We start from the raw sequence: 125,508 nt of genomic DNA, 5'->3' as shown, positions 1-125,508 counted from the left end.
ATCCTACACGTTTCTGGAAAATAGCAGCAGCAGGCACACACATACAACCCCTCTCGCACACATACAACCCCTATCCAGTGATTCCAGAGTTTCACAAACACATTTTGCAGGCTGTCGGTTAGCTTTCAAAGAAGACTCAGCACAATATGTGGAGCGTGGTTCGCAGTGTTGCTGAACACAGAGATCATAGTCCATATAGGATTGTTACAGTGATGTAGAAAGGTATGTAGACAGGTAAGCAGATGAAGGCAAACAGGATGATAGCTAGATACAGACATACAGGACGATAGATAGATAGATAGATAGATAGATAGATAGATAGATAGATAGATAGATAGATAGATAGATAGATAGATCTTGTTAAACTGTAAAATAGTTGAAACTCAATGGATATGCGATCATATGCAGACATTAGCCAAAATAGATGGATAGATGGATGAATGGATGGACCAGCAGGCAGACAGACAGTTAGAAAAATGATAGATCTATCTATCTATCTATCTATCTATCTATCTATCTATCTATCTATCTATCTATCTATCTATCTATCTTTCTATCTAGCTAGCTAGCTAGCTAGCTATATCTATCTATCTATCTATCTATCTATCTATCTATCTATCTATCTATCTATCTATCTATCTATCTACCTCTATCTATCTATCTATCTATCTATCTATCTATCTATCTATCTATCTATCTATCTATCTATCTATCATCTCTGTGGTCTGTCTGTACAAGGAGATAAGTAAGGAAGTCAAACAATGAAGTTTAGCATGCATCAAACTAATTTAGAGGTTATTTATCGAAACATAAATCAGAGTACACTTCCTTGGACGTGAATGTATAGAAAGTCACTAAAGCCTTTGACGACGCAGCTACACTAAATGGCTGTCTGCGCCTTCCAGCTAGACTTGTCTCTCTCCTATATTAGCGAAACGTCAATACATGGATCCATTTCACTTCCCAATCAGAAGATATAACCCTTCCTAAAATGACAGGAAATGGACGGCTCGTCAGACATGGGCCAGAGCCATACCTGTCCAGGAGACAATAGCAGCCTGGCCATAAAAACTCAGCCTTAACTGGAGCGGCGTCCTGCTAGCTGACTGCAGGAATAGGTGGTATAGATGGCAGGAGCAGATAGAAGCCGGGGTACCAACAGGTAAAACAACCTTTACCGGTTGGAGCAGTGTGACGTGAAATCAGTCTGTCCAGGGAGAACTCAAGGTCTCCATATCAGCCTTGGCATCACTCAAGTGGCCACACTGGTGTTCTGGGCGGTGGAAGGGTTAATCCATGAACTCTGGGAAGCCGGAGTAATACATGATGCGAAATTAAGGCGATCACTGATATATTTTTAAATGGCCAGAGCTTCCTGAAAATAGAAGCACATTTTCTGCTATTATTTTTTCTGGCACCACATCTAGCAGGCTTTATAAAATCGTTATTTTCCACAGTCCTCTGAATACACATCCCCCCACTCTTTCCCAACTCTCCCTTCTTTTCTTTGATCATTGAGCTCTGACCTTGTTCTCAACAGTCCAGCAGGTTGATTGATTTTCAATTACAAAGTCTTCACTGAGTTGGGACTAAATTAACCCGTTTTCTGTGTGTTCTGCTATTTGTGCATGTCCAGCCTGTTGATGGAGTGGCCAGCCATCAATCCAACTCCCCCGTGCAGCCAGCATTCTACTAGCCCTGTGCACAACTCCTTCCATCCAGATAAGCAATTATTAATAACTGGATGCGATCGCTGAGATTGCACCAACAACTTTCTCACAGCAGATACTTTACTGCCTCTCCAAATCCACTATTAAAAAAAATGTCATTGCCTGCAATATTACATAGGGAGACAGAAAGGCCATTTACAGTAGGCTCAATGAAAGCAGTTTTTAATGTTCTTCCCGCATAAAGCAGATCTGGCGAAATATGTTTACTGCAGCAGTCCCAAACCAGACAGGTCTAGTTTAGAAGTGGATTTATTTTGGTCATCATAGCTACGTGTCTGCAGTAAATGTTTATGCCATCCCTTCCTAGGGAACTTAACTTTGTGACATTGCATCGCTCATAATGTTTCATTGCAGCCATTATTACTTTTGCAAGGGGCCTCTATTAATATAAAAGGGCGCAGGAGCTGCTGGAAATCTAGTTAGTGGGGCTCAGGAGCCAGCTAATGCACTATACATGTCTTATGGCCTCGGAATAAGGGGAAAAAAGTTTAGAGTCTGAACTGTAAACATGTTAGCTGTGTATTTTCTCTCAGTATTAATGTGGCTGCTTGACTCTCTGTGGAAGGAAATATTTATCAAACACTGAGAGGGCCACACACAAACATACTACTTGTGCTCCCTGCGCTGGACATGTAGATGCAATCCTGTGGGAGATCCAAAGTGCATTAAAGCAAGCCCTGTATTTACTGCAACCTCATCCTTTAAATAAAAGGGATTAAGAAAAGCTAATATTTAATTAAAAATATAATGTTGTCACTGTCTCTTAGCGGGGATTAGAGATGGGATGGAGAGCCAGTCCTGTTAAGTCTTGCAGATGGAGCATTGTCATGCTGGAGGGTTGAGGTCAGGTGTAACTATCTCTTGTGTTTGTATAAGGTGGTGAGGATGGGCTCTGGGCGCCTCGGGATCATACTGTACAAACACTGAGGTTTCATCTGTATGGAAGATGAGAGTCTGGAGCTGGCTGCCACCTTTGTATTGCAGCAAGGACCGTTGACAATTCCCCTCTGCTTCCCTTCTGACATCACCTTTCACAGAGGGAAAAAAAACTGCTACAAGTATTGTAGTAAAAAAAAAAAAAGTTGTCTCCCATAGCAACAGATCGCCTGTACCAGTGAAAGCAGGATATTTCACAGCATCATTTCTTACACATGACCTCCAATCAGGAGCCCCCATCCACAGGGTATGCCTGCAGTCATTAGAGGCGCTGATTAAAGAAATATTGGTGCTTACTCACCGGCAAATCGCTGTCTGGCCGGGACTTGGAGGGATGATGGGGATTCTAATCACTGCCCTGGTTTCCTGTGACTATTCTGCAGAACCCATAGTAACCCCTGAGAAACTGGATAACCAGGGGTGATTGAGTATCCTGCTCTAATTCCTACATGGAGTAAAGGCAAGGCAAGATTACTCCCAGCCCCCCAACTTCGTCTTTATAATCAGTAAAATATGAAGTTGATGAATTTAACGCTTTGTCTCCTGGAAGTCCGGAAAAAAATACACGACATGAAAGCAGTTCCAGATGGGGAGGCTGCCAATCTGATTTAAGTAGAAAAAACAATCAGGTAAAATAGATACAGGTGTAAGGTTTCTCCGCGGGGTCACTTTCAGGTTTATTTTAAATCACTTTCCATTTCCTTCCTTTTTGATTAACAGAAAACTTCCTTGTTGTCCCTGGATGCTAAATGCCAAAACACAGGCTTACAGCCCGCAGCATGAGAGTGACCGTGCACTAGCAACAGCAGCAACCATAGTAGTAGTAGTAGTAGTAGTAATTATAACAATACTAATACTAATACTACTACTACTACTACTACTAATAATAATACACCCATAGCTATATAGATCATGCTGCTGCTGCTTGGGAAGCAGACTTTCATGATCTTCTTATCCGATCAGTGGAGGAAATGAATCCCAGATGGGAGTCCTCCGTGTTCTTTTATCTAGCTACAACTTTTTCTGTACATCTTTACTCCAGTCATTTAATCAAGGAAAGTTCGCCTATGAATCTGCTATATATGCGAGAATCTGTAGTATGTCACCACTATGCAGTACCTTCAGTCTCTGGGTACTCATGTAGTGGTATTTGCCGGTGCCGGGCTCTCTAAAGGTGTGAAGTCATATAAAGCCTTTCTCTCCATGGGATGCTTTGAAAAATAAATACATAGAATATATATATATATATATATATATATATATATATATATATATATATATATATATATATATATATATATATATATATATATATATATATATATACATGTATGTGACTGTAGCACACCTGAGAACATAGGATGCAGTGGATACTAATTTGTATTATTCTATAGGTGCTAGTGTATGTTCCATGGGAAAGCTTTCACGGTGTATACAGTATGGAGTATTGTCTGCCAGGCAGGTCTTCTGGTGTGCATTTTCTGTGATGAAGGTATATATCCCTACCACGTGCATGGAGCTCAGCCCCACACAAGGTCTAGTGAGGAGTTCACTATTAATTGTGTCTGTTTCTCTCTGCAGATATTTCCTGCCTGCTCCCTCTGAGGCGATCTGATGTGTGATATCGCAGGAGAGATGGGAGAAGACAAGGACCAAATTAGACGCCGGAAGCAGCAATTTCCCTGCCAGTTTCAGAAGTCTGTAGCCCCTGGCCAGAGAGCCGCTTCCTGCAGCTGGACAAACAGGTGCATAGCAATGAAAGGCTTCTATTAGCCAGTCTCGGCCCAATGGCTGTACATAGAGTGAGTGCTTATCCCTTTGATAGAATGAATAGCAATAATAATAGAGGGCAGCTGTTTGTTTGACAATGGTGCTGCAGTGCAGGTAGGCCTGCCATCCGTCTATCTATATATCTATCTAGTCAACTCTTGTCTTGAACCTGCTAAACTACAACTCCCAGAACTCCAAACTCTACCCTTACAGGCTTAGGCAGGGCTGTCACTATCTCAGGTTGTTTTGTCAAGATATATGAGAAGCCAGAATTAACGCTGGACAGTCTGGAAAACTGCTATACTTTTCACCTTTCCGGATAAATGAGTATTGGCATTCTTTCTCATTACAATATGAGCCATCCTCCTTATCCCACTACTAACTATACCCTTCAGCACAATACCCACCAACTTCCTTATCACAATACTCACCATCATTGTAATCACGCTACTTTCCTGTTTCCAGCATCCTTATCACAGTACTTTACTACCTTGCATCCTCTTCAGCACACTACTTTACATCCTTTTCACACTACTCCTCCCCCCCCCCCCTCCTCAGCACACCACCCCACATGTAATTATTAAGGCAGCAGGAAATTTGGGCACCAGTTAAAGGTTAAAAAACGGCTCACTCTGCTCCTGAAAAAGTCCCAGTGGCGGTTTTATTATTATTATTTAGTATTTATATATAGCTCCAACATCTTCCCATCTTCCGCAGCGCTGTACGGAGTATATTGTCTTGTCACTTATCTGTCTCGCAGAGGAGCTCACAATCTAATCCAAATCATAGTAATTTGTCTATGTTTGTATTGTGTAGTGTATATATCATAGTCTAGGCAGTTTTAGGGGGAAGCCAATCAGCTTATCTGTATGTCTTTGGGGTGTGGGAGGAACCTGGAGTGCCCAAAGAAAAAACACACAAACATGGGGAGAACATACATACTTCTTGAAGATAGTGCCCTGGCTGGAATTCGAACTGGGGAGGGACCCAGCTGCAAGGGGAGACGGCTAACCAATATTCCCTTTCCAGGCTGCCATGGACTCCAGGGTAAGATGTAATCGGGCTGCCAGCTTTAGCCCCAACCTCCTCATGACACTACCTCCTCATCACAGTACTCTCCATTCTCCTCATCCCCCCATATCATCTTCAGTATACTACTACCCTACACTACTCTACTTTTTCCATCCTACTCATCACTCTGCTCCCCATCCTCCTCATCATACTTCTATTCATCCTCCTCATCACAGTAACCCCTATGCTCATTATCCCACTACATCCTCCTCAACACACTACCCCCATCCTCCTCATCTCAGTACCCTTAATCCTTCTTAACACACTACTCCTCAATCCTCTTTAGTATACTACTTCCTATCCTCCTCTATCACAATACCCCCCATCCTCCTCAACACACTACCCCCATCCTCCTCAACACACTACACCCCATCCTTCTCATTATACCAGGGCTGGGCTGAGGCAGAGGATAGAGATGTTCCAGCCTCGGGGTGCAGTGTAGGAGAGGGGGTGGTCATAACTCACAGAGCTATCATCCCCCATTATGTTTGAAGCAGTGAGAAATTAGGAAAGGGGAGACATGTCAGTGACTGCAAGCCAGATAACTACAGAGTAGGTGTGTGTGTGTGTGTGTGTGTGTGTAGGGGGGGGGGGGGGGGGTGGTCCTGTCGGGCCTTAGTCTCATAGCATCCAGTGGGTGATGGCTGGGGTGGGAGGGAAGGAGGGGCAAACTTTGGTGTGTCAGCCTTGGGTGCTGGAAAACTTTGTCCCAGCACAGCATCATACTACTCCCCATCCTCTTCACTACACTACTCCTCAAACTCCTCATCACACTACCACCCATCCTCTTCACTACACTACTCCCCATCCTTCTCATCACATGACTCCGTATTCTCCTGATCACACTACTCCCCATCCTCTTCACTACACTACTCCCCATCCTTCTCATCACATGACTCCCTATCCTCCTGATCACACTACTCCCCATCATCTTCACTACACTACTCCCTATCCTTCTCATCACATGACTCCCTATCCTCCTGATCACACTACTCCCCATCCTCCTCATCAAACTACTCCCCAGCCTTATAGGCCCTACAGTCATAACATATATTTCCCATATTGTGCCCTCTATTACCAGTACAAGAGAATGGTCCACTCATGTTTATCGATATTGCAAGCCACTAGCCATCAAAAAGAAACAGTAAGGCCCAATTTACACTTAATCAGTTGGTACATTTTTTTTTCTTCTCCATCCATAGCAGTGCATTGGGAAAAAGATTTCAGCTAAAACGCATTAAGTGAGAACTGTGCCATAGAAAAAGATGGGCATTACTTTTAACCTCCTTGCCGGTTATCCCAAACTCAGTTCGGGGTAACCTGCGCAGGAGGATTTCTCAGGCCCCGCTGGGCCGATTTGCATAATTTTTTTTTGTTACAAGCAGCTAGCACTTTGCTAGCTGCTTGTAACTTCCGATCGCCGCCGATCCGCCGCAATCCGCCGCGCCAAGTCGCACCCCCCCGCCCCAGACCCCTGCGCTGCCTGGCCAATCAGTGCCAGGCAGCGTTGAGGGGCGGATCGGGATTCCCTATGACGTCCCAACGTCCATGACGTCGGTGACGTCATCCCGCCCGGTCGCCATGGTGACTGGGGAAGCCCTGCAGGAAATCCCGTTCTGAACGGGATTTCCTGCTAAGGGCCTTTTTCCACTAGCCTGCGATTTGCGATTTGCTTCTGACTGCAAATCGCAAGGTACATTAAACTAATGGAAACTGCAGCAGCAATTTCCATTAGTGCAATCCGATTGCGATGCGATTTTGGTCAAAGCGCAATCGTCGTCCTGATGCGTTTTGTATGCGATTGAGCTAGACTATAATGAGTATAGTAGCTCAATCGCAATTGCAATCGCATGGTGGAAATTGAAATGCGATTGCGATCACGATCGTAATTGCGATCGCAATCGCGATCGCATTTCATAGTGGAAAAGAGCCCTTACTCTGATCGCCGAAGGCAAGGAGGTTAAAATCTGTTGTCCTTTCAGTTATAACTGAGAGCAACTGATTAAGTGTAAATGGGGCCTAATTAGTGTGAAGTGCAGCGATGTTATCTGTGTGTGGACATGCAATCATGACAGTAGTAGTTAATTTTCCTGTCCCTATGTATGATTGGATGTTTGAAGGTATCAAGGCTTCATTTCACTGCACATGGCCTTTAGTGAATCACTCTATTGATTTCTGTAACAAGCATGTATTACTTTGTATTCTTGTAGCTAAGCAGTAACCACTGAAATAATTCTAGAAGAGATTCATATGTTTAAAGGGATTAGAGCTTGCAGAACATATAAGGGCTGGTTCAGATGGACGTTTGGAGGCGTTGCGTTCGTTGGCGTCGCGTTCAGCTGCGTTCGGATGCAGACGCGGTTTTTCTTCCCCTAGGGGGACATTACCCCTAGCGGTTAACCGCCCCTGGAAGCTACATGTAGCTTCCAGGGGCTCCTTGAACGCCAGGGAAAATCGGGACCCAAACGCCGCGTTTGTGTAAACGCGCTTGAAATCTTGGTACAAACGCTCCCATTCACTTGAATGGGAGCGTTTAACACCAAGCCCTGAACGCTGGCTGTAAACGTTCTGCAAGCGTCCGTCTAACCCAGCCCTAAAGTATTATTTCCTGTACATACAACAATGAAAAATAGGTGATTTTGTAATTTACTTTTACTAATATAATTCCATCTCAGTTAGAAGCCAGCTATGTATTTCATAACTTGCCAAGATACATGGATTTAATTTTTGTTTACAGCTAAGGAAACAGTTAACAGTTATCTGTACTATTTGGTGTATATAAAAAAGTCAATAGATATTATTGATAAGGTAGGCCAGACAACTGTTCCCAGAAATACCATGGTGTGTATTCTGGGTGCAGGGCTGGTTAGCTCACGAATCAAGGTTAAACATTTGCATCAGGCAGGCACACATGTACTGTGTGTACCTTCCTGAGGTGGAATGGCTGAGGGTGAGCAGTTTGTTTGTCACAGACTCAGTCACAGCCAGCCAGTGTGCTATTGTGTTGAGCTGCAGTATGTCATGTGAGAACATTTATGAAGCAGAGTAAATTGTTGGATGCTGTACGGTAATTCCAATCCTCACAAGTTTGCCCCAGGCAGAAAAAAGTCTATAACCGGCCCTGTCTGGGTGCATATGATGATGGAAGCATCACCGAACATGCTAAGCTAGCTATTGTTTGTTCACTCTTTAGGAAGTTAAAGGATACCCGAGGTGACATGTGACATGATGAGATAGACATGTGTATGTACAGTGCCTAGCACACTAATAACTATGCTGAGTTCCTTTTTTTCTTTCTCTGCCTGAAAGAGTTAAATATCAGGTATGTAAGTGGCTGACTCAGTCCTGACGCAGACAGGAAGTGACTACAGTGTGACCCTCACTGATAAGAAATTCCAACTATACACTTTCCTAGCAGAAAATGGCTTCTGAGAGCAGGAAAGAGATAAAACGGGTCAATAGTTCATACATTTTAGCTCTGGCATACTTCAATGAATGTTTCATTGAGCGAAAACAATAAAACTTTTAAAACTTAAAAAGTAGATTTAATCATAAAATAAAACTATGGAATATCTTAAGAAGTCATTTTTAGGAGAAGGAAGATATATATAATCGTTTATTTCATTACTATATTTTCGCCTCGGGTGTCCTTTAATTCTTCAGTTTTGGAAAAACACTGCACCTATGAACCCAGTCCTGTGGATTAAACAATTAAACAATGCTTTGAAATTGGAGAAGGCAAGTTATGCACATAGGGGGTTCCCTGCTAAATTTGAAAACATTTGGGGAAATTTGCTTGCGGACCATGATTAAGTTGATCCTGATTTGATTAGGGACCAAATTCTTTCAGGGATTGGGGTATCCAGGAGGCGCACTGTGGATCCTGTATGATATTAAAATGTTGGAACTTTGCTCTGATTACATGCTGATACGTTTTATATGACATGGCTACTGTGAATTGTTATAATTTGTTCTAACCTATACTTTACTCATTAAACAGTCGCTTGTTGATAAAAAAAGGTCAAATTTTCATCTTCTTCAGTAATCAGCTGCTTACTGCAGGAAGCGTTCATTCTCTGTGTACGAACCTGGGTCGGATCAAATAATTACAGGAGGGTAACACTGCCCTTTATCAGGTCCTTCTAGTAGCTGTTCATTTTACACACACGCATGCACACACACACGCACGCACGCACACATACTCTCTCTCTCTCTCTCTCTCTCTCTCTCATAAACAATGGATAATTAAAAAAATAATGATTGCAATATATGGAGAGCTCTCCAGATGGGATTTACTTTTTAATTATTGAAAGTGTTATTAAAACCTGGCTGTAATACACTTTCAATAATTATTGGCCAATCACTGACCAATTTTACCACTTCCAGTTCTCTCCTAGGCGATAATTTTTAAATTCTCTTTGAAATAACTTTTCAGCACTTTGCAACTGAAAGATTACCAAACATTTGTATTTTTTTCTATTGCTTGTGGTTTTAAAAGTATTTTATCTGTTGCTGGTGGTCTAAAATTTATTTTGTAGATATGTATGAAAATATCACCTAAGAGAAAAAGTTAATTGCATAGGGGCCACTGTGTCCTTTCACATTTACACATCTCTTATCAGTGTTTCTCAACATTTTATTGGTATGTGCCCCTTTTAAATCCCTGTACTCACCAAGTACCCCCTAGTATAGTAAGCATTATCACAAGTACCCCTTCATAAATGTATATCTAATCATAGTACATTATAATTGGTTCTACACAATTTCCAAACATTTACAATTGCTTTGAATTAGCTAAAACACTAATTTGGTGTTATTTAAGAAAGATTTATCATTTTCTAAAACTCTAAATTTGTTATTCTTGGTTAAGTAGATCAAGCCCAAGTACCCCCTAGAACCATCAGAAGTACCCCCTGGGGTACACGTACCACAGGTTGAGAACCTAGGTCTTATAACATACAGAACACAATTTATAAAGGGAAAAAGTTTAATCTGCGCATGCGCAAACCTTCACAGTGCCTTGACACTATTAACCTATAATATGTAGAATGCATGATACTTTGTGCTTGGATAGTGATATGGGCTTTTCTCTAATTTTCTGATAATATACAGAAGGTACATAAATCCTCATCTCTGCTGCTCTTGGGGGTTATATAGTGTCAATGCTTGTGAATCATCGTTTGTGCATTGTCTTCGGAATGTACATACTTTGCAACCAATCATCGCACACATTCCAAGGTTATAAGGAGTACAGGTGTCCTGAGTACAAGTCCACTTTCTTCTTCCTCCCTTGCGGGGACATCACAAAGCAAGAGGCACAGCTCAGGGATGCTACGTTTCTTTCCATACAACCTGCATCCTGGCGACTGGCGTAAAACAAATGACCCACCTCAAGAAACGGGAAATCAGTAAATCAGCCCGTGGTTTTGACAAGTTTTGAGACAGTACAGGTTTCTCAGCAGACGTGGATGCTTCTCGCCGTGTGCCACCCCCTCCAGTTTTATCTACAGAGGAAGCTCCCGTCTGATTCTCAAGACACTGACTGTCTGCATAAAAGTTAAATTGGATCTCTTAATGCTTTCCAGATTTTACACCCTAAAGTTGCAATGTAAGGCAGGAGAAGAAAGACATAAAAATGTTATTTCTTTTCTGTAATAAAAAGGGGTGGCTAGGTGATTCCCCGACTTCACTTTAACAAAAATGTCTCCAAATTCCAAATGGCTGCTTTAACAGTGCTACACGTATACATATTAGCTAGGTTATGTTATTGCTGCATGCTCGTTCTCAGTAGCCTTGTCAGCTAATGTCACTGCTGAGGACAGAAAGCAGAGATCCTCATGGACATTGCTGGCTGCAGCCTGGGAGCTGATGGAAATGATGAACCAAATTCTTGGGGAAAATTAATGATTGGAAGAGGATTTCTGTAACCCTCTCATAAATGGCAGTATTCAACCTTTCAACCTTTTACTGATCAATCACCTCCAGCATTAGATGGTGAGCTGTGAGAAGTTACAGGCAGATCATCCTCTTTCTAAGGTTATTTTAGGGCTTTTCAGATTCATTCACTGGCATTTGCTGAGTCCATACATTTTAGTTCATTTTTTCAGTTGTAAATGTTTTAGCTATTGACAGGATTCTGTTGCACGTGAAGTTAATTCACAATACAGTAGATACAGTCTGCAAGAGTCATCCAGTAGTTATTCCTCTGTTCTGCTCATGTTGCAGCCACAGGCAGTGTAAAATCCCTGACTCCATAGCAGAAAGCTGGGAAATGTTGACTATGGACCCTGCACATCTACTTAATATGGTCACACTCAAAGTTCATTTATTACTGTGTTACAATGGATGACTAGTTCTGCCACAATGCAAATAGTTTTAAGTCGTTTTTAGGGAATGTAGGTTCTGATATTTTATTGGTGGTATTGTACCTGTATGGCATGGATGTGCTGTAATAACTGGCAAAGCTAGTGACCAGTCCCCTTTTCCACCTGGCCAGAGGTGTACTGTTTGTTTGCTGGGAGGGCTGTGTAGTCTGCCAGTCACCAGGCAACCTATGCATACTCATGTGGAGAGACCTGGCCGAGCTGTCAATTAGGTTTTTGCTCCGAAAGCTACATGCATACATTAGGCCATGAACATGCCCATACATTCATTTAGGCAACAGACAGGGTGTTCACATGCAGCAATGCACATACACTGCACGTGCCTAGCGCCAGTAAAGGCCCATCCGGTACATGGGAGCATCTAAAATGCATCACCTGCAGCGGCCCATGTGAATTGGGCCTAAGGGCCGGTTTTCACTACACGCATTGCTATGTGGAAACTGCTCTTACCTACACGATCCAGCGGGATGCGACCTGGGGGAAAGTATGCATAGCATGCTGCAGTTTTCCGCAGCACGCATCCGAGTCCCCATAGCCGCCGAGAGGAAATGGCATGACGCCGCATCCGGTTGTATGGATGGCAACACCGGTAGTACCTGCGGGGGAAGCTAAGCGATGCGACGATCACCTCACATACTTTACGCTAGTGGAAATGGACCCTTAGTGTGTGGGGGCAGGGGCAGATGTCATATGCCTGTAGCAGGGGCAGAAGTCTTTGTAACACATTCTCTTTCATCAATGTTTAATCTGCTGCCATGTAGTTAAAGGGATACTGTAGGGGGGTCGGGGGAAAATGAGTTGAACTTACCCGGGGCTTCTAATGGTCCCCCGCAGGCATCCTGTGCCCGCGCAGCCGCTCACTGATGCTCCGGCCCCGCCTCCGGTTCACTTCTGTAATTTCTGACTTTAAAGTCAGAAAACCCCTGCGCCTGCGTTGCCGTGTCCTCGCTTCCCCTGATGTCACCAGGAGCATACTGCGCAGGCACAGACCATACTGGGCTTGTGCTATACACTCCTGGTGACATCAGCGGGAACGAGGACACGGCAATGCAGGCGCAGGGGTTTTCTGACTTTAAAGTCGGAAATTCCAGAAGTGAGCCAGAGGTGGGGCCGGAGCATCGGTGAGTGGCTGTGCGGGCACAGGATGTCTGTGGGGGACCATTACAAGCCACAGGTAAGTTCAACTCATTTTCCCCCGACCCCCCTACAGTATTCCTTTAAAGGGAAGGTCCAAGCAAAATAAAAAAAATGAGTTTCACTTACCTGGGGCTTCTACCAGCCCCATGCAGCCATCCTGTGCTCTCGTAGTCAATCACTGCTGCTCCAGTCCCCAACTGGCAGCTTGCTGACCTCAGAGGTCGGCGGGCCGCATTGTGTACATTTTTACGCATTCCCGCTAGTGCAGGAACATTAACGCATACATTTTTACGCGTTAGTGGTGCAACGCGTAAAAATGGACGCATTGAACCAGTAACGCATAAAAATGTATGTGTTAATGTTCCTGCACTAGCGGGAATGCGTAAAAATGTACGCAATGCTGCCCGCTGACCTCCGAGGTCAGCAAGCTGCCAGCGGGGGACTGGAGCAGCAGTGAGTGACTACGAGGGCACAGGATGGCTGCATGGGGATGGTAGAAGCCCCAGGTAAGTGAAACTCATTTTTTTATTTTGCTTGGACCTTCCCTTTAAAGAAAGGGAAATTCTGCATCTCCTCTTTTCCGTGAACACTTTATGGAAAATATGTATAACCCTGTGTTTTGTCTTGGTACTTATGCATTACTGCTGCTATTAGAGATGGGAAGAGAACACCATCAGAAGAACTGTGCTGGCACAGTAGAACAGCTTGTCTATAGGTGCCCATTAATGGTACAATCCCATGGCTGATCTGTCGTTTCACCACAGTAATCGATCAGAAATTATTTGTCATGTCCATTAACTGCCAAATTCCCAATAACCAATTCCGTCAGATCAATAGAGTTGATCCATTTTTTGGATCAATCCCATCAATCTGATCAGTTTGGTTAGCAGGAATTCAGGCGTTAATGGGCAGGACTGATTATTTCCGATCAATTACTGCAGCAATCGGAAAAGATAGATCAGCCATGGGATTGTACTGTTAATGGGAACCTTAACACAATCTCCAACCTTCCTCTTCCTACCACTGACCCCCTTTCTCCACTGTCTAACGCTAACCTCTAAAGCCTATTTTACACTAAAAGTTGAAAAACTGTTGCAATGTAACTTTCCATAGCAATGCAGTGTGAAAAAGCTTTCAGTTAAAGGACAACTGTCGCGAAAATCTTAAAATTTAAAATATATGTAAACATATACATAGTGCATTTTCTCCAGAGTAAAATGAGCTATACATTACTTTTCTCCTATGTTGCTGTCACTTACAGTAAGTAGTAGAAATCTGACAGAACCAACAGGATTTGGACTAGCCCATCTCCTCATAGGGGATTCTCAAGGATTTCTTTATTTTCAAAAGCACTTAGTGAATGGCAGTTGGCAGTTGCTCCCTCCAACTGTCAAAAAAGTGTATCCTTTTCAGGAAGTGTTGTTATAAGTGTCTTTATAAAGAATAAAGGTCATGCTGAGAATCCCCTGTGGAGAGATGGTCTAGCCCAAAACCTTTCGGTAATGTCAGATTTCTACTACTTACTGTAAGTGACAGCAAGATAGGAGAAAAGTAATTTATATCTCATTTTAATATGGAAGAAATATACTTCTTATTTCTATGTGTTTATATTTATTTTAGATTTAAAGAGTGGTCCTTTAAAACACGTATATTGCAAACTGAGCCATAGGAAACATGGACATTACCTTACACTTCCATTGTCCATCCAGTTATAACTGTCAGGGCAGGTTCTAGACTTTTGTAAGAACATTGTAAGAATGCCCTTCCCCTTTCCCATTCTGTGGGGAAAATGCAGACACTGCACACGCAGTGACACAAAGACACTGCACGCACAGGCACTACACACACAGTCACACACAGACTCTGCACACACAGTGCAAACACAGTCAATGCACACACAGTCACACAGAGACACTGCACACACATGACAGCATGCTTACATATATACACAACAATACAGACCAGCTTACCATCACATCAGGGAACGAGATCAGCAGAATGGCACATGGAGAGGTGGCATGGCCACTCGGGAAAGCAGTGAATATTAATGAAGCAGTAGAACACACAACATGAGTGCACTGTTGGTTCATGAATCAGGCAGAAGCAATAGAGGGAGAGAAAGAAACGTCGGCAGTACCAGTGCACAGTACTGCCTGTCACCCCTAGAGTTTGCCACCTGAATTGCAAGATTCAGTTGGCTTCACAGTAGAGCCAGCCCTGATAACTGTCAGCAACTGATTAAGGGCTGGTTCAGACGGACGTTTGGAGGCGTTGCGTTTGCTGGCGTCGCGTTCAGCAGCGTTCGTGTGCGTTTGGATGCGGTCGCGTTTTTTCTTCCCCTAGGGGGACATTAGCCGTCGCGGTTAACCTCCCCTGGAAGCTACATGTAGCTTCCAGGGGCTCCTTGAACGCCAGGGAAAATCGGGACCCAAACGCCGCGTTTGTGTAAACGCGCTTGAAAGCTTGGTACAAACGCTCCCATTCACTTGAATGGGAGCGTTTAACACCAAGCCCTGAACGCTGGCTGTAAACGCTCTGCAAACGTCCGTCTGAACCAGCCCTTAGTGTAAAAAAGACCCTAACACTAATGTCCCTTCTGCTTACACTAACCTTCCCTCTGCCACAGGCTGCTTTCACAGTGGGATGTTACAGGCGCACGTTAGAGCAGCCTGTAACGCAGCCCACCGCCCAGTAATGAAAAATGAATGGGCTGTTCACAGTGCCCCCATTGCGTTACATTGTAACGCTGCACGTCAAGAGAACGTACTGCATGCAGTACTTTATACGTGGCTAAGCCGCGTTAGACTGCTTGCACATGCTCAGTAATGTTGGGGAGGCGGGGAGAGCAGCCAGGCACATGGCTAATTAATATTCACTGCACTTTGTGACGTGTGCAGTGTTTACTTCCTGGAGCGGCCGCTCTGTGCGGCGATTGGCTGGCGGGACCACATGATGCCGCATGCGTCCAAGAGTACGCATCATGGCATCACGGACGCCAGAGTGAGCTGCACAACGCGGCTTGCTCTGACGTCCACATCCAACACCACCAGGCGTTGCATTAAGGGTACGTTATGCGACCATAACGTCCCCTAAAACGCAACGTCCTGGTGGGAAAGTAGCCTTAAAGAGAAACCGTGACCAAGAATTGAACTTCATCCCAATCAGTAGCTGATACCCCCTTTCCCATGAGAAATCTTTACCTTTTCTCAAACTGATCATCAGGGGGCTCTGTATGGCTGATATTGTGGTGAAACCACTCCCACAGGAAACTGTGAGAACCATGGTCCTGGCAGTTTCCTGTCTGTGAACCTCGTTGCATTGTGGGAAATAGCTGTTTACAGCTGTTTGCAACTGCCAAAAAAGCAAGCAGCAGCTACATCTCCTTCCAGCAGTAAAAATGTCACCATGTGATAAATGTCAGGATGTAAATCAGGGAGAGGAAAGATTTTACAATGAGCAAACACTGACTAAATCATTTATAAATAATTATTGTAAAAATGAAACACTTGTTTTATTACAGTATTTTCACGGTAGTTCCTCTTTAAACTAACCTCACTTATCTTCTGCCTAACACTAACCTCAACTCTCTGATGCCTAACACAGACTTCCCCTCTCCACTAACCTCTCCTCTGCCTAACACTAACGTCCTCTCTCTGTCTCCAATGCTGAACACCAACCTCCCCTTTCAGATGACTTACTTTAACCTTCCCACAATAGTACCACGTTGGTCAACGCAGTGAATCACTGAAAAGAGGGAGTCAATCGCATTGTGAAAGATCTGTACTCATGCTTAAATTTGTCATGAAACAATCACAAATGAATTGTGCAGTTAGATTTAGTGGTAGTTAGATTTTATTTTTTTTGTAACAAGTAATTAAAAGAGAAGGGTCCTGATTCAATAAACGTTTGTCTCTCTATTTCATGTAAGACAATTTTAACACCTTATTAATAAAGTACACTTTTCAGCCCCCAGCATGCAATAAAGTGCTTAATTAACTGAAGTTTGATGTTACTTTTTATCTACATCTTAGTACTTTTGACTTGCTAGATGCTCAAGAAGAATTTTGTGAAAAGATGAAAAATATCTTGTTGGTGATCAGGAGAAGCGTATTTGAATCAGGGTCTAGATGTGTTAAATTAAAGTATCTCCAACTTACATCAGTTGTTTCAACAATTTTTATATCTATTTCCTTTAGCTTATAATTTCCCTTAAAAGGCCTACTACAGCAACAGCATGTCTTTGGCTCCTAGTCGCTCGCGTTTACATGAACTGTAGGAAAGTTTTTACATTTCCTACCAAAACCAAATAACTGCATTGCCTTTAAAGAAAACATACACTTTTTTGGGGGGCGGGGGAAGCAAAATTCTGATTCTAATTTTTTATTTGATTATTGAACACCTGATATCTGTAGTGTGAACTGGCTGGCTGTGTCTGCAGTTGGAGATGTCGGTGTGTTTTTTCACTAAACAGTGTACACTGTCACCGCTGTAAGTAACATGTTTTAAATGATCTGTCATGTCTGGAAAAACATAGCTGGCTTTAGACTGAAATATAATTCTAATACAAAACAACCTGTGTAGCGCGTATATACAGTATGTTATCCTAATTAAAATATTCATATAGTGCAGGAAGATATATCCATGTCCCACTGTACCTCCTCTGTGCCCACTATCTCCTGTCTATGCAACCAACCTCCCAAAGCTTCTGCAAGAGCTCTATATGCATGCAGATCTCTGATTGGCTGACAAAGCCATGTGACAGCTAGTTTTGTCACAGTGCATCTTTCCCTTTCTGCTTGATTTGTAGACAACAAGGAATAATATTGAAATAAAAACACATTTACCCACATTCTAAAAAAAACAAATAAACAGAACATGTAGCAAAAAATGATAAATGCTAAAAAGGGTTGTTACATTAAAACCATTTATAGATATATGCATCTCAGTGCCTAATATTGTTAATAAAAAATTGTGAATTTATAGTGATTTTTGAAAGTAGCGGACACCTAATGTACTTATCTATGAAAAAACAGATGTACTCATTCTTATCTAGGGACATCATAATTAACCCAAATGAATATGGGTCAGGCCATTCTCCTCCTGTTGTTTAATTTAAATTTGGGGGACTTGGAAAAACATACTTACACTTACACTATCTAGCCTATATGTGATGCAGTTGACAAAAAAATATGAAAATCCCTTTCTAATATATATATATATATATATATATATATATATATATATATATTGCCTTATTACCCTGAATAACTAGCATAAATTAAACACCCATTTTAAAAATGTATGATTAAAATAAAGCCTTGTCTGTCCCTATAACAAATAGTGTTAATTCACAGAGCAGCTAAAAAGTTATCATAAGGTGAATGTAAATACACCAACAAATCCCACACATTAAAAATCTAAATTATTATTATTATTGTTATTATTATGTATTTGTATAGCGCCGACATCTTCCGCAGCGCTGTACAGAGTATATAGTCTAGTCACTAACTGTCCCTCAGAGGGGCTGACAATCTAGTCCCTACTATAGTCATATGTCTATGTATGTATCATGTAGTGTATGTATTGTAGTCTAGGGCCAATTTAGGGGAAGCCAATTAACTTATCTGTATGTTTTTGAGATGTGGGAGGAAACGGGAGTGCCCGGAGGAAACCCATGCAGACATGGGGAGATCATACAAACTCCTTGCAGATGTTGACCTGGCTGACCTAAATAAAAGTAACCTTTGATAATTTTGTTTTCATAATAACAAAATAAGACATATTTTAAAAGGATAGTTACTATCTGTAGTTTTCTCTATTTTTTTTTCTTTTCAGTTCCAGTTTCTCATGTGTATATAGACAACATGTTTGAATGTCAATTTCCAATCTGGTAAAACTGAAGAGGAACAAAATAATAGCAAGTCATAACTATAACATTAGGCTAAAAAATAACAATTCCATTTTTTCCCTAAAAGCATAATAATGTAAAAGCATGTAATCCACACATACTACGTGTTTATTAAAAATAGAGCAAGGTTTTTTAGCACTTTATTTCATAGTGTTCCAGGAGTGCCAAGACCCTTGAAAATGACTACATACATTCCCCCAACCTATTTGCCTAGAGATATACATAGGGAATTGACCTTCTGTCCTTTTCTTCTGTTCCTTCTGTTCTTTTTTTTCTTAGTTGTGCCTAGAAAATGGGAAACAAATGTAAAAATGTTGTTTTCTATACATGCATTGTATTTTATACTTTAAGCTCATTATACAAATTTAAGCTGTGTGGACAAAAAAAAGGCACAAAAATATACCTCTACTTCTACTGTGACATAGGATACATTATGAGATTCATTACAGTCATATTTTGAGAAAATACTGGGCCCACATTAAAAATGAAATTCAAAGGAATGCTTATTGGATTTCAGATTTTATGTGTTATTATTATTATTTATTATATATTTACACAGCAACAGCATTTCCCATGTTGCTTACTACATAGACAATTACATGATACAAATGTAGAGTGCTGCCATACAAGGTACATGGTAGCAGGCACATTGCAGAGCTAACAAAGCAATTTACAGCAAAACTGTGTAACTCATCTGGAGGAATGTCCCTGCCTAAATGGGAAGGGGGGGGGGGGGGAAGGGTAAAACAAAAGGTGAAAGGAACTAGGAGCTGTGTTTCTCTGACAAGGCATAAGGGAATGAGATTGGGCTGGGTCATTGTGTAGGTGACATGTCCACGGTACTGTAAGATGAGGCACAAGGGACCAGGAAGTAAGTATATGCAGCACTGGATCCTGGCAACATAAGTATAGTGACTGCTTGCCGCTGTGCCCCCTCCCCCCACCTGGCTACCTATACTGGGGGCACCTATACCTGGATACCTATACTAGGGACACTCATACCTCCCTACCTATACTGGGAGCACCTATACTTGGCTTCCTATGCTGGGGGCACCTATACCTGGCTACCTATACTGGGGGCACCTATACCTGGCTACATATACTGGGGGCAGCTATACCTGGATACTTATACTGGAGGCACCTATACCTGGCTAGCTATACTGGAGGCACATACAGTATATCTGGCTACCATACTGGGGGGGGGGGGGGGTTGAGGGAGCAGGCACATTTAGCTACCATACTAGAGAGGGAGGGGGGAACCCATTTGGCTACCATACTGGGGTAGGAGGGGGGCAAATCTTGCTACTATACTGGGGTGGGAGGGAGCACGTTATTTAATGTAGGAATGGAAATGGGTGGGGGTCCATCCAAAATCCATATCGGGGCCCTGAGGTGTGCAACTACACCGCTGTCCATAGGTGTTCTGCTCCTTTCAGTTCACCAGTTAGGGACCTCAATAGTCCTTTTGCGGACTAATCCTGCTGTTAGTTTTGTTGCTGTTTGTAATGTGTTGTGCAGCTAGCTTATAGTACACCACCCATGCAGTATATTGTGGTGTGTTGTGTAGCTAGCTTATAGTACAGCCTGTACTAAAATAAAGTGATTGAGTGGCTGCACATTTAGCTACCATACTAGAGAGGGAGGGGGGAACCCATTTGGCTACCATACTGGGGTAGGAGGGGGGCACATCTTGCTACTAGAGATGTCGCGAACCTCCGCAATACACTTCAATGGGGAGGCGAACTTTGTAAAAAAGAAAAAATTCTGACACCTAGAAAAATGATGGAAAACATGTTTAGGCAGTAGCACAGATATGTAGCCAGACATGGCCTTGTATTTTGTGTTCAACAGTTGTCAAGAGAAAAATTAGACAAGATAGCAGTGTTAGGAAGACTTGCCTAAGGTCTCCTACTGAATAGGTGCTGACTTACTGAACAGACAGACAGAGACGAGATTCGAACTTTGGTCTCCTGTGTCAGAGGCAGAGCCATTCACCATTACACCATGCAGCCACTGCTTAGAGACATGTAGCCAGACATGGCCTTGTATTTTGTGTTCAACAGTTGTCAAGAGAAAAATTAGACAAGATAGCAGTGTTAGGAAGACTTGCCTAAGGTCTCCGACTGAATAGGTGCTTGCTTACTGAACGGACAGAGACGAGATTCGAACTCTGGTCTCCTGTGTCAGAGGCAGAGCCATTCACCATTACACCATGCAGCCACTGCTCACAGACATGTAGCCAGACATGGCCTTGTATTTTGTGTTCAACAGTTGTCAAGAGAAAAATTAGACAAGATAGCAGTGTTAGGAAGACTTGCCTAAGGTCTCCGACTGAATAGGTGCTTGCTTACTGAACGGACAGAGATGAGATTCGAACTCTGGTCTCCTGTGTCAGAGGCAGAGCCATTCACCATTACACCATGCAGCCACTGCTTACAGACATGTAGCCAGACATGGCCTTGTATTTTGTGTTCAACAGTTGTCAAGAGAAAAATTAGACAAGATAGCAGTGTTAGGAAGACTTGCCTAAGGTCTCCGACTGAATAGGTGCTGGCTTACTGAACAGACAGAGACGAGATTCGAACTCTGGTCTCCTGTGTCAGAGGCAGAGCCATTCACCATTACACCATGCAGCCACTGCTTACAGACATGTAGCCAGACATGTAGCCAGACATGGCCTTGTATTTTGTGTTCAACAGTTGTCAAGAGAAAAATTAGACAAGATAGCAGTGTTAGGAAGACTTGCCTAAGGTCTCCGACTGAATAGGTGCTGGCTTACTGAACAGACAGAGACGAGATTCGAACTCTGGTCTCCTGTGTCAGAGACAGAGCCATTCACCATTACACCATACAGCCACTGCCATGCAGCAAATTTTCTAGCATTGTAGGGATGCTAGCAAATTTTCTAGCATTGTATTGGTAAAATCCCCCATAGGCTTTCATTGCCTCCCTATTTCACTTTCAAAAATCTCACATCTTTTTAAAGGGCAATTGCTCAGCAGTGGCAAATTTTCTAGCATTGTAGGGACCCTTAGGGGGAACATGACTGGTGAGTTTCGGGCCCCTAGGCCAAAGAGGTCATAGCCTAGGGTCACAAAAACCTGTTTATTTGGGCAATTTTAATGGTAGTGATGCTGACGTACATAAATCGCAGCCATGGCCATTAGCAACGTCTGAATTTCACGAAATGTCTCATGCAGGTATAAGACATATTGTTAGACTTGGATTCCAAAGATGGGGTCCCTACATCTCTGCAAACCAGAGTTACAGGGCTCCAAATGTGGTAAAATCCCCCATAGGCTTTCATTGGACCTACTATTTACCGTTCCAAAATCTCACACCATTTCAAAGGGCAATGGCTCAGCAGTGGCAAAACTCACCAGTCATGATCCCCCTAAGAGTCCCTACAATGCTAGAAAATTTGGTACTGCTGAGCCATTGCCCTTTGAAAAAATGTGAGATTTTGGAAAGTGAAATAGGGAGCCAATGAAAGCCTATGGGGGATTTTACCAATTTTGGACCCCTGTAACTCTGGTTTGCAGAGATGTAGGGGCCCCATCTTTGGAATCCAAGTCTAAAAATATGTCTTCTACCTGCATGAGACATTTCGTGAAATTCAGACGTTGCTAACGGCCATGGCTGCGATTTATGTACGTCAGCATCACTACCATTGAAATAGCCCAAATAAACAGGTTTTTGTGACCCTAGGCTATGACCTCTTTGGCCTAGGGGCCCGAAACTCACCAGTCATGTTCCCCCTAAGGGTCCCTACAATGCTAGAAAATTTGCCACTGCTGAGCAATTGCCCTTTGAAAAGATGTGAGATTTTGGAAAGTGAAATAGGGAGGCAATGAAAGCCTATGGGGGATTTTACCAATTTTGGACCCCTGTAACTCTGGTTTGCAGAGATGTAGGGACCCCATCTTTGGAATCCAAGTCTAACAATATGTCTTATACCTGCATGAGACATTTCGTGAAATTCAGACGTTGCTAACAGCCATGGCTGCGATTTATGTATGTCAGCATCACTACTATTGAAATTGCCCAAATAAACAGGTTTTTGTGACCCTAGGATATGACCTCTTCGGCCTAGGGGCCCGAAACTCACCAGTTATGATCCCCCTAACAGTTCCTACAATGCTAGAAAATTTGCGGCATGGCAATGGCTGCATGGTGTAATGGTGAATGGCTCTGCCTCTGACACAGGAGACCAGAGTTTGAATCTCGTCTCTGTCTGTTCAGTAAGCCAGCACCTATTCAGTAGGAGACCTTGGGCAAGTCTTCCTAACACTGCTATCTTGTCTAATTTTTCTCTTGACAACTGTTGAACACAAAATACAAGGCCATGTCTGGCTACATGTCTGTGCTACTGCCTATAGAGTGTGCCCTAGTGGCTGCAGCTCTGGTGCTTTGAGTCTGCCAGGAGAAAAGTGTGATATAAATGTTTTGTCTTGTCTAATTTTTCTCTTGCATTAAGCATAAATGGTACATGCTAGGCTACTTTCAGCTACTTTCAGCTACTTTCAGCTACTTTCAGCTACTTTCAGCTACTTTCAGCTACTTTCAGCTACTAGTGTTGGTGGTACAATGGATATGTTAGTTGCCTACCATACACTGAGGCCTGGGTTCAAATCCCTATCATGGTATATAAGCTGGTTTTTAAAATACTGGAATTCCCTGGCAGATGAGACCCTCCTCCCTCCAGTAGGAGGTAGGAGGGAATAGGTAGAAGGGAGGTGGGAGGAGGAGGGAGGAACCCACAAACAGGCTAACTAAAATCTCCCTAGCAGAGTGTGTAGCAGCTGTCCCTTAACCTTCCTGGCGGTAAAGCCGCGCAGGAGGTTTTCTCAGGCCCTGCTGGGCCGATTTGAATAATTTTTTTTGCTGAACGCAGCTAGCACTTTGCTAGCTGCGTCAGCACTTCGATCGCCGCCGCCCCGTGCTCGATCGCCGCTATCCGCGTCGCAAGACAGCCCCCCCCCCCAGACCCCTGCGCTGCCTGGCCTATCAGCGCCAGGCAGCGGCAAGGGGCGGATCGGGACTTCCTTAGACGTCACGACGTCCATGACGTCGGTGCCATGGTGACGGGGGAAGCCCTTCAGAAAATCCCGTTCTTTGAACGGGATTTCCTGATCGCCTATCACCGGAGGCGATCGGCGGGGCTGGGGGGCTCGCTACATGATATAAAAAAAATAAAAAATCAAAAAAACGGCTGCGCTGCCCCCTGGCGGTTTTTAATATACCGTCAGGAGGGTTAACTAATTAGTGTAGGCAGTATAAGGACCTTACTTGGAGGAGGGGTGGGCCTCCAGCATTGAGAGCAGTGTGTATGGCAATAATGTGTCTGCTGGCTGTAATATAAGGAGTCAAAGTTTTGCTCAATAGAGCTTTATGGGGCGAATCGAACTTCCGGGAAAGTTCGCGTTTGGTAGGCGAACGCGAACCCCCGAAGTTCGCCTGGAACCGTTCGCCGGCGAACCGTTCGCTACACCTCTACTTGCTACTATATTGGGGTGGGAGGGAGCACGTTTTTTAATGTAGGAGTGGAAGTGGGTGGGGGTCCATCCAAAATCCATATCGGGGCCCCGAGGTGTGCAACTACACTGCTGTCCATAGGTGTTCTGCTCCTTTCAGTTCACCAGTTAGGGACCTCAATAGTGCTTTTGCGGACTAATCCTGCTGTTATTTTTGTTGCTATTTGTGGTGTGTTGTGCAGCTAGCTTATAGTACACCACCCATGCAGTATATTGTGGTGTGTTGTGCAGCTAGCTTATAGTACACCACCCATGCAGTATATTGTGGTGTGTTTTGTAGCTAGCTTATAGTACACCACCCATGCAGTATATTGTGGTGTGTTGTGCAGTTAGCTTATAGTACACCACCCATGCAGTATATTGTGGTGTGTTGTGTAGCTAGCTTATAGTACACCACCCATGCAGTATATTGTGGTGTGTTGTGTAGCTAGCTTATAGTACACCACCCATGCAGTATATTGTGGTGTGTTGTGCAGCTAGCTTATAGTACACCACCCATGCAGTATATTGTGGTGTGTTGTATAGCTAGCTTATAGTACACCACACATGCAGTATATTGTGGTGTGTTGTGCAGCTAGCTTATAGTACACCACCCATGCAGTATATTGTGGTGTGTTGTGCAGCTAGCTTATAGTACACCACCCATGCAGTATATTGTGGTATGTTGTGTAGCTAGCTTATAGTACACCACCCATGCAGTATATTGTGGTGTGTTGTGTAGCCAGCTTATAGTACACTAACCATGCAGTATATTGTGGTGTGATGTGTTGTGCAGCTAGCTTATAGTACACCACCCATGCAGTATATTGTGGTGTGTTGTGTACCTAGCTTAGAGTACACCACCCATGCAGTCAGGGAAGGACTGGGACCTTTCAGCCTGGGGGGAAAACACAACCTAGGGGCCCGTTATCATGGCAGCCCCAGCCCAAATGGCGTCCACACACGCGCTCCATTTGCTCTATGCCGCTAGTCACATGGGTCGTCCATGTGGAAATACAGCAAGGACACTTGCAGGACAGCGTGACAGGTAAAGTATAACTGCACTGGGGTCACATAATACATTTGGAGGGACGACAGCCAGGGGTTTCCGTTGAGTCCGTCGTTCGTGATTATCACACGCCGCTGCACACCTGATCAATCACATCAGCCTGAGATTTCCCATCATATCAGATCCGACCAATTTCTGCCTGAAATCAGGCAAATAGTCAATTGGGCATGCTTGTGGCAGCACCGATTTTCATCCAATTCGATAGTAATTATCAAAACAGTTGATTGATTACCAAGACGACAGATGTATGGCCACCTTAATTCCCCAAGGCTCACCCCCCCCCCCAAACACACACACACACACACACACACACACACACACACACACACACACACACACACACACACACACACACACACACACACACACACACTTATGTCCAAAGAGGGACTGTCCCTTCAAAAGAGGGACAGTTGGGAGCTATGATGGTAAGAGAGCAGACTTTCTACGGACCCTTCAGGCAGGCCTCTGCTCTGCATCTTGCTGTGTACATTTACCAGCTTAACCGCCCTCTAATTGCTCTGTAATTGCACTTTTATTTCCCTCAGCCAGCTAACTTAGTGGTTCACATTGCCTTATACAAAAACATGAATGCAACAGGCCCTGCACCAGCCCTAAATCGCTAAATGAGAGGCAGCCCAGGGGGAAATCTCCCCCCTTCCCCCCTGGCCAGTCCTCCCCTGCATGCAGTATATTGTGGTGTGTTGTGTAGCTAGCTTATAGTACACCACCCATGCAGTATATTGTGGTGTGGTGTGTAGCTAGCTTATAGTACACCACCCATGCAGTATATTGTGGTGTGTTGTGCAGCTAACTTATAGTACACCACCCATGCAGTATATTGTGGTGTGTTGTGCAGCTAGCTTATAGCACACCACCCATGCAGTATATTGTGGTGTGTTGTGTAGCTAGCTTATAGTACACCACCCATGTAGTATATTGTGGTGTGTTCTGCAGCTAGCTTATAGTACACCACCCATGCAGTATATTGTGGTGTGTTGTGTAGCTAGCTTATAGTACACCACCCATGCAGTATATTGTGGTGTGTTGTGTAGCTAGCTTATAGTACACCACCCATGCAGTATATTGTGGTGTTTTGTAGCTAGCTTATAGTACACTACCCATGCAGTATATTGTGGTGTGTTGTGTAGCTAGCTTATAGTACACCACCCATGCAGTATATTGTGGTGTGTTGTGCAGCTAGCTTATAGTACACCACCCATGCAGTATATTGTGGTGTGTTGTGCAGTTAGCTTATAGTACACCACCCATGCAGTATATTGTGGTGTGTTGATGCATCACTGTTATAGAATGTCAGCCTGTACTAAAATAAAGTGATTGAGTGGCTGCACTGTGCTTTAAAAAAATGTGTCACCTGACATTGTTACACAAAGCGTTTAACATCACTGTGTTTGTAGTGTAGTGTTAGATTACACACTGCACAAACAGCAGATTAAAGTGACACTGAAGTGAAAAAAACCTCATGATATAATGAATTGGTTGTGTAGTATGGATAATTAATAGAACATTAGTAGCAAAGAAAATAGTGTCATATGTTTATTTTCAGGTATTTAGCCATTTTTTATAACATTGCATCATTCTCTAATAATTGCAGTTTCCACAATACACTCAGCATTTTAAATGATTTCACAGAGCAAGCTAATGACCCTTTGAACTTTTCTCTGCAGGAAAAAACATAAACAAAGAAGAAACAATGAGAGACAGCTGAGATACAGTGCTGTGAAAAACTATTTGCCCCCTAACTGATTTCTTATTCTTTTGCATGTTTGTCACACTTAAAGGTTTCTGCTCATCAAAAACCGTTAACTATTAGTCAAAGATAACATAATTGAACACAAAATGCAGTTTTAATCAATGGTTTTTATTATTTAGTGAGAAAAAAAACTCAAAACCTACATGGCCCTGTGTGAAAAAGAAATTGCCCCCTGAACCTAATAACTGGTTGGGCCACCCTTAGCAGCAATAACTGCAAACAAGTGTTTGTGATAACTTGCAGGGAGTCTTTTACACAGTTCTGGATGAATTTTGGCCCACTCATCTTTGCAGAATTGTTGTAATTCAGCTTTATTTGAGGGTTTTGTAGCATGAACTGCCTTTTTAAGGTCATGCCACAACATCTTAATAGGATTCAGGTCAGGACTTTGACTAGGCCACTCCAAAGTCTTCATTTTGTTTTTCTTCAGCCATTCAGAGGTGGATTTGCTGGTGTGTTTTTGGTCATTGTCCTGCTGCAGCACCCAAGATCGCTTCAGCTTGAGTTGACGAACAGATGGCTGGACATTCTCCTTCAGGATTTTTTGGTAGACAGTAGAATTCATGGTTCCATCTATCACAGCAAGCCTTCCAGGTCCTGAAGCAGCAAAACAACCCCAGACCATCACACTACCACCACCATATTTTACTGTTGGTATGATGTTCTTTTGCTGAAATGCTGTGTTACTTCTACGCCAGATGTAACGGGACACGCACCTTCCAAAAAGTTCAACTTTTGTCTCGTCGGTCCACAAGGTATTTTCCCAAAAGTCTTGGCAATCATTGAGATTTTTTTTTAGCAAAATTGAGACGAGCCTTAATGTTCTTTTTGCTTAAAAGTGGTTTGCGCCTTGGATATCTGCCATGCAGGCCGTTTTTGCCCAGTCTCTTTCTTATGCTGGAGTCGTGAACACTGACCTTAATTGAGGCAAGTGAGGCCTGCAGTTCTTTAGATGTTGTCCTGGGGTCTTTTGTGGCCTCTCGGATGAGTTTTCTCTGCGCTCTTGGGGTAATTTTGGTCGGCCGGCCACTCCTGGGAAGGTTCATCACTGTTCCATGTTTTTGCCATTTGTGGATAATGGCTCTCACTGTGGTTCGCTGGAGTCCCAAAGCTTTAGAAATGGCTTTATAACCTTTACCATACTGATAGATCTCAATTACAGTACTTTTGTTCTCATTTGTTTCTGAATTTGTTTGGATCTTGGCATGATGTCTAGCTTTTGAGGTGCTTTTGGTCTACTTCTCTATGTCAGATAGCTCCTATTTAAGTGATTTCTTGATTGAAACAGGTGTGGCAGTAATCAGAGCTGGGGGTGACTACAGAAATTGAACTCAGGTGTGATAAACCACAGTTAAGTTATTTTTTAACAAGGGGGGCAATCAGTTTTTCACACAGGGCCATGTAGATTTGGAGGTTTTTTTCTCACTAAATAATAAAAACCATCATTTAAAACTGCATTTTGTGTTCAATTATGTTATCTTTGACTAATAGTTAACGTTTTTTGATGAGCAGAAACATTTAAGTGTGACAAACATGCAAAAGAATAAGAAATCAGGAAGGGGGCAAATAGTTTTTCACACCACTGTAAGTGCTTCCACGACTTTATAAAGTCGCAAAGCTCACAGAAGCTCTTTTGCATAGATAACAATTTAAGTTTTTTTTTTAAAGAGGAGCTGTTAGGTATAAGGTATCAGAGAAAGAAAACACATATATCAGTAACTAAATATTGGCTGTACTTAAATTACATATGCATTTCACTGTCCACGTTTGGATTTCACAGAATTTTTATATAGTATTTGCAGAGATTGATGCTCCTGACAGTTCATGGCAGGTTCCATCTTTGACTGTCTTGTCTGAAGCCAATTGTGATGTAATATCCTCTCTTACCCTGCTCTGGTATCTGGTCTAACGGGGCATATTGTCTGTCACTCAGCGGAGGCAGGGAGGGGGAGGGTGTTGGGGGGTGTATGTGATCGTGCTGTCAGTGGGTGGGTGGGGGGGGGTGCGGGCGATCGTCCTTGGCAGGGGGGGCTGTCAGATGAACAGAGGTGAGCCGTTTTGGTTCTATACTGGGAAGTCCGGATCTTTTCAATGATTCGGATGATTCGAATTGGATCATTGAAAAGATCCGGATCTTTGAACTGAATCTTTGAATCATTTGCAGCAGAGTGAGAGGTGCAGGAGAATGAGGGCACATTGAGGGTGCTAATAGGGAAGGGAGAGATGCAGCAGGAAGATTGTGCTTATGCACAGAAGCTGCAGTTCCTGTTTCCTCCAGACATCCGCTGTGAACCGAATCTCGGATGAATCGACTCACAAAAAAGATCCGGATCAAAGATCCGAATCGTTCATGATCTGGACAACACTACAGTGCAGCGAATATTATTTAGCCATGTGGCTAGGAACAATAGCGGACTCTCCATTTACTGAGCATGTGCAAGCAGTGTAACACAGCAAAGTACCAGTATAAGTACAGCATGCTGCACTTTCATTGAACATGCAGTATACTCTAATGCAACGTGTGCACTGTGAACAGCACATTGATTTTTCAGTGCTGTGAGTTGGGCTGCGTTACAGGCTGCTGTAACCAGAGCCTGTAACATCCCACTGTGAAAGCAGCCTTAGGGCGGGATAGGGAAATGAAGGGGAGGACCAGGGAGTGCAGTGGAGAGAAAAAAACCCTCCCAGCATGCTCTGCACCTTCTGTTATGCGGCCTGTGGCCTCCTTAGCAGCCTGGGGATAAAGAGGATTGCTATTCAGCCAACAAAAAAGTAAGATATCTTTTTAACTTCAGTATTGCCTTTTTGACTTCCTTCCAAACTGTTTAACACAGAAGACTAGAGATTTAAATTAGCTTTTTTTGCCTAACAGTTACTCTTTAACTCTTCCTGTACTGGAATCAATATAACCTGCTTCGATATTAAATATCTAATGTATATATAATGTGGAATAATGTCAGGAGGAATGGGACAAGAGAACAGGTAGCAAGGTGGCTTGGGAAATCAGGTAGGACAGTCACTCTTTAGCTCACTCAGTAAAACATGTTAGACCAGAGGTGGTTTGCTACGGTTTATAAGTTACCACAGGTATAAAAAGTGAAGTTCAGTAATGGATACTAAGATTGATTACACAAAAAATGGATCAGGAGTGAAAATACTGTAGTTTCTCATCACTCTATCAACACTTCATTTAAGTTTTATATCAGTAAGTGCACATGCATTGTGGCAGCTTTTCTAGTAAAAGTAAGTCTCCACTCCCCCATTTACTTGTTATTGAATGTTTTTGTGTGAATTACTCGACGTGGGAACTTTGGGAGCTGTACAGGGTTGCATGTCAGTGGAGGGCTGCAGACTGCAGTGATGGGGAGAAAGGACCTGCAGAGTCCAGAGTGTTACGCTACTCTGCATATGGGAGGGTCAGACAGTGGGGGTGGCATAACTCACTGTTTTGGGTTAGAGGACATGCCGTTTGAAACAGGAAGGAGGAAATGTTTTGGCGTTACACAAGCAGCCTACGGGTTGTGTGTATAGCATGATTTACGCCAATTGCGTAATTGTATACAGCAACTACTACTTTACTCCGTCTATTAAAATGGTCCATCCTTCAGATCAGCTGTTTTGGGGTCTACACTTTTTATGGGTGGGAAGATTATGATGTCCACACTTGTTTTATGGCTCTCGCAAGATGGACCCCAGGCTGTGAGGGTCACAACTAGGGCTAGGCAAGGGAAAGTTTTTCCAGGGGGCCCCATGGTTGGTGGTTAAGCACCTGATTGCATAGTCACGTAATGTTAATGTCAATGTTAGTTTAGATCAGGCTATGAAAAAACATTTTTTTTTGCCATCATGGCATGATGTTTTTCTTCCCCTTACAGTGCTATCTCGTAAAGACTGTCAAATAGCTCCCATGTTTGCATAATTAACTGAATATAGTAGGAAGCATCACAATTTTTCTTACACACCTGACATAATGTCAGTAGTAGCAAAATTACCTCGGCAGCTGAGAGCGGCGCGATCGCCGCTCTCGCGTCTGACGTCACGGCGGATGCCGCTGCCGCCTCCTCCTCGGCATCACTTCCAACCAGGTCAGGTCTCTCCAGGGCGCATCTCAGCAGAAGGGCGCACGCGCGCACACAGAGACAGGACCTTTATGCGCTGAGGAGAAAGGTCAGCTGACCGGCCGGTCAGCTGACACCTGGGAGCTGACCTCTGCCGCCTGATTGGTTGAGAGGTGTGGGCGGAACTGCGGGGATTACCCTTGCATTTAAGTCCCGGGCTGTCAGTTCAACTTTGGCTGCTGTTGCTGAAACTTTGCAGTTAAGCTCTCAGACCTTAGATAGTTCCGGTGTGCTTTGATCCGGGAGGAAACCGGGGATTTCACACAAGATAGGAATTGTTTGATAGCTATAATTATAAATTGATATTATTGTCTTTATGTGTATGAACCTTGCCTGAACTCTCGACTATCCTTTGCCTCACGATTCTGTACTCTGCATATCTGTCTAGTTGCCGACCCCGGCCCGACCTCGACTCTGCTCTTGCCTTCTGATTCTGCACTTCCGCATATCTGATTGCTGCCGACCTTAGCTATCCTCTGACTATGTACTGTTCGCCGATTTTGTACTGCTGCCTGACCGACCAGTTACCGACCCTGCCTGTACGACCTCTCCTGTTCTGGTGATAGTCCCACAGCCTGGGTTTTCACTTGGGAGTGCTCCTGAGCTACTGTGCACCTAAACATTTGTGATCACTCTGATAAAAGTACTGACAGTTCTGTTACTATCTCTGCATTATTGGTGATTCTGCAGATCACCACATAAAAATAAGATATAGTTTCTGTATTATTGGTGATACTGCAGATCACCAAATAATCAGAATCCTGTCACCAGCTGACATTAAACGTTACATAACAGCAGACCAAAAAAGTTGTTATGGAAGCTCAGATTCAAGCATTAACCGCAGCCGTAGCACAGTTAAATGCTACTGTGACATCACAACAGGCTCAGTTGAACGTTTTGACTGAAGCCGTTAATCGTTCACAGAGATCTGCATCATCATCGCCTCCCTCTCTGGTCCGTGAGCCTAAGATGGCTCTACCCGAGAAATTTTCAGGGCATAAGTCAGACTTCAGAAATTTCAGAAATAGGTGTAAATCATACTTTGAAATAAGACTGTAACGATCGGTGTAACACAGAGAGGATCTGATTACCGGTGAACTGCAGTCTCACCAGGAATACAGAATATACCAGATTATTGGTGATCTGCAGTATCACCGATAATCAGATATATCTACTAACCTCTGGACACTAGGGAGAACAAGTGAGTGTTAGATGCAACAGTATACTTTGAGTACTTCTCCAGAAGTATGTTCCTTCCTATGGCCTAGACTCTCCAGGGGGGAGGAGCTAGGCTGAAGGTAGGAAGGGCAGAGCGTGAGTGACACCCAAGATGGAGGGTGTCACTAACAGGTCTGGGAACTGCCTCTAACAGTAAGGTCAGTTCTCGAGGTCGGCAAGCCAGGTCGTTAACACACAGACAGATAAGGTACAGATTCAGGAGGCAGATACGGAATCCAATGAACAGACAGGGTTTGGCAACGGAGGATCAGACTAGCACAGTACAGAATCAGGAGGCAAATACAGAGTCCAGGAACGAGCAGAGTTTGGCAACAGGATATCAGAAATAGCAAGGTACAAGATCAGAGTTCAGAGGAATAGTCAGGCAGGCAAAAGGTCATAACAAATAATACAATTCAATGTTCCTAATGCTAAGGTGTGAACGCCTTGATGTCAACACCTTTGGAAACTATGCCAGAACACAGATACAGACAAGGTCTGAGTGCTACCACGTTGTGATCGCAACGGCAGACAACCAGAGAATGACCAGCACCCAGTATATATAGTAAAGCGCTCTCCAGCGCCTCCCCTAAGTGCTGGACCAATGGCAGGTGGTGAAAATGTCAGCTGACCCGCCTGGTCAGCTGACCCTTTTCTGGCTGTCATATAAGCTTTGCCTCTCAGCGCGCGCGCGCGTCCTTCTGAACCTGTGTGGACTAGCAGTCCCAGCCACACCAGACATGTTTTGCAAATTATCAGCTGATGACTCTCCGCGTCCAACCACCATGTCAGAAACATCGCCATGCGTACAAACCGCCGCATCCAACGTGGACTCCACTGCTCTGCCTATGTGGCATGCGGCGGTTTCTTTGCGTTGTGCCGCCATGTTGGACGCGGAAACAGTCGCCTCACTCTGAGCCCTTGCGGCGACTTTTCCGCGTTTCCTCACAAAGACCCATTTCTTCAGGCTCTGAACAGCAGCGGGTGACATTGATTAAAACCTTGCTGTCTGGGGATTTACAGATTTGGGCCTATAACTTGCCTGAGGGTCATGAGGCATTAAGTTCAGTTCAGAATTTCTTTGATGCCATGGCGGTCATATACGATGACCCAGACATTGCAGCCACGGCAGAAAGGAATTTTAAAAAGGCTACGTGTAACGATCTGTGTCAGCACACAGAGAGAATCTGATTATTGGTGATCTGCAGTATCACCAAGAATACAGATATATACCTGATTATTGATGATCTGCAGAATCACCGATAATCCAAGTATAAACTAACCTCCGGACACCTATATAGTGTGAGTGTTTGGTGCAACAGTAATGACTTTGAGTAAAACTACCCGAGGAGCAGGTGGTCTTTGGCAGTAAGGGCGATACTGCCTTCTGAGAAGTGCAAAAACCTTCAAGCAGCCTGAGACCTCCAAAGGGGTGGAGTCCCAGGCTGAAGGTAGGAAGGACCTGTGAGTGAGTGACACCTGAAGGTGGATGTCACTAGCAGGTCTGGAGACTATCTCTTAACCTTCCTGGTGGTAAGCCCGAGCTGAGCTCGGGCTATGCCGCCGGAAGGCACCGCTCAGGCCCCGCTGGGCCGATTTGCATAATTTTTTTTTGCTGCACGCAGCTAGCACTTTGCTAGCTGCGTGCAGTGCCCGATCGCCGCCGCTACCCGCCGATCTGCCGCTATCCGACGCGCCGCAGCCGCCCCCCCCCCCCCCCAGACCCCGTGCGCTGCCTGGCCAATCAGTGCCAGGCAGCTCTATGGGGTGGATCGGAATCCCCTTTGACGTCACGACGTCGATGACGTTGGTGACGTCATCCCGCCCCGTCGCCATGGCGACGGGGGAAGCCCTCCAGGAGATCCCGTTCTTTGAACGGGATCTCCTGATCGCCGATCGCCAGAGGCGATCGGAGGGGCTGGGGGGATGCCGCTGAGCAACGGCTATCATGTAGCGAGACTTTGGGCTTGATTCACAAAGCGGTGCAAAGTGTTTGCACGCCTGTGAAAAGCCCTTTATCACGCCTAAACTCAGTTTAGGCGTGATAAGAAGAAACTCGCGCGATCTCCCGCGCGCAAAGTTTTGCGCGCGTAGCGCACCGCGCTGCGTGCCCAGTGTTCCATGCTTCGCGCGCAGCGTCCATTGAGCCCTATGGGACTTGGTGCGCTACGCGCCCAAAACTTTGCGCGTGGGAGCTTCGCGCGAAGAGCAGCACAAATCGGTGATAACTCAGCTTTGCACGGCTTATCACGCCTAAAGTCTTTTAGGCGTGATAACTGAGTTATCACCGCTTTGTGAATCAGGGCCTTTGTCTCGCTACATGAAAAAACAAAAAAAAAATTTAAAATTTGCTGCCCCCTGGCGATTTTTTAGCAAACCGCCAGGAGGGTTAAGGAGAGAGATAGCTCTCAAGGTCGGGCAAGCCAGGTCGGCAACACACGGACAGACAAGGTACAGAGACAGAAGGCTGATTCGGTATCCAAAGGCAGGCAGGGTTGGCAACAGATAATCAGATATGCGTAGGTACCGAATCAGAAAGCAGAGGGATAGTCAGAAAAGCAGTAGGTCATAACAGATATCAAACAATGCCTAGTCTTGGGTGTGAGATCCGTGGTCTCTACACCCTGGAACTAGTCTGGAGTATAATATGATGGTACACAGTATCCCTAGTCTTAGGTGCGAGGTCCGTGGTCTCGACACCCTGGAACTAGTCTGAAGTATAACAGAATGATAACACAAAGTCCCTAATCTTGGGGTGTGAGGTCCGTGGTCTCGACACCCTGGAACTAGTCTGAAGTATAACACAATGGTAACACAAAGTCCCTAATCTTGGGTGTGAGGTCCGTGGTCTCAACACCCTGGAACTAGTCTGAAGTATAGCACAATGGTAAACAGAAGTAATCTGGCTCAGTGTGAATTCCCAGGTCCTCCTGGTTCTAACACACTGTAGGATCTGACTAAGGTCTGAGTGCTTCCACGTAAGTGTTCGCAACGGCAGACAACCTGAGACTGGCCAGCAGTGACTATATATAGAGCAGCGCGCGCGTATTTCTCAATCTGTGTGAACTAACAGACCCAGCCACACCAGACGCACACTTCTGGGTGCAAACCGCCGCGCTGGACGCGGAATCAGCCGCCAGTCTGGCACCCAAGTTCTCTCCTCTATGCCATATCCTTTCCAGTGAACCAAATACTGCACGGAGTTCTGCACAAGCCGTGAGTCCAGAATCTTTTCAATCTCATACTCAGGTTGGTCATCAATCAACACAGGGGGGGGAGCGGAATCCACGTGTACCACCGGCTTGAGTAAGGACACATGGATTGATCTCACACCTCGCATGCTGGTAGGGAGATTAATGGCATAGGTGACATTATTGATTTTTCTGGTCACTGGAAAAGGACCCACAAATCTAGGGCTTAGTTTGGGTGACAGTTGCTTTAGAGCCAAATGTCGTGTGGACACCCAGACCAAATCCCCTGGAAAAAATTCCCATTCTATGGAACGTCTCCTGTCAGCCTGTTTCTTCTGGTTCTGAAAAGCCCTCCCCAAATTTCCTTTAACCATTCCCCAAATCTGTTTTAAGGACTTCTGCCAATTCTCCAGGGCTGGAAATGGAGTAGAAGCCACTGGTAATGGGGCAAACTTAGGTGACCTTCCCGTCACCACCTGAAATGGGGAAAATCCTGAAGAGGAACTCTTCAGATTGTTGTGTGCAAATTCTGCTAACGGCAAAAATTTTACCCAGTCGGTTTGTGCATCTGCAACATAACATCTCAGAAACTGTTCCAGGGACTGATTGACTCTTTCGGTCTGGCCATTGGTCTGTGGGTGGTAGCCTGATGAAAAAGAAAGATCCATGTCTAACTGATGGCAGAATGCCCTCCAAAACTTAGATACAAATTGGACTCCCCGATCTGACACTATATTTTCCGGAATGCCATGCAGCCGGAAAATGTGCTGGATGAAGAGATCAGCCAATTCCTGGGCCAAGGGGAGTCCTTTCAGGGGGACAAAATGAGCCATCTTACTGAATCAATCGACTACCACCCAAATGACCATCATGTCCTCAGACCTGGGAAGTTCACCCACAAAATCCATGGACAAATGGGTCCAAGGTTCACTTGGAACTGGTAAAGGCTGCAATGTTCCAACAGGTGCCTGACGGGAGGGTTTGCTCCTAGCACACACTGCACACTCTCTTACATACTCCTTACAGTCTGTTGCCAATGATGGCCACCAAGCACATCTAGCAATTAGATCCTGAGTTCTGGAGGCCCCCGGATGCCCAGCATTCTTGTGGGAATGAAACAGCTGCAACAGTTGTAGGCGAAAAAGCAATGGTACAAACATGACCCCCTCAGGCTTCCCCTCTGGAACATCCTGTTGAAATGGACTCAGAGTGACAGTCCAGTCTTTCCAGGTCTCAGTGGCTGCCAGGACCACCTTCTGAGGTATAATGGTCTCAGGGTCTGAGGGCTGTGCTGTCTCGGGCTCAAAACACCTGGATAAGGCATCAGCCTTGATGTTCTTACTACCAGGGGTATACGTGATTACAAATCTGAATCTTGAGAAAAATAACGACCACCGGGCCTGTCGGGGGCTAAGTCTCTTAGCGCCCTCAATATACTCCAAATTTTTGTGGTCAGTATAAACTGTAATGGTGTGTTCTGCCCCTTCTAGCCAATGTCACCATTCCTCAAAGGCCAACTTGATGGCTAGAAGTTCCCAATTGCCTATATCGTAATTTTTCTCTGCGGGTGAAAACCTAAAAATAGGCACAGGGATGCAGTTTTCCCTGTAAACCAGAACACTAGAAGTTCCCGATTGCCTATATCATAGTTCTTCTCTGCGGGTGAAAACCTATGGGAAAAATAGGCACAGGGATGCAGTTTTCCCTGTAAACCAGAACGCTGAGACAGCACAGCCCCTACCCCAACCTCTGAGGCATCTACCTCCACGATAAAGGCAAAGGTGACATCTACATGTCTCAATATGGGTGCAGAACAGAACAATTTCTTCAGAGTGGAGAAAGCAGCATGGGCCTCTGGGGACCAGTGGTGAGTATCTGCCCCTTTCTTGGTGAGACTGGTGAGAGGCGAGATCACCATAGAGTACCCTTTTATGAACCTCCTGTAGTAGTTGGCGAACCCCAGGAATCTCTGGAGAGCTTTCAGTCCTACAGGCTGAGGCCATTCCAAGACAGCTGAAACCTTTCCAGGGTCCATAGATAAAAACAGGGAACACCAAGAGCCCCAATAGTGTAATTCATACTGGACAAGGTGGCAATAAGTTTGTATTGCTAAATACTCACAAGTCAGGGTCACCAGCAGGCAACCACTGTAAAGGCAGGTGGGGAGATTGTCCTGACCCCACTCAGGATTAAGAAGTCGCTCTCTGTAGACAGGAAGAAAGGGTAGCAACCCTCCACCAAGGGTGGACTCAAAATTGTATACAATGAACAGAGGCGCCAAAAGTATAAGATTAGATTAAATGAGCTTAAAAAACAATTTAAATGGCAAAATTGAAGGAGGAAGTGGTGGTCTTACCTCCCTCAAGCTGACACGACAACGACTGCGATTCAGACAGTCTAACACATTTATTAGGAACTCCAAAAAAAAATGCAAAGCAGTTCGCAGGTTCAACCCCGCTTCATCAGGCAATATCAGGCAATCCAGGGTCCATAGAGAGGCCAGAGGTCGAGATTATGTACCCCAGAAATGCGACAGAGGTCACTTCGAAAATGCACTTTTCCAATTTAGCATACAGCATATTCTGTCTCAACTTCCGTAACACAAACCCAACATGTTTCCTGTGTTCTGAGAGGTTGGATGAGAAAATCAGTATATCGTCTAAGTACACCAAGACGAATTTGCCCAACACCTCTCTGAACACCTCGTTAATCAGCTCTTGGAAGACGGCCGGGGCGTTACACAACCCGAAGGGCATCACTAGGTACTCGTAATGCCCGTCGGGTGTGTTAAAGGCCGTCTTCCATTCATCACCGTCCCTGATACGCACAAGGTTGTATGCACCCCTCAAACCCAGCTTCGAGAAAATCTTAGCATTGGTGACCTGGGTAAACAAATCGTCAATTAAAGGCAAAGGGTAACCATTTTTTACTGTAATCTTATTTAAGTCCCGATAATCAATGCATGGACGGAGGCCTCCATCCTTTTTCACAAAAAAAGAATCCTGCCCCTGCTGGTGACCGAGAGGGACGAATAAAGCCATTAGCTAAGTTTTCTCGGATGTATTCTTGCATAGCTAATTTCTCTGGCCCAGATAAATTATAGAGATGACCTCTAGGGGGCATACAACCAGACCTGAGATCGATGGGACAATCAAAAGGACGGTGAGGGGGAAGTTTATCTGCTGATTTGGGACTAAACATGTCTGCAAATTCTGAATACTGGCTTGGCAAACCTTCCACCTGAATCTTGGTGTTACCCAAGGTTACCTTCGCTAAACAATGATGATGACAATGGGTAGACCAGCTCGTTAGCTGACCTGAAGCCCAATTGATCTGAGGAGAGTGAAGTTGTAACCATGGCATGCCAAGAATGATCATGGAAGTTGACATCCTCAAAACCAGAAACTGTAGACTCTCATTGTGTAACACCCCCACCGTAACCCTTAACTCTGGGGTCTGAGACAGAGGGTATTTACTCTGCAGAGGAGAGTCGTCCACTGCAGTGACCAGAATCCATTGATTCAAAAGGGGAAATAGGAATCCCTAATTTCTTTGCAAATTCGTAATCCATAAAGTTGGCTGCTGAGCCAGAGTCTAGGAAGGCCTCAGTGGCCACTATTTGATCCTCCCAAGATATAGTACAAGGGAGGAGCAAACGTCTATCGTCTAGAGGTAAAGACTGCGCGCCTAGGGTATTACCTCCAACTACACCTAGGCGGCAGCGTTTCCCGACTTCTTGGGACAATTCTGCACTCTGTGACCCTCCTCTGCACAGTATAGACAGAGCTGTTCGGTTTTTCTGCGATTCCGCTCCACCCGGGACAATTTTGACCGACCAATCTGCATTGGTCCTGGTGGAGGTGAAACGGGTGGAGGAGAGGCGTAGGAAACATATCTCACATTGTTCCTATTCCGAGTCTGTTTCTGGTAACGTAGACGACGATCAACCCTGACTGCTAATGAAATGGTCTCATCAATAGACTTTGGCTCAGGATGACCCAGCATTAGATCAGATACCACGTCTGACAACCCTGACAAAAAACAGTCCAGAAGTGCAAATGACCCCCATCTAGCTGAAACTGCCCATTTTCTGAACTCAGCTGCGTAAACCTCAACCGGATCCCTGCCCTGCCGCAAAGTCTTGGGCTTGCCCAGGTCTGGGAATCCCCTGACAGCAGAGTCTGAATGAACGTAATTCTCTGTGCCACGGTTCCTGATGAATTAGGTCTCAACCCAAAGTACAATAACACTCGATTTCTAAAATTCTGAAAGTCAGATCTGTGACCAGAAAACTTTTCAGGCACAGGCATACGCAAGTCTGTACCTGGAGGAGATCGCACTATATTCACAGCTGTCTGTAGGACTTGTGCAGACCCAGACAAAGTGTTGATCTGGGTCTGATGACTGCCCAGCACTTGGATGAAATTCTCCACCGAGGTGGTGAGTGCATCAAGATGGCTGTTAAGTGCGTCCATTTGGTTTTGGTTTGCCATTCTGTAACGATCGGTGTCAGCACACAGAGAGAATCTGATTATTGGTGATCTGCAGTATCACCAAGAATACAGATATATACCTGATTATTGATGATTTGCAGAATCACCGATAATCCAAGTATAAACTAACCTCTGGACACCTATATAGTGTGAGTGTTTGGTGCAACAGTAATGACTTTGAGTAAGACTATCCGAGGAGCAGGTGGTCTTTGGCAGTAAGGGCGATACTGCCTTCTGAGAAGTGCAAAAACCTTCCAGCAGCCTGAGACCTCCAAAGGGGTGGAGTCCCAGGCTGAAGGTAGGAAGGACCTGTGAGTGAGTGACACCTGAAGGTGGATGTCACTAGCAGGTCTGGAGACTATCTCTTAAGGAGAGAGATAGCTCTCAAGGTCGGGCAAGCCATGTCGGCAACACACGGACAGACAAGGTACAGAGACAGAAGGCTGATTCGGTATCCAAAGGCAGGCAGGGTTGGCAACAGATAATCAGATATGCATAGGTACCGAATCAGAAAGCAGAGGGATAGTCAGAAAAGCAGTAGGTCATAACAGATATCAAACAATGCCTAGTCTTGGGTGTGAGGTCCGTGGTCTCTACACCCTGAAACTAGTCTGAAGTATAACAGAATGATAACACAAAGTCCCTAATCTTGGGTGTGAGGTCCGTGGTCTCGACACCCTGGAACTAGTCTGAAGTATAACAGAATGATAACACAAAGTCCCTAATCTTGGGTGTGAGGTCCGTGGTCTCGACACCCTGGAACTAGTCTGAAGTATAATAGAATGATAACACAGAGTCCCTAAACTTGGGTGTGAGGTCTGTGGTCTCGACACCCTGGAACTAGTCTGAAGTATAACACAATGATAACACAAAGTCCCTAATCTTGGGTGTGAGGTCCGTGGTCTCGACACCCTGGAACTAGTCTGAAGTATAACACAATGATAAACAGAAGTAATCTGGCTCAGTGTGAATTCCCAGGTCCTCCTGGTTCTAACACACTGTAGGATCTGACTAAGGTCTGAGTGCTTCCACGTAAGTGTTCGCAACAGCAGACAACCTGAGACTGACCAGCAGTGACTATATATAGAGCAGCGCTCTCAGGCACCACCCATCAGTGATTTACCAATAGTCACTTGCTCTGAGGTCAGCTGACCAACCTGGTCAGCTGATCCCTCCTTGGCTGTCATAAAGGTTCTGCCTCTCAGCGCGCGCGCGTATTTCTCAATCTGTGTGAACTAACAGACCCAGCCACACCAGACGCATGCTGCTGCGTGCAAATCGCAGTGCTGGACGCGGAATCAGCCGCCTTGCTGTTAGTACACGTTGCGGCTTTTCCGCGTTCCATTACACTACGCCAAGGACATGGTACCATGGAAGATTACGCCTCTCAGTTCAGAAAATGGGCGGTCTCTTCCAGATGGGAACATTATGCTTTACTACACTGTTTTTTGTCAGGGTTGGCTGATTCAGTTAGTGACATCATGATCAGCCATCCTGAACCCAAAACCTTAGATGAAGCTATTACTTTAGCAATAAAGATTGATCGCAGGGTATGGTACTATAGACAAGGCAGGTCACGGGGTACTCCCAAAACAGTTGTCTCTACCCCACAAGTCACGACTACTCTGGATGAACCAATGCAGATCGGTCATTCAAAGTTGTCGGAGACAGAGAAGACCCGAAGGCGTAAAGAGGGTCTTTGTTTATATTGCAGAGAAAGAGCTCATCTCGTACAAAATTGCAGTAGGAAGGCGGAAAACTTCTTCGCCTAGTTGTAGTTGGAGGTACTACCCTAGGCGAACCTGTTTTGCCTCCGAAGTTTTCTAAAATGTTAGTACCTTGTTCTGTGACGTGAAAGGATCAGGTTTTCCTTTTTTGTACGCAGGCCTTTGTGGACTCAGGTTCTGCAGCTAATTTTATTGACTTTAGTCTGGTTTCTAAGTGGAGAATTCCCATCCTCCCCTTAGACAAACAGATATCACCGCTATTGATGACTCCCCACTACAAAACAAGCAACCCCTCTCACAGACTCCAATGCTCACCTGTCATGTGGGCGTTCTGCATAGGGAGGAACTGCAATTTTATGTATTAAAGATGCCATCCGCAAAGATTGTGTTAGGACTCCCATGGTTACATCAACATTCACCCAAGATTGACTGGAATACGGGACAAATACTGGCCTGGTCCCCTGCTTGTCAATCTTCCTGTCTTGAGAAAGTTACGCTATGTTCCACTGAGGTTGTAATGGAAGGTTTTCCTTCCACCTATGCAGAATTCTCAGATGTTTTCTGCCCACAAGCAGCAGATAAGCTTCCCCCACATAGAGATTTTGATTGTCCCATTGATCTGAGGCCAGGTACCATGCCTCCCAGAGGGCATTTATACAACCTCTCGGGTCCAGAACAACTTGCTATGAAGAATTACATTAAGGAGAACCTAGAGAAAGGGTTCATCCGTCCTTCTAAGTCACCAGCAGGGGCGGGTTTTTTCTTTGTTCAGGAAAAAGATGGTGGATTGCGCCCATGTATTGATTATAAGGCACTCAATAAGATAACGATTCCCAACCGTTATCCTTTACCTTTAATTGATGATTTGTTTTCTCAAGTTTCTGGAGCGCAAGTGTTCTCCAAGCTGGACCTGAGAGGGGCATATAACTTGATTCGGATTAGACAGGGGGATGAATGGAAGACCGCATTCAACACACCCGATGGGCATTACGAGTACTTGGTGATGCCCTTCGGGTTGTGTAACGCCCCCGCGGTATTCCAGGGATTTGTCAACGCAGTGCTAGAGTGGCCACAGCCTACTGGCTTCAAAGCACTCCAACGCTTCCTAGGTTTTGCAAACTATTATAGAAAATGTATTAAGGGATTTTCTTCAGTAGTGGTACCCCTCACTAATTTGACAAAAAAAGGGGCTGATACTTACAATTGGTCTCAGGAGGCCTGTGAGGCCTTCAACCAGCTCAAGTCCATGTTCTGTGCTGCCCCCATTTTACATCATGTTGATGTCTCTCGCCCGTTTATTGTGGAAGTAGATGCCTCTGAAGTTGGAGTGGGGGCCGTACTGTCCCAATATTCAGGGTCTCAGGGGCGCTTGCATCCCTGTGCATTTTTTTCCCGTAAATTCTCTCCAGCAGAGAAAAATTACGACAACGGAAACAGGGAGCTTTTGGCCATAAAAATGGCATTTGAGGAGTGGCGACACTGCCTGGAGGGGGCAGAACATGTTATTACAGTTTATACAGATCACAAAAACCTGGAATATATTGAGGGTGCTAAGAGGCTCAATCCGAGACAAGCTCGGTGGGCACTCTTCTTTTCACGATTCCGATTTGTAACTACGTACAAACCAGGTAGTAAAAATGTGAGGGCCGACGCATTGTCCCGATGTTTCGAACCTGAGACAGTACAGCCCTCACCCCCTGTTAACATCTTGCCAGATCATATGGTGATTGCAGCCACAGAAACCATGGAGGACTTGGCAGTCACTTTGCAGCCTTATCAGTCTGAGGCTCCAGAGGGGAAGCCAGATAGTCTATTGTTTGTGCCATTACAGCTGCGATTGCAGGTGTTACAGATGTTCCATAGCCACAAAAATGCAGGGCATCCTGGAATAGGCAGGATGGAGGAACATTTGTCTCACAGTGTGTGGTGGCCTTCATGGAAAAATGACTGTAAGGACTTTGTGACTTCCTGCATTGTCTGTGCCCGCAGTAAGTCATCCAGACAAGCTCCGGCGGGTATGTTACAGTCATTGCCCACTCCCTCAGAACCATGGACCCATATATCCATGGATTTTGTGGGAGAACTCCCCAATTCTGAGGGGAATACAGTAATCTGGTTTGTTGTAAAACGTTTTAGCAAAATGGTCCATTTTGTTCCCTTGAAGAAACTGCCCTCGGCACAAGAGTTGGCAGATCTTTTTTCAATCATGTCTTCGGTTTACACGGAATACCGAGTAATATAGTGTCAGACAGAGGGGTACAGTTTGTGTCGAAATTTTGGCGGGCCTTTTGTCAGCATCTGGGCCTCACATTGTCTTTCTCTTTGGGTTTTCACTCTAAAACCAATGGTCAGACCGAGAGAATGAATCAATCACTGGAGCAATTCCTCTGATGCTATGTGGCTGATTCACAGCAGGATTGGGTAAAGTTTCTTCCCTTTGCGGAGTTTGCCCACAATAATCTCCGAAACGCTTCCTCAGGGTACTCTCCATTTCAGGTGGTTTATGGAAAGACTCCAAAATTTTGCCCCTTGCCAACTTCAAGTTCTCCTTTTCCAGTATTGGATGACTGGCAGAAATCGTGTAAGAGAATTTGGTCGTTGGTAAAAGTCAATTTGGAAAAAGCCTTTAATATACACAAGAGACAGGCTGATAGGAAGCGTTCACCTGAATGGGACTTTACCCCAGGAGACATGGTATGGGTATCCACACGCCACATAGCCCTAAGACAACCATCGGCCAAATTGGGGCCTAGTATATTGGGCCGTACCCCATTGCGGAAAAGATCAATGAAGTAGCTTACAGAGTGGCCCTTCCAGCGACCATGAAAGGGGTTAAGTCTTCTCACATTTCCTTACTTAAACCAGCTGTGTTTGCCGAGTCCTCTCCCCCCCTTCCCCCCCCGGTAATTATCAATGGTGAGCCTGAATATGAGGTAGAGGAGATTTTGGATTCTCGTAAGGTGCTGAATTCATTTCAGTATTTGGTCCACTGGAAGGGATATGGTCCTGAGGAGAGGTCATGGGTCCCAGCTCGTAATCTCCATGCTAAGGAATTAAAACAAAAATTTCACTTGTTACATCCTGAAAGTGTTTCAGGGGCGTGTCCGGAGGCCACGCTTTCGGGGGGGGGGAGGGGTAATGTCAGTAGTAGCAAAATTACCTCGGCAGCTGAGAGCGGCGCGACCGCCGCTCTCGCGTCTGACGTCACGGCGGATGCCGCCGCCGCCTCCTTGGCATCGCTTCCCAACAAGATCAGGTCTCTCCAGGGCGCATCTCAGCAGAAGGGCGCACGCGCCCACACAGAGACAGGACCTTTATGCACTGAGGAGAAAGGTCAGCTGACCGGCCGGTCAGTTGACACCTGGGAGCTGACCTCTGTCGCCTGATTGGTTGAGAGGTGTGGGCGGAACTGAGGGGATTACCCTTGCATTTAAGTCCCGGGCTGTCAGTTCAACTTTGTCTGCTGTTGCTGAAAATTTGCGTTTAAGCTCTCAGACTTAAGATAGTTCTGGTGTGCTTTGATCCGGGAGGAAACCGAGGATTTCACACAAGATAGGAATTGTTTGATAGCTATAATTATAAATTGATATTATTGTCTTTATGTGTGTGAACCTTGCCTGAACTCTCGACTATCCTTTGCCTCACGATTCTGTACTCTGCATATCTGTCTAGTTGCCGACCCCGGCCCGACCTCGACTCTGCTCTTGCCTTCTGATTCTGTACTTCCGCATATCTGATTGCTGCCGACCTTAGCTATCCTCTGACTACGTACTGTTCGCTGATTTTGTACTGCTGCCTGACCGACGAGTTACCGACCCTGCCTGTACGACCTCTCCTGTTCTGGTGATAGTCCCACAGCCTGGGGATATCACTTGGGAGTGCTCCTGAGCTACTGTGCACCTAAACACGTGCGATCACTCTGATTAAAGTACTGACAGTTCTGTTACTATCTCTGCATTATTGGTGATTCTGCAGATCACCCCTTAATCAGATATAGTTTCTGTATTATTGGTAATACTGCAGATCACCAAATAATCAGAATCCTGTCACCAGCTGACACTAACCGTTACACATAACCTTTATATTGTAACAGAAATCTGTCTCAGTTTAAATGTAAATTTTAGCGAACATTTCAGATTCCATACCTTTTATTTATTGGCAATGGGGATTGCAATTTTTGACAACAAAAAATGGAATTTCACTTTAACAACAATAATCTATGTCTGGATCTGTCTTAATACGACAACATATTTCTCTGCTTATTTTTCAGATTCCCTCAGACAGCATGAGTTATAAACATGCATACCGAGTAATTCTTCACATGAGTAAATTTCCTGCTGAGGAACACACATAAGTGCTTGGAAAATAAGAACCATAGGAATCTGGTGGATCCATCAGGTACAGTACCTATGGGCAGTCATTATGGCATGCATTTGGTATTGTGAATACTGAGTGGTAGTAAGGCATCAGAATCCTTAGTCAAATGATACCAAAACTTTTCTGAAATGCATACGTCTGTCATTAGCATTTTTGGGGGGTTCAGATGGTACAACTTAAGTGGTACTTTCTGCCCCACCTCTGAATCCTTAGCACCCTGCAACCCCTCATCCTTATACAATGGTCCCAACATGGAGTATGACCCAGAGCTGTATCCACAACTGCTGAATAACTGTTGTATAAGTGCCACATTTTGCACCACACTATATTATGCAGCAAATGCTTGGTGGTAACATCTATGTGAAAAAGAATTGCAGAATGTTGTAGCTTTTTATTTAATATCTTGGGAAGGACAATTAAAATCTTTAAAATGTATAAAATAAAAAATATATAATTCCTATCCAATGCCCAGTCTAATGACACTTAGTGGAGCACTCCTATTATTTTTTTTTACATCTTTCTAAGCACATAAAGATCTGTGTCCAGGGTCATTGCAACAAGATTGTGACATCAGGGAGTGACATACCATTAAGAGGATAATCTGGCCTGGCTGGCATAACCAGAAATGTTATAGAAAAATTAAATTACCGGATTTGCATATTTATTCCAAGTGAGCTATTCCAGGCTGAGGATGATGATGATACCGGAGAGAGGAGGGTCTCATCTGCCAGGGAATTATCCTATTTTAAAAACCAGTATACATCATACCATGGCTGGGAATAGAACCCAGATCTCACTGTGTGGTGGGCAAGCACACTAACCACGGTACCACTCCAGTAGTAACTGAAGCTGGCCTAAAATTTACCATTTATGCTCAATGCAATAGAAACATTAGGTTGCTTAAAGGGAACCTTAACTAAGAGTGATATGGATGTTTCCTGTAAACAATACCAGTTGCCTGGCAGTCCAGCTGATCTTTGTGACTGCAATAGTGGCTGAATCACACTCTGAAACAAGCATGCAGCTAATCCAGTCTGACTTCAGTCAGAGCACCTGATCTGCATGCTTGTTCAGGGGCTGTGGCTAAAAGTATTAGAGACACAGGATCAGCAGGCGATTCAGGCAACTGGTATTATTTTAAAAGGAGAAATCCATATCCTTCTCCGTTTAGGTTCCCTTTAAGGATTTGTAGCATAAAAGCCAACTCACATTGGCTGGGATTTGAACCTGGGTCTCACTGTGTGGTGGGCAAGCACACTAACCACTGTACCACTACAGTAGTAACTGAAGCTGGCCTAAAATTTACCATTTATGCTCAATACAAGAGAAAAAGTAGACAAGACAAATAACATTTATATCACACTTTTCTCCTGATGGACTCAAAGCACCAGAGCTGCAGCCACTAGGGCATGCTCTATAGGCAGTAGCAGTGTTAGGAAGACTTGCCTAAGGTCTCCTACTGAATAGGTGCTGGCTTACTGAACAGACAGAGCTGAGATTCGAAATTTTAGGCCAGCTTCAGTTACTACTGTAGTGGTACAGTGGTTAGTGTGCTTGCCCACCACACAGTGAGACCCAGGTTCAAATCCCAGCCAATGTGAGTTGGCTTTTATGCTTCAAATCCTTAAAGGGAACCTAAACGGAGAAGGATATGGATTTCTCCTTTTAAAATAATACCAGTTGCCTGAATCGCCTGCTGATTCTGTGTCTCTAATACTTTTAGCCACAGCCCCTGAACAACGATGCAGATCAGGTGCTCTGACTGAAGTCAGACTGGATTAGCTGCATGCTTGTTTCAGGGTGTGATTCAGCCACTATTGCAGTCACAAAGATCAGCTGGACTGCCAGGCAACTGGTATTGTTTACAGGAAACATCCATATCACTCTCAGTTAAGGTTCCCTTTAAGCAACCTAATGTTTCTATTGCATTGAGCATAAATGGTAAATTTTAGGCCAGCTTCAGTTACCACTGTAGTGGTACAGTGGTTAGTGTGCTTGCCCACCACACAGCGAGACCCAGGTTCAAATTCCAGCCAATGTGAGTTGGCTTTTATGCTACAAATCCTTAAAGGGAACCTAAACGGAGAAGGATTTGGATTTCTCCTTTTAAAATAATACCAGTTGCCTGAATCGCCTGCTGATCCTGTGTCTCTAATACTTTTAGCCACAGCCCCTGAACAAGCATGCAAATCAGGTGCTCTGACTGAAGTCAGACTGGATTAGCTGCATGCTTGTTTCAGGGTGTGATTCAGCCACTATTGCAGTCACAAAGATCAGCTGGACTGCCAGGCAACTGGTATTGTTTACAGGAAACATCCATATCACTCTCAGTTAAGGTTCCCTTTAAGCAACCTAATGTTTCTATTGCATTGAGCATAAATGGTAAATTTTAGGCCAGCTTCAGTTACTACTGTAGTGGTAACGTGGTTAGTGTGCTTGCCCACCACACAGTGAGATCTGGGTTATGATGTATACTGGTTTTTGAAATAGGATAATTGCCTGGCAGATGAGACACTCCTCCCTCCGGTAGGAGGGAATAGGTAGAAGGGAGGTGGGAGGAGGGAGGAGACCCACAAGAGGCCAATTAAAATCTCTGTAGCAGCTGTCCCATAACTAATTAGTGTAGGCAGACAACTAAGTCAAGTGGTATAAGGACCTTGCTTGGAGGAGGGAGGGTGGGCAGGCTTACAGCAGTGAGACCAGTGTGTTTGGCAATAATGTGTCTGCTGTGATATGGAGGCTCAAAGTTTTGCTCAATAGACCATTATGAGGCGAATCGAACTTCCGAAAAAATTCGCCTGATGCAGGCGAATGCGAACCCCCAACGCTCGCCTGGAACCGTTCGCTACATCTCGTAAACACGACCTTGTGATGAACACCACTACTAGCGATTTTTGGAGTGTTTTGGTGCAGCATTTTTTATATTTTGTTACAGTAGAGCTGTAACTTAACAGCTTCTTTAACAAAAACGCATGGAAATTCACTCTGATCTAGCACTTTTCACAGAGATTTTCCACTTTCCTATTCTTAAAGGGCAGCTGTAGTGAGAGGTATACGGAGGCTGCCATATTTATTTCCTTTTCAACAATACCAGTTGCCTGGCAGCTCTGCTGCTCTTTTTGGCTGCAGTCATGTCTGAATTAGGCCAGAAACAAGCATGCAGCTAATGTTGTCAGGTTTGACAATAATGTCAGAAACAACTGATCTGCTGCATGCTTGTTCAGGGTTTATGGCTAGAAGTATTAAAGGCAGAGGATCAGCATGGAAGCCAGGCAACTAGAATTCATGAAAAGGAAGTAAATATGGCAGCCACTTTATACCTTTAACTACAGTTCTCCTTTAACATTGAGGCTGAATCGTCTCAGAAATCAGCAAAAATGCTGCAGGACCCACGTTTGCATCTGGGAAAAAATCACATCGCTCTGGTGTGCTCCACCCCATTCAAATTCATTAGCCAAGCTCTTTTCAAAGCACTAGCAATTTTAAAAACCTTCAGAAAAGCTCTTGGTGTGCACCAGCCCTCAGTCGGGGTTTTCTGTCCAGTGCATCTCTGACATCCCTTTACTGTGCTGCAGCCACCAGGGGGAGCTGTTCTGCATGCCAGAATACAGATTTTCACATATAAAGGGATGCAGAAAGGCCTCAAAAAATGTCACTTTCCTCTGCTCTGTGAGGGCTGGAACCCACTAGAGCGAGTTTTTGAGCGTTCAGGGAGCGTGAGAAATCGCTAGCGATTTCCCTAAACGCTCTGCCAATGTAAATGGATGGTGCAAATTCCACAGAAGCGCTTGCGATTAGCAAAATAGCAAACGCAGGACATGCAGAATTCTGTTAGCGCTTGCGCTTTAATGTAAAGTAGTAAGTAATCACTGGTGTAAGCGCTCATCAAAACTTGCACGGAGCGATTTTGCTAGCGTTTTAAATTTAATGTACACTGTAGCAAAAGTAAAAATAATTGACAGGACCAATCAGACTTTAAAACACTAATCGCTACACAACCACTGGCAAATTGAATACACTTTCTAAAACCGCTCCCAAAAACGCTCATGAAATCGCTTACAAACTGCTCATACAAAACGCTAGAGATTGCGATTAGCGATAGCGTTCTGTAGGGGGGTTCCAGGCCTGAGAGTGAAAACCAGCCCAATACCCTGTCGCCTCTTAAACTCTCACAACTGCTCACTGCTGCCTGGTAACTGCTTGCGGAGCACACAGTTTAAAGGGGAACTGAAGTAAGAGGTATATAGAGGCTGCCATATTTATTTTCTTTTAATCAATACCAGTTGCCTGGCAGCCCTGCTGGTCTATTTCTCTGCAGTAGTATCTGGATAACACCAGAAACAAGCATGCAGCTAGTCTTGTCAGATCTGACTTTAAAGTCTGAAACACCTGATCTGCTGCATGGCAGAGGATTAGCAGGACTGCCAGGCAACTGGTATTGCTGAAAAGGAAATAAACATTGCAGCCTCCATATACCTCTCTCTTCAGTTCCCCTTTAAGGAACCATTCATACTAGAGTGTTTTGCCGGCGATTTCGGCAAAAAGCTCAAACGCTAGCACTTTTGAAAGCGCTAGTGTAATAAAACCCTAAGGCCAGAAACCCACTAGGAGCAATTTTCTGAGCGATTTGTGATATGATTTTATAAAAATCCCCCATAGCACTGCATTAGCAAGAGCTTTTTCAAATCACTAGCACTTAGAAATCACTCCTAGTGGATTTCTGACCTCAGGGCCCGTTCTTACTTGGGCGATTTGCGCTAATCGCCCAAAATCGCGAAATGCAAACGCGTAGCCTGCACCATTTTCAGGCAATTTCCCGGCGATCACGTTTCAGTGCTATAGAAGCGCTAAACGCAATAGCGGGAAAATCACTGCAGTTTCAAGTGATTTTTCCATGTGTAATTGCGGGAAAATCACTCCAGCAAAACACCGGCGATAATCGCCGGCGTTTTGCCCTTTCAAGTGTGACTGGGCCCTAACAGTCCGTGGAAATGAGGGCTCCTTACTGAATGCGGAAAACTTTGTGAATTGCAATTTCTTGACATCTCCTAAGGCATTTACTGCATAAGTCGATAATTTACCTCACTAGTTAGTAATATTAATTTTCTGTGCGGTAATAGGTTTAGTGAATTGAATTTGGGAAGGTGATCAGTAAAATCAGCTGTTTTCAGCATTACCGCATGCGGTAATGCTTAGGCAATAGAGCCCACTGTGTGCATTTTCTCAATTACATTACTGTTCAACACCTGTGATGGTTAACTTGCTTGTAAATAGACATGGTCAATGAGATGGAAATAATTCTAGCTTGCATGCAAATTTAACCCCTAACATTTTTGATTGACCAAGTTTCAAACTGAATACATTTGCAGTAAATTTGGGTGCAAGCACAAATCATTTTCAATCTTACTTCTAAAATTGCAAGCTCCAGGGTTGTACTCCTCCTAAAGGTCCATATACGCGTTAGATTGATGTTACACGACAGGGATTGCAACCCAATCCCTTGGGTGATATCGTTGGGCTGCGGCTGTACAGATGCAGAGTCAGCTGTATAGCTGACAATGCGTGTGCGTTGTAATGCGGAGAGGTGGAGGGCTGATGGAAAGCCACAGACGTGATGCCACGCAGCAGGCAAGCAGTGAGGAGAAAGGTATCAGCCGTCACTTGGCCAAGTTGATCCATCTGGCAGATCGCTCCCTAGGCAGTGGTCAGGGGCTGCTGTACACAAGCCAAATAATTGGCTAAGGCAGTTGTTATTGGCCGCCTCTGCTGACTTTAATCTAGCTTTATAATGAGTATGACTGCTGTGCTTACTGATTTGCAGACTGGAAACAGGCAAGAGACCACTGTTGCATGCTATTTTCAGGAAAGGGATTCAGTAAGGCTGGGTTCACAGTGGGCATTGTGTTCCTAGTAACAGGAACGCAACTGAATGGGAAAGCGGAGCTGCACACTATCTGTGCATTGCGTCATCTACAGAGAAGCATACATCCAATGAAAAGTATGCTTCACAGTAACTTAGCGAGTGCATTTTGAGGTAATGCATTGCATGCATGCAGTGTGTTACAATTCCACATGACATTATACCGCAACGCACCCACCGCACTATGAATGTCGCATAGGTGGTGCATTGCAGTGCAGCAAGCTCTGTTACAAATCAACCATGATGCTGCACTGCATTGCCTTAGGGTCCTTTTCCACTCTAGTGTTTTGTGATCCGATCGCAAGCAGCATGTGAAACATGCATTCAAGTGTGAGCTAGCCCATTGATTAACATTGGTTCTCAGTTTTCCTATGCAGCAAACATGCAGCCATTATGACTACCCCACAGCCCTGCTACTCCTCGGGTAGTTATGCCTCTGCACATATTTCTGTAAGAGTATCTATCTACATAGAGCACATTGCTACTCATTTTCGATAGCAGCACAAGCACTTCTATCTTCCAGGTTCTGTTAGAAACACTGTGGAATGGCTGGATTTTTTTTAATGAAAATAAAACATAAAAGGAAATTCTCTGAATAAGTGTTCTGTTATTTCTTGCAATCCATAGAACTAAACTGGATGAATTGTATTTTTGTAATCAAAAGTAGTATTTTCCTTTAAAATGCTTAGGTATTTACCATTGAGGTGGGATGCTAAATTTACATGCCAATGGTTAACTGGTGGTCCTCTGCAGCCATGGACATGCCCAAGTGTCTCATGCCAGATCTTGGTCAGTCAGACTGCAGCTGCCATTAATTGCGACAATGTAGAGCGTGCAAGACAGTTTGCGTGAAAGCAAAATAATATTTCTCATTTCTGTGTGAATGCAGAGCGTTCTTTTCAGGTCTTAACTGTTTGCATGTCAATTAATCACATCTAGCCATGCATTTTATAGCATGTGCAGCTTGCAGAGTATGATTATATGCCGCCTTCCCTGGGATTACTTGGAACACACTATTGTGTGTGGCAGGGACGGATCTAGGGGGGGGCGAGCGGGTCTCTTGCCCCAGGCGCAGTTTGTTGAATTCTTAAAAAGGCTCCAAAACTGGATAGGGAAAGGCAGTTTAGGCGCCAAAACCTGACCTTTATGCACCAAAACCTGACCTTTAGGCGCCAAAACTGGATGAGGAATGGCAGTTTAGGCGCCAAAACCTGACCTTTAGGCACCAAAACTGGATGGGAATGGCAGTTTAGGCGCCAAAACCTGACCTTGCCCCAGGCGCAATTTGGTCTAGGTCCGTCCCTGGACTGTGTGGATGTGCTGCACCTGGGGAGGCACATTCATTAAAAAAAAAATTATATTTTAAATACGGGTTTTTGTAAATAGATTCAAATTATTGTAGTTGTAGCTAATAGGCAGCTATCAATATAATGGTTTCCGTTTCAAGGGTGTTTATTATGTAAGAAATAAGTTCACAATAATATCTTAAACAGATCACATATCAAGTCCCCCTTGAGGGAATGTCAAAACTTGAAACAACAATAATATAGTCATTCCAACCAAGGTTGGTATATTATACAAAAAGTTTAGAACTTACAATCTTACTTATACCAAAAGCGAAAAGCAATGACCTCAAAGAAACCGCACCAAAACAGCTATATCAGTAAGCAATATATCATCCTTTATTGAAAATACAAACATTAAAAACCATTAAAATATGGTGGGGGACAATGTATAAACCCACAATGTCGGAGAACCGGAGGAATTACAAAGTGCTAGTGTTAATATTGAAGAACATGAATAAATATTACAATTGCATATTATGAAATAGGGGAAAAGGGTGTGATAACACCAGGAAGGGTTCAACACTACTATTTCAGGGGGTTCCTCCCTTCCTGGTGTTATCACACCCTTTTCCCCTATTTCATAATATGCAATTGTAATATTTATTCATGCTATTTGCACATGTGTTATTTATGTTTCTTTTTGTATGTGTCACAATATTGATACACGGTCAGTGCCACGTTTATGCTATTTTGAGGTTCTTCAATATTAACACTAGCACTTTGTAATTCCTCCGGTTCTCCGACATTGTGGGTTTATACATTGTCCCCCACCATATTTTAATGGTTTTTAATGTTTGTATTTTCAATAAAGGATGATATATTGCTTACTGATATAGCTGTTTTGGTGCGGTTTCTTTGAGGTCATTGCTTTTCGCTTTTGGTATAATTACTGTATTTTTGACCGTTCTGCACATTACAGACCCACCCCGTGTTTATACATATAGGGTGGCGTATTGATTGTAGGGGATGGTGCTCCCCGTATTGCTTTTTGCTTACAATCTTACTTATCTTAAGGTAATATCCTTATATTCAAACATGTAAAAACATCCAAATTTTTCTACTGTTTTATTAAGGAAGGGGGGGGGGGGGAAGTGGAAAAAGGGGAGGGGAAAGAGGTTAGTCTATCCCATGAGTGGGGGTGCCACAGCATGCCAATGGGACAGACATAGGGAAAGAAGGAAGGGAGGGGGAGAGGGGGAGGGGGAAGGTGTAGGGGTGAGGGTGGGGAGGGGAAGTCTCCCAGAAGGGAGGGAGAGCCCCTAGTAATTATTAGTTAATCAATATATGAAAAATTTTAACAGAGATGTCCATTTTCCCCAAGTCCCAACATAACTTTTATTCTTAGTTTTTTGGTTTGACGCATCAACGCCATAAGAGGTTCTATATAATCAGAACTTGTGGAGGATGTAGGGCAGTCCTTCGTTGTCTTGGTACTCTATCCATGGAGTCCAGATATCGAGAAAGGAGTCCAATTTATCACGTACTTTTGCTAGGATGTGCTCTGAGAGCATGGCTTCGTTAAGTTTTGAAAATACTAATTGAGGGTTAAGCCTTGAAGACTTCCAGTTGTGAGCTATCTGCCTTCTTGCCAGGGCCATAATATGGTGCAAAAGTTTGTTAGTTATCTGGGACATTTTGTGTGGTTTGTTTCCTAAGAGGGCTACCGTGGGATCAAAGGGAATGTTAGTTTTAAGTATAAGGGAAGTACGTCTCCATGTAGTTTTCCAGAAAGCTCTCGCTACTGGACATTGCCACCACATGTGCCACATGGTACCTTTCTGTCCACATCCCCTAGGGCATATCTCGGTTTGATCTGGGCAAAAAGCATGCATCCTCGCTGGGGTAAAATATGTGCGATGTAGTAATTTGAGTGACGTTTCCATAGAGGAGTAGAATAAGCTATTTTTTAACATGGTGGTGCAACAATGGCCCCACTTGCTTGCCGACAATTCTTTGCCGGTTTCTCGCTCCCAGTCTAGCTGGTACTTATATTTCTCCTCCGGGTCGTCTTTAAAAAGCATATAGTAGAAGTCTGAAATGAGACCTTTATTCAAAGGTCCATTTCTACATCTAGTTTCAAATAGTGTATATAAGCATATTTCTTTAATTGGTTGGAGTTTATCGATATAATCAAATATTTGACATGCCCTAGGGAGTTCTTGACGTGGTACTTCTTTCTCATTCAAGAATTGTCTAAGTGAGGTTAAACGGAATGCTGAGGTAAATTTACCTAATCTAATGAGACCCTTTGATGACCACCAAGAGAAAAGTGAGGCGTTCCAGCCTGGAGGGAAATCAGGGTTCCCTAAAATTGTGGACATGAGAGTAGTCGGTGACTGAAGCTTATAGACAAATCTGAGGTTTAGCCATAGTTTAATGGCTGTACCAAACACTGGAGATAACGCTTGTATTTTTTTCAGTGGGATTTTTGTGGCCCACATTACGCCTTGTGTAGTCAGTGGGTGTATGAGTCGGGATTCAATGTCCACCCAGAGAGGTGCCATATTGCCTGCGTTTACCAAAACTAGTTGGGAAAGTCTAGCGGCTTTAAAATATGTCATGAGCATGGGAAGTTTTAAACCTCCTCTATCTTTTGTTCTTGTTAGTGTGGAGTACTTAATCCTGGCTTTCTTATTGGACCATATAAATTTGTGTATCTTCTTTTGTAGATCTAATAGGTGAGAGGGTCTAATCGCGATAGGGAGGACTCTAAAGAGGTATAGGAGTCTCTGGAAGAGGGTCATTTTTACTGAGTGGACTTTTCCAATTAAAGATAAAGGCAGTTTCGACCAAGAATCCAGATCAGACGAGAGCTTTCTATATAATGCCGGATAATTAACATCGTATAGATGGTTAGGATTTAGAGCTAAATTTATCCCAAGATATTTTATATATTTGCCTTGATATTGTAAACCCAGGGAGTCTGCTAGATTCTGAGCTGTCCTATGTGACATACGAGATATCATAATTTCTGATTTATCTTTATTGAGCTGGAACCCCGAAAAGACAGAAAAGTCCTGGATAACCTTAAACAAGTTCGGAATGGAGGTATGTGGGGAAGGTTTCCAATCACACTATTACTTTACAGGTGAGTCAGAGGAGCAGACACCACACTGCAAGTTATAAGATTACGATTACAGTGATCTACCAATAGGGTCATATATGTAAGGTCATATATGTAGCGTGGATCGGAGGGGTTGGCCCTAGAGCTGCGCAGCTGCACTCGCGGCAATTCGGACTGCGCAGCCGCGGCCAGCTCCGGCGGCCATATTAGGAGCGGCATGAGAGCCCAACCCGACCTGTGGGGTCGCGATCGGCACGGGGGGGCGCTTTCAGGAAGGGGACCCGGCGGAACTGCACGAAGGGCACGGACGGCGTCCTCCGTGCATTTAAACATCTTGCAGGTACTTCATTTTTTAATGATTTTGGCCTCGTAAGTCCTTTAACTACTAGCCGACCACGTCACGCCGATGGGCCTAACGGCGATTGGCGTAATGTCCTGGGGCTCTGTTTTGCAAGAGATCACGCGCAGGGTGGCCGGAGTGGAGCAATTGCCGCTCGGGGGACTGTTAGACGTTGAACCCGCCATCTAATTACACATACAGCGCTGCTATCTGCAGCAGCGTTGTACTGGGGACAGCCGTGTGACACAGCTGTCCCCTCCTGAGGCACAGAGGTGGTCGGCTTTCATAGGCTGGAGCCTATGACAGCTGATCACGGGGATTGGATGGTGGTGGTGGGGGGGGGGGGGGGAGGAGGGTTACAGTAGTAAGCTTTATTAAAAAAACATACAAACATGCAAATAAACAAACAAACATGGGGGGGGGGGTGATCAGGCCCCACCAACAGAGAGTTCTGTTGGTGGGGTGAAAAGGGGGGGGGGGATCACTTGTGTTCTGTGTCGAGTGGCCCTGCTGCTTGGCCTTTAAGCTGAAGTGGCCAATTTAATGAAAAATGGCCTGGTCTTTAGGGGGGTTTAACACTGCAGTCCTCAAGTAGTTAAAATTACGTTTCAGCATTTAACAATTGAAAAAGTACCAAAAGTAGTAGTAAAAGTACGATCAAAATGATTTTGTTTATTTTCTTGCTTGCTGGGAGTTTAAAAGGCATTTCATTGAAAAGGTGTGATAGTATTTCCTAGGAGAAAACTCCCCTACTTGTCCCCTACGTTTTCTCCGAGGAGATAATTTTTCATCTTCAATTTAAAATAACTTTGCAGCTTCATATTATTGAGAAAGTGCCAAAAAGTAGATGGAAAAACTACAGTCAAGATTTATTTTGATTATTTTCTTGCTTGCTGGTGGTTTAAACGGCATTTTATTGGGTGACAATGCTAGGTGGGCCAGTACAGACAAGTGTCAGCTGTGTAGCAATGCATTCTGTTGCTATGCGGGGGGGGGGGGGGTTAGGGACAACAGAGTGGTGTGTGCGTGAAGTTACATTGCAGGTGGGGGATGTTGTCTTCAAAGACGTTGGCCACCCGTTGGTGCATGTAGTGTCAGTTTCCAACACTTAGGCCTGGTGCTCACAGAGCGGTTTTTGTAGCGTTTTCCAAACCGCTTCCGCCTGTGAAAACGCTTGGCTAATGTATTTCAATGGGCTGGTGCACACCAGCGGTTTGAGGTTTTTAGCAAACCGCAAACGTGGGTCCTGCAGCACTTTTGCAGTTTGCAGAAGCGTTTCTGCCTCAATGTAAAGTATAGGAAAAGCTCAAACTGCTCTGAAAAACGCCAGATCAGAGCTGTTTTCCAGGCGTTTTTGTTACATTAGCTGTTCAGTAATAGCTTCACTGTAACAATATATGTAATCTGCTACACAAAAACGCTCCAAAAAACGCTAGGCATGTTTATAAAACGTCTCTAAACATGCCTAGAATCGCTCTGAAATCTGCCCCAAAAACCACTATCGTTTTGAGGATCTGCTAGCGGTTTTGGTGTGCACTGGGCCTTATACCCCACAATTGCAGCTATTTACATTGGCGCCTATGGCAGCACCCAAACTATCTATTTGTAGCTGCAGTTTAGAGTTAGGGTTAGGAATTGGTTTGGGGACGTCAGTTAGCGTTAGGCATAGGCTAAAGGGGTCCTTTAGAGTTAAGGTGCGTACACACATGCGACTATAGTCGTTTGTAACGATCGTTCCCCGATCTTTACCAACGACGATCGTTACAAAAAACGAACCAACGACTATTAAGGCAAACGACGAACGAGGCAAATCGCTACAAAACAAAGTTCTGTCTTGGCGGATTTTTACCACCGACGATCGTTAGCAAAAGTGGTACATCGTTGGAAACTATCGTTCGTACCAGGCTGGACATGCGTATTTCACTTTTTCTCCAAGGAACTTTACAATTTTATGCGCAGGCGCATTAAGTGCTTTTACGTGGTGTAACGTTCGTTCTAACGATGTGATCGTTACACACTTTTTACAACTAACTTTACTTCGGTCGTTCTTTCGTCAATTAAAAGTTCGTTCGTCGTCCTCAACGAACGATCGTTGTCGCATGTGTGTACGTAGCATAAGGCATACATTTGGGAGTTGTTTAGTGTTAAACATTGGATAGGAGGTTGTTTAAAGTTTGGCATAGGTTAATGGGGTCGTTTAGGGTTAGGCATAAGTTAGGGGGTTATTTAGGGTTAAGCTGGGTTTCCACTTGTGCGAAAACGGGCCGATTTCCCGCCCACGAATTCGGATAGGATTTGACAGCCCATAGAAGTTAACTCAGAGCATCCGGATTCATGGGCAGGGAAAAATCTGATGGCATGCAGCATAATCTCGCATATCTTGTCAGAATCCCATAGCCGTGCATAGCGTGGCTAGAGGGATTCGGCTGCGAGATGCTTGACAGCTGTGTCAGCATCGCTTCTCGCAAGACGCATGCCGAGCACAGTGGAAATGTAATATTCACAACAATTACAGCACCCTGATACTGCGCTCATATGCTGAGTCAGATGTTATATAGGTCACCTCTAAAAAAATGTTTTATATAAAAGATAATGAATCAAACATTCATCAAACATTCATATTACATGTGCTAAATTCTAAGTAAAAAAACACAATAGCAGGCAGTAACCACATGTATAATGTCCTTGCTCATATAATAATTATCATGTAGGAGCGCTCTTCCTAGATGCGTGCAACCATCAAAATAAAGTTCTTCAGTAAAAATGGTTAAGCGCTCTTCTCTGCCTGTTCCTTCTTAGACACAGCAAATATGTCATATAATGAAAAAGCCCCCCCTTCGGGGAGAGACTCACCAGACTTCTAGGCCTCCAAGGCCAATGCTCGCATTCGGGGTATTGGCCACCCCGCAGCCTCTCTGGCAGTCCTCTCTTGGCTATTCCCAGTCTGTGTAAGCAAAAAGCGGATTCCACATCGCGTAAAAGCGTACCAGTTTATTTTTAAAAAATTTAAAAACAGATCAGTGGTGTATAACCACTCATTGGGTCAGAAAACTTCATCAAAAATGAAAAAAACACAGCCAGCCCCTTGTTTTACAAGCTACCTGATTCCAGGTACAGGGGTATGCAGAGATGAGATGCACTAAGCTGGTGACAAGGCGCACGCCTCTGTCATTTAGCGTCCCTCTCCGCAATAACTTACTGGCTAGTGCTCTAAAAGATACCGAGCCTGCTGCACACAGACAATCCCGCCGCGTCCAGCGAGCGTCGTGCGCTGTGACGTCACTCCGTGGCTCCGCCCAACGTTTCGTTGCCCTAGCAACTCCTCAGGGGCAGGAGCCCCTGAGGAGTTGCTAGGGCAACGAAACGTTGGGCGGAGCCACGGAGTGACGTCACAGCGCACGACGCTCGCTGGACGCGGCGGGATTGTCTGTGTGCAGCAGGCTCGGTATCTTTTAGAGCACTAGCCAGTAAGTTATTGCGGAGAGGGACGCTAAATGACAGAGGCGTGCGCCTTGTCACCAGCTTAGTGCATCTCATCTCTGCATACCCCTGTACCTGGAATCAGGTAGCTTGTAAAACAAGGGGCTGGCTGTGTTTTTTTCATTTTTGATGAAGTTTTCTGACCCAATGAGTGGTTATACACCACTGATCTGTTTTTAAATTTTTTAAAAATAAACTGGTACGCTTTTACGCGATGTGGAATCCGCTTTTTGCTTACACAGACTGGGAATAGCCAAGAGAGGACTGCCAGAGAGGCTGCGGGGTGGCCAATACCCCGAATGCGAGCATTGGCCTTGGAGGCCTAGAAGTCTGGTGAGTCTCTCCCCGAAGGGGGGGCTTTTTCATTATATGACATATTTGCTGTGTCTAAGAAGGAACAGGCAGAGAAGAGCGCTTAACCATTTTTACTGAAGAACAGTGGAAATGTACCCTTTGGCCTGGTGCACACCAAAAACCGCTAGCAGATCCGCAAAATGCTAGCAGATTTTGAAACGCTTTTTCTTATTTTTCTGTAGTGTTTCAGCTAGCATTTTGCAGTTTTGTGAAGCGTCTTTGGTGTAGTAGATTTCATGTATTGTTACAGTAAAGCTGTTACTGAACAGCTACTGTAACAAAAAACGCCTGGCAAACCGCTCTGAAGTGCCGTTTTTCAGAGCGGTTTGCGTTTTTCCTATACTTACCATTGAGGCAGAAACGCCTCCGCAATCCAAAATCTGCAGCAGCCCGGGAGTATGTGTTTCTGCAAAAAGCCTCCCGCTCTGGTGTGCACCAGCCCATTGAAATACATTACCCAAGCGTATCCGCAGCCGCAAGCAGATTGCAAAACGCAGCCGAACCGCTCTGGTGTGCACTAGGCCTTAGGCATTGATTGCCCCCTGTTAGGGTCAGGTATAGGTGGTGGGGTAGAGTCGGTTTAGGTTAGGTACCAGTTGAGGGTTTTTTTTAGGGTTAGGCTTCCATAGAGGGATGGTTCAATTGAGAATGAGGTCAGGTTAGGGGATAGTAAAATATTGTTAAAAATTACTGATATTCAACTAGTGGCTGTTTCCATGTATGCCTATGTTTTGGGTCGTTATCATTTTAGTATACCTATTCACATCCCATCTTCTCTGTTATGGCTGAGGGAAGGTGATTCTCATCCAAGATTTTATAGTACATGGTCCAATGCATTAACCCCTCAATGTGATAAAGTTATCCTGTACCCCTAGCAGAAAAACAGCACAAAAGCAAAATGTTTCCACCGTCTTCACAGCCAGGAGTTAGGAAGATGGATAGCAGCACAGAGGCGAGAGATGGTGATATGGATGGTGGCTGGATAGTGTAATGGTTAGGGCCCATTTCCACTTGTGCGGTGCGAATTAGTCGCTGAAAACGCAAAAACGAATTCGCACGCGGATGTGAATTTTACCGTGAATTCGCGGGCGTTTTCGCATATGTTAATGAGTATGCGAATTTAACCATGTCAGTGCCTGTGTGCTTTTACATTGATTTTATGCGAAAACGCCCGCGAATTTGCAGTAAAATTTGCGGCGGTGTGCAAATGCTTCGCCGTGCTGATTTTTTCCTCACAGAAAAACGCTCAGAAATCCTGACAAGTGGAAACAGTCCCATCCACTTGTATTGTCTATGCAAATCTGCATGCAGGAAACGCATGCAGATTCGCTTTAGTGGAAACGGGCCCTCAGGGCTCTGCCTCTGACGTAGGAGACCTGGGAATCTCAGCTCTTCCTATTCAATAAGCCAGCACCTATTCAGTAAGGAGTTATTTTGGCAAGACTTCCTAACACTGCTACTAGCTCTAGTGGCTACCACGCAAGCGCTTGGAGTCCGACAGGAGAAAAACACTATACAAAAAAGGAATTAAACGTGCGTTAACGTTCTCTGCTGTGTATTGTGCACCTGTACACTTTGAGATGGTTTTGATTCTTTCAAAACTAATCTCACTCACCCTATTATTTAGACCTGTTTCCGAACCCTGTCCTCAAAGCTCACCAACAGTACATGTTTTTATATTCACAGGTGGGGTGCCTCAGCAGTGCTGGTTATATTGCTCTTTGCATTTTACATGTCTTCTTGGGCAGGCTGGATCTTGCTGGCTCTGCAAGATTTCCCTCCATTACGACAGTATGCTACCAGTGGTGTTATTAGCGACTGGTGTCCCAATGGCATTCAGATTGAATGAGTTTTTCATTTAGACAAAACAAGTTTCTCCACTAGTTATTGGCTGATCCCTCACCTTTCTCATGATCATCCTCATCTCATGAGGCAAGATCTTGTATGGAGCTCTTGACCGAGGACGATTGATGGTCATTTTATGCTTCTTCCATTTCTGAATAATCGCACCAACTAAGTGTGCCTTGCATTTGCCTTCCACATAGCCTATGGTCTCCCTGAAACGTTTGTCCTACTTCCAGTTGTCACTCTTAAGGCCCATACACACATCGGATTTTTCCGAACGACGGGTCGTTTGAACGTCGGGCGTGTGTACAGACTGTCGTTCGGGTGATAAGACTGGTCTTGAGCGATCCACCGGGCGGATCGCTCAAAATCAGTCTTATCACCCGAACGACAGTCTGTACACACGCCCGATTTGGCGTGCGGACGACTGAACGACTGGACGTTCAAACGACCCGTCATTCGGAAAAATCTGACTTGTGTATGGGCCTTTACAGAGCTGGTTTGCAAACAATGCAATAAATTTGGTTGGTTGCTGTGAGCAACAAACTTCACACTTTCAGTGTATGAGGCCCTGGGATGCAATTTATTGATCTTGACGAGAAAAGCTGTTCTAGGTGACTTGAAGACCAATGCCCACTAACTATGTCACCAGTATTACATTATTAAAGATGATAATTATTAGAGATAATAATAAACAAGAGTAACTTCATGTCCAAAGAAGGTTTAAAGGGACTCCAAGCAGTGCTTGTGGGTATGCCTTTAAGCATACCCACAACTAATTAATTATATCCTCACACCTACTGGCATGATGTTTGTAATTATATCCCCCTGGGTTCCTTGTATTTCATTGCATTGCACAGTGGGAGACATGGCAGCGCTTTCAAACAACCTCATACCTGAATGGTTTAACTGCAATGGTGAGCAGAGCTCCAGAAACTGGACTAAATTACACACCCAGCATACACTGCAGGCAAAGAGAGGGAGGGGGAATTAGTGATTAAGCTGCATCAGTGGGCAGAGCTCCAGAAACTGGACTATATTACACACCCTGCATCACTATAGACCAAGGGGGGGTGTTAGCTTCAGTGATAATTAGTGCACAAATTATGACCTAATAGACTTCCCCACGGCGGTGACGTACCCCCTTGGGGAAGACCTACCTCTAACCTAGCAATAAAAACATAATTCCTCGTGCTGCTATTCATAAATGGTATACACATTTCATAAGACAAGCAAAACAGACAAATGATAAGCGCTCAAGGATGCACCTGAATTGTGAGCCATCAGCGGCAATGCAGAGCCCCCTAGGGCTGAATACATGCCTCTAATGCAAAACAGATGCAAAATTATGTGCTAACTCTAATCTAAAAATTTATGAATAGCAGCACGAGGAATTATGTTTTTATTGCTAGGTTAGAGGTAGGTCTTCCCTAAGGGGGTACGTCACCGCCGTGGGGAAGTCTATTAGGTCATAATTTGTGCACTAATTATCACTGAAGCTAACACCCCCCCTTGGTCTATAGTGATGCAGGGTGTGTAATATAGTCCAGTTTCTGGAGCTCTGCCCACTGATGCAGCTTAATCACTAATTCCCCCTCCCTCTCTTTGCCTGCAGTGTATGCTGGGTGTGTAATTTAGTCCAGTTTCTGGAGCTCTGCTCACCATTGCAGTTAAACCATTCAGGTATGAGGTTGTTTGAAAGCGCTGCCATGTCTCCCACTGTGCAAAATTAAATGTAAGTATACTAGTGGCTAGCTGCCTTCACTGTTTTAAATTCACTCTAAAATTTTTAGATTAGAGTTAGCACATAATTTTGCATCTGTTTTGCATTAGAGGCATGTATTCAGCCCTAGGGGGCTCTGCATTGCCGCTGATGGCTCACAATTCAGGTGCATCCTTGAGCGCTTATCATTTGTCTGTTTTGCTTGTCATTTCATTGCATTGCACTGAATGGAGCTGCCGGCACTGGGGAAAGTGTCATCCTGCATAATACAATGCTGAATGAGGAATCCAAGATGCCGGCCGCAATTTCAATTTTCGCGATGATTGAAAATAGGGAAAGCTAAAAGGCGTAGCATGGCGGTTTATATATCTATGGAAAGAGGAGAAAGAGAGCTTCAAAATGGTATGCACCTTTCCATAGTTACTGCACTGCTCGGAGTCCCTTTAAGCCCCATTTTATGGGAGTAAAACAACTTGTCTTGTGCAAGTAAACCATTGACCCAAATCACATGAACTTTACCAGCTGATTCAGTTGCTAACTTAAAGTGTACCTAAGATGGTGATTGAAAGAAAAAATATACATACCTGGGACTTCCTCCAGCCCCCTTCGACCAGATTGCACCCTCATCATCCTCAGTCGCCACCTAATTCGACCGCAACTGGCCCCAGTAAGTCGTCCAGTCCGGGCCAATCGTCGCAGGTGCAGTCCAGCCACACGCGTTCCCTTGTTGCGTTCTGTACCTGCGCAGTAGTACTGCGTATTCACAGAGCGCTCCTGGCTACCGGAGCAGGCGCGAAGCCAGGACACGCATTCACAGTTGGCCCCTGGACCAGAGGACTTTCCGGGGGCCAATTGCTGAAGAACCGGGAGGCGACTGAGGACTACGAGGGAGCGATCAGGCTGGATGGGAGCTGGAGGAAGCCTTAGGTGTGTATATTTTTGCTTTCAATCACCATGAATGAATGAAAGAATGTAAAAAATGTTAATTACCCATTAATTCATATACAGTGGAACCTTGGTTTGCGAGCATAATCCGTTCTGAAACATGCTTGTAATTCAAAGCACTCTTACTGTATATCAAAGGAAATTTCCCCATAAAAACTAATGGAAACCCAGATGATTCGTTCCTCAATCCAAAAACAGTTTTAGTAAAATAGTAATAAATAAAATGTAAACAAGACTTTCACTATAACTAACGGCTTCATTGCCATATTTTGGCTCTCCCCAACCTTTTTTTGTGTGTGGCTTCAACAAGGAACTTATCCAATGACAGTTACTTTTGAGGATTTCATGGAAATGTGAACTTGCACAGTCTCTACACTCAGATTAAGTACAATTAAGTACAATACTGCAGCGCCAAAGGGAGAAGAATTATCAGTTGTGATGACGTGACGCATGTATACTTTTTTTTTGCTTGTATATCAAGAAGTTGCCTGTATATCAAGTTATAATTTCACATACATTTTTGCTTGTATTGCAAAGCGCTCTTAAGGCTACTTTCCCACCAGGACGTTGCATTTTAGGGGATGTTATGGTCGCATATCGTGCCCCTAACGCAATGCCTGGTGGTGTTGGATGTGGACGTCAGACTGAGCCGCATTGTGCAGCTCACTCTGGTGTCCGTGATGCCGTGATGAGTACTCTTGGACGCATGCGGCATCACGTGGTCCCGCCAGACAATCGCCGCACAGAACGGCCGCTCCAGGAAGTAAACACTGCACGTCACACCGTGCAGTGAATATTAATTAGCCATGTGGCTGGTTGAGGAGGAGGAGGGGAGACCTCCTCCTCCAACACTACTGAGCATGTGCAAATAGTCTAACGCGGCTTAGCCGCGCATAAAGTACTGCATGGAGTACGTTCTCTTGACGTGCAGCGTTACAATGTAACGCAACGTGGGCACTGTGAACAGCCCATTGATTTTTCATTACTGTGCGGTGGGCTGCATTACAGGCTGCTCTAATGTGCCCCTGTAATGTCCCACTGTGAAAGCAGGCTTAAACAAGTTACTATCAATCCAAAACTATGTCCAGGAACCATGCGCGCTACCGCGCGCTCCCGCGGCCGATCGCGCGCGTGCACGTGCGCTCCCGGCCCGCGGTTTGTTAGCCAGACAATCAGTGAATCGGGCTATGGTGCCCGATCACGGATTCCTCTCCCCCGCTGAAAAAGCGACAGCTTCTCTCGGAAGCTGCGCCTTTTCTGGCTGTTACCTCCCCCATGCGTCGTTCTAAGCGTGTGTTACGCTTAGAGTGACATCATGTAAACAAACTCATGGCCGCCATCTTGTGGCCAAAAAGTAATACTACAACTAAAAGTAAAAAAAAATGAAAATCAACACACATTTACATTATAAACCTATTGTTTACCTCCCACCCTCCCAAAACTACCCAAATACAATGTTTAATATAAAAAAAAACCAACATTACAATAAAAAAACAAAAAACATGTAAATATTTACCTAAGGGTCTAAACTTTTTAAATATCAATGTAAAGATGAAATATTTCTATACTTTTTTTTATTTTAAACTTGTAAATAGTGATATATGCAAAACGGAAAAAATGCACCTTTATTTCCGAATAAAATATTGTCGCCATACATTATGATAGGGACATAATTTTAATGGTGTAATAACCGGGACATATGGGCAAATACAATACGTGAGTTTTAATTATGGAGGCATGTATTATTTTAAAACTATAATGGCTGAAAACTGAGAAATAATCAATTTTTTCCGTTTTTTTTCTTATTCTTCCTGTTAAAATGCATTTACAGTAAAGTGGCTCTTAGCAAAATGTACCCCCCAAAGAAAGCCTAATTGGTGGCGGATAAAACAAGATATAGATCAGTTCATTGTGATAAGTAGTGATAAAGTTATAGGCTAATGAATGGGAGGTGAACATTTCTCAAGTGAAAACAACGGAACGCGAATGGGTTAAAGCGGTATAAAACCCTGACATAATATTAAATAACAACATGTTTTCCTACTATTTATATGCCATACGGTTATCATATTTGATTTTGTGCATAAGTATTATTATTCATTTAGAAATTATACGTTCCAAAAGTACACTTTTTATTCTCTGAGAGCTGACTTTGCATTTTGTTTATAACTGCTTTATTCATGTTCTAACATAAGCAGAAATGCTTTCTGATTGTCTGACTTTGTTCAGCAGAGCCTGCAGTGTCAGAGAAGTGTTTTACTTTCCTCACTTTAACATTATCTGCACTTCGGATGCGTCCAGCTTTGCTGGCAGGGAACTTCTAAGTCCTGTGTGTAACCCTTTGAATGCTGTTCTAGTAAAAACAATGCTGGTTGTATATAATATGCTGTAAATAATCTATTAGAGCAAAGAAGAAATACTGGGTTTCATTTCGCTTTAAATATTATAAACATTTCTGATAATTCAATCACAGAGTTTAGATTTGATGTTCACCTGTTTTTGCTTTACTTGCATGCTATGTTTGTACTGAACATTTTGTATTTTATTTGAATATAACTGAAACGAATGTACTATCTTGACTTTCTTCACAGAGGTGTAGCATCTTCCTTTCATTATTTATTTTTTATTTCTCAGGAATCATTGTGGGAAAAAACAGACTGACATGGCTGCATGGTTACAAGCTAGATTCTTCAGCAATCTCTTGATTTCTCAGAGTGCATACAGCACTGCATGGAGTAACTGATCCAACTCTACTCGTGTTCTGGCTTTATAGCCAAAGGGACTACAATACCTAAATAAATCCTAAAAACCCATCTTGCATCAATTTATGGCTGAAAATACCACAATGTTTACAAAATTCATGGAATGTGATTTGTGCTATTAGGTTAATATGCGGATCTTGTTTTCAAAACAGGAACACTTACACATTTCATCTTTTTACAGTAGATCCTGTTTTATATTCCAAACATCAATTAAGAACAAACGCCTAGTTTGTGTTCTGATAACATTTGTAGTATATAAAATTTCAGAAAGGGAACATTTGGACTGAGGAACAAGAAGTTTCTGCCAGAATTGAAGGCGAACTCTGAATTCAAGTACTAACAAAAAACAGAGAAGAAACACTTTGAAAGTTTGTTGCTGGGACCTTAATCATTTTCATAATCTCCATTTTTCTTCCATAATTGTTTGCAGTTGGAAAGTTGTATTTCACTTGGAATGGTCATTAATCAATGTCTTCTGAGTGCAACAATTAGGTCATGGACAACAGTTAGATCCTACAAATTAAATTGGCATATTAATAATGGTGATTAAATGTTCCATTTATATAGCGTTCAGTAGTAAAAAATTTTTAAAGAACCTGAATTGTTTGGTGGTTAACACCATACTACATGGACAGCTATATGAGCGTCAATGCAGATCATGAGAGTGAAGCCCAGGAACTGAGCAAAGTATTCATTGGCCTGTTTCAATTGCCAGTGTTACAAATAAGCTTCTAGCACAGGGGTAGGGAACCTATGGCTTGGGAGCCAGATGTGGCTCTTTTGATGGCTACATCTGGCTCACATACAAATCAGTAGGGGTTGATTCACTAATCTACACTGCTCAAGCAATACAATAATACAATACAATAACATTTGTAAAGCGCTTTTCTCCCATAGGACTCAAAGCGCACAGTTGTGTCTCAGATTAATACAGGGTTGCAGGCTGGGTTGTGTTACAGAGGAGATAGTCAGATGTTCATGAATGCCAGACTAAAGAGGTAGGTTTTCAGTTTAGACTTAAAGAGACTCCGTAACAAAAATTGCATCCTGTTTTTTATCATCCTACTAGTTCCAAAAGCTATTCTAATGTGTTCTGCTTTACTGCAGCACTTTCTGCTATCACTATCTCTGTAATAAATCAATGTATCTTTACCCTGTCAGACTTGTCGGCCTGTGTCTGGAAGGCTGCCAAGTTCTTTAGTGTTGTGGTTCTGCTATGAACTCACTCTTCCAGGCCCCTTTATGCACACTGCCTGTGTATTATTTAGATTAGAGCAGCTTCTCTCTTATCTTTTACAAGCTGCATAAATCGTCCTCTGAGCTGGCTGGGCTTTCACATACTGAAGAATTACAGACAAGGGCAAAGCTGTTTGCAGGAGAAAAACAAGCAGCCTGAAACTTCAGTGCATGAGAACTGCAGGGGGGAAGAAACACACAATGATCTCTTGAGATTCAAAAGGAAGGGTGTATACAGCCTGCTTGTGTATGGATGTATTTTCTATGTGTGGACATATTGTACATCAACCTACTTCCTGTTTTGGTGGCCATTTTGTTTGTTTATAAACAAACTTTTTAAAACTGTTTTTAACCACTTTTAATGCGGCTGGGAGCGGCGAAATTGTGACAGAGGGTAATAGGAGATGTCCCCTAACGCACTGGTATGTTTACTTTTGTGCGATTTTAACAATACAGATTCTCTTTAAATGCTTCCAGGGATGGAGCTGTCCTCATTGAGTGTGGCAGGGAGTTCCAAAGTGTAGGGGCAGCATGACAAAAGGCTCTATCTCCAAAGGTTTTGAGGTGGACTCTGGGGGTGACCATGGTGTTGCGTCCTTTTGATCTAAGATTGTGGGGGGTGTGATGCAGTTGCAACAAGTCCTTCAGGTATCCAAGGCCCAGATTGTGCAGCACAGCTTAGTGTGGCAGCGCAAATAAAATTTTCAAAGTAGGCATGCTACTGCTGTAGCGTGCACTACTAACTTACTTGTGCTCCCCTCCAAAAGACGTGTCTGACACTTCCGCTGCCTGGAGGATCAACTATATACACATTTCCATGGCAACAGGGTTGTGAACCCTCTGCTGCGCAAGCGCACTGTCCCAGTTTGAAACATATTGTATGGCTCTCACGGAATTATATTTTAAATAATGTGGCATTTATGGCTCTCCCAGCCAAAAAGGTTCATGACCCCTGCTCTAGCAAGTGAACTATCAACCTGCATTGCACAAAGCTTAATTGCTAATTTGATTAAATGAATGTGTGCGATGCCTGTGGATATCCTAACTTACCTCGGATTTTGAATAATCAGTCCAAGCATTAGGAAGTTCCTTTTAGGTCGGTGAACCTGTATGTAAGCCATTTCTGTTGCTTTTGATGAGTGTTCATCAGCAACAAGGACCATTTATCACCTAGTAATTTACCATCCCTACTGCAATTACTTTAAGTGTTTTTGTTTATTTGATTTTAAGATTTGTGTTAAAAATAGAACAAAATCATTTGCCCCTTTTATTGACCCCTCATCCACCATGCAGGTTAGTGTTGCCAGGAAAACTGAGCCACTCAATGTAGCGCTTCACCACCTGAACAATACCAGCCTACATAGTCCGTGCTCCATGACATAATGGTACTCCACAAGAGGAGGGCAGACATCTTTCCATGCCCTGCAAAGAACCCGTGTTTATTTCACAGACAAGAAGAAAATCCTTAAAGCGGATCCGAGATGAAAAACTAACTATAACAAGCAGCTTGTTTATATATCTTATCTAAAGTGTAGATAGTTTACAGAGCAAATCTGGCTGCATACAGCTTCAACAGTTTATGATGCTTTATATCTGTGATACAAGGAGAGAGGTCATGTTCTGTTTGTCACATTGTCACAGGTAATCTGCAACTGCATCTCCACCCCTCAGCCTGTGAAAAATTCTCTCCCCCCTCCCCTCTGCCTCTGAAATCTCTGGCTAGTAACCTCCTCCTCCTGCTCAGACTGAGCTCCCATAAGCCCTTGCTACATGGGTCTGAGTGCCTTGGCGTTTTGGAGAAGCTGTGGGCGTGGCTTGTTTAGTTTATAGGGAATTAGAGTATTAAGACAAAGAAAAAAATATTTGGCTTGAGGAATGCCCTATAAACTATATGTAAGAAACATAATTATGCAATGAATAAAAGTTAATCTCGGATCCACTTTATGTCCCACTCTGTAATTCTCTTTCATGTCTCACTCAGTAACTAAAGACTCCCCCCCCCCCCCCCCCATGACCATCTGTTCTACTGCATTACTAATCATGGAAACCTATAAAGCACATCTTTATATCTGCTGTTGTGATTCCCCTCTGGTGCATTGAAAATTATTTTTGAGGAGGATTCTCATTAGTCACCACCACCTGTCTGCCGCATCCGCCCGCCATGTGCACGCGCACACACGCCCACCTGGCCAGCCCCCTGGCTGTCCTGCTCCCGTCCGAGCAACGGCTGTCCCTGTGGCACATGCGCAGTAGCGCAGGGACACACACACACGGACATGGGGTGCAGAGACATGGGGGTTTTCTTAGGTAGGATGCTCTGAGAGATATTTCTTTTTGGACACCTCCACCTTTCTTCATCACCCTTCTCTTTGAACACTATTAACAACCTGGACATCAGCGGAGCCCTGGCAAAACCATCTCTGAGTCTCCTTTTGGGGTTTCCTATTGGTCTGTTTCACTAGTTAATGAGAATCCTTCCTGCTGAGGATTCTAAATTGCCAGATTATTTCACCTATTACAATCCTCCTCACAAAGCAACACATGGATCGCTAGCCTCTATGTTACATGTGTACAATGCTTTAATTTAACATTTTATGTAATAAAAAAAACATAAATGTCTATTATTAATCCATACTCTTCTCTATTTCTTGAATTTATCTATCAACCAATTTCTTTTTAGTGAATCCTTTATCCATAAGTCAAAGGGAGCACTGTGTCACCTGCCCACGATTAATTAAGGAACTGGAATTGGGGAGAAAAGGATGGACTGGTGAATTTACAGTGGCTTGCAAAAGTATTCGGCCCCCTTGAAGTTTTCCACATTTTGTCATATTACTGCCACAAACATGAATCAATTTTATTGGAATTCCATGTGAAAGACCAATACAAAGTAGTGTACACGTGAGAAGTGAAACGAAAATCATACATGATTCCAAACATTTTTTAAAAATAAATAACTGCAAAGTGGGGTGTGCATAATTATTCAGCCCCCTTTGGTCTGAGTGCAGTCAGTTGCCCATAGACATTGCCTGCTGAGTGCTAATGACTAAATAGAGTGCACCTGTGTGTAATCGAATGTCAGTACAAATACAGCTGCTCTATGATGGCCTCAGAGGTTGTCTAAGAGAATATTGGGAGCAACAACACCATGAAGTCTAAAGAACACACCAGACAGGTCAGGTATAAAGTTATTGAGACATTTAAAGCAGGCTTAGGCTACAAAAAGATTTCCAAAGCCTTGAACATAGCACGGAGCGCTGTTCAAGCGATCATTCAGAAATGCAAGGAGTAGGCACAACTGTAATCCTACCAAGACAAGGCCGTGTACCTAAACTCACAGGCCGAACAAGGAGAGCGCTGATCAGAAATGCAGTCAAGAGGGCCATGGTGACTCTGGACGAGCTGCAGACATCTACAGCTCAGGTGGGGGAATCTGTCCATAGGACAACTATTAGTCGTGCACTGCACAAAGTTGGCCTATGGAAGAGTGGCAAGAAGAAAGCCATTGTTAACAGAAAAGCATAAGAAGTCCCGTTTGCAGTTTGCCACAAGCCATGTGGGGGACACAGCAAACATGTGGAAGAAGGTGCTCTGGTCAGATGAGAGTGAGACCAAAATGAAACTTTTTGGCCAAAATGCAAAATGCTATGTGTGGCAGAAAACTAACACTGCACATCACTCAGAACACACCATCCCCACTGTCAAATATGGTGGTGGCAGCATCATGCTCTGGGGGTGCTTCTCTTCAGCAGGGACAGGGAAGCTGGTCAGAGTTGATGGGAAGATGGATGGAGCCAAATACAGGGCAATCTTGGAAGAAAACCTCTTGGAGTCTGCAAAAGACTTGAGACTGGGGCGGAGGTTCACCTTCCAGCAGGACAACGACCCTAAAACTAAAGCCACGGCAACAATGAAATAGTTTAAAACAAAACATATCCATGTGTTAGAATGGCCCAGTCAAAGTCCAGATCTAAATCCAATCGAGAATCTGTGGCAAGATCTGAAAACTGCTGTTCACAAATGCTGTCCATCTAATCTGACTGAGCTGGAGCTGTTTTGCAAAGAAGAATGGGCAAGGATTTCAGTCTCTAGATGTTCAAAGCTGGTAGAGACATACCCTAAAAGACTGGCAGCTGTAATTGCAGCAAAAGGTGGTTCTACAAAGTATTGACTCAGGGGGCTGAATAATTATGCACACCCCACTTTGCAGTTATTTATTTTCTAAAAATGTTTGGAATCATATATTATTTTCGTTCCACTTCTCACGTGTACACCACTTTGTATTGGTCTTTCAGGTGGAATTCCAATAAAATTGATTAATGTTTGTGGCAGTAATGTGACAAAATCTGCAAAACTTCAAGGAGGCCGACTACTTTTGCAAGCCACTGTATTTTTTTTTTGAGGAGTACTGTGCACCCAACAGCCCTTCCTTTTTCCCTTGATTTCAGTTTGCTACATATAAATGTAAAAGATTTAGTGGCCATAAATATATGCAGAAATGCTAGATTAGAATATCACAGCATTGTCATTAATGAGCTAAAAATATGTTAATTCATCATCACAGACAAAAACCCTTGTCTATAAGAGAGAATGGAATGGGGAAAAATGTCCAAAATTAAAATTAACGCGCGTAATGAACATGTTACAGGAATGAAGCGCACAGTTGTAAGGCACTTTCCTCCCATTGGATTCAACATACACGAGCACCTAAGCATACTCAATAAGCTACCCTATTTATGTGTGTATATTATGCAAGACAAGACAAATAACATTTATATGGCGCTTTTCTCCTGGCGGACTCAAAGCGCCAGAGCAGCAGCCACTAGGGTGCGCTCTATTGGCAGTAGCAGTGTAAGGGAGACTTGCCAAAGGTCTCCTACTAAATAGGCGCTGGCTTACTGAACAGGCAGAGCCGAGATTCGAACCCTGGTCTCCTGTGTCAGAGGCAGAGCCCTTAACCATTACACCATCCAGCCATGCAGTAAAAGTGAGATAAAGCCATAGAAGGTAATAATGCTTCAAGGAAATATGCAGTGAGAGGAATATACAGATATTAATCTTTAGTCCCTTTTTAAAAAATTGCAGCTAGCTGATTGTGATATTGAAGCTTTATTTGAGTTAAATGCCTATAAGATGCTTGAAACTAAATGAGTTAGAACACCTGATATGCATACTCACGCTGGGTCAGTGCTTCATAAAGTATTACATCCGTAGGACAAGCACAACAGCCAGGCAAGCAGAATGTGTTTAAGGCCTCTTTCACAGTGCGATGTTAAAGTTGCACGTTAAAACAACATTTAACGAAGAATAACACACTGCAATGAAAAATCAATGCCCCATTCACAGTGCACACGTTGCGTTGGTGACTAACGCTGCACGTTAAGTGAAAATACTGCATGCAGTGCGTTATACACATTATTAGCTGCGTTGGACTGTTTGCACATGCTCAGTAATGACTTGGAAACATACTTTTTATTGCCTGTATGCTCTACTGTATGCGACTGTAACGGGGCATTAAGTTTCATTGCGACTTTTTTGGGGCGTTGCGTTGTAATTTGCGTTGCGACTTTAACGTTGCATCAAAACGTAACGTCCTACTGTGAAAGAGGCCTAAAAGGAATATGAAGGGTAACCTCCACATCCATCATGTGGTTGGTTTAATTATCATTCCCCAGGATAGAAAATATTGCTTCACCTGTTTTCCCTTATATCCAATCAGGCTTCACGTAATTATACAAGTGTCCTATTTACTACGATAGTAATATGAGACAGCCAGCAAAAGAAGCTTTGAAATTTGATATTATTTTTTTTTTTAACACTAAACATGATAAATAAGTAAAATAAAGAATAAAACCATACACATTCAATTTAAAGGGAACTTTGATTAAATAAAAATAAAGCAGGCAAATTAGCATAAGTTTCCTTCTCTATCAGTGCTACTGATGGTCATATGCATATACTGGAGTGTTAACAACTCCTCTTCCCAAACCACATGACAGGGCTCCCCCTTAACAATCTTGCTTTGTATTGCGTATTCCTCAAAGGTTACATATAAGAAAATAATAAAAACACACTACACAACAATATTTGGGTTTACAGTTATCTCTCTACCACACCAGAATATGGGTGTCTTTATTTTACTTGAAGTGACCCTTTAGTGCAGCTTTAACCAGTAGCCATACCTGGACTATAAAACTGCTGAGGCTCGACCTTCACCATCTATCCTCCTGAAATCAGCTTTTGTCGCTCTGTAAGCCTGTCTATGATCGTATACCACATCTCTTGTTTCGCCAACCGCCACACCTAACTTAATGGCCAGTTGCTGAGGATTGCGTAGAAGGCCTACAGAAAGAGACATGCTCTCACAAAGAGTGGCTTGTGTGCCAGGAATTGAGATGACTGTGTTAGTGAACTTAAAGCATCAGAAAACACATTAAGTATGGTATGTGATTTTGGTTTTTATTTGCACTAATAGTAGTTTTTTTAAAGGGTTTGCTTTTGGAAGTGATCCCCTTTGTCAGACCCTGAACATATGGATTCAAATTCCTAATTTTACATAATGTGGGAACATAATCTGAATATGAAGATGTAAAAGAGATGAGAGGGACAAAGTAAAATTGGCTTGCACCATAAGCAAACGTAAGGGAAGAAAATGTGGGTATGAGCAGCAGAGAAAGTGGTGTCATAAAAGTGTTTAGGAAGCAAAGGTCAATAATGAGTCAAGTTTGACTTCTACTGAACAAGATTACCATCCTCAGTTTAACCACTTGAGGACTTAGGGCTTTCTACCCCTTAATGGCCCATACTCACGGGCGAGAAATGTGGCCTGTCGCCAGCACACGTGAGCGTGTGGGCGACAGGCCGGCGACAGCTTCTCGCCAGGTCCCTCCGCGTACACACGCGGAAGAGGGACCAGCGGCAAGGCGGAAGCTGTCGCTGACGTTCCTCCTCCCCCCGCCGGAAGCTCCATGTACCTACATGGAGGTTGCTGTCGCTAGTCCGCGTACTCACGCGGACTAGCGACAGTTGCGGCGGGGGGGGCAGCGGCGACTGTCGCCATGCGATTGAAAGTTTCAATCGCATGGCGACATGAGCGGCGGGCGACAGTTCGGGGTGCGCGCGTGTGCGACGGCCCATACTCACGGGCGACCTGTCGCCGCAACACGCGCGCGCCGCGTGTTGAGGCGACAAAAGTCCCTCGTGAGTATGGGCCATAAGGACCGGCCACTTTTTTTCCATTCAGACCACTGCAGCTTTCACGGTTTATTGCTCGCTCATACAACCTACCACCTAAATGAATTTTGGCTCCTTTTCTTGTCACTAATAAAGCTTTCTTTTGGTGCTATTTGATTGCTCCTGCGATTTTCACTTTTTATTATATTCATCAAAAAAGACATGAATTTTGGCAAAAAAATGATTTTTTTAACTTTCTGTGCTGACATTTTTCAAATAAAGTAAAATTTCTGTATACATGCAGCGCGAAAAATGTGGACAAACATGTTTTTTATTTAAAAAAAACCATTCAGTGTATATTTATTGGTTTGGGTAAAAGTTATAGCGTTTACAAACTATGGTGCAAAAAGTGAATTTTCCCATTTTCAAGCATCTATGACTTTTCTGACCACCTGACATGTTTCATGAGGGGCTAGAATTCCAGGATAGTATAAATACCCCCCAAATGACCCCATTTTGGAAAGAAGACATCCCAAAGTATTCACTGAGAGGCATAGTGAGTTCATAGAAGATATTAATTTTTGTCACAAGTAAGCGGAAAATGACACTTTGTGACAAAAAAAAAAAAAAAGTTTCCATTTCTTCTAACTTGCGACAAAAAAAAAATGAAATCTGCCACGGACTCACCATGCCTCTCTCTGAATACCTTGAAGTGTCTACTTTCCAAAATGGGGTCATTTGTGGGGTGTGTTTACTGTCCTCGCATTTTGGGGGGTGCTAATTTGTAAGCACCCCTGTAAAGCCTAAAGGTGCTCATTGGACTTTGGGCCCCTTAGCGCAGTTAGGCTGCAAAAAAGTGCCACACATGTGGTATTGCCGTACTCAGGAGAAGTAGTATAATGTGTTTTGGGGTGTATTTTTACACATACCCATGCTGGGTGGGAGAAATATCTCTGTAAATGACAATTTTTTAATTTTTTTACACACAATTGTCCATTTACAGAGATCTTTCTCCCACTTAGCATGGGTATGTGTACAAATACACCCCAAAACACATTATACTACTTCTCCTGAGTACGGCGATACCACATGTGTGGCACTTTTTTGCACCCTAACTGCGCTAAGGGGCCCAAAGTCCAATGAGTACCTTTAGGATTTCACAGGTCATTTTGAGAAATTTCGTTTCAAGACTATTCCTCACGGTTTAGGGCCCCTAAAATGCCAGGACAGTATAGGAACCCCACAAATGACCCCATTTTAGAAAGAAGACACCCCAAGGTATTCCCTTAGTAGTGAGTTCATAGAAGATTTTATTTTTTGTCACAAGTTAGCGGAAAATGACACTTTGTGAAAAAAACCCAATAAAAATCAATTTCCGCTAACTGGTGACAAAAAATAAAATCTTCTATGAACTCACCGTACTACTAACAGAATACCTTGGGGTGTCTTCTTTCTAAAATGGAGTCATTTGTGGGGTTCCTATACTGTCCTGGCATTTTAGGGGCCCTAAACCGTGAGGAGTAGTCTTGAAACAAAATTTCTTAAAATGACCTGTGAAATCCTAAAGGTACTCATTGGACTTTGGGCCCCTTAGCGCAGTTAGGGTGCAAAAAAGTGCCACACATGTGGTATCGCCGTACTCGGGAGAAGTGGTACAATGTGTTTTGGGGTGTATTTTTACACATACCCATGCTGGGTGGGAGAAATAACTCTGTAAATGGACAATTGTGTGTAAAAAAATCAAAAGATTGTCATTTAGGGCCCTTTTCCACCAGCGCGTTTGCGCTGGCTGAATCGCAAAACCGCAAACCGCTAGCGATTTTACAATCGCTACGGTTTGCTTTTTAACATAGGAATCGCGGTAGGTCATTTCCACTACCGCGACTCGCTTTTGTCGGGAACGCGAACGCGCGGCGGAGCGATAATTGCCGCGATTTTGCTATGCAGTGCATAGCATAGCAAAATCGCGGCCGCAAACGTCGGGGGAATCGCCGGTTTTGCGATTCAGCAATCGCTAGCGTTCAGCGTGAACGCTAGCGATTGCAGGTTGAAAAGGGCCCTTACAGAGGTATTTCTCCCACCTAGCATGGGTATGTGTAAAAATACATCTCAAAACACATTGTACTACTTCTCCCGAGTACGGCGATACCACATGTGTGGCACTTTTTTGCACCCTAACTGCGCTAAGGGGCCCAAAGTCCAATGAGTACCTTTAGGATTTCACAGGTCATTTTTGTTTTAAGACTACTCCTCACGGTTTAGGGCCCCTAAAATGCCAGGGCAGTATAGGAACCCCACTAATGACCCCATTTTAGAAAGAAGACACCCCAAGGTATTCCGTTAGGAGTATGGTGAGTTCATAGAAGTTTTTATTTTTTTGTCACAAGTTAGCGGAAATTGATTTTAATTGTTTTTTTTTCACAAAGTGTCATTTTCCGCTAACTTGTGACAAAAAATAAAATCTTCTATGAACTCACCATACTCCTAACGGAATACCTTTGGGTGTCTTCTTTCTAGAATGGGGTCATTTGTGGGGTTCCTATACTGCCCTGGCATTTTAGGGGCCTTAAACCGTGAGGAGTAGTCTTGAAACCAAATGTCGCAAAATGACCTGTGAAATCCTAAAGGTACTCATTGGACTTTGGGCCCCTTAGCGTACTTAGGGTGTAAAAAAGTGCCACACATGTGGTACCGCCGTACTCAGGAGAAGTAGTATAATGTGTTTTGGGGTGTATTTTTACACATACCCATGCTAAGTGGGAGAAATATCTCTGTAAATGACAATTGTTTGATTTTTTTTACACACAATTGTCCATTTACATAGAAATTTCACCCACCCAGCATGGGTATGTGTAAAAATACACCCCAAAACACATTATACTACTTTTCCTGAGTACGGCGGTACCACATGTGTGACACTTTTTTGCAGCCTAGGTGTGCTAAGGGGCCCAACGTCCTATTCACAGGTCATTTTGAGGCATTTGTTTTCTAGACTACTCCTCGCGGTTTAGGGCCCCTAAAATGCCAGGGCAGTATAGGAACCCAACAAGTGACCCTATTTTAGAAAGAAGACACCCCAAGGTATTCCGTTAGGTGTATGGCGAGTTCAGAGAAGATTTTATTTTTTGTCACAAGTTAGTGAAAAATGACACTTTGTGAAAAAAAAAACAATAAAAATCAATTTACGCTAACTTTTGACAAAAAATAAAATCTTCTATGAACTCGTCATACACCTAACAGAATACCTTGGGGTGTCTTTTTTTCTAAAATGGGGTCACTTGTGGGGTTCCTTTACCGCCCTGGCATTTTACGGGCCCAAAACCGTGAGTAGTCTGGAAACCAAATGTCTCAAAATGACTGTTCAGGGGTATAAGCATCTGCAAATTTTGATGACAGGTGGTCTATGAGGGGGCGAATTTTGTGGAACCGGTCATAAGCAGGGTGGCCTTTTAGATGACAGGTTGTATTGGGCCTGATCTGATGGATAGGAGTGCTAGGGGGGTGACAAGAGGGGAAAATAGATGCAATCAATGCACTGGGGAGGTGATCGGAAGGGGGTCTGAGGGGGATCTGAGGGTTTGGCCGAGTGATCAGGAGCCCACACGGGGCAAATTAGGGCCTGATCTGATGGGTAGGTGTGCTAGGGGGTGACAGAAGGTGATTGATGGGTGTCTCAAGGTGTGATTAGAGGGGGAATAGATGCAAGCAATGCACTGGCGAGGTGATCAGGGCTGGGGTCTGAGGGCATTCCGAGGGTGTGGGCGGGTGATTGAGTGCCCTAGGGGCAGATAGGGGTCTAATCTGATAGGTAGCAGTGACAGGGGGTGATTGATGGGTAATTAGTGGGTGTTTAGGGTAGAGAACAGATGTAAACACTGCACTTTGGAGGTGATCGGACGTCGGATCTGCGGGAGATCTATTGGTGTGGGTGGGTGATCAGATTGCCCGCAAGGGGCAGGTTAGGGGCTGATTGATGGGTGGCAGTGACAGGGGGTGATTGATGGGTGGCAGTGACAGGGGGTGATTGATGGGTGATTGATAGGTGATTGACAGGTAATCAGTGGGTTATTACAGGGGAGAACAGATGTAAATATTGCACTGGCGAATTGATAAGGGGGGGGGGGGTCTGAGGGCAATCTGAGCATGTAGGCGGGTGATTGGGTGCCCGCAAGGGGCAGATTAGGGTCTGATCTGATGGGTAACAGTGACAGGTGGTGATAGGAGGTGATTGATGGGTGATTGATGGGTAATTAGTGGGTGTTTAGAGGAGAGAATAAATGGAAACACTGCGCTTGGGTGGTGGTCTGATGTCGGATCTGCGGACGATCTATTGGTGTGGGTGGGTGATCAGTTTGCCCGCAAGGGGCAGGTTAGGGGCTGATTGATGGGTGGCAGTGACAGGGGGTGATTGATGGGTGATAGGTGATTGGCAGGTGATTGACAGGCTGATTGATGGGTGGCAGTGACAGGGGGTGATTGATGGGTGGCAGTGACAGGTGATTGACAGGTGATCAGTGGGTTATTACAGGGAAGGACAGATGTAAATAATGCCCTGGCGAATTGATAAGGGGGGGTCTGAGGGCAATCTGAGCGTGTAGGCGGGTGATTGGGTGCCCGCAAACGGGCAGATTAGGGTCTGATCTGATGGGTAACAGTGACAGGTGGTGATAGGGGGTGATTGATGGGTAATTAGTGGGTGTTTAGAGGAGAGAATAGATGTAAACGCTGCGCTTGGGTGGTGATCTGATGTCGGATCTGCGGGCGATCTAATGGTGTGGGTGGGTGATCAGATTGCCCGCAAGGGGCAGGTTAGGGGCTGATTGATGGGTGGCAGTGACAGGGGGTGATTGATGGGTGATAGGTGATTGGCAGGTGATTGACAGGTGATCAGTGGGTTATTACAGGGAAGAACAGATGTAATTAATGCACTGGTGAATTGATAAGCGGGGGTCAGAGGGCAATCTGAGCGTGTGGGCGGGTGATTGGGTGCCCGCAAGGGGCAGATTAGGGTCTGATCTGATAGGTAAAAGTGACAGGTGGTGATAGGGGGTGATTGATGGGTGATTGATGGGTAATTAGTGGGTGTTTAGAGGAGAGAATAGATGTAAACAATGGATTTGGGAGGTGATCTGATGTCGGATCTGCGGGCGATCTATTGGTGTGGGGGGGTGATCAGATTGCCCGCAAGGGGCAGGTTAGGGGCTGATTGATGGGTGGCAGTGACAGGGGGTGATTGACAGGTGATTGACAGGTGATTGACAGGTGATTGACAGGTGATCAGGGGGGATAGATGCATACAGTACATGGGGGGGGGGGGGTCTGGGGGGGGGTCTGGGGAGAATCTGAGGGGTGGGGGGGGGTGATCAGGAGGGAGCAGGGGGCAGGGGGGATAAAAAAAAATAGCGTTGACAGATAGTGACAGGGAGTGATTGATGGGTGATTAGGGGGGTGATTGGGTGCAAACAGGGGTCTGGGGGGTGGGCAGGGGGGGGGGGTCTGATGGGTGCTGTGGGCGATCTGGGGCAGGGGGGGGGAAATCAGTGTGCTTGGTGCAGACTAGGGTGGCTGCAGCCTGCCCTGGTGGTCCCTCGGACACTGGGACCACCAGGGCAGGAGGCAGCCTGTATAATACACTTTGTAAACATTACAAAGTGTATTATACACTTTGTATGCGGCGATCGTCGGGTTAACATCCCGCCGGCGCTTCCGTATGGCCGGCGGGATGTTGCGGCGGGTGAGCGGCGCCAGGCAGAGGCGGAGGATCGCGTCACGGATGACGCGATCGCTCCGCCCATGCCCCTACAAGGACCGCCGCCATTTGTCTATTCGGCGGTCCTTGCGGGGTGCACTTCCCGGCCGCCAATTGTATATACGGTGGTCGGGAAGTGGTTAAAGGTCCTCCAGAATTCAAAGCCAACTGTAATGAATGGGGAATTGTCTCCGTGGTCAGCGCACAAGATATGCACTGACACTGCGGAAATCCTTCTCAAGCGTTTAAATAACAGAACCCAGCTTTGGTGCAATGCACCTGTAGAGAGGAATTCCCACCGGCAGATGGAGCTGTGGAGTGCAGAGGAATATTGTACGAGGTGAAGCAATACAGGGCAAGATAGCCCCTAGAGAGAGAGAGTGAGCACAGAGACAGAATGTATGTATGTCCACCAATCTAGTCGCCACCTGGCAACGGTGAACACACAACAGTGAAGACCAAGTGGGAACGCAATCGCAAGAATGGCGATAGCTAATAGCGACACAAGACTGAGAAAAGACAGAGCATAGGAAGAATAAAGACAGAACCGATAACAAACTGTAATCCAACACAAAGGAGCAGACAGGACTAACTACACGCGGTCACCACACGTTAAACGCAATAGTGACAAAGCGCATGCACGGCACGGTCACCGCACGATAAGCGCATCAGCGACAAAGCGTACCAACCCTGACTAACAAGTGAAACACGAAAACAAATAGAGAACGCGAACGCTTGCTAGTCGGTTACCTCACCGAGACAACAGCAAGCGTTTGTTCCAGACAAGACAGACGGAAGGAGTAACCAGTAGCAACCGCAGCTCTGGCTACCCTCCTAGACAGAGTACAGAGAGATCCACTGCCTCTAACGCTAGGGCGTATGCGATCCAAACAGACAGAGCTACTTCCTGTCAGCCGCCGCTGGCGACAGAACAATCGCAACAGATAAGACAGAATAAGGCAATACAGGTAATAAATGACCTGACTATGCTAGAAGGAATGCTAGTGCACTCCCAAGGATAACTGCTCTAAGATAATATAGGAAACAATTTGCAGAGGGCTGAGACTTAAGGTAAGTCTAGCAGGACCAAACCTTTATGACCAGCAGGAAATTCTGGGAGGAAATGGTATTTATACTGCAAGCCTTCAAAGGAAGCAGCTAAGCAATTTGCATAACAAGAGGATGCAAATCCCTCACCAGAACAGCAACTCTGAAAGTTTCAGAGTGAAGACAGGTCTCCTTTCCAGGGACCTGCAGCATTCAGACCTGAAAAATGGTCAAGAATCTGCCTGCCTGGGCAGACATTACATTACAGAGACGTTCATCAAAACTGATATTTCCAACAAAACAGTCTGACTGAATACTCATGAAGGTCGGGGCAGCCCGACAAGGCCCAATTCCAGAGTCAATCCTCCCGAAACCGAACTCATCGGAAGCAGGACCCACCGAAACATGCCCATCAGTACTACAAGCCTCAGCGTAACACCCATCAGAACCGTGAGTGCCAGAGAAGAACCCTTCGAAACTCTCTGAGCAATACCCACCACCTTCCAGGGACCGTCCAAAAATACCAAACCTCCCACAATACCTATTCGAAGTGTCCCCATCAACACAGAAGCCACTGTTGATCCCATCCAGGGTACCAAGAAAAATTTCTCCCAGGATCTCCCAGAACACTTTGAAGCTCCGCAGAGATCCCAAGAGACCAGAATGCTCTTTAGGTTCACATGGAGAACTATCAAGAACCCCTATGGAACCTATGACAATTCCGGATTCAGGATTACCAGGACAACCATCAAGATCAGGGCTTTCAGGGGCCACTTCTGGACATGCAGGCAGGCAGGCAATATCAGAACATGTCTCCACATAGGAAGCATCTGAGCATGCTGGTAACCGAGACACACTTGGGCATTCTGGCTCACAGAGCGCATCTGGGTACACTAGTACAAGAGAACCTTCTGGACATGTCGAGGAACTGCAAACCTCAGAGTCAGTCACGACAAGACCAAAACCAGGACCAGGCAGAAAATCATCACGAGTCGTGGTCACAAGTACTGGTCTTTCAACAGAAGACTTGGACTCAGACTTAGAAGTCTCTGTGACTGTAATTGTATCTAACCAAAAATCATCATTGACTACGCATGACTGAAGCTCCACAAGAGCTGCAAAAGTAGTCAGCATAACAGCAATGCCTACTGAAGTGGGCAATACCTCAGAAGGATCTAGGGGCAGGAGGCATCTCCTAAAAGTTCTGCTCCCTTTGGGAGGAACTCGGAGACCTCCAGAACATCAAACAAAACCTCAGGAGCATCCTTTCTTAAGTTTTCTGACAAAGTAATCAAGGATTCTGAACTATCCATGTTACAGGGCAAAACATCAAATACATTTTGCGGACAGGGCAAATGTCCCAGGGATGGTTCTACAATCCGCTTAGACTGAATTTCATCTTCATGAACAGGATGAACAAGAATATCTACTGGAACAAACACTGACTCCCTGACTCTAATTTCACTGCACGCAGAATCCTGCATAGCAGTCAAACTAGACTGCAATTCCAAACTGGCAGAAAAACAGGTGAGAGTAGTTGCAATACCTAGACGAGCCTCTAGGCTCACTGCAGGAGATTTTATGCAAGGCAATATTGACTCCAGAGTACAGGGTGGAGAGTCAGTACTTTCTTCAGAGCAAGAAAGGGATTCACAAATGTCAGTGCGAGTGGACATCATAGTTTCATTCATGGTACAGGGTAGACTCACAGAAATATTCTCTGGACTAGGCAAAGATTCCTCAGAATCAGAGTCGCAAAACTAAAGCGCTGTCTCACCCTTCGACAATGTTGAATCCGAGGAGTCAGAACGCAAAATTTGCGAATCCAAGATCGCTTTTGGTTGTGAAACTGAAGCTTCTAAAGCGCAAGCCTGCGAAATCTGTGGACCAAATTGTAAAGTGTCCTGGACAGGAATATTGGAACAATTTTCATCTGGCAATGTGCTTTCACAGGTGTGAACAGAGTGAGGCAAAGATTTATTTGCAGAAGAAGTTGCGACAACAACATGAGGAACTTTATTAGTCATATTAACATTACTCTTGAGGTTGCATAGTTTAGGAATTTTCCCCATAGCAGGATCATAGATGGAAGATCTTAAAGAATTACTGAGATAAAAAGATCTGTTTTTAAATGACAAGGGATCCCACATATCTTTGACAAAACTGACACATTCATGTTGATCATAATCTGCAGGAACACCTGAGAAACAGGCATTAGATCACACAGATTCAAACTCCACACCAGCAGTTGCCTTGGGAAAGAATCTTTCAGAATTCACACTGGTGTCAACAACAATAACACACTCATTCATTTCAGATCGCACAGTGTCTAAACTCACTTGCTTTACCCCAGAAAGGCAGGAACAATCATCCGATAACGGTGTCTCTTTATTGGAGTCAATTGGTTGGTGTGTGTGCAATTCATCCAAAATCGTCTGCCACACACAAATCACCGGATCCACAAAACACTTGTCGCACTCATCAGATTCAATCAAAGTGTACACAGAATTAATACAAGCATTAAGAATCTCTTCGCTTTCTGCGATGTAAAAATCGCAAAACGCCTTCCAATCAATCTCGAACTCCTCAATCAAAGCCCCAATCTCCCACGGAGCAAATGGAGGCTCAAACAACCCTGTATCAAGGTAACACTCATACGGGTTGGGATCAGTAACATGCATAGATTTTCTTACTCCTTTAACCACTTCACCACTGAGGGGTTTTACCCCCTGAGCACCAGAGCAATTTTCACCTTTCAGCGCTCCTTCCATTCATTCGTCTATAACTTTATCATTACTTATCGCAATGAAATGAACTATATCTTGTTTTTTCCGCCACCAATTAGGCTTTCTTTAGGTGGGACATTATGCCAAGAATTATTTTTTTCTAAATGTGTTTTAATGGGAAAATAGGAAAAATGTGGGGAAAAAAATAATTATTTTTCAGTTTTCGGCCATTATAGTTTTTAAATAATGCATGCTACTGTAATTAAAACCCATGAAATGTATTTGCCCTTTTGTCCCGGTTATAAAACCATTTAAATTATGTCCCTATCACAATGTTTGGCGCCAATATTTTATTTGGAAATAAAGGTGCATTTTTTTCATTTTTGCGTCCATCCCTAATTACAAGCCCATAGTTTATAAAGTAACAGTGTTATACCCTCTTGACATAAATATTTAAAAAGTTCAGTCCCTAAGGTAACTATTTATGTATTTTTTTTAATTGTAAATTTTTTAATTTTTTTTTAATTACAAAAAAAAAAAAATGGGGAGTGTGGGAGGTAATGAGTTAATTTTATATGTAAAAGTCATTTATTTGTATGTGAAAAATGTGTAGGGTGTAGTTTACTATTTGGCCACAAGATGGCCACAGTAACTTTTTGTTTTAATGCGACCTCCAAGCTTCCTTCCGGAAGCTTGGAGGAAGTATAATGAGCATGGACACGTGAGTTTTTTCTCACAATGATCGCGCTGCCCATAGGAGAGCAGCTGATCATTGTGGGGCTTAGATCAACGAACGGGAATGGATTTTCCCGTTCATTGATCTCTGGGCGAGCGGGTGGCGGCGTGTTTACTAGCGGCGGGCGGCGTGTTTACGAGCGGGAGCGCGGGCAGCGTCGGGAACGCGGAAAGTACGTGTTTCTCCGTCCCTGGTTGTTAAAGGATGGAAAAAGATGCGGAGAAATACGTACGCGCGGGGGTAAAGTGGTTAATATACTGTATAATTCTGCCTATCATAGGATCCACATATGCTTTTGCTTGGGGTAATAAAATCTGAGACTGAGAAGTTTCTCTGGATTTATCACATTCAAGTGTGTTCCACATATCAGATTTTACAGAAATAACTTCTTTATTTGTAGTTGCTATCGGCAACAGATTTTTCAGCTGGGAAGCTTTTCTAGACACAGGCTGAACAATTTCATTGTCAACATCTATAGGAAGTGTTTCACTCAGGTGTTTGCATCTTTTAGACTTTCTCTTTTTAGCAGCTTTGAATGGCTGCTGTTTAAATGCAAAAGAGCTGTCAGTGCATTCCTCCTGCACACGCTTAGTAACTGAAGCTGTAACAGGAACATGTATAGGTTCATAAGGCAGGGGACAATCAAAGACCTTACGCAGATTGCATTGTCTAGGAACTTTTCCCATAGCCCGATCAAAAATGGATCTCCTCAAACAATTACTGGGAAAAGAAAATCTGCTGTGCATAGACAAGGGAATCTCAGATTGCACAAGGTCAAAGTTCACACATTCAGAGATTTCACATTCAGTTGCTTTAGGTACTGAGACATTAAACTGATTTTCACACTGAATGGTTTTGCATGGAAGGGATAGAACAGCTGACTGATTAGCAGGTACACACTCATCAAGAATAGGTGGTAAACAAGGCAGTTTAAACCAGTGGGAAAAGATCAATGTAAGAAACTGATAAGAATTATCATTCCAGGACTTGCTTTTCAAAATCTCATAAGCGTTCAGAGTCTAGCTTTTTAAACCTCTTAAAGGTATAAGAACCATATTCGACAAAATCGTACAAATCGGAAATTCCCTCTACACTGGGAATTTCGGTTTGGCTGGTCATACTGTAACGAATGGGGAATTATCTCCGTGGTCAGCGCACAAGATATGCGCTGACACTGCGGAAATCCTCCACAAGCGTTTAAATAACAGAACCCAGCTTTGGTGCAATGCACCTGTAGAGAGGAATTTCCCCCGGCAGATGGAGCTGTGGAGTGCAGAGGAATAAACCCTCTGCACTGCCACAGATGCCAGGTGGAAATTGTACGAGGTGAAGCAATACAGGGCAAGATAGCCCCTAGAGAGAGAGAGTGAGCACAGAGACAGAATGTATGTATGTCCACCAATCTAGTCGCCACCTGGCAATGGTGAACACCAAGTGGGAATGCAATCACAAGAATGGCGATTGCTAATAGCGACACAAGACTGAGAAAAGACAGAGCATAGGAAGAATAAAGACAGAACCGATAACAAACTGTAATATAGCAAACAATTTGCAGAGGGCTGAGACTTAAGGTAAGTCTAGCAGGACCAAACCTTTATGACCAGCAGGGAATTCTGGGAGGAAATGGTATTTATACTGCAAGCCTTCAAAGGAAGCAGCTAAGCAATTTGCATGACAAGTGGATGCAAATCCCTCACCAGAACAGCAACTCTGAAAGTTGCAGAGTGAAGACAGGTCTCCTTTCCAGGGACCTGCAGCATTCAGACCTGAAAAATGGTCAAGAAGCTGCCTGCCTATGCAGACAGCAGAGCAGATCATTACACCAACTTTTAGAATCATAACATTCCAATATTCAGCTCTATGCCTTGGCTGGGAAGACAGAAGTTATCTTCTCTTTTACATTTTATAGTATGCCTACATGTGTTCATTCAATTTCTGAATGGAGAATAAACCATTTAACCATTTATGCCGCCTGGACGTCTGCCGCCTGGACGTCCAGGCGGCTGCTGTTGCTGGCCTTGGCGTGCGCGCCCCCATGCCGCCCCCGGTAGCCCAGAGATCAATGAATGGAAACATGGTTCACGTTTATTTATCCAAGTCCCCAGCAGAAAAACCGATGGCTTCTCATCAGAGGCCGTGGTCTTTAATTTTTAATGAAAAAAAAATTACAATAAAAAAAAAACATAAATAGTTACCTAAGGGACTGAACTTTTTAAATATGCATGTGAAGAGTGTATATTACGACCATTTTTTAAATTATAAGCTTGTTGTGAGAGATCGCGGAAAAGCCGCCGTGAGTGCTACTGAGCAGGCGGCTGATTCCGCGTCCAGTGCGGCGTTTGCACGCGGAAGCGTGTGTCTGGTGGCAGAGCGGAACGCGGAAAAGCCGCCGCATGCAACAACAGTCAGGCGGCTGATTCCGCGTCCAGCGCGGCGGTTTGCACGCGGCAGCGGGTGTCTGGTGTGGCTGAGTCTGTTAGTGCACACAGGCTTAGGAATACACGTGCGCACGCTGAGAAGCAGAACTCTTATACTGGACAGGGAGAGTCAGCTGGTCACGCTGATCAGCTGACTCCAGAGCAGCATACTATTGGTTGATCAATTAGGGGTGGTGCAGTGTGTTACCGACCAGGCGTGCCCGACCTCGAGAGCTATCTCTCCCCTTAAGAGATAGTCTCCAGACCAGATAGTAACATCCACCTTCGGGTGTCACTCACTCCCTGGTCCTTCCTACCTCCAGCCTGACTCCTCCCCTTGGAGAGCCTCAAGCTGCTGAAAGGTTCCTGTGCCTTCCCGAGCAGTATTCCAGCACTGCAGGTGCATTGCTCAAAGTATTACTGTTACACCAAACACTCACATACCTATAGGTGTCCAGAGGTTAGCAATATATCTGTATTATCGGTGATTCTGCAGATCATCAATAATCAGGTATATATCTGCATTCTTGGTGATACTGCAGATCACCAATAATCAGATTCTCTCTGTGTGCTGACACCAATCGTTACAGAACGGCAGACCAAACCCAAATGGACGCACTCCGCAGCCGTCTCGATGCACTCACCACTACGGTGGAAAATCACACCCGAGTGCTGGACAGTCACCAGACTCAAATCAACGCTTTGTCTGGGACTGTACAAGTTTATCAGACGGCTGTGGATACCGTGCGATCTCCTCCTAGCACAGACATACGTATGTCTGTACCTGAAAGGTTTTCTGGCCACAGATCTGACTTTCGAAACTTTAAAAACCGAGTGTTGTCATACTTTGAGTTGAGACCTAGTACTTCAGGAACTGTAGCTCAGAGAATTACGTTTATCAAGACACTATTGTCAGGAGATTCCCAGACTTGGGCATATAGTCTTTAGCCAGGTGATGGCGCGTTAGTGTCAGTTGAGGCATTCTTTGAAGCTATGGCCATAATTTACGATGATCCGGATATTTCCTCGACCGCAGAGCGGAAGCTCAAGACATTGCGGCAGGGCAGAGATCCGGTCGAAAATTACGCAGCTGAGTTCAGAAAATGGGCAGTTTCAGCTAGATGGGACTCATTTGCATTATTAGACTGTTTTTTATCAGGGCTGTCAGACGCGGTCTCAGAGTTGATGTTGAGCCATCCTGAGCCCAAATCCCTCGATGAGACCATTTCATTGGCCATTAGAATCGATCGTCGTGTACGATACCAAAGACAGACCCGGGGTAGGAACTATATGAGATACTTGACCTTTGCAGCGTCTCCTTCTGTTCCACCTCCACTTGCTTCACCTCCACCGGAACCAATGCAAATTGGTCGGTCAAGATTATCTCGGGTGGAGCGGAGATGCAGAGAAACAGAGCAGCTCTGTCTGTACTGTGCAGAGGGGGGTCATAAAGTGCAGAATTGTCCCAAGAAGTCGGGAAACGCTGCCGCCTAGGTGTAGTCGGAGGTAATACCCTAGGCGCACAGTCATTACCTCTAGATGATAAACTTTTCCTTCTCCCTTGCACTATATCCTGGCAGGATAAGACAGAGACTACTGAGGCCTTCATAGATTCTGGCTCAGCAGCTAATTTTATGGATTATGAATTTGCTAAGAAATTGGGGATCCCGATCTCCCCACTAAAACAACAGATTCGGGTCACTGCGGTGGACAATTCCCCTCTGCAGAGTAATCGCCCTCTTTCCTAGACCCCAGACTTGGGGGTCACAATAGGGGTGTTGCATAAAGAAAGTTTATCGTTTTTTGTGTTACGAATGGCAACCTCCACGATCATTCTTGGCATGCCATGGTTACAAATACACTCGCCTCAGATCAATTGGGCTACGGGTCAGCTAACGAGCTGGTCTGCCCATTGCTATCATCATTGTCTAGCGAAAGTAACCTTTGGTAAAACCAAGATTCACATGGAGGGATTGCCAGATCAGTATTCAGAATTTGCAGACGTGTTCTGTGACTCTGTCCCAAGTCAGCAGATAAACTTCCTCCACACCGTCCCTTTGATTGCCCCATTGATCTTAGGTCTGGTTGTATGCCCCCTAGAGGTCATCTCTATAATTTATCTGGGCCAGAGAAGTTGGCCATGCAGGAGTACATCTAAGAAAACTTAGCTAAAGGTTTTATTCGCCCTTCTCGATCCCCGGCAGGGGCAGGGTTCTTTTTTGTGAAAAAGAAAGATGGAGGCCTACGGCCCGGCATTGATTATCGGGGTCTAAATAAAATTACAGTAAAAAATCGCTATCCTTTGCCTTTAATAGACGATTTATTTATTCAAGTCACCAATGCTAAGATTTTCTCAAAACTGGATTTGAGGGGTGCTTACAACCTTGTGCGGATCAGGGATGGTGATGAATGGAAGACGGCCTTTAACACTCCCGGCGGGCACTATGAGTACCTGGTGATGCCCTTCAGGTTGTGTAATGCCCCGGCCGTCTTTCAAGAGCTGATTAACAAAGTCTTTAGAGAGGTGTTGGGCAAATTCGTCTTAGCATACCTAGACGACATACTAATCTTTTCGTCCAACCTCTCAGAGCACAGAAATCATGTTAAGTTTGTGTTACGGAAGTTGAGACAAAACATGCTGTACGCTAAGCTGGAGAAATGCATTTTCGAAGTGACCTCTGTTGCCTTTCTGGGGTACATAATTTCAACCTCTGGCCTCTCTATGGACCCAGGAAAGGTTTCAGCTGTTTTGGAGTGGCCTCGACCTGTGGGATTGAAGGCTCTCCAGAGGTTCCTGGGGTTCGCTAACTACTATAGGAGGTTCATAAAGGGGTACTCCATGGTGATCTCTCCTCTCACCAGTCTCACAAAGAAAAGGGCAGATACTCACCACTGGTCCCCTGAGGCAAATGCTGCTTTCTCCACTCTAAAGAAATTGTTCTGTACTGCACCCATTTTGAGACATGTCGACACCGCCTTCCCTTTTATTGTGGAGGTAGATGCCTCAGAGGTAGGGGTAGGGGCTGTGCTGTCTCAGCGTTCCAGGTTGCAAGGAAAGTTACACCCCTGTGCCTATTTTTCACATAGGTTTTTACCCGCAGAGAAGAACTACGATATAGGCAATAGGGAACTTCTAGCCATTAAGTTGGCATTTGAGGAATGGCGACATTGGCTAGAGGGTGCAGAACACACCATTACTGTCTATACTGACCACAAAAATTTGGAGTACATTGAGGGCGCTAAGAGACTTACCCCCGACAGGCCCGGTGGTCATTATTTTTCTTGAGATTCAGATTTGTAATCACATATACCCCTGGTAGTAAGAAAATCAAAGCTGATGCTTTGTCCAGATGCTTTGAACCCGAGACAGCACAGCCCTCAGACCCAGAAACCATTCTTCCTCAGAAAGTGGTTCTAGCCGCCACTGAGACCTGGAGGGACTGGACAAAAACGTTGAGTCAGTTCCAACAGGATGTACCTGAGGGAAAGCCTGAAGGGGTCATGTTTGTACAGTGGTGTGAAAAACTATTTGCCCCCTTCCTGATTTCTTATTCTTTTGCATGTTTGTCACACTTAAATGTTTCTGCTCATCAAAAACCGTTAACTATTAGTCAAAGATAACATAATTGAACACAAAATGCAGTTTTAACACTAGAATTACCGAGTTTTCTATTTTCTGTTGCAAGGCTAGAGGTGTTATTCACCCCTGTTGAGATGTTCACAGGTCTTCAGGGTTGATTATCTTCAATCTATTGTTGTGCAAACCACCCATTACCTGTGAAGCCTCCACATCTCCATTTCTTTACACAAAGTAGCTGTGTGAGACTTGAAACCTTCAGACATGCCTGCCATATCTATACAAAAATCCCCCACATTCACTGACCTGCAAATATTACAGACACACATTCACAATATATGGAAACACAAGTCTTTTATAAGCAATTGTGTGAAAACAGAATGAAAAGTTGCTGATACAATGACATGAATACAATGAATTCAGTTTCCACTGTATGTTTGTACACAAATAGTGTGAAGTGTAGAGGACTCTGAAGTGTAGACAAAGTGTCTGATTTGAAACAGAGGTGGGGGTAGGGTTGCCTGTAGCAGATATGGGGCTTGATTCACAAAAGAGTGCTAACTGTTAGCAAGTCCGTTTTCGCGCGAATTTTCGCATTTCGCAAATTTCCACGCGAAACGATAACGTTTTTGCGCGCAAACACGAATTTTACCGTGAAATCGATATCGTTTCCGCGCGAAAATTCGCGTTTGCGCGCGAAAACATTATAGTTTAGCGCGAAAATTCGCGATCGCGCACAATGCGAAAATTCGCGCGAAAACGGCCGTGCTAACAGCACTCTTTTGTGAATCAAGCCCATTGGGTGTTGCATGAGTGAGAGCAGTATGGGTGGAAAGGCAGGGGCAGATTTTATTTAAGTATTTATATAGCGCCAACATATTACACAGCACTGTACAGAGTATATTGTCTCGTCACTAACTGTCCCTCAGAGGGGCTCAAAATCTAGTCCCTGTCATAATCATACAGTATGTCTATGTATGTATCATGTAGTGTATGTATCGTCATCTAGAGCCAATTTTATGGGGAAGCCAATTAACTTATCTGTATGTTTTTGGGATGTTGGAAGAAACCGGAGTGCCCGGAGGAAACCCACGCAGACACAGAACTCTGTTGCCGATTCATGCAGCAAAATGCAATCAGAGGGCAATTGGCACTTTTGGCAGTGTTCCATTGACATGACAAATGATGACAGACTGAGGCATTCCATTGCCATGGCATTGATGGCAGTATGGCAGATACTGTAATGCAATTAGGCTGGCTTTTCACAACATATGAATGCTGTAGAGGTGGCCAAAAGGTGTGATGCTGTCCTGTCCATCCATTGTAGCAGTGTATGTAAGGGAGTGGCATGACACAGTGCTGTGCATAAAAGCAGACCGATGCAGGTGGAAGAATCATTTCTTGTTCGCATTTCAAAGAACACACATCAGGATGGCCTGCGCATCACTGCCACGCAGGAAGAACCTCTCCGCGCAACAGGCTTTGGCCTGGCTTCAGGAAATGGACGAAGCAGACTCTGATGGAGGAGAGATTTCATTTGTCCAGCAGGCCACTGATACCTCCTCAGAAGAATCTGAAAAGGAGACAGAAGAAGAAGAACCCAACATGCCTCCACGGAAGGCACCTGCCTATCTAACCTATACTGGGGGCAACTATACTGGCTACCTATGCCTGGCTGCTTCAACACCTTCAAGAAGGCCCTCAAAACTCACCTTTTCACTCTGGCCTACCACCCCTCGCAATTGCTCTAAACCCACAGCTGAACTCTGGTCCCCTACCTCTCGTGTCCCTACCTCTCCCTCTAGATTGTAAGCCTTTGGGCAGGCTCCTCCTCCTTTTGTGTCCTACCTGATCATGCACCTCCATTACTGTGAACCCATGCTATGCATTTGAGTGAACCTAACTTGCCTAATCTCCATGCTCCCATCCAGTGACTGACTAAGCATTACCTTGTACTCATACTGTGCTGTGTGATCTGGTTTTCTTGTAGTCCTGTATTGTCATATTGCTGTATGTCACCCCTAAATATTGTCTGTAACCTAAATTAATATTCAGTGCTGCGTAATATGTTGGCGCTTTATAAATACAATAAATAATAATAATACCTCTCGCTGTGCAGTTTCTTTTGCAAGCTGAGGAAGTTCACACCGGACTTTATTCACCGTGCCCAATAGCATTGTTTTGCACTGCAGCAGTCTGTGCGACAGTGACAGTGAAGTAAAAAAATTGTCCGTCGTGGGTTTATATAAATATCATATGTATTATGGCAAAGACAAACCTTAGCAGACTTTGTGGGTCCAGCTTGCGCAGTGAAGCACGAGTGACTTGCTACTGCACTGGGCACTCCCATGACCTCTACCCACACAGTGCACATTGAAACACCAATAAAAGCCCCTTGATTACAGTATCAGTCTGGCACACAAAGAACAGAACTCTCTGGTTGTGGGGGATGTGAGGTAGAGTAAACAAATGCTCAGGCCTCACAGGTAATGGTTGTGTTTTCAGAACCAAAGAAAGAGAACAATGGAGCTGATGGCATGTTAAAAAACTCAGCAGGGGTGCTACTAGGTGTGAGCTCAAGGGAATTTACGCAGATCTGCACAAGAATGGTAAATCTAGTGTTAAATGATGTTTTTTATTATTTAGTGAGAAAAAAAAATCCAAATCTACATGGCCCTGTGTGAAAAAGTGATTGCCCCCCTTGTTAAAAAATAACTTAACTGTGGTTTATCACACCTGAGTTCAATTTCTGTAGTCACCCCCAGGCCTGATTACTGCCACACCTGTTTCAATCAAGAAATCACTTAAATAGGAGCTATCTGACACAGAGAAGTAGACCAAAAGCACCTCAAAAGCTAGACATCATGCCAAGATCCAAAGAAATTCAGGAACAAATGAGAACAAAGTACTGTAATTGAGATCTATCAGTCTGGTAAAGGTTATAAAGCCATTTCTAAAGCTTTGGGACTCCAGCGAACCACAGTGAGAGCCCTTATCCACAATGGCAAAAACATGGAACAGTGATGAACCTTCCCAGGAGTGGCTGGCCGACCAAAATTACCCCAAGAGCTCAGAGAAAACTCATCCGAGTGGCCACAAAAGACCCCAGGACAACATCTAAAGAACTGCAGGCCTCACTTGCCTCAATTAAGGTCATTGTTCATGACTCCACCATAAGAAAGAGACTGGGCAAAAACGGTCTGCATGGCAGATATCCAAAGCGCAAACCACTTTTAAGCAAAAAGAACATTAAGGCTTGTCTCAATTTTGCTAAAAAAACATCTCAATGATTGGCAAGACTTTTGGGAAAATACCTTGTGGACCGACGAGACAAAAGTTGAACTTTTTGGAAGGTGCGTGTCCCGTTACATCTGGCGTAGAAGTAACACAGCATTTCAGCAAAAGAACATCATACCAACAGTAAAATATGGTGGTGGTAGTGTGATGGTCTGGGGTTGTTTTGCTGCTTCAGGACCTGGAAGGCTTGCTGTGATAGATGGAACCATGAATTCTACTGTCTACCGAAAAATCCTGAAGGAGAATGTCTGGCCATCTGTTTGTCAACTCAAGCTGAAGCGATCTTGGGTGCTGCAGCAGGACAATGACCCAAAACACACCAGCAAATCCACCTCTGAATGGCTGAAGAAAAACAAAATGAAGACTTTGGAGTGGCCTAGTCAAAGCCCTGACCTGAATCCTATTGAGATGTTGTGGCATGACCTTAAAAAGGCGGTTCATGCTAGAAAACCCTCAAATAAAGCTGAATTACAACAATTCTGCAAAGATGAGTGGGCCAAAATTCCTCCAGAGCGCTGTAAAAGACTCATTGCAAGTTATCGCAAACGCTTGATTGCAGTTATTGCTGCTAAGGGTGGCCCAACCAGTTATTAGGTTCAGGGGGCAATTTCTTTTTCACACAGGGCCATGTAGGTTTTGAGTTATTTTTCTCAATAAATAATAAAAACCATCATTTAAAACTGCATTTTGTGTTCAATTATGTTATTTTTGACTAATAGTTAACGGTTTTTGATGAACAAAAACATTTAAGTGTGACAAACATACAAAAGAATAAGAAATCAGGAAGGGGGCAAATAGTTTTTCACACCACTGTACCATTGCCTTTTCGTTTACAAATACTGCAGTTGTTCCATTCCCACAAGAATGCTGGGCATCCTGGGGCCACCAGAACTCAGGACCTCGTTGCGAGATGTGCCTGGTGGCCGTCATTGGCAACTGACTGCAAGGAATATGTAAGAGAATGTGCAGTGTGTGCTAGGAGCAAACCCTCCCGTCAGGCACCTGTTGGGACATTGCAATCATTGCCAGTCCCGAGTGAACCATGGACCCATCTGTCCATGGATTTTGTGGGCGAACTCCCCAGGTCTGAGGGCATGATGGTCATTTGGGTGGTAGTCGATCGTTTTAGCAAGATGGCCCATTTTGTCCCCCTGAAAGGACTCCCCTCGGCTCAGCAATTGGCTGAGCTCTTCATCCAACATATTTTCCGGCTGCATGGTATTCCGGAAAATATAGTGTCAGATCGGGGAGTCCAATTTGTTTCAAAATTTTGGAGGGCATTCTGCCATCAGTTAGACATGGAGCTATCTTTCTCATCAGGCTACCACCCACAGACCAATGGCCAGACCGAGAGAACCAATCAGTCTCTGGAACAGTTTCTGAGATGTTATGTGGCAGATGTTCAAACTGACTGGGTCAAATTCCTGCTATTTGCAGAATTTGCACACAACAACTTGAAGAGCTCCTACTCAGGTTTTTCTCCATTCCAGGGGGTAACAGGAAGGTCACCTAAGTTCACCCCATTACCAGTGGCTGCCACCCCGTTTCCAGCCCTGTAAGATTGGCAGAGGTCCTTGAAGCAGATTTGGGGAATGGTAGAACAAAATCGGAGGAGGGCTTTTCAGAGTCAGAATAAACAGGCTGATAAGAGACGTTCCATAGAATGGGAATTCCTTCCAGGTGACTTGGTCTGGGTGTCCACACGACATTTGGCTCTGAAGCAACTGTCTCCCAAGTTAGGTCCCAGATTTGTGGGTCCGTTTCCTGTGATCAGGAAAATCAATGATGTCCCCTATGCCATTGATCTCCCCACCAGCATGCGGGGTGTGCGATCGTTCCATGTGTCCTTGCTCAAGCCGGCAGTGCACGTGGATTCCGCTCCCCCCCCCCCCCTGTGTTGATTGATGACCAACCTGAATATAAAATTGAGAAGATTCTAGACTCCCGGCTTGTGCAGAACTCCGTGCAGTATTTAGTGCATTGGAAGGGGTATGGCATTGAGGAGAGAACTTGGGTGCCAGAATGTCGCATGCACGCAGAGGAGTTGAAAAAGGAGTTTCATAACTTACATCCTGAGAAGCCTGGCAGGGGATGTCCGGAGTCCACTCCTCGGGGGGGGGGGGGGGTACTGTGAGAGATCGTGGAAAAGCCGCCGCGAGTGCTACTGAGCAGGCGGCTGATTCCGCTTGCAGTGCGCCGGTTTGCACGCGGAAGCGTGTGTCTGGCGGCAGAGCGGAACGCGGAAAAGCCGCCGCATGCAACAACAGTCAGGCAGCTGATTCCACGTCCAGGGCGGCGGTTTGCACGCAGCAGCGGGTGTCTGGTGTGGCTGAGTCTGTTAGTGCACACAGGCTTAGGAATACATGCGCGTGCGCTGAGAGGCAGAACTCTTATACTGGACAGGGAGAGTCAGCTGGTCATGCTGATCAGCTGACTCCAGAGCAGCATACTATTGGTTGATCAATTAGGGGTGGTGCTAGTGAGCACCCATATATATAGTTCCTGCTGGCCAGTTGCAAGTTGTCTGCCGTTGCGATCACTACGTGGAAGCACTCACACCTTTAGTCAGATCCTACAGTGTGTTAGAACCAGTTGGACCTGGGAATTCACACTTAGCCAGTTTTCTTGTACTGTTAATCTGTGTTATTATTCAGACTAGTTCCAGGGTGCTGAGACCACGGACCTGGCACCCAGACTAGGGAACCGTATTACTATCTGTGTTATTATTCAGACTAGTTCCAGGTTGCTGAGACCAAGGACCTCGCACTCAGACTAGGCATTGTTTGATATCTGTTATGACTTATTGCTTTTCTGACTACTCCTCTGTCTTCTGATTCGGTACCTCGCATATCTGATATACCGTTGCCAGACCCTGCTTGCCTCGGATACCGAATTAGCCTTCTGTCTTTGTACTTTATCTGTCAGTGTGTTACCGACCAGGCGTGCCCGACCTCGAGAGCTATCTCTCCCCTTAAGAGATAGTCTCCAGACCAGATAGTGACATCCACCTTCGGGTGTCACTCACTCCCTGGTCCTTCCTACCTCCAGCCTGACTCCTCCCCTTGGAGAGCCTCAGGCTGCTGAAAGGTTCCTGTGCCTTCCTGAGCAGTATTCCAGCACTGCAGGTGCATTGCTCAAAGTATTACTGTTACACCAAACACTCACATACCTATAGGTGTCCAGAGGTTAGCAATATATCTGTATTATCGGTGATTCTGCAGATCATCAATAATCAGGTATATATCTGCATTGTTGGTGATACTGCAGATCACCAATAATCAGATTCCCTCTGCGTGCTGACACCAATCTTTACACTTGTAAATAGTGATGGTCGCAAAACTGAAAAAATGCACCTTTATTTCCAAATAAAATATTGGCGCCATACATTGTGATAGGGACAGAATTTAAATGGTGTAATAATGGAGACTAATGGGCAAATAAAATACATAGGTTTTAATTATGGTAGCCTGTATTATTTTAAAACTAAAATGGCGAAAAACTGAGAAATAATGATTTTTTTCCATTTTTTTCCTTAATATTCCTGTTAAAATGCAATTAGAAAAAAATATTCTTGGCAAAATGTACCACCCAAAGAAAGCCTAATTAGTGGCGGAAAAAACAAGTTATAGATCAATTAATTGTGATAATTAGTGATAAAGTTATTAGCGAATGAATTGGAGGTGAAAATTGCTCTGTTGTATAAGGTGATAAATCCCAGCTGGCTGAAATAGTTAAGCTTTTTATTGCTATGCTTGTGAAACGTGGCTTTGGACCTGTGCAGGGGACAACTTTTTCTCAATACAGGTGGGATTTCACTTTAAAGCAAACCTGAACTGAAAAATAAAAGTCAAAATAACCATACACAAAACTACTTACCCCCCGCATAGTCTGCTCATCAATCCCTATCTCGTCTTCCATGTCCTATTTGTCCACTGTGATAGATGAAATTCTGCGTACTCCACTTTAAAAATGTCGATTATTCAAGAACAGCTTCCAGGTCAGCACTCTGTTAACCAGTAATATCACTTGAATCATAGGGAAACATGGACATTACCTTGCACATCAGTTGTCCTTTCAGTTATAACTGACGGCAACTGATATAGAGGAAAATGGTAACCTTCTGAGAGGAAGTGAGGTAAGGATGTAATTTGTAGTGATAGCCCGAACAGTTCACCGGCGGACAGTTCCCAATGAACAATGGCTGTTCGTCCATTCGCTTTAATGCGAGCATTTTTGTCAAAAATTTGCGTTCACATTTAACATTAAAGTCAATGGCCGCCGACTTTAGAGGTTAATAGCAAAGCCCCCATACATGCTAGAAACACCAAATTTGCAGGGGGGACAGTGTGGGAACAAGAGGAACATTTCAAAAAGACCTTGTAGTTTTTGAAAAAAATCGATGTCAAAGTTAGAGGAAAAAAGTTGCTATTTAAATGCTGTATAATGACAGATAATGTATCAACATGTATATAACTGTATGTTATGTATATATATATATATATATATATATATATATACAGTGGTGTGAAAAACTATTTGCCCCCTTCCTGATTTCTTATTCTTTTGCATGTTTGTCACACTTAAATGTTTCTGCTCATCAAAAACCGTTAACTATTAGTCCATGATAACATAATTGAACACAAAATGCAGTTTTAAGTGATGTTTTTTATTATTTAGTGAGAAAAAAACCTCAAAACCTACATGGCCCTGTGTGAAAAAGAAATTGCCCCCTGAACCTAATAACTGGTTGGGCCACCCTTAGCAGCAATAACTGCAATCAAGCGTTTGCGATAACTTGCAACGAGTCTTTTACAGCGCTCTGGAGGAATTTTGGCCCACTCATCTTTGCAGAATTGTTGTAATTCAGCTTTATTTGAGGGTTTTCTAGCATGAACCACCTTTTTAAGGTCATGCCACAACATCTCAATAGGATTCAGGTCAGGACTTTGACTAGGCCACTCCAAAGTCTTCATTTTGTTTTTCTTCAGCCATTCAGAGGTGGATTTGCTGGTGTGTTTTGTGTCTTTGTCCTGCTGCAGCACCCAAGATCGCTTCAGCTTGAGTTGATGAACAGATGACCGGACATTCTCCTTCAGGATTTTTTGGTAGACAGTAGAATTCATGGTTCCATCTATCACAGCAAGCCTTCCAGGTCCTGAAGCAGCAAAGCAACCCCAGACCATCACACTACCACCACCATATTTTACTATTGGTATGATGTTCTTTTGCTGAAATGCTGTGTTACTCCTCTGCCAGATGTAATGGGACACGCACCTTCCAAAAAGTTCAACTTTTGTCTCGTCGGTCCACAAGGTATTTTCCCCAAAGTCTTGGCAATCATTGAGATGTTTTTTAGCAAAATTTAGACAAGCCTTAATGTTCTTTTTGCTTAAAAGTGGTTTGCGCCTTGGATATCTGCCATGCAGGCCGTTTTTGCCCAGTCTCTTTCTTATGGTGGAGTCGTGAACACTGACCTTAATTGAGGCAAGTGAGGCCTGCAGTTCTTTAGATGTTGTCCTGGGGTCTTTTGTGGCCTCTCGGATGAGTTTTCTCTGCGCTCTCGGGGTAATTTTGGTCAGCCGGCCACTCCTGGTAAGGTTCATCACTGTTCCATGTTTTTGCCATTTGTGGATAATGGCTCTCACTGTGGTTCGCTGGAGTCCCAAAGCTTTAGAAACGGCTTTATGACCTTTACCAGACTGATAGATCTCAATTACAGTACTTTTGTTCTCATTTGTTCCTGAATTTCTTTGGATCTTGGCATGATGTCTAGCTTTTGAGGTGTTTTTGGTCTACTTCTCTGTGTCAGATAGCTCCTATTTAAGTGATTTCTTGATTGAAACAGGTGTGGCAGTAATCAGGCCTGGGGGTGACTACAGAAATTGAACTCAGGTGTGATAAACCACAGTTAAGTTATTTTTTAACAAGGGGGGGCAATCACTTTTTCACACAGGGCCATGTAGATTTGGAGTTTTTTTTTCTCACTAAATAATAAAAACCATCATTTAAAACTGCATTTTGTGTTCAATTATGTTATCTTGGACTAATAGTGAACGGTTTTTGATGAGCAGAAACATTTAAGTGTGACAAACATGCAAAAGAATAAGAAATCAGGAAGGGGGCAAATAGTTTTTCACACCACTGTGTATATATATATATATATATATTCAGAGTGAGGGAAATAAAGAAAAATGATGTGGGGCCCCCCTCCCTGCATGTCTCCCATGCAGGCTGGGATAGAGCCCCGGCAGTGTGAGTCTTTGCACCCTGAGCTATACCAGCCCGCATGGTCCATGGTATGGGGGATGCTCTGGAGGAGAGGGGTGGCCAAGCCTCTCCCTCTCACCCAGAGGCCTTGTCCAATCCGTGGGGGCTGATGACGCCCTTGGGGGGTTCATGGTGGGAGCCGGGAGTCTCCATTAAGAAGAAGACCCCCAGATGCCCACCCCCTCCCCAGGAGAAATGAGTATAGGAGTACATAGCACCCCTTACAAAAAAGTCCTTTATTGATCTTAATAAACTATGAATACTTACCTTTAAAAAATGTCCCCACACGAATATCCTTAGAAATTATCCCACACCAATATCTTCTCATTAACTTGATTGAAGATCTCCACTGCGCACACGCCACCACACAACGCTGCTCCCCGCACAGCTCTAGCTATACTCATTACAGCTAGAGCACAAAGCATTTTTAAATTTCCCTCCATGGCTCCCCATTGATCTGTTAATAGAGCAATGGGGAGCTCTGGAGAGAAATGTAAAGATGCTTTGTGCTCTAGCTGTAATTAGTATAGCTAGGGCTGCATTCCTGTGGGGCTCCCACTCTCCTCCCTGCCCACTGCACCTATCGCGACCACCCACGCTGTTACCCTGGAGCACCCACAGCACCCTGATATCAGCCCTCTTTAACATACCCTGCAAATTTGGTATTTCAAGCATGTACGGGGGCTTTGCTATTAACCAATTTCCCACACTCAGCACATGACCTTTAAAATCGATTTTCTCAAAAACTACATGGTCTTTTTTAAAACAAACCCTGCAAATTTTGTGTTTCTAGCTTGTTTTTGGGCTCTGCTATTACCCGCTAGAGTCAGCAGCCATTAAACTTTAAAAATAACCAATAAAAAAGCATTTGCGCAAAAGAATATTTCGCACTTGTCCCTCCTCCATCATGCCACTGTTCAAGTTTTGGTGCACTTTTTTCACCTTTTTTAAAGAAATAATGGCTGCAGAGATGCCCTGAAAGTTTTAGAAGTTCGCCTACCATTAAAGTCTATGGTGTCTGCCATGAACGGTCGGTTCACAAATGTGTTTGTGAAAAGCAAAATTTGATGTTGGCTCCATCACTATTAATTTGCAAGTACATCATGTGTTAATTTTAAATCATTTAACATGGTTCAGGTTCACATTAATAGATGCCGCAAGAATGAGAACGGCATCCCCACCTTCATATGGTGGAAGATGACCTGATCACTTAAAGAGATGCTGTAAGAAAAAAAAAAGAGCCCCTGGTGGGTACTTACCTCGGGAGGGGAAGCCTCTGGATCCTCATGGGGCTTCCCCCTTTCTCCTATGTGGCACGGATACAGCGCTGGAACCCCCGAAAAGCAGCAGATGGCAATATTTACCTTTGTGATCCAGCACAGGCACAGAACAAGCTTCCCTCTCAGGCTCTGGTGGAAATATCGGAGCCCCGATCGGGACTTGTGCAGTAGAGCTTGTCGGCAGATTTTTGGGGGACCCAGCACTGGATCGGGGGTGCAAAGGAGGATGGCGGAAGCCTCATTAGATCCAGAGGTTACCCCCCCCCCCTCCCGAGATATGTATCCCGTAGGGCCATCTTTTTTCTTTACAGCAATTGGTAAAGAGCTCCATCTGATTATCATGGTTTTAAAATAAGGAAGATCCTTCCAAGTGGACCAGCAGAGCAATATAATCTATAAAACAGTCCTGCCTTGCAGCTCTTTGCTCCCTGGTACAAACCTCACCCAGGATATTGTCTTCATGGAGTTTGTATATTCTCTCTGTGTCTGTGTACATTTTGTCTCAGTTTTTCCCACATCACAAAATACTGGAATATTAACAGGCCTTGCCTCCAAAAACTGACCCTACACTGTGGAAGGAACATCAGATTGTAAGCAACTGTAAGAAAGAGGGGCATAAAATATTTCACTGATATAAAACTGAATAATGATTGTAATAATAGTTATGAAAGTTCAAAATGTAAAAGGCTTTTTTCCATGTTTGGAGTTTTATTTACAACTAAGTTAGTAATTTGCATATACTTACGATCATTTCCTTAAAACTCACTTATAATCCCTCCACAGATTTTATAACAAACTACAAATCTGGTATAACATTTGAAACATCTGCTCAGTGCAAGGCAAAAGTAATTTTTTTCCAACAATTTCCAAAGATTATTTTACTATTAAATGCCAATTCCAGTGGGCCATACGTTTACATACACTATATTAATATTTGGTAGTGTTGCCTTTAAATTGTTTATTGAACCAGACATTTTGGATAGCTTTCCACAAACTACTTACAATAAATTGCTGGAATTTTGGCCCAATCACTCAGGCAAAATTGGTGTAAATGAAGAAGTTTTATAGGCCACCTTGCTTGCACATACTTTTTTAGTTTTGGAAACACATTTTCAGCTGAATGCATTACTTTGATCAGGGTTTTGTTATAGTACCTCCAATACCTTGACCTTGTCATTCTTAAACCATTTAACCATTGTCCTTCTGCAAGACCCATTTATACAATACAATACAATACAATAACATTTCTATAGCGCTTTTCTCCCATATGACTCAAAGCGCTTAGGCTCTCTCAGATTCAGTAATTGGTAGTAGGATGAAGTAATCACACAACAATAGTTATATTTCTGCAAATGCCAAACTGAACAGGTGGGTTTTAAGTCTGGATTTAAACATGTCCAGAGATGGAGCTGTCCTGATCTGTTGAGGTAAGGAGTTCCAAAACGTAGGAGCAGCATGACAGAAGGCTCTGGTACCAAAAGTTTCCAAGTGGACTCTGGCTATGAATAGATTATTAGAATCTATGGATCTGAGATTGCAGGGATTGCTACGCAGCTGTAACATTTCCCTCATGTATCCAGGCCCCAGATTATTTAGTGATTTAAATGTCAGTAGACCAATCTTGAATAGGACCCTCCATTCTGTAGGTAGCCAGTGAAGGGAGTGCAGGACTGGTATTATGTGGCAGTGACGGGGTTGGTTGGTTAATAGTCTGGCAGCAGTATTCTGTATCAGCTGTAGGCGGTACAAGTCCTTTTTTGGAAGGCCAGTGTAGAGACTGAACCTCCACTTCACTGATCAGCTCCTGAGATTTACTGCAATGTTTATACATAATTATTTTTCCTCATCATGCCATCTATTTTGCAAAGTGCCCCTGCCCCAGGCTCTCCTTGTCAATGATAAAGCCACATACCTGTAACAGGTGGAACCACACTATAGAGGACAGCCTCTCTTGTGACTGGTCACCCAAAAGCCCGGGATTGGTGACTAGAGATGGGCCGAACGGTTTGCCGGCGAACGGTTCCAGGCGAACTTTGGTGGTTCGCGTTCGCCTGGACCAGGCGAACTTTTGCGGAAGTTCGATTCGCCCCATAATGCACTATGAGGGTCAACTTTGACCCTCTGCATCACAGTCAGCAGGCACATTGTAGCCATTCAGGCTACACTAAGCCCTGGAGCCCCCCCCCCCCTTATATAAGGCAGGCTCGCTGGCCATGACACTCACTCGTGTGCCTGCTGCAAATAGACAGACTAGGGACAGCTGCTGCAGATTTTTTCTCCTAGGGAAAGATTAGTCAGGCTCTTGGCTTGCTCCTGGCTGATTGTTATTGCTAAAATAGCATCCCTCAACAGCTCTTTTGAGAGCTAATGTTTTCCTGATGTGTTTTTTTTGTGTGTGTGTTGCTCACTGACACTGACCTTGGTAATTGTTATTACTGTGCTGTGCCAGCCAGGCCCTGCCTAACTATCTATACTGGGACACTTACCTATGCCTACCTAACTACTGGGGCACCTACTTACCTATACGGGGACACCCACCTACCTACCTATACTAGGGGACCTACCTATACCTACCTACCTATACTGGGACTCCTACCTATGCCTAGCTAACTACTGGGACACCTACCTATGCCTACCTACCTATACTGGGTCTCCTACCTATGTCTAGCTAACTACTGGGACACCTACCTATGCCTTCCTACCTATACTGGGACTCCTACCTATGCCTAGCTAACTACTGGGACACCTACCTATGCCTACCTACCTATACTGGGTCTCCTACCTATGTCTAGCTAACTACTGAGGCACCTACCTATGCCTACCTACCTATATTGGGACTCCTACCTATGCCTAGCTAACTACTGGGACACCAACCTATGCCTACCTACCTAAACTGGGTCTCCTACCTATGTCTAGCTAACTACTGAGGCACCTACCTATGCCTACCTACCTATACTGGGACTCCTACCTATGCCTACCTACCTATACTGGGACTCCTACCTATGCCTAGATAACTACTGGGACACCTACCTATGCCTACCTACCTATACTGGGTCTCCTACCTATGCCTAGCTAACTACTGGGACACCTACCTATGCCTATCTACCTATACTGAGTCTCCTACCTATGCCTAGCTAACTACTGGGACACCTACCTATGCCTACCTACCTATACTGGGTCTCCTACCTATGCCTAGCTAACTACTGAGGCATCTACCTATGCCTACCTACCTATACTGGGACTCCTACCTATGCCTACCTACATACAAGAAGATAATAAGGTCGTTGCTTCATTGTGGACAGACCAAATTTGATCAGCTGGACAGTCACTGTTGTTCTATCATTGAGCTACCACAGCCCGGCGACCATATGGGCTGGAAAACTGCCACGGCCTGCATTCTGGCCATGTTGCGCATCAGTCCAGCACGGCCGTCACTACGCAAACAGCTGTTTGCAGTGCGTTACACAGTGAGTTTGGTGTGTCAGTGTGAAGCAGAACTCTAATTACACTCCCTGATTGATGTATACACATGCAAGATGTTTGAAAGCACTTTAGGTCTGCAAGTTAGCATTCAATGTGATTTCTGCCCTTAACCACTTGAGGACCCACCCTTTACCCCCCCTTAAGGACCAGCGCTGTTTCAGCTGATCTGTGCTGGGTGGGCTCTGCAGCCCCCAGCACAGATCAGCGTGCAGGCAGAGCGACCAGATCGCCCCCCTTTTTTCCCCACTAGGGGGATGATGTGCTGGGGGGTCTGATTGCTCCTGCCTGCCGGGTGTTGCGGGGGGGGGCACCTCAAAGCCCCCCTCCACGGCGAAATCCTCCCCCTCCCTCTCCTACCTGGCCCCCCCTGGAGATCCGGGCTGCACAGGATGCTATCCGTCCTGTGCAGCCAGTGACAGGCTGTCTCCTGTCACATGGCGGCGATCCCCGGCCGCTGATTGGCCGGGGATCGCCGATCTGCCTTACGGCGCTGCTGCGCAGCAGCGCCGTACAATGTAAACAAAGCGGATTATTTCCGCTTGTGTTTACATTTAGCCTGCGAGCTGCCATCGGCGGCCCGCAGGCTATTCACGGAGCCCCCCGCCGTGAATTGACAGGAAGCAGCCGCTCGCACGAGCGGCTGCTTCCTGATTAATCAGCCTGCAGCTGGCGACGCAATACTGCGTCGCTGGTCCTGCAGCTGCCACTTTGCCGACGCATGGTATAAGCGTGCGGTCGGCAAGTGGTTAAGACGCTGCTTTGCGTCACATCCAGATTTTTCCCCGGGACTTAGGGCATGTATCCCACTACGCCATGCCCCCCTCCAGGTGTTAGACCCCTTGAAACATCTTTTCCATCACTTTTGTGGCCAGCATAATTTTTTCTATTTTTCAAAGTTCGCATCCCCATTGAAGTCTATTGCGGTTCGCGAACTTTTCCGCGAACCGAACATTCCGCGAAGGTTCGCGAACCTAAAATCAGAGGTTCAGCCCATCTCTATTGGTGACAGGAACAAAGTGGAGAACTAGAGGCAGGCGTGCTATCAGAGCAGTTGGCATGATATCAGTGCGAGTGACCAAATCAAATAGGATCCGAAGTGCTCCTACGGCTGCTGGAGGGCAAGGCAGCAGCTAAGGCGATGGACTGAAGTCACCATGTAACAGTGTGCACCGGTCAATCAGGAAGTCAGGCAAGCAGAGGTCAGTATCCAGGTGGGTTCTCGTACAGGCAAAATTTCAGCAACAAATCCTGTTATCATTAAAGCAAAAGTCACCAACAAAGAGGGTAGTTGTACAGTTCCAAGCTCAGCAACGGAGCAGGTAATCAGACAAGCCGGGATCACCATCAATCAGATTTGGACAGAAACTAGTCAAGTTACAGGGGAAAACTCTGACATGCACTCAAGCTGCAATACTAGGGCATTGGTTAGAAATTCTCTCTAGTCTTTTATAGGCTTGTGGACGAGCCTCATGTAACACATCATGCAAACGTGCGCATGCGCAAAGGCACAAGTGCATAAACAAGTTCAGAGTAGTAACAAAGAGGCGCCAATGAGAATAAAAACCATTAACAACTGACTAAAAAGGGGGAAGTAGGTGGACTCACCTCCCTCATGAAAAGAAAGACGTTACTCACAGTATAAAGTAACTTTTATTAAAAAAAAATTGACACAGAGGCGCTTAGCCAAAACGTTGACCCGACCTTGTACCCTCCATATTATTGCCTGAGGAAGTGGGATTTTGGCCCGTGAAACGCAACTGTGGAGCTTTTTTAATAAAAGTTACTTTATACTGTGAGTAACGTCCCATTGTCCGGTCTTTCTTTTCATGAGAGAGGTAAGTCCACCTTCTTCCCCCTTTTTAGACGGTTTTTAATGGCTTTTATTCTCATTGGCGCCTCTGTGTTACTACTCTAATAATTGTCTAGTCCACCCTTGGTGGAGGGGTGTTTCCCCACTTCTTCCTATCTACAGAGAGCAACTTCTTAAACCTGAGCGGGGTCAGGTCATAATTCTCCCCGCCTGTCTTTCCAGTGGTTGCCTGTGTGGTAATCTACATTTGTGAGTATAACAATTGTGTTGTTGTGCACTATACCATTTGCCGCTGACATACTACACAATATTTGGCTCTCAGTCTCATTTGTTTTTCCTTTCAAGATAAACAAGTTCAAGGGTCATGTTTGCACCGACGTGCTCTTGAGTGCGCACACGAACCCACGCTCATGGATGCATTACTGTGTGTGTGATTTCGCCGACATGCACAACGCCCACGAACTCAGATAGCAAGATACCCATGAACAGAAGTCCTACTTTCCACACCAGGATGCCTTGCCGACATCAGTTTGTAGTCGCGGCCCTACCTGGACACATGAGTGACAGTGACACTCCTGCAGCAAATCACTCTCACAACATGATGATCCCATCCCCATGCTTGATAGTTGGAATGGTCTTCTTTGCATTTCAAGCCTCACACTTTTTGTCCAGACATATTGATGATCATTACAGGCAAGCATTTCAATCTAAAATTTATCAAAACAGAGGACATTTCTCAAGGAAGTGAGATCTTTGTCCCCATGTGCCCTCGCAAACTGCAGTCTGGCTGTTTTTTATGGTGGCTTTGGAACAATGGTTTCTTCCTGTGACACACCAAATTCAGCTGCTGTTGTCTTCCCATGTACACAGTGCCAAGTTTACTAAGAATGAACCAGCTGTTGATTCGTTTGTACTCTACCTTCTTCTGTAAAGCCATTGGCAAGTAAATATCAAGTCTGACAAAGTCTGACTCACAAACTTTATTTAATTCACATGCGTAATGCTGGTTTTAAAACATTACTTATGTACTGAAAGTCATATTTAGGCATGTTACGCTGAACCCAAACAAATAGTGGCTGAGATTTTCATAAGGTTTTTTTGTTTTTGTTTTTTTAGAAAAGAGTTGGGTCTTTTGTACTAGCTGCTCTGTCTAGAGTAAGAATGTGGAAAGAAGAACTGACTCACAGCTGGAAAGACCTGTACATGCACTGCAAGGCAATCACTCGATATATGAAGTCTGGTAATCTCCCCACATGTAAAGTGTGGCAATTACCCCAAGTATTAAGTGTGGCAATCACACCACATAGAAAATGCATCAACCACCCCAAATATGAAATGCAGCTAATACCCCACATTTGAAGTGCAACATTCACCCCACATATAAAATACAGCAATCACCACAAAAAAATCAACACGGCAATCACCTGAAGGGCTCGTTTCCACTATTGCGGTGCGGAATCGCCTGGATTCCACCGCTGATGAAATCGCATGCGGATGCGATTCCCCATGCGTTTTTTGCCGCGAATTTGCATGCGAATTCATCGCTACAAATGTTGTCCAGATTGTGCAGTACACACAATAAAGCACATGCCTCCACCACATACCATTCCATGTGCTGCAGTCACTGGTTAAAAACACCCTCCCAAAGCAGCATAACCCCCTCATGGTGCAGCTACTTCCCTCCCACCATTGCTCCACGTTATCACTGCCCCCCCCCAAAAAAAAATAGCCCCCACAGGCAGCATATCATTATCCCCAAACCCCTCAAAGTGCAATCAGTCCTCCCACAGTCTGGCCATTATTGGTATTCAGTGGTGGATTTCAGAACACACAGTGCCCCCAGTTCTTTCCTTGTTCAATGGTGTTGCTTGACTTACTGATGTGGGGAGATGACACAGTCACTCATTCAGACCTCAGTCAGATCATGCAACCCACATGGCGGCCAGTTTCACCACCACAAGGTCCACAAGATGTGATGAATGCTGCCGCCATTATGTTTGACAGCCTCAGCCTGTCCCTGGCTAAGCCTCTCCTCCGCAATACTTCACTAGCGCAGCCGCGACTGTGTTAATTAACATAGTAGTGGCCACGCTAGTGAAGTATCGAGGTAGCGATGCATCGTTACCATGTAGCTTTTGTAAGCAGCAGCCATTGCTTATTTACACATGCTACACTGCCACTAGCATGTGTAGCATGCAGGGAAAGAAAATTAAATTAAGTTGCGCTGCTTTATTAGAGCGAGCAACAGGAGGTTTCATTTGATTTGATGAATCAACGCCAAATGCTTCTGGTGCTGCCCCTTACAACCTGCTGCCCTGAATCACGTAATTCAAGTTGCTTCATGGTAGGGCCATCCCAGATCATCATCCATATGTGATAGTCAAGGAGGAGGTGGGAAGGGGCACCAACCAGGCTTTCACTGTAAATACAGACTTGAACCTCATCTCCTTTCTGCTGTTGAAAGATTAACTCTTTTTTCACAAGCACTGCAACACTACTGCTCTGCAGAGCTAATGGATGAATCACATACAGTCATGGCCGGAATTGTTGGCACCCCAGAAATGTTTCCAGAAAATCAAGTATTTCTCACAGAAAAGTATTGCAGTAACACATTTTGCTATACACGTTTATTCCCTTTGTGTGTATTGGCACACAAAAAAAATTGGACATAATGTCACACAAAACTCCAAAAATGGGCTGAACAAAATTATTGGCACCCTTTCAAAATTGTGGATAAATAATATTGCAAATAGATGAAGAAAGATGAAAGGTGGCACTGCTGCAGGTGGTCAATTTAATGTCGTAACATTGTAGGTACAAGTGTGCAATAGTGTAACAAACATGCAAGTTGCAATTGATGAAGCACATACCCTGTGAGAAGAGGCAAAGGTGGTGGTGGGTGCTGGGCACTGATGCCTGACGGCCGTTTCGAGCTAAACATCGCTTCTACGGAGGCCTCCGTAGAAGCGCTGTTTAGCGCGAAACATTGCATTAGTGGATCTTGTGGTCCCCCAACCAGACCAATTTCGAACTGGATGCCAGCGCCACAGCAAAAGAGAAACAATCTTGTGGCTCCTCAGTATGCTTCAGCATTTCCTGAAGTTTGCAGCTGCACTTTAGATGGTCGGTATTGCTGAACTCTTGTTTCAACAGAATTGCAATGTATTTGTCTGATCTGATTTCTGACTTAAATTCTGACTTTCAACAATTTGAACTTTTTCATATACATAATACTAAAATACTTATAAGTAAATAAAACCTTGTTTATGTTGGTAAATAAGCCATATGTTAATATTTTAACTGCCCTGCACACGATATCTTTTTTTAGATAAGTTTTTTTTTTTAATTTAGATAACACTCTAATGCAGCCCAATGCCGAGCAGCACAGGTAGCACTTCATATTTACTCAATCCAGATGCAGGATCAGCTCTCCTCCTCCACTACCAAGCAGCGATGTAATGCCGACATCCTCCTCCTGGTCCCGATCACATGATATGACATGTGATCGGGACCTGAAGAAAGATGATTACATTACAGCGCCCCTTGATGGTTTAAGAGGAGAACAACTCTGTAATGCTGACATCCTCCTTCGGATCCCAATCACCTTATATCATGCAATCGGTACGCGGAGGAGAATGTCGGCATTACAGCACCGCTCAGTGATGGAAGAGGAGCTTCCAACTTAGAGCTGCCATTATGTCAGCATGGGCCAACATTCCTCAGCAACCATATCAGCATCTTGTTGAGTCCATGCCAAGAAGAATATTGACGGATCAGAGCTAAAGGTGGACCAACTCATTATTTGAGGGTGTCTCTAATTTTTTGGGTCACTCTATTTAGTTTAATACAAAAATAAAGACATAGGCCTCAATTCACTAAGATCATGCTGGAGATAATAAGGCAAGAGAAAACTTACCTCCACACAGTAAGAGAGTTATCTTATCTCTTCATTCCTTATGTTACCTCTTCTGTAGTTAATTTACCTCCTCTGTAGTTAATTTACATCCTCTGTAGTTAAGTTACCTCCTCTGTAGTTAAGTTACCTCCTCTGTAGTTATTTTCACACGCAGTTAATGAACAGCCTGTCTTTAACTCTGGAGTTATTTTAAGGATTAAAGAGTTAACTTAAAGACAGAAGAGTTAACTTTAGGTTTGCCTGAGGTAAAATGTTTCCTGAATACTACATGCCTTATCACCATGGTAACAACTCTAGAAGAGTTATTAAAGACAGGAGATAAGCTTAGTGAATTGAGGCCATAGTCTGTTATTAAATGTTAAGGGCACTCTATTTTGGATGTGCAGTAAGGTACAGATAAGTGCTACAGCCCCCGCAACACTGGCACTTGCTCTTCCATATAAACAAGGGGGCGGGAGTTAAGGAAACAAACTGACATGTACCTAATAGCACATCCCACATTGGTTGCCCCATTTACATTTCTTAAGTACAGGTATTAAACAGAAAGTAAAGTATGTTTCCAATTTTGTTGCTAGAGTCCCATTTTAGTAAATAATATTGTTTCATTCCAGAGACCACTGTTTTACTTTAGATAGTTGCCCAAGTGAGTTATTTCTTTCAAGTTTCATCTGATGTCTGTACATAGTCCTGCTCATGCTTCTGACAAAAAGGCACAGCTTTACTTCATTAACTTTATTAAGTCAATGATTTGTTACAGTTGTTTCCCACATACAACCTTTGCATGCTCAGTATCATCCTTTTGTGTTTTAAGGCCAAGTGTTGGAGATGTTCTAGCAAAAAAATTATTTTGGTTAATTGCATAGTTACATCAGATATGCAGGGAAATTACTTGCAGATATGCAGACTACCTCTGCATTTAAACTGATTACATGAATAACCTAATTTCAGTATGCTCAGGTCCAAAAGTTTATAGTCACAATGCACTATGTGCACACGTTCATTAAGATGATAGCTCTGACATGAATTAATCGATTCCTGGCTATTGCAATGAATGCCTTGCACTTTCCCCCACTAAAGTGTGAGAGATGTTCATTTGTATGCTTATTCCTATACATGTGTAGGAACTGAAATACTCGTAGAGTAGCTTTATTACAGTGTTGCAAGCAGCCAGCTCATTTAACTGTACAATCTTAGCAAGTCCACTTCAATTTACATTTATCAAATCAAACCTACATTGTTTATAGTTTGTTTTATGACTTAAGTTTATGTTTAAGACTTAACCTGCATATAAATCACCAAAGCCCAAAAGAAAATATACATATTGTACTCATTACAGGCTAGTTAAGGGATTAGAACCAAATGACGTAACAATTCTTTACCGATTCTGGAGAAATTCCATAATTCCACACCACATGCTTTAAAAATCTGCTATTACCGAAATAGGGAAAAGGACATAAATTCACACACACACACACACACACACACACACACACACACACACACACACACACACACACACACACACACACACACACACACACACACACACACACACACACACACACACACAGACACACACACACACAGACACACACACAGACACACACACACAGACACAGACACACACACAGACACACGCAGACACACACGCACACGACTATCAGTAATATATATATATATATATATATATATATATATATATATATATATATATAACACACACACACACACACACACACACACACAGACACACACACACACACACAGACACACACACACACACACACACACACACACACGCACGCACGCACGCACGCACACAGACACACACACACACACAGACACAGACATAGACACACACACTATATACTCATATTGTCAAAGTATTTTTTTATGTTCTTCATGTCATATAGGTCCTGTACAGCACATTTCTCATGAATGATTCTACATTTACCTATCTTTCACCTTAACCAAATACGGTTTATAATATATGAATAAACACCCAAAAAGCAAAAAAAGGGGAGAAAAATAATATTCAATCTTGTTTTCTCAAAAATAAGTTATGTAAAGCATTTTTAATTTGTTTTGCTTGTGATGCTCTGAAAAGTCATGTTATATATAAAGTGAGGAAACTTTAAGTTGAGAGAACACATGAGAAACATTTATTTGCATTTGGGCCATAGTTACATAATAAATATCTATCGAGTTCAACGAACAAAAAATAAATACAAAAACTAAAAAATCCTGCAGAAACCAGACAACATTTTTAACCACCCTGGCGTTCTGATTAAATCGCCAGGGTGGCTGCGGGAGGGTTTTTTTTAAATAAAAAAAAAACTATTTCATGCAGCCAACTGAAAGTTGGCTGCATGAAAGCCCACTAGAGGGCGCTCCGGAGGCGATCTTCCGATCGCCTCCGGCGCCCAGAATAAACAAGGAAGGCCGCAATGAGCGGCCTTCCTTGTTTTGCTTATATCGTCGCCATAGCGACGAGCGGAGTGACGTCATCGACGTCAGCCGACGTCCTGACGTCAGCCGCCTCCGATCCAGCCCTTAGCGCTGGCCGGAACTTTTTGTTCCGGCTACGCTGGGCTCAGGCGGCTGGGGGGACCCTCTTTCGCCGCTGCTCGCGGCGAATCGCCGCAGAGCGGCGGCGATCAGGCAGCACACGCGGCTGGCAAAGTGCCGGCTGCGTGTGCTGCTTTTTATTTCATTAAAATCGGCCCAGCAGGGCCTGAGGGCGGCAGCGGCAGCCGCTGGCGGTGTTGGACGAGCTGAGCTCGTCCAGACCGCTCAGCTGGTTAATGGCAAAAAAGGCTTCAACAAGTTCTTTTTTTAAGGGGAACATTTTTTTTTACCAGACCTCGCATAGAAATCAGATAAAATCCTTCAGTGAACATTCTTGCATTTACTATTTAAAGCCCCGTCTACACCATAAGAGGTTGTAGCGATCCGGCGGCTCGATTAGCCGCCGGATCGCCTCCTGCGCGTACCCGCCGCGTCCCCGCTCGCCGCGCGTGCGCCGCATTCGATTCCCCGCTCGTGCCCGCTCGTCCCCGCCGGCGCCGCTTATCTTCTGCTTGATTCCCTGCCATTGTCCCCTAGCGGGGAGCGAGCAGGGAATCGGCGGAAGCAAGATCCGTCCTGTCGGATCTTATCAATCGAGCCGCATCAGCGGCTCGATTGATAAGGATCATCGGAGCCTCATCTACCCGTGTAGATGAGGCTTAAAATGTAGGTAGCCCTGTGTATTTTGTCCTTTTAAGAAAACACACAAGCCATTTTAAAGCTGATGTGCCTGCCACAACTACTTGCCTTTACCTACAAAGTAAATATGCCAAAATACTTAACTACAGACAAAAAAAAAACATGCAAAAGAGAAATGACTCCTTCTCTAAATGGACACATTAGTAAGCCCTGCACCCTGCACTGCTGAACTATATTAGACTTGCTAAGTTATCCTATTGTTTTTCCACATCAAATGTGCAATGATAATACACTATAGATTTATCTATCAGTATGTTTATCTCGGTATCCATGAGAGGTTGGGAGCTGAACTCACATTCATTTTCTTTATTAGAATTTATTACATTTTTGGAATGAAACATTTCACCTCCATGATAATGATGGGGCAACATCTGTTTTTCCTTTAGAAATCTTGATAAGGCCTTTCAATTTTATGCTCTTTTTCCTCAAGTAGGAAAATGAGTGGAGCAGCTGCGTTAATATCATGTCATCATCGCAAACATTTATTTTTAAAAGTGTGACACAAGGTCTGTTTTTCAAACGCAAATTATTAAAACAACAGTCTTGAGTGGTCTGGCTTAAACATTCCTTGGTGCCATTAAGAGGCTAATGCTGGAAAAAGTTTTTTTTTAAATAACACGCACGCACGCACATGCACACGCACACACCTACCTATTCCTGCGGTGCATACTTTGATTTTTATGGTGACAATACCGCTTTAATTACATTTCAACAGCAACTGGTCTGAGTGTATTAAAGGGAACCTAAACTGAGAGGGATATGGATGTTTCCTTTTAATCAATACCAGTTGCCTGGCAGTCCTGATCCCTTTGGCTGAAGTAGGGCTGAATCACACACCTGAAACAAGCATGTAGCTAATCCAGTCTGACTTCAGTCAGAGCACCTGATCTGCATGCTTGTTCAGGGGCTGTGGCTGAAAGTATTGGCAACACAGGATAAGCAGGAGAGTCAGGCAACTGGTATTATGTTAAAAGGAAAAATCCATATCCTTCTCAGTTTAGGTTCCCTTTAAGTGATAAAGATGCTAATCCTGCATTCAAAACTTGCAAAACTTTTTCTGCTGTTATGGTTTGGAGTTATCACATACTTTATGAGCACTGGCCCTAGTGCCAAACAGTGCCAAAGAGTTGAATGCTGGGAGTTCTTTTATCTATAATATATTCCTCCTCTTCCATTTTTTTCCCTGCCTAGCTTTCTTATCTGAAACACCTCTGCTCACTTGTGTTTACAAGCAAGGCTGAGGTGACTCAGCGATTGGAGGATAAGACAGTATAGTTCCTAGTATACACCTCAGTGGGCGTGTCTGAAGACTCTGGGAGGAGGGCAGCTAATACATACACAATGAGCAAGAGAAGGGAAGGGGGAAAACAAGAGTCAGGGAGGATATGATGTCAGCATTAGCTTGGCAAGATGGCCACTGCCTAGAATAGGATTTTCTGCTTTTCCTTTATACAATTCACTACAGTACATGGATAGCACAATACATCTGTTAAGTAAGTAGAGGTAGTATTTATCTACTTATACTGTATATGTCTTTTTTATTTCTAGGTTAGCATGGTTGTCGCTTGTTCTTTAAGCGTGACTCCAGACATTTTATTGTACTTGTAAAGCACAATACCTACAAGATCATTCATGTATTTACTTACGCCAACTCCTGCGCCAACTGAATACAATACCCATGACTTATATAGTCTATGAGATTAATACTATTCTGCTCCTTGTGGAGACCAAAGGTTTCTGTATCTGTTTATAGATTAAATACACATTGTATATTTTATAAGTGAGGTAACTGAAATCCCATGAGAAAGATGACATGAAATAAACTATGCTCATAAAAAAGTATCTTTCCCTTGAAGTCGTCATGTGCCAGCATTTATTTTCCCAAAAAAGGAACATATAGGGAATACAGTATCTCTCGGACATGGGGTGGCTTTTGAGTGCTATAATGTAGGCATGAGTGTAATCATCACTGGAAGGCTCGCACGTGTTTTGTCGAACTTCCAATCGATTTATGAGAATCTCACAAATCAGTTTTGCGAAACTAGCATTATAATGGCTCAAATGCATTTGCTATGAATGTAACATATCATCATGCTCATTATTTGGATAGCACTGACATTTTCTGCAGTACTTTTACATAGTGGGCCTGATTTATCAAGCTGCACTGCTTGTCAGCGCAGCTTAATGGGACTGAGCGCCCACTCTCCCTGCCTTACATAGCAGCACTCGCTGCTATGTAAGGAGTGTGCCTTCCCTTTGTTACGTGCATTGCATACATAGCAACGCAAGTAACTTTAACTGCGATCGGTCCTGTGAAGTATCGTTACTGCGATACTTCACTTGCGGCCGCTACTATGTTAATTTACATAATTACAAATATGAAAGTTAACATAGTAACGGAATAGTAAAGTATTGTGGTAACGATACTTCACAGGACCGACCGCAGTTAATGTTATGCGCGTTGCTTTGTAAGCAATGTGAGTAACTAATGGCCCATACTCACGAGGGACAATTGTCGCCGCAACACGCGGGGCACGCGTGTTGCGGCGACAGGTCGCCCGTGAGTATGGGCCGCGCGCACCCCGAACTGTCGCCCGGAACGGGCGCGCACCCCGAGCTGTCGCCCGTCGTTGAAGTCGCCAGGCGATTGAAATGTTTAATCGCCTGGCGACAGTCGCCGCCGCAACTCCGCCGCAGCTGTCGCTAGTCCGCGTGAGTACACGGACTAGCGACAGCAACCTCCATTGAGGTACGCAGAGCTTCCGGCGAGCTTCCGGCGGGGGGAGGAGGAACGTCGGCAACAGCTTCCGTCGCGCCGCTGGTCCCTCTTCCGCGTGTGTACGCGGAGGGACCTGGTGTGGAGCTGTCGCCGGCCTGTCGCCCACACGCTCACGTGTGCTGGCGACAGGCCACTTTTACCGCCCGTGAGTATGGGCCATTAGGGATGGCACACTCCTTACATAGCAGCGAGCGCTGCTATGTAAGGCAGGGAGAGTGGGCACTCAGTCACATTAGGCTGCGCTACTAAGCAGCACAGCTTGATGAATCAGGCTAAGTATCAGGGGTCCCCAAACTTTTTTCGGTCAAGGGTCGGGTCAACATACTTCAGACTGCTGGGGGGCCAAAGTATACATGAAATGTATGTAGAAAACTTTACATTGAGCCTAGGTAGTGTAAACTATTATCTGTTAACATCTGCAGACCTTATGTCTCCCATTTAACCAAATCCGATAGTATGTCCTGCAACACAGAGGAGAATTCCTCCGGAGGAGGAGGAGCAGCCATTCATGTGGCGCCCAAAGAACATCTTTGCTACAGACAGTGAAGCATACCCAGGCGACAACCTGCAGTCCAATTGGTCCCATGTGGATGGGTGGTGCCAACACTGCTATTCTATATGTGGGTCGCAGATATTTAAAGATGCAGTGGACCGCATCTTTAAGTAATAGATTTTGAGAGTGGGGAGCCGGTGAAAAACCCTCAGGGGGGCACATTCGGCCCACGGGCCTTAGTTTGAAGACCACTGGGATATATAGTCATTTCACCAACTATCCTAATCCCTATCATAGTCATATTAAGTTCCTATTGTAGTCTAACATCTATTTTTTTTAAATGGGGGTGGGGGTGTGTGGTTACAAATTATCTGTGGATTTTTTTGGAATGTGGGATTGAGAGAAAACTCATGCATACACAGGAAGAGCATATAAACTCCATGCAGAACTATTTTTACTTTCCACAAATCTAAATAATTTTATGTGCTAAACATAAACACTAGACTGCTAATTTGCAGCATCAGGACTGACTCTTCCATGTGGACAAATATGGCAATTGCCCAGGGACCTAAGCCAGCTGCCAGCTCCCCCCCCCCAGATGTAGTGTGCAACTCACCTGTCCCGGGGCCAGCTGGCATGCTCCTTCCATCTCCATCCTTGCTGGAATCATCTTCTTAGTGAAATGCTATATGAGTTATTGAGAAGAGGGGCCGGCAGGGATGAGGACAGGCAGCATGCAGACCGATGGAGAACACTTGCCGGACAGCTAAGAACAAAATTCTCTGCAGGGTCCATAGAGACCACTACACACCTGGAAGTGCAGGAGACCTGGGGAGTCTGCTAGTTGACTCTGGGGCCCAAGGCAGATAGGGAGGGGAGGGGGTGCCGAGGAAACAAAGGGGCCAAATGCCAATTATAGGGGGAAGAATAGAGGGGCCCATATCATTAACCCTAGAACCAGCCCTGTGCAGCAGTATAACATGAGTGCCTTTAAAGATTCAGACACTAAGCTTTCACGCTTCCAAAAATTAAATTTAGGGTGATAAACATAAATATTTTATTATTATTATCTTTTATTTATATAGTGACAGCATACTCTGCGGCGCTTTACAAAGCACAATAAGATGACAAGGGGAACATAGGTACAACCAAAAAAATGTACAGCAGAGTCTCAAGCAACACAAGTATTGCAACAAAAACAGTAAACATTAGGAGGATGACATCGCCCTTGTGAGTTTACAATCTAAAGGGTAACGGGAGGACACACTAGGTTAGGAGATGTGGGGGAGGGGGACGGATGGATGAGGCAGTGAGCCTTTGCCTATGATTACATTGTGAACAGATATGTAAATAGGGGCTATAAAATAAGCTTGTCTAAACAGGTGTGTTTTAAGAGTGCGTTTGAAGATGTCCAGGTTTGGAGCATGACATTCAGGCTGTGGAAGAGAGTTTCAGATGAGGGATGATGCTCGTGTGAAGTCCTGGATGCGAGCATGAGAGGAGGTGATAAGCTTAGAGGCCAGGATAATTTCTTGGGAGGAGCAAAGGTTGCGAGAGGGACAGTATCTAGAGGTAAGTGAGGAGATGTATGGAGGGGTCAACTTATGAAGGGCTTTGTATGTTAGAGTCAGGAGTTTTAACTGGATCCTCTGGGTAATAGGCAGCCAGTGGAGGGAACGGCACAGTGGGGCTGCATCAGAGGAGCGGGTGGAGAGGTGAATGAGGCAGGCAGCTGAGTTTAGAAGGGATTGTGCCAGCCTGTTTGGTAGACCACAGAGCAGGGTGTTGCAGTAGTCTAGGTAGGAGATGATGCAAACTGGCAAAGTGTGCTTGCTCATCCCTAGTTATGTGCTGTATAGCTTACTTTCCTTGCATTTAAACTGCTTTTAAAATGTTTGTGTACCTAGATACCTGTATGCATGTTGGATTGATGTGGCTCTGTAAAATATATAAGCTATAGGTTCACTGTACATCAGCGGTTCTGGATGTGTGCCTGACTTCAGAGGCTTATGCCTGGTGCACACCATGCAATTTCCCATCAGATAGATGGGTCGATAAATAATTTCCCACAGATCCGATTGGATTTCCAATAGTTTTCTGATCGATTTTCTGATCACTTCTATGCAAATTGATCAGAAAAACGATTGGAAATCAGATCGGACCTTATCTATTCGACCCATCTATCTGATGGGAAATTGCTTGGTGTGTACCAGGCTGTAAAGAGATGATTTGCATATTTGGAAGAGATGCATCATGGGAAACCATACTTGCTCATGTAAAGCTGAATTAACGCAAATACATTCTGTTTTAAGAATGCAAATTATATCTAGCTTTCTTTTTTAGCAAGAAAGCTTTTTTTTTTTTAGCCTCTTATACTCTCCTAGTGGTTCTCGGTCACCATGAGCTTACAGGGAACCTGGCAATTATATCTCATGATTGATCAGAGACACATTTAACCTCTTCATGCCATGGAAACCGTGCATGTGCACACGTACTCTCACAGCACATGTGCACTTCAGCAGAATAGCCAGAGTTCAGAGTTTTGCTGAAAGTAGCAAACCTGGACTAAACTTTCTGACACTATTCCATTTCTGCCATGTTCTATGAATCTGAATAACATTTTGTTTACTAGTGAACAGTGTCACCCCACTGTGCTGTTAAGAGCTGCAGAAAGTGTTGCCTGAGTTTCATTAAGGCTTGCTTTTAGCAAATTCTGAAAATGACCTTACCTGCAGAGTTTGTTTTCAATTGATATTAGAAACATGCCCCAGATACTTAAGTGTTACCACTGCCTCAAAGCTCTCCTGAGAGGTGTGTGTTTACACTTCAGAGTCATATCAAGGTTAGAAAGTAAGTATAAACTTTGCACAGCTTTTCACCCTTAACAGTGAAAAATATACCGTAAATACCTTTTAAAAACAGCATCATATGCAAACAAAAGGTATTTGTGGACTTGTCTTTTTCTTGAGGTGATCTCTTCTGTGATTGCAAAAGTGTTTGAGTTCAGGTACAACTTAAAGTGGAAGGGAACCCAATGTATGCATCTTTTTGGAAAGCAAGGCTGTATAACAGCATTCACAGGACTAGAATACAGAAATGGATCTGTAGCCAACCTTTTGTATGATTGATCTTTCTGATTAATGACAAAAGGTAAACAAATAAATGGGAAAATGGATGATCAACACCTGATCAATCTTTACTTCTCAAAAAGTTTTTTTTAATTGTTTTTAACAGTGTCAATTGGTCATTTTCACAAATAAAAGAGCGTATTATGTGCAAATTTTATTAATATTACTACATTAAATTGGTTAACCACTTGCTGACCGCACACTCATACTGTGCGGCGGCAAAGTGATAGCTGGAGGACCAGCGACGCAGATCTGCGTCGCCAGGTGCCTCCCTGATTAATCAGGAAAGGCCGCTCTCGCGAGCGGCCGTTTCCTGTCAGATCACGGAGCGGGTCTCCGTGAATAGCCTGCGACCCGCTGATTGCGGCTTGCAGACTAAATGTAAAAGTAGGAGACATATGTCTCCTTTGTTTACATTGTATGGCGCTGCTGCGCAGCAGCGCCGTAAGGCAGATCAGCGATCCCCGGCCAATCAGTGGCCTGGGATCGCCGCCATGTGACAGGGGACGTCCTGTCACTGGCTGCACAGGACGGATAGCGTCCTGTGCAGCCCGGATCACCGGGGATGACAGGTAGGAGAGGGAGGGGGGGGGGGGGGGAATTTTGCTGCGGAGGGGGGCTTTGAGGTGCCCCCCCCCCGCAAACCTCAGGCAGGCAGGAGCGATCAGACCCCCCCTGCACATCATCCCCATAGGGGGGAGAAATGGGGGGCGATCTGGTCGCTCTGCCTGCACCCTGATCTGTGCTGGGGGCTGCAGAGCCCACCCAGCACAGATCACTAAAAACAGCGCTGGTCCTTAAGGGGGGGTAAAGGGTGGGTCATCAAGTGGTTAAAGTGCATCTAAACTCTGAACTTCTCTGCTCTTAAAGATTAGCCACCTTATGATGACCTTTAGGGAAACTTACAACTTTTGAAAATACAAAAAAATATGAAGTTTAACTGGATTAACTTAACAGGGAGCACCGGAAGGGTTGATGTGGCCATACATCGGGCGACTCGGCGGCCAATCAACCATCTGATTTGATTATTATAATCAAATTGGATGAAAATTAGTGATGGTACGACCAATTTCGTGACAAAACTGGTCATATAAATTCGTCATACATGCTGCAAGATGTTGGGCCATCATGGTTGTTTGGGTGCATGGCGGTAACATTGAGCCCCAACGCTGTCCCCCCTAATGCTCAATGTGCCCCCCCGGTGCCCAGTGCACTACATAACCTATCCATGTGCACTGCTTGTCCGGTGATGGCCCCGGGATCTGTCCTTCATCCATACACGTGCCCCACGTGGTTGCCAGTGTACACGTGGGCGTGTGTGTGGTGTCACACACGTGCCAACATTACTCCAGCAACCATGAAGAATAGATCCCGGAACCAGCCGCGGACAAGGGGCAGACATGGACAGGTAATGTATAGTGCACTGGGCACTGGGGGGGGGGGGGTGGCACATTGACTATTAGAGGAAACAGCGTCGGGCCAGTGAGGCGGTGAATGCAGCATCACAAGGTGAATTCCAGATTGATTTCCGCATGAAATTGATCAGGAATCAGTCTGCGATGTATGGGCAAGGCAAGATATCTCTCTCTGATAAGATTTGATCAGAGAGAGATCTATCTCTTGGTCAATCTGCTCATACATCGTCTGATGTATGGGCACCTTTAAGCCTCAGTCTTTCCTGCAGAGGCAGAGCCCCAGTGGCGATGTGAGTCACAGCTGTTGATAAGCTAATTACACTGTGATCTAGCTAAACAAACACACAGGGCACCCTGCAGAGGATTTCTACAGTACTTATATATGGAATGAAATCTTTTCCTTGTGTGCTTTGCAAGAGTTCAGGTCCACTTTAAGTCCAAGAAACTAATTATATCTCAGCCATTTCTAAGCAGAGTTCTGTCCCAATTACCTGACCATCTGTGACGGTTGAGTGCCACACCTTAGACGTCTGATTATTGGAGATCTGCGGAATCACCAAGAATGCAGATGCTATACCCGATTATGTGTGATCCGCAGAATCACCAATAATGCCAGTATAGCAAGACTGAGAGCAGAGTGTGTAGTGATTGGTGTAACCGTCACTATAATGCTTTAAAGAGACCTCACCAGAGGGACTGGTGAGGTATAAACAGTACACTGCGTGTGTACTAATGTACAACCTCCAGCAAGCTGGGGAAATAATACTGAAGAGACTGAATCTCTCGAGGAGCGGGTGATGCAGACTATACTGCAGGCAAATGAACACCCGAGGTGCGGGTGAGTCATACTGATCTGCAGCCTACCAGATACAGTAATACTAAAACAACAGGTACCTAATGAGCAGGTAATTAGGACTAACTATATCCTAGCAGAGCTGCTTAACCAGCGGAGCTGGCACAGTTAACACCTCACCAGTGGTGAGGGCCCACTGGCGAGTAGAATGGTCAGACAGGCAGGGTTCGGCAACAGAGAGGTAAGTATCAGTACAGAACCGTGAAGCAAGAGAATAGTCGGTAATCAGGCAGAGATTCAGCAACAGGTAGGCAGATAGGCGAAAGTACAGGAACAGAAGACAGGATCAGGGTCAGAGTAATAGCTAAGAGTCATACACAGGAGATCAATACGGAAGCAATAACCTAGTCTGGGTGTGAAATCCGTAGCGTCAACACTTGGGAACTAGTCCAAACAAATAGCAATAACAGAGTAGCAATATCCTAAGCTTGGGGGTGAGGTCCTTGGTCTCAACCCCCTGGAACTGGTCTAAGGTATAACAGAGCAATGAGACAACAATCCTAAACTTGGGGGTGAGGTCCTTGGTCGCAACCCCCTGGAACTGGTCTAAAGTATAACAGAGCAATGAGACAACAATACTAATCTTGGGGGTGAGGTCCTTGGTCTCAACCCCCTGGAACTGGTCTAAAGTATAACAGAGCAATGAGACAACAATCCTAATCTTG

The 125,508-nt window shown here is 44.4% G+C and overlaps 1 long non-coding RNA gene across 1 annotated transcript; it reads left to right on the top strand.

The window, feature by feature from the left end:
• The first annotated feature begins 4,252 nt into the window (after positions 1–4,252).
• Positions 4,253–68,734, top strand: LOC137544316 (uncharacterized). The gene is made up of 3 exons (XR_011025815.1): positions 4,253–4,411; positions 46,309–46,436; positions 68,067–68,734. It is a non-coding gene; the product is annotated as an uncharacterized lncRNA (long non-coding RNA).
• Positions 68,735–125,508: the final 56,774 nt, after the last annotated feature.

This window comes from Hyperolius riggenbachi, chromosome 2, assembly GCF_040937935.1.
Source record: "Hyperolius riggenbachi isolate aHypRig1 chromosome 2, aHypRig1.pri, whole genome shotgun sequence".
In the NCBI taxonomy this organism is placed as follows: Eukaryota; Metazoa; Chordata; class Amphibia; order Anura; family Hyperoliidae; genus Hyperolius; species Hyperolius riggenbachi.
This window is presented reverse-complemented; position numbering and strand designations above follow the sequence as displayed.